A 142,433-nucleotide genomic window follows, 5' to 3' on the forward strand; every position below is an offset into this window, starting at 1 on the left:
CTGGCCAACATGGTAAAACACTGTCTCTACTAAAGATACAAAAAAGATTAGCCGGGTGCAGTGGTAGGTGCCTGTAATCCCAGCTACTTGGGAGGCTGAGGGAGGAGAATCGCTTTAACGGGGAGGAGGAGATTGCAGTGAGCCAAGATTGCTCCACTGCACTCTAGCCTGGGTGATGGAGCCAGACTCTATCTCAGTCAATCAAAAAAAAACAAAATGTTGTTAAATATGTTGATGAGGCCATCCATGGTGAAGAATAGAGTTTTTCCCATCATGGTTGACACTGATTTGTGAGTAATTGCTCATCTTCTAATTTTTTTAAAAAAAATAGACACAGGGTCTTACTATGTTGCCCAGTCTGGTCTTGAACTCCTGGCCTCAAGTGATCCTCCCCCACACCTTGGCCTCCCAAAGTGTTAGGATTACAGTTGTAATCTTATAATCCTACAGGTGGCACCCACCAGCACACCCAGCTAATTCTGTGTGTGTGTGGTTGTTTTATTTTGTTTTGTTTTTGGGAAGGAGTTCCCTTCTGTTGCCAGGCTGGAGTGCAGTGGCACGATCTCAGCTCACTGCATTCTCTGCCTCCCGGATTCAAACGATTCTCCTGCCTCAGCCTCCCAAGTCGCTGGGATTACAGGCACGTGCCACTACGCTCCAGCGTGGGCGACAGAGGAAGACTCCATCTCAAAAAAAAAAAAAAAAAATGAAAGAAAGAAATGAAATTGGAAATTGGCTTAAAAACTCAACTGAGTGATCACCACTTCCTTCTTTAAGAACTATGCTCACAAACCATTGATTCGATTAAAAAGACAGGAAATCTGGGTTCTAGTCTAGCTATTTCTAGAAACCAGAAGAAGTTACACAGGTTTCCGGTCTTCAGTTCCCTAATCTGTAAAATAAAATAGCTGAATTCGCCATTTTTTATGGCCCTTCTAGTTTTAAAAAAAATTAAAAGTCAGTATTATTGGTCTATAGCCTTTCTGAAAAAAAATATAATTAATGACTTTATACATATCAAAAGGTATAAAGAATATGATCTCCCAGCTGGGCGCGGTGGCTCAGGCCTGTAATCCCAGCACTTTGGGATGCTGAGGCGGACGGATCACCTGGGGTCGAGAGTTCAAGACCAGCCTGCCCAATGTGGCAAAACCCCATCTCTACTAAAAATACAAAACAATTAGCCAGGTGTGTTGGCGCATGCCTGTAATCCCAGCTACTCGGGAGGCTGAGGCAGGAGAATCGCATCAACCCTGGAGGTGAAGGTTGCAGTGAGCTGAGATGGCGCCATTGCACTCCACCCTAGGCAACAGAGTGAGACTCTGTCTCAAAAAAAAAAGAAAAGAATATGATCTCCCTTTTCCCATTCCTCTTCCTAAGAACAATACACATACAAAAAAGAAAAGAATATGATCTCCCTTTTCCCATTCCTCTTCCTAAGAACAATACACATACAAAGAAGTTCCCTGTAGTCACCTCTGTGGTATCTCCTTTCTTCATCCTCTGGGAACCATTATCTTGAATTTGGTATTTACCCCTGCCATGCATTTCTTTAGACTTTTAGAGTTTATATGTGTATATATTCCTTAAAAATCTGTTTATGCTTTTAAAATTTTTATAAATGGCATCAAACTATATGCAGTCTACTGCAACTTACATTTTTGCTCAGCATTGTGAAGTTCAGTGCTGTTAAACCGTGTAGTTATGGTTAATTTAGTTTTGTTGTTGTTCGAGACGGAGTCTTGCTCCGTCACCCAGGCTGGAGTGCAGTGGCGCAATGTTGGCTCACTGCAATCTCCATCTCCAGGGTTCAAGCGATTCTCCTGCCTCGGCCTCCAGAGTAGATGGGATTACAGGCACGTGCCACCATGCCTGGCTAAATTTTGTATTCTTAGTAGAGACAGGGTTTCACCATGTTGGCCAGGCTGGTCTCAAACTCTTGACCTCGTGATCCACCCGCCTCAGCCTCCCAAAGTGCTGGCATGACAGGTGTGAGCCACCGCACCTGGCCCTGGTTAATTCATTTTTAATGTTTTAACGTTGTTCTATAGTAATATACTGAATTGTATAAATGTATAATGAATTGTTGTATAGTAATTGTGTTAGTTTTCTAGAGTTGCCATAACAAAATACCACTGAATGGCTTAAACAGAAATTTATTTTCTCATAGTTCTGGAAGCTGGAAGTTGAAGATCAAGTTGTTAGCAAGTTAGATTTCTCCTGATGCCCTCTTTCCTTGACTTGATAAATATGTTGACTAGGCCGTGGTGAAGAATAGAGTTTATCCTATCATGGTTGACACTGATTTGTGAGTGATTGCTCATCTTCTAATTAAAAAAAAAAAAAAAGACACAGAGTCTTACTATGTTGCCCAATCTGGTCTTGAACTCCTGGCCTCAAGTGATCCTCCCCACTTGGCCTCCCAAAGTGTTAGGATTATAGGTGTAATCTTGTAATCCTACAGGTCGCACCCACCAGGACGCCCAGCTAATTTTTTGTGTGTGGTTGTTTTGCTTTGTTTTGTTTTTTTTTTTTTGAGGTGGAGTTCCCTTCTGTTGCCAGGCTGGAGTGCAGCCTGTCTTTCCACTGTGTCCTCGTATGATTGCCCATTGTCTGTATGTTGTCTGTATCCTAATCTCCTCTTCTTATGAGAACACTAATCATATTGGGCCCATCCATGTGACCTCATTTTACCTTAATCACCTCTTTAAAGGCCCTGTCTCCAAATACATTCCCATTCTGAAGTACTGGGGGTGGTGTTCAACATGAAGTTTGAGAGGGACACATTCAGCCCATAATAGTAATGGATGCACCACAATTTTTATTCATCTCCTCCTTTAATAAATACTTAGGCATTATTCAATTGTTGGCCGTTGCAAACAATGCTGTTATCATTCTCATGCTTATCTCCACGTGTACTCTAGAGGAAATTATTGAGTCACAGACTATATATGTTGTCCACCCTATTAGACCATACCAAAGTGCTCTCCAAAGTGATCGTAGAAAAATACTCACTCCTGACAGATGTGTATAAGAATTACCTTGGCCGGGCGCAGTGGTTCACGCCTGTAATCCCAGCACTTTGGGAGGCCGAGGCGGGCAGATCACCTGAGGTCAGGAGTTTGAGACCAGCCTGGCCAACACGGTGAAACCCTGTCTCTACTAAAAATACAAAAATTATCTGGGCATGGTGGCACGTGCCTGTAGTCCCAGCTACTCAGGAGGCCGAGGCAAGAGAATCGCTTGAACCCGGGAGGCGGAGGTTGCAGTGAGCTGAGATCCCGCCACTGCACTCCAGCCTGGCGACAGAGTGAGACTCTGTCTCAAAAAAAAGAATTATCTTGCTGCATATGTTTGCCAGTACTTGGCATTTTCAAATTATAAAAAACGATCTGATAGATGCAAAATGGTTTCTCACGGTGATTTGTTTTATAGGTCCGTGATTATTAGTAAGGTTGAGCACTTTTTCATATTTATCGACTTAAGGTTCCTTTTTTTTTTGAGACAGAGTCTCGCTCTGTCACCCAGGCTGGAGTGCAGTGGCGGGATCTCGGCTCACTGCAAACTCCGCCTCCTGAATTCAAGCCATTCTCCTGCCTCAGCCTCCTGAGCAGCTGGGACCACAGGCACCCGCCACGACGCCTGGCTAAGTTTTTGTATTTTTAGTAGAGACAGGGTTTCACTGTGTTAGCCAGGATGGTCTCAATCTCCTGACCTTGTGATCTGCCTGCCTCGGCCTCCCAAAGTGCTAGAATTACAGGCATGAGCCACCACACCCTGCTGACTTAAGGTTCCTATATATGAATTGCCTAATCAGACCTTTTGCCCATTTTTCTATTGGATTGTCTTTTACTTTTTTTTTTTTTTTTTTTTTTGAGACAGAGTCTTGCTCTGTCGCCCAGGCTGGAGTGCAGTGGCGCAATCTTGGCTCACTGCCACCTCTGTCTCCTGGGTTCAAGCAATTCTGCCTCAGCCTCCCAAGTAGCTGGTACTACAGGCGCCCGCCACCATGCCTGGCTAATTTTTTGTATTTTTGGTAGAGACGGGGTTTCACTGTGTTAGCCAGGATGGTCTCAATCTCCTGACCTCAGGTGATCCACCTGCCTCGGCCTCCCAAAGTGCTGGGATAATAGGTGTGAGCCACCACAGCAGGCTTGTCTTTTACTTATTGATTTGTAGGAGTTTTCCATATAATCTGGATATTAATCCTTCTTGGTTATATGTGTTATAAATAATGACTTCACATATGTAGCTTTTCACTTTTTAAACATTGTCTTTGATTAACAATTTTTAATGAAATAAAATTTGTTAATTTTCTTATATTTTGTGCTTTTTAAAAATTTATTATATAAGAGATTCTTCCCCATCTCTGGGTCATAAAGATACTCTCATATATTTTCTTCTAAAAGTTCTGAAGATTTGCTTTTCTTTTTTTAAGGGTCCAAAGGGCCAGCTAGAAAGATTTGCTTTTCACACTTAGGGCATTAATGTGTTCAGAATTTATTTTTGTGCATGTTGTAACATGCAGATCCAACATACAGTGCCCTGACTGGAGCACAGTGGCTCCATCCTGGCTCACTGCAGTCTCCACCTCCTGGGCCCAAGCTATTCTCCCACCTCAGCCTCCTAAGTAGCTGAAACTATAGGCTCACGCCACCACACTCAGCTAATTTTTAATTTTTGTATTTTTTTGTAGAGAGGGAGTTTCACCATGTTGCCCAAGCTGATCTTGAACTCCTGGGCAAGAGCGATCCTCCCACCTCAGCCTCTCCAGTAGCAGGAATCACAGCCAGGCACCACCACGCCCAGTTTATTGATTGATTATGTTGGGGGAGGGTGGTGGCGGGAGGGGGCAGGTCTCGCTATGTTGTCTAGGCTGCTCTCGAACTCCTGGCCTCAAGCAGTCCTCCCATCTTGGCCTCCCAAAGTGCTGGGATACCGTGCTCAGCCTTAAAAATCAGCTTTATACATCTCGTTCCACTTCAATCAAATATGTTAATTCTTTGTTGAAAGGTGAATGGTGTCAGAGAAGGTTGAAAGAGCAGGATCCATAGGATCCGTTCTTGTTACATCTTTGCCATTAAATCTTTATGTGCCTCCATGAATGCTTATTACATGTCAGACACTATTGCAAACAATGTCTATATACTATATTATTTAAATCTCACAGTCATCCTATTGTCCTGACACACAGAGAAATAGCTTGCTCAAGGTTACACAATGGTAGTCAGGATTCAAAGAGGGCACCTAACTTCAGAACCCAGGTTTTGTATAAGCATTTATCCTTTATTTGTTGTCTTTTTTTATCCTTTGTTTTTCAGTGCACATATGTGCACCCTTTTCTTGAAAATACAAAACAAACAAAACACTATTGATTTGAAATGTTTCCTAACTTAAAAATGTTTTCTGTTTTTTCCCAAATCCTATTCTTCCGAAACATGATTATTAATGGCTGCATAATAATTAAGGCCGTACCGTAATTTATGTAGCTATTTTTCTCGTTTCTGATTAAAATGCCATGACGATCTCTCCTGTAGTCAGATCTTTTTGTACACCCCTGATTCTTCTTTTTTTTTTTTTTTTTTGAGACAGAGTCTCGCCCTGTCGCCCAGGCTGGAGTGCAGTGGTTTTATCTCGGCTCACTGCAACCTCTGCCTCCCAGCTTCAAGCGATTCTCCTGACTCAGCCTCCTGAGTAGATGGGATTACAGGAGTGCGCCACCACGCCTGGCTAACTTCTTTGTATTTTTTGGTAGAGACGGGGTTTCACCATGTAGATCAGGCTGGTCTCGAACTCCTGACCTCGTGATCCGCCCTCCTGGGCCTCCCAAAGTGCTGGGATTACAGGCGTGAGCCACCGCGCCCGGTCACCCCTGATTATTTCTTCAGGACAAATTCCTAAAAGTGGAATTGCTGGACCAGAGCAATCACCCCGAAAGAGGTTAAGGATGGAATTAAGGTGAAGTAGCATCAGCTAACAAAGACCTTTAGTGTCCCACTCTCAAAGCTCTACCGTGGTCATTCTCAACACCAGCTCCATAGCAAACGGCAGTGCTCAAATTACTGATGGCTACGGAAGGGAAGAACCTCCAATGCCAAGATCAAAACAATCTCTCTTCAATGCCATGTTCAGTTTTCTTGTCTCAGTAACTTAGTAGGGCTTCTGCCCCCAAGGTCGCTGCTGGTGAACTCCTCCAGAGTCTGCGCCCCTTAAAATTACTTAGCTGCGCCGGGCGAATCACCGGAGGTCAGGAATTCGAGACCAGATTGGCCAACACGATGAAACCCGGTCTCTACTAAAAATACAAAAATTAGCAGGGCCTGGTGGCAGGCGCCTGTAATCCCAGCTACTCGGGAGGCTGAGGCAGGAGAATTGCTTGAACCTGGGAGGCGGAGGTTGCAGTGAGCCGAGAGATCGTGCCATTGCACGCCAGCCTGGGCGACAGAGGGAGACTCCGTCTCAAAAAAAAAAAAAAAACAACGTGGATGCTTTCAGGGGACCTACTGGATAACCTCACCATCCTTCCTTTCTCTCACTTTATACCGCACAGTGCAACCCGATAGCTTCAGAACAGCATATTCATAATCTCTTAGACAGATTCATTTTTTTCTATTATTGGATAGGTTTTAGCACTGATGCCCATCCTGTTATCAGTGGTAAAATAGATCGAAGGTTATTACAGCACTTCAAAAGTGACACCTCGCCATTCTTTTAATCCTGAACCTATGTAATTACAACTAAAAAAAGCCTACCTAATCATGCTTACTAGGCGCATAAATATCTCGCAATTCTGAATTAGCTGGTGATGCTGGTGAAAGGCGCAGAATTTGGGCCTTCTGTTTTTCCTGTGATTCGCACGAATCACGAACTTCCTTGGCGTTAAAGCAGTCTCACAGTGTGGATGATGCAATCACTCAAGGGTCCTCATTCTTATGTAAGAAATAGCAGAAGGAGCGGTTGTTTGGGGGAGCCCGGATAGCTCAGTCGGTAGAGCATCAGACTTTTAATCTGAGGGTCCAGGGTTCAAGTCCCTGTTCGGGCGGCTTGTCTTTTTTCCTTAATGGACAAATACGAATTGTATACATTACGGTATGCAACACTATGTTCTGAAATACGTATATATTGTTGAATGATTAAATCAAACTGATGAGGGTATGCATTACCTCGCATACTTTTTTTGTGGTGAGAGCACAAGGTGCTTGCTTTTAAGTTTCTTTTCTTCCTTTCTCAATTATGAGCCATCAAAAAACAAATATTTTTCTGGGAAACCACCGTGCCAGACCTCGATACTTGCCAAGAAATTAAATAACTTTTCAGTCATTTTTTTCTCCCTGAAAATATGTCTGTCTAGCATATTCTGAAACCAGTGAAAAATGATCTGAATTCAACTTGAAATGTTAGGGTTGACAATGTCTGCATTTTGCACTTGATGGGATAATATTTACCCGTTTAAAGTAACGAAAACTACAAACGCCCGAACAGGGACTTGAACCCTGGACCCTCAGATTAAAAGTCTGATGCTCTACCGACTGAGCTATCCGGGCGCTTCGTGATAAAGGTTGCTTCTGTTTACTTCATATAGGTTGCTACTTTTTTTTTTCTTTAGTTTGAGATGGTGTCTTACTCTGTCGCCAGGCTGGAGTGCAGTAGCGCGATCTAGGCTCACTGCAACCTCCGCCTCCCGGGTTCAAGTGATTCTCCTGCCTCAGCCTGCCGAGTAGCTGAGACTACAGGCGCGCGCCACCACGCCCAGCTAATTTTGTATTTTTGGAAAAGACGGAGTTTCATCATGTTGGCCAGGACGGTCTCGATTTCTTGAGCTCATGGTCCGCCCACCTTGGCCTTCCAAAGTGCTGGGATTATAGGCGTGAGCCACCGCGCCCGGCCTGCTTCCTTTTAAGTAGCTACATTTAGGTTTTAATTAGAATTAAAGGTTTTTTTTGTTTTTTGTTTTAGCAAGATAAAGCAAAACAAATATTTTCCTTTCCTTTTCTTTTTGTTCCATTCACTTAAAACACGTGTTCTTCAGCTGTTTCATGTTTGATAAGTTACCAGTATTTACAAAACTCTCTAAAAGGAAATTAATGGTAGTAAATGACAGAAAAATGGGCAACCAAGATGAATATTCAAAATTTAGACATAGGGTTACAACCACTCTTTCCTTCCTTCCTTCTTTCCTTCCTTTCTTCTTTTTTTTTCTTTCAATCTTTGCAGCTGTGCCAGGGAGCAACCTCTTTTTATTATACTTCTGCCTTCTATTTATCACTTCCCTGATAAGATCTCTTAATTTTAATTATTCTACCAAACTAGATTACAACATCTCTCCCATTAATGAAAAATACATTTCCACTCATCAGATGACGTAGTTGTTAGTTAAGTATTACTTAGCACAAAAGAAGGAAAGACACTTTTGATTCATGCACAGAGGAGCTAATACTATAAGAAAATAGACGTGATTGTGGAAAGGTCTGAATTAAGATTGCGGGAAAAGGAGTTTAGACCTTTAATTTAAATTTAGATTGAATTTTGCCTTTCCTCCCCTTTCAGGCAAGTTGCAGTTTTCTTTTCTTTTCTTTTCTTTTTTTTTTTTTTTGAGCCGGAGTCTTACTCAGTCGCCCAGGCTGGAGTGGCGTGGCAGGATCTCGGCTCACTGCAACCTCTGCCTCCCAAGTTCAAGCAATTCTCCTGCCTCAGCCTCCCAAGTAGCTGGGATTAAAGGCGCCTGCCACCACGCCCGGCTAATATTTTTGAATTTTTTTAGTAGAGATGGGGTTTCACCATGTTGGCCAGGCTGGTCTCGAACTCCTTACGTCAGGTGATCCGCCTGCCTCTGCCTCCCAAAGTGCTGGGATTACAGGTGTGAACCACCTCACCGGCCTCAAGTTGCAGTTTTCAAGACAGTCTCACAAGATGAATCCTCCCAAAGCAGTGTGCACCAGTGGGAGCAACATAGAGTATTAAGAATACAAATCTCCAGATCAGCCTAGTTTTTCCTAAAATCAATTTCTTTTTTTTTTCTTTGAGACGGAGTCTCGCTCTTGTTGTCCAAGCTGGAGTACAATGGCGCGACCTCGGCTCACTGCAATCTCCACTTCTTCGATTCAAGCGATTCTCCTGCCTCAGCCTCCCGAGAAGCTGGGATTATAGGTGCGAGCCACCACGCCTGGCTAATTTTTTGTATTTTTAGTAGAAATGGGGCTTCACCATGTTAGCCAGGCTGATTTCGAACTCCTTACCTCAGGTGATCCGCCCGCCTCGGCCTCCCAAAGTGCTGGGATTACAGGCATGAGCCACTGCGCCCAGCCACCTAAAATCAATTTCATCAACCCTGACACATGGGGCGTGGAACACAAGATTATGAAATTTCAAATACTGATAAGGGAATTTATTTTAGTTTCTGGGAACTAGTGGCTTCTGAACACAATGAACAACAAAATAGCTCAGCCTCAGCTGGAGGAATTTTTCTTTCCTACAATTGTCTGATTCTTATAGAACAAAGACCAACAAACTGTGATCCTGAGCAGGCCTGGGTTTCCACATTTATAAAATGAGGGAAATTGATTAGATGGCCTCGAGATAACTCGTAATTCTAAAGTTTTACCATTCTGTTACTTTTTTCCGTTGTGAATAAGATTAGAAGGAACAGACTCAAAATGTGCCAGAATGGAGTGATTTAATTCAACAAACATTTACTGATCGTCTGTTACAGGTTAGGCTCTGCGCTAGCCCTAGAGTCTGAGATGAATAGGACATGGGTCCTGCTAACAGTCTAGGAAAGAAGACACACACAGAAACAAACAATTTCAACATAAAATGGAGTGGCTGCAGATGAAGATGGACAGGAAAGCAGGGTTTATAAAATAAGGGTAGCTGGGACCTTGAGTTTTCAGGAGGGAAACTGCATGATCATAATTCAGTTTAAACAGTTTAAACAAGTTAAACAGTAAAACAGTTTAAACAATGTTAAAGGTGTACTGAAGAAATTGTAATGAGCGAAACACAGACATTTATTTATTTAGACATATTTTTTTCAGCACCCACTGTGTTAGATAAGGAAAAACTGCTAGCACTGTTTCTATGAATGAGATGTGGAAATAAATTATACCACTTAAGTTTTAAGGAAGGGAAATGGTGTCTATCCAGGCCTCCTTAAAAAGGCAAGAATAGATAAAGGGGTCTTCAAGTTTTTTCCTCCCCAAGGCTTTGTTACATCACACTCTCTTCCGGGATAACAAAACCTGCTGTTTAAAATTAAATAAACTGAATGGGATTAATCAATCAAAAATTTGCTTACTGATTACCCACTGCTTCCACAGCAGTGAGCTAGGCACAGTAGGGAGGAAAACAGGAAATCTGGAAGGAATGTGGGGACTGCAAGGTGTATTTAGAGAATGGGGAATAACTTAATCTTGTTGGAGCAGAAGGAGATAGAGAGGGGTAAGATCACATTGGAGACTACACTTCCATCAGGCTAAGGCAAACGATTTTATCCTACAGGCAATGGTGAGCTATTGAAAGATTGGCTTCTTAACATTGCAAAGTCCACCCGAGATAGCATAAAATGAATCTGTTTGCTTCATTTATGTTGCATCAAGAACACCACAAGTGCCATCTTGTACTTCAGCATAAAATCTTCCTGGAGTGCTTCTTGAAGCTTCTTTAGGCAGACTGTTGAACTTAATTTTCCCACTAGAGGGTAGGCTAAACTCACAGATTCTATATATTTGGTGATTCTCCTAGTTCTTAAATTTAATTTCTCCACTATTTTTAAAGTGTGTGCGTGTGTGTCTGTGGTGAGAACACTTGAGATTACACTCTTAGCAAATTTCAAGTACACCATACATTATTAATAACTATAGTCACTGTACTGTATGTTAGATCCCCAAAATTTATTCATCTTACAACTGAAAATATGTACTCTTTGATCGAGATCTATTCGTTTCCCTCACCTGCCAGCCCCATGGTAACCATTCTGCTGTTTCTATGAGTTTAACTTTTCTGGATTCCACATATAAGTGAAATAATATAGTATTTGTCTTTCTGTTTCTAGCTTATTTCATTTAGCATAAAGTCCTCCAGATTTGTCCATGTTGTCGCAAATGGCAGGATTTCCTTACGTATCACATTTTCTTTCTTTGTTTCTTTTTTTTTCTTTAGACGGAGTTTCACCCTTGTTGCCCAGGGTGGAATGCAGTGGCATGGTCTCAGCTCACTGCAACCTCATCCTCTGCCTCCTGGTTTCAAGTGATTTTCCTGCCTCAGCTTCCCAAGCAACTGGGACTACAGGCGCCCGCCACCACGCCCAGCTAATTTTTGTATTTTTAATGAGACAGGGTTTCGTCATCATTTTGGCCAGGCTGGTCTTGAACTCCTGACCTCAGGTCATCTGCCCACCTCAGCCTCCCAAAGTGCTGGGATAACAGGCATGAGCCACCACACCCGGCCCCCATTTTCTTTATCCAGTCACCTGTAGACAGATACTTTTGCTGATTCCACATCTTGTCAATTGTGAATAATGCTGCAATGAACATGGAGGCGCAGATCTCTCTTTAACATACTGATTTCATTTCCTTTGGATATATTCCCAGAAGTGGGATTGCTGGTTCTTACAGTAGTTCTATTTTTAATATTTTAAAGGAACTTCCATACTGTTTTCCATATGGCTGTACCAGTTTACATTCCCACCAACAGTGTACAGGGATCCCTTTTCTCCACACCCTTGACATCACTTGTAATCTTTTGACTTTTTGAGAGTAGCCACACTACCAGGTATGAGGTGATATCTTGTTATGGTTTTGCCTTACCCTTCTCTGATGATTAATGATGTCGAGCACCTTTTCATATACCTGTGGGTCATTTGTATGTCTTCTCTGGGAAAATGTTGATTGAGGTCCTTTGTGCATTCAAAAAAAATTCTGGTTATTTGTTTTTGTTTTGTTTTGCTATTGAGTTGTATGAGTTCCTTATATATTTTATATGTTAATCCCTGATCAGATATATGGTTTGCAAATATTTTTTTCCCATTCTGTATGTTGCCTTTTCATTTTGTTGATCCCTACTATAATAATTTTTAAAGGGATTTTTTTACCCTCCTTCTCATCAGACTTACTGCCTTTGAAAAAAATCACCATCAATCTGATTACCCACTGTTTCCACAGCAGTGAGCTAGGCACAGAGGGGGAAGGTTGTGGACCCTTCCTTCCCAGAGTTCCCCAAACCGACACCAAGTCGTAGCTACCTACTCTGGGACCCAGTCTTCTATCGTCACAGTATAGTGCATAGAGTCTTTGGAGCTGACACCATCACAAGGTACTAAGAAGATGTATAGTACAGGTTGTTTTTGTTTGTTTGTTTGTTTTGAGACAGTGTTGCAATCATAGCTTACTGTGGCCTCAATCTCCTGGCTCAAGTGATTCTCTCACCTCTGCCTCCAGAGAGCCTGGGACTACAGGCATGCACCACCATGTCTGGTGAATTTTTTAAAAAAATGTTTTCGTAGAGATGGGGTCTTGGTATGTTGCCCAGGCTACTTTTGTACTCCCTTAGCTCAAGGGATCCTCCCGCTTCAGTCTCACAAAGCGTTGGAATTATAGGCATGAGCCACCATGCCTGGCTGAGCCCAAGAATCTTACACAGCATCAAGAGCTCAGATACTGGAATAAATACTCCCTAAACAACGCAGCCCTCAAATGTCATGGATCATTGAAAAGGTGTAGGGAAGAAGTAGGACTGATTTCAAAGCTGGTAAGAGTCAAAGGATTGAAGAAGTCAATCTATCCATAAAATATTTACAGAGCACCCCACCCCATCTCTAACATCCATTCATCTTTCAAAGATATTTGAATATTTTTGAAGAAAGCCTACTGAAGGATTTTAAAATAAAATTGTTATAAATACTGTCCTTCAAAATATTAGTTTGGAGTTGTATTACAGATTAGTCCTAGCCTAGAGAAGAGCTATGAGAGAATACAGCACAGATAAACAGATTCTATCATCATCTCCTTCCATTGATTTCAGCCATTTGCTCCCTGACCAGTAATCTACTTATTATTACCACTGAAATCTTTTTTTTTTTTTTTTAAGATAGGACCTCACTCTGTTGCCCAGTCTGGCATGCAGTTGTACCATCATGGCTCACTGCAGCCTCGACCTTCTGGACTCAAGTGATCCTCCCACCTCAGCCTCCTGGGTAGCTGGGAGTACAGGTACACACCACCATGCCCAGCTAATCTTTTGTGTTTTTTGTAGAGATGAGGTTTTGCCATATTGCCCAGGCTGGTCTTGAACCCCTGGGCTCAAGCAATCCACCAGCCTAGGCCTCCCATAGTGCCAGGGTTACAGGCATGAGCCATCACACCTGGTCACCACTGAAATCTTAGACTCTCAAGCTTTTCATTTTCTGGCTCAGTCACTCTGTCTTCCCGTAAACTAGATCCAGGTTTTCATCCATTCACTTATTGACCAAGAATTTATTGAGCACCAGCTTTGAATGAGGCAATGAATTAGGCCTAGAAATTCAAAGGTAAAAATAATGGAGATTCCTTGTCTTTAAGGAGCTTACAGTCTGTTGCCCTCCTCTTCTGTGCCCTCCCCAATTCAGAAAAAAGTGGACAAGCAATTATAACACCCATGATCAGTGTTATAATCCAAGTAGCTATTGGGTGTGTCTAGACACTCTTAGGAGGCACTCTAGGGAAACTTTGCAGATAATTTGTTGTAGGATGTATTAGTTTGTTATTGCTGCTATAACAAATGACCACAAATTTAGTGGATTAAAGGAACACAAATTTATTATCCTACAGTTCTGCAGATCAAAAGCCCAACATGGGGTTCACTGGACTAAAATCAAGTATCTGCAGGGTTCCTTCCTGGAACCCTGGAGGCTCTAGGGCAGGATTTGTTTTTTGACCTTTCCAGTTTCTAGAGGCCATTCACCCCCTCTGGCTCAGGACCTCCATGCTTCAACTTTCAAGCCAGCAATGTTGCATTTTTCTGATCAGTCTTGTGTCATCACATCTTTCTCTAACTTCAGCTAGGAAAGGTTCCCAGCTTTTGCGGACTGACGTAATTAGATTGGGCCCACCTGGATAATCCAGGCTAATCTTCCACTCCCAAGGGCCTTAACTTAATCACATCTGTAAAATCCTTTTGCCACGTGAAATAATGCAGCCATAGGTTCCAGGGATTAGGAAGTGGACATTTCCTCCTTTGGGAGACCATTATTCTGCCTACCACGTAGAGAGACAGAGACAGCTGCATAAAGGGAAGTGGGTAGAGGTGGGGATTGGAGGTAGGAGGCCCTTTCCAGGAAACCGTGTGGAAGGGCCGTTAGGTGAGAATATTGTGCATTCTAGGAACTGTAGGGAGTTTCGTAAGGCCCAAGTATGAAGTTTACATTGGAATGTGGGAGGCTATTCATTTAATACATATTTATTGAATATTATATGGTGGGTGCAGTTTGGGAGATGCAGGGATGCACAAGACAAAGTCCTTGTTCTCTGAGGCTAGAGTGAAAAGCAAGGGCTGACTGTGAGAGAATTCAGTTTCCTTAGGAGACTGGACTTTAAGAGTTAGAGAAAGTCACACATTAATTCATCTGCCAAAAATTTTGTGAGCACAAGTGCCAGGCATTGTTCTAGGCTCTGAGAATACAGATGTTTAAAAACCAAAGTAAAAAAATGCCATGTCCTACATGTTAGTTGATTTTAAGCAGGAGAAGCAGATGTTTGCTTTGGAAACATCACCCTGGCTGGGTTACTTGAGAAAAGATTGGAAGGGGAATAAGATTAGAGGTAGCCCAGTCCCTTTCCTCCTCCTTCTTAAAGATTCACAGCCTTTGCTGAGCTTCACTTCCATCCTTGAGGACTTCCTCTTTTGTCAGGAGCCCTCTTTTCCTTTTATGTCTCTACTGTACCTATCTTGGAAACCTGACCTCATGTTCTACACCTGGGCTTCCAAGTGCTGCAGAAGAAAATGATGACAACATTCGGATGTTTTTATTCATAGCCACAACATATTAGAGTATCCAATGCCAGCTGTATCTGCAACTCTGCTGACAATTCTCTCTCTCTCTCCTCTCTCTGGAGCTACCACTCTCATTCCTTATTCCTTTCTATTTTAACCTTAACCACTTTTTTGGGGGGGGGGATGGAGTTTCACTCTTGTTGCCCAGCCTGGAGTACAATGGCGTGATCTCGGCTCACCGCAACCTCTGCCTCCCTGGTTCAAGCGATTCTCCTGCCTTAGCCTCCCGAGTAGCTGGTATTACAGGCATGCACCACCACGCCCAGCTATTTTTGTATTTTTAGTAGAGATGGGGTTTCTCCATGTTGGTCAGGCTAGCCTGGAACTCCCGACCTTAGGTGATCCGCCCACCTCGGCCTCCCAAAGTTCTGGGATTATAGGCATGAGCCACCGTGCCCAGCAACCTTAGCCACTTTCTTTAAGCCTTTAACCTCATCTTGAGCCTTTCTCTCTCAGCTGATTGCTTAGAGACTACAAGGCAGCAACCAGTCCTCTCAACATCTAGTCTCAAGTTCTAGTCTCTTTACCAGTCTACAAATGCCTCTGCTTTTGTACAGCCTTCCTCTCAAGGATATCAGAGGCAGCTCCACCCCATATGCCTGGGTCCAACTCCCTCCTGTTCATGATCTCACTCTCCTCGGTCTTACTCGTCAGCATATGAACATGCTTAAGCCTTTCTTATCCTAAAAAGAAAAAACAAAAGTGTCCCCTTTGATCCTGCATTCCCCTCTACCCACTGCCTTATATTTCTCCTTGTCTTAAATTGCCAAGCTTCTAGAAAAAGCATGTCTCTTTTATTCTAGATCCAGGTTCATTCATTCACTTAGTGACCAATCATTTATGGAGCACCAGCTTTGAATCAGGGAATGCATTAGGCCTAGAACCCACTGGAGGCTGGTTTAACTATGACCACTCTTACTCCATGAGCACCAGTGACTTTCTTGCCCACCCAAAGGGCATTTTCCAGCCCTACCCTCCTGGAGGTTCCTGCTGCACTGGTTATCCAGTCATTCTCTTCTGAGATTCTCCCACCCTAGTTTCTGACACTGTGTGGCCTCCAGTTTTTCTCTTACCTCTCTGGTTGTTTCTTCTTTCCTCCTTATACCCATCTGGACGACCTCATACAGGCTTATAACTTCACTGACTACCCATAACCTACAGAATCCAAAGCTGCTATCTTGTCCACACCCCAATATGAGTTTAGTTTCATAAGTTTGCTGTCTACTGGACATCCTCATCTAAACATTCCACAGATACCTCAAACCCAACATGTTCAAAATTAAGCTCAAGGTCCCTCTGCCAACACCTGGGATCTGTCTTACTAATTGTCCCTAACTTAGGGAATGGTACCACCTGCCAACAATTTCTAAGGCTTCAAATGGGGAGTGATTCCAGAGTCCTCCTCTTCCCTAATTTCCTACATTTTATATATTTATCAAATATTATTGATTTCTCTTCATAAGTATCTTTTGTATCTGCCCGTTTTTTTCATCCCCACTGCCACAGCTCTGGCACAGTTTTGAGATTCCCTGATTTCCCACCTGGAATGTAGCCATGGTTTCTCTGTTGAGCTCCCAGGCTGCACTCCTGACCTGTGTTACTAGGTCCTGGCAGAAAGCAAATGGCACACTGCACTTGAGGGGTAATTTGAGGAGAGGTTAAAAAATAAGGAGACAATTTATAAAGGGTCGGCAGAGTATAGGAAAACCACAAGAAATAGTGTACAATCTACTAGGACCAGTAGCAAATCAATGTTTCCACCCCCAGGCCTGAAAAGTTAAAGGAGGGGAGTGATTACCTGAATCAAGAGAGAGGGAGGGGGCTGGCACGGTGGCTCATGCCTGTAATCCCAGCACTTTGGGAGGCTGAGGAGGGTGGATCATGAGGTCAGGAGATTGAGACCATCCTGGCTAACACAGTGAAACCCTGTCTCTACTAAAAATACAAAAAAAATTTGGCCGGGCATGGTGGCATGCACCTGTAGTCCCAGCTACTCAGGAGGCTGAGGCAGGAGAATCGCTTGAACCGGGGAGGCAGAGGTTGCAGTAAGCCACTGCACTCCAGCCTGGGCGACAGAGTGAGACTTGGTCTCAAGAAAAAAAAAAAAAACAACAAAAACAAAAGAGAGAGGGAGGGGAGAGAGAACCACCCGTGGAAGCTATGATCTTTGGTTGAGGGCGGCAGCCAGCGCACTGTGACCCCAAAGAGAGGAATCCTGAAGAATAAATATCCAGTTTCCCCTGACTTCCCTCCTTATTCCGTCTTCAGCCGTGGCTCCCATTGGCCAACCCAGTCTAGGAAGCCAGAGGGCCAGGAAGATCTGGAGAGGCAAACGGAAGACATGCAGTGCATCCTCCAAATCCTTCTCTATAATATGCCAGGAAGTCCTTTTCTGGTCACACTACTTCCTAGCTCCATTTGTGCACAGCAGGTTCTCTGTCACCTACAGCACCTAAACTTTTTGGCATGCCCTGGTTTCTCTTTATCCAATTTTTTCCTTACCAAAATGCATGATAAAGCCTGTGATCTGATCCTCCACTTAGCTACCCAGGCCTACTTCCTGTTAGTTCTTTCCTTCAGACTTTTCACCCCAGCAGCATAGAACCACCAGTGGTCGCCAGGCGCGATGGCTCACGCCTGTCATCCCAGCACTTTGGGAAGCCGAGGCGGGCGGATCACAAGGTCAGGAGATCGAGACCATCCTAACACGGTGAAACCCCGTCTCTACTAAAAATACAAAAAAAAAAAAAAAATTAGCTGGGCGTGATGGCGGGCGCCTATAGTCCCAGCTACTCCGGAGTCTCAGCCAGAAGAATGGCGTGAACCCGGGAGGCAGAGCTTGCAGCGAGCCGAGATCACGCCACTAAACTCCAGCCTGGGCGATAGAGCGAGACTCCGTCTCAAAAAAAAAAAAAAAAAAAGAACCACCAGTGGCCCCTTTAACACTCTGTTCTCTCAGGCTCCTGAGCTTGACCTGATGACAGACACAGAGTAAGCTGTCATAAATATTTGTATGGTGAACTAGTGGTGAATACGTGCATGGACACGTTTTTTAACCCCTGTGGCTCCTGAGATCAGGAGTAGCATCATATACATCATGACATATGTGCAGACCAAGCTGCCTTCAGTTAATTATAAAGATGTTTCACCTACATTCTCTCCTTTGATCATTACGAAAGCCCTGCGTGATAGGTGAGGACGCTATTCTTGATATTCAGAGGGTGAAGTGGACTACTGAAAGTCACAAGCATTGGGTACAGAAGGCACTGTAGGATCAGAAAGGGGAGTGATCCCTTTTCTCCCCATCATAAGAGTCACAGCCGACACTTCTATAACAAAAGACAAGTTAACAAGAGAAAAGCATAACAAATTTATTTAATCATGGTTTTACTTGAGAGGCTGAGGACCAGGTGTTAATCTTCATAGTCTGTCGAGAAAGAAAGAAGAAATGAGGGCAGTGGAGGAAAACACGATTCACGTTTTTAGGAAAATATACTTTGAGATTAGTGATCGTTGGTACTATGCAAACCAAATGCAAACGAGGAGCTGGCCAACTCATGGTTTCTTTTGGGTGGAGCCTTTAGGAAAATTCTTCCAGAGACCACTGCTGGAAGAAAGGTATTTGGAGTAGAAAATTTAAATATAACATATTGTATGAAAGGTTGTTTTTTTTTTCTCACTACCCTAGTTGGGTTGGAGGATCCTCTATCTCCCCTCCCTACTTAGGTTGACTGCTATTTTCTGGATCGCAGCTCGAAAGATCCACCTGGGCGAATACAAAAACAAACGAGACTCCCCTTCCAGAAAGGGAGGAAGGAAGGAGACAGAAAGACGAATGACACTGAGCGTGTAAAGCCCGGAGACAGCCTCTCTCTACCCCAACATAACCCTCAAGGTAGGGGATCCCCCGAACATCGCTACCGTAATTATGGTAGAAATTCCTGAAACGGATAACTGGACCTCAGCACCGTCATTTCTAGCGGAATGATTGCGCTTTCCTCTGACCCAAAGCCAAGGGGTTCCAGCAGGGGAAAGTAACGACCATCCGCAAAAACCCTCACCCAAGTGGGGAGTGGAAATCCTGGCTCTTGGGTTGCAGAGCACAACTTGACGCCAGCGCGTTTCTCTTCCCCCACGCAATGGCAAGTGGGGCGGGAGTCGGAGGGGAGAGGAGGAGAGGAGAAGAGAAGAGGAGGGGGAAGGGGAGGGGAGAGGCGAAGGGCTGCCCGGGTTCCAGCAGCCGCCCCGCCCTCCGGCTCGCGGCGGATTCGGCGCTGCGGCTAGAGCCGGCGGCCGGGTGCCTGTCTGTCCAGGCAGGGTCTGGCCGAGCCTCGCGTCGCCGTGCAGTGCGCCGGGTGTCCGGGAGATGGCTTCCCCTCTCTCGCCCGCTGCTCCCGCTATTGTCTCACCCGGGGTGGCCTGACTCTGCGAGCTCACGCACGCTCTCGGCGGAGAGCACCCCTCCCTACCCCCACAAGCTGGTCCTTGCGCCCTTTGCTACCTCTCCCTCTGCCCCTTGGAGCCTAGGGTCTGTGCGGAGCCTGGAGAGGGGAGCGACCCGGTAGCGGGCGGCGTGCGGCCGGCCAGCTCCTCTCGCGCTGGTGCAAGAGACGCCTGGAGCCGCAGAGCGAGCCCGGGAGGCGCGGAGCGAGCAGCCCACGTCGCCGGGCACAAGACACGTCGGATGTTGCAGCAGAGCCCGCAGCTAGCGCAGGTAGGACACGCACCCTGCGGGTTGCATCGGCCCCAGGGTCTGTAAAGTGCCCCCAGAGTGGAGGCAGCCGAGGTCAGGGGGCTCTCCCTCCAACATGGCAACAGCGGAGGTGCAACAATGGAAGCAGCCGAGGGTTCCTGGCGGCGGGCTGAGCGGCGGACGCCGTGGGAGCCTGAGCTCCTCCTGCCTGCCGGGCAGAGCAGGTTGCCCCTCACCCCACCCCACTCCACTCCAGCAGCTTCAGGGCCTCTGGGGCTCCAGGCACCCGCGTCCCCACCCACTTCTCGCTAAACACACTTCCTGGCTCCCAGCTGCAGGGCGATCTGAACCAGTCAATGGTTTTGGGGTTTGTTTATTTAAGATGAGAAATAAAAAAAGCAAAACCTGTCCTGTGATGGGGTTAGTGCCTTCTGTGGACTGGGTGAGAAGTCGGCATCTAGCCTGGGGAATGTGTACATTTCTTAGTCGGGCGGAGGGTAGAATTGGATTCTCCCTTATAAGGATACTGCAGCAAAAGGAGACTGAAAGCTTGAAAGAGGGAGAGGGACCCTCAGGCCTGAGTTCGCCGGTGCTGGGAGAAGGCGCTGCTCTCCTGGCCTATACTTGTCCCTCATTTTCAGCTCCCGACAGCGGTGACTTTGATGTTGGAGAAGCAATCGCAGCAGGAAGCACAAGAGCAAGGCTGCCAAGCTGGTGTGGGGTGGAGTAGGGTGGGGAGCCCAGGGGCTTGGCAGGCTTCTGGGTTGTGGGAAGAGGTTACCAAATCTATGAGGTTAGTGCACACACCCTAGTTGGCTGATGTTGAAGTGTGTGTGTGTGTGTGTGTGTGTGTTTTCTGCCATTGCTCTTGCTCCTTCAGGCCTGCCTTTTCTCCATCTCCACCCGCTTCTGGGGTCTTCGTAGCTTCCCTGCCCCAGCCCTTCCAATCATGCCTGGGATGGAATCGCTGTATTGTCTCTGGCAGCCCTCTCGGGCTGTTTTTTCTCAACTCTGTTGGAGAGTTTTGTACCCTGGGCTGGCTGGTCCCGGCGTGGCACCAGATTCTTTAGCAGGCGGCTACCCGGGCTCCAAGAAGTGGGCCAATGCTGCCCCTCCTCCTTGCTCTAAACTACCTATTTGGGATATGGCCAGGCAGATGTAAGCAATTTGTACTAAATTCCAACCCTGAATCAGTGCTGAATGAAAACTTACTCTGATGCTGCATCAGGCCTTGGGAAGATATTAGGAAGAGAAATGGCCCAGGGGGTGGCAATGCCGACCCCCAAATACTTCCCTCTCCCCAACTCCAGCTGCCGATCCCAGAGCAGAGAGGCAGTGAGCGTTTGGAATCCCAGCTCCTCCAGAGTCTGGCGGTCCCATCTTGAGGTTGTGTTCATGGAAAAATTAAGTCGAGGCACATTTTATAGCTCTGCTTGGCAGCCAGTGTCTGAAGAGATGGTGGCTCCGGCTGGAGCCCTAGACCCAGGCTGTGGCTACTTCTCCTTTGGCCTTTGGGTGAGCCTGAGGTTTGATTGCCATGGCTCTGAGCTTACTGCTGAGTGTGTTTGGCTGAATCTGATCAAGCTCTCAGGCCTGGCTGCTTGTCCATTTCCTTCTCCACTGGAAGCATGAGTGAGAAAGGGCCAAGGGGGTGTGCTGGGTGAGGAAGGGTCAGTTTATCTGGGGACTTGGGCTGTTTCTGGGGGAGCTCCTTTGGACTTCCTTGGTGGTCTGGAATGCCTTTGGTCTTTGTCATGACCCAGTATGCTCTAGCAGATACTCTATACCCTCGTGGGCCTTTGGTCCCCGCTTGGTGGTGTCCCCACTCCTCCTGTGCCTGGTGCTTTGCATCTATATCATGTCTGTGGTCCTTCAGCTGGGATAGCCCTGGCCTGGACCAGTGGGTAGAAAAATGAGGTCTCTGTTCCTTTTAGGGGCTTGTAACTAGCCATAAGGTTCAGGCTCCTCATGTTCCCAGGATGTGAACTTGGACATCATAATGTGAAGTAGTAGAGAAAACAGTGTCTTGGTGTGACTTTCTTTTTAGCTGTGTGAGCACACACAATTTGTGGACCTAAGATTTAGTTTGTATATTTGTAAAATGGAGGTGGGGGAGTAGCCATGGCTCACAGGATTAATAATGAAATACTGCTTACCAAGAACTAAACAGAATCATGTGTGCAAAAGCACCCTGAAAACTACAGAGTACTTTACAAATGATTATTCATACTGGGTTTAGCCTCCCGCATAAGGGAGGGAGAACTGTTAGGGATGGGGATAGGGTGGGATCTGAGGGCCACATGGAGTAGGGAATGTTTTGGGACCTTTTCTTTCTTGCTAAGGAAAGAGTAGTGTGACAATACCAAGGTAACTGCTGTATTCCTTGGGTATTTTTCTTTAAATGGTGTTGGCAGGATGGGAACTGGGAGAGAAGGAAAGGCTGCCTCATGATATTTGTAGGAATTGAGGAGCGATAAACACCTTCCAAAGGCTGGCTACTGCCTATAGAGAGGATAATGCTGAGCTGGCAAGTAATGTAATCGCTAACACTCACTGATGTCAGCCAGCTAGTAAATGATAGAGGTGAGATTTGAAGCAAGCAGTCTCACTCCATACCCTGTGCTCATAGCCTCAGTGCTACTCAGAGAGATATTGGGTCTTGGGAGAACAGAAAGGGACAGCAAAATTGTGGAGTTCATTCTTTTTGTTTGTTCTTGAGACAGGGTCTCTCCCTGTTGCCTAGGCTGGAGTGCAGTGGGCTGAAGTGATCCTTCAACCTCAGTCCCCACCCTGAGTAGCTTGGACTATAGGCATGCACCACTATGTGTGGCTAATTTTTTAATTTTTTGTAGAGATGGGGTCTCAGTATGTTGCCCAGGCTGGTCTCAAACTCCTGGCCTCAAAGGAACCTCCTGCCTTGGCCTCCCAAAGGGTTAGGATTATAGGCATGAGCCACTATGTCCAGCCTCAGAATTCATTTTTTAAATTTTTTTTTGAGACAGAGTCTCGCCCTGTCATCCAGACTGGAGTGCAGTGGTGCCATCTCGGCTCACTGCAACCTCCATCTCCCAGGTTCAAGGGATTCTTGTGCCTCAGCCTCCCGAGTAGCTGGGATTACAGGCGTGTGCCACCATGCCTGGCTAATTTTTTGTATTTTTAGTAGAGACAGGGTTTCACCATGTTGGCCAGGCTGGTCTCGAACTCCTGACCTCAGGTGATCGGCCTGCCTCAGCCTCCCAAAGGGCCGGGATTACAGGTGTGAGTCACCATGTCCAGCCTCAGAATTCATTCTTAATGGATTCCTTGAATGCCCATGAGATGTAACCAGCCTGGGACATCTCATGGGCATATAGGCATAATAAATTTTTCTGGGCCTCATCTGCTTTTCTATGCATTTTTATTTCTATGTCTACCTTCCAAGGAAAGAAGAGATGTGGGATAATCTGATCAAGTCATATTGCTGCCTTCTGAGCAACACTAATAGAAGGTTTGGGACTTGGAGGATCCTGGGGAAATTAAGGCAGATTTCTTGTTTTGGTATTTTCATATCTGCTGTATTTTGCATCTGTTTTATAAAATGAAACTTGAGGGACTATTCTTGCATTTTTTTTTCTTTTTCTGTTGAGACAGGATTTCACTATGTTGCCTAGACTGATCTCGAACTTCTAGTCTCAAGTGATCCTCCCACCTTGGCTTCCCAAAGTGTTGGGATTACGGGCATGAGCCACCTCTCCCAGCTTGTTCTTGCATTTTGTATGATCACATAGAGTATCAAAACTGGGAAGGACCTGGGCCATCACTTCCCTGAGAAAAAGTGACTTTCTCAAGGTCATGCAGTTAGTAGCAATGCTGGAACTGAACGCCTACCCCGCAGATCACAACATGACCCATGAAAGGACCTATCCTGCAGCACTTTGGAGTTTCATGCCGACCCAATTAGTGGCTTTGTCTTTGGGAAATTTACTTCCCCAAAACATTGGGACATTGGGATGGAATTCACTCACCCTAAATCATCACCCTGGTTAAGGAGACTAAAGAATCAGAAGACATTTGTGCTTTGGGGAGCGGAGGTCCTCAGGGTATAGAGAAGGAAGAAGAGAGAGGTTCACTGTAGTCCTGAAGCAGAAATAAGACCTGTGGCTGAAGGAAACCTTAGCAATTCACTCCTTGCTCTTCCTGAGAACTCTCTGTAGGAAGTCTCACCTAGCAGAGGCTTCACAGTATTTCAGAGACGCTAAAGATTGTTTGCCTCTTTGGAAACTTATCCTTCCATCATGACTGTGTCACTCCTGCCACTGTTCCACCATAGAGGTGGGTGCCTAATATTAGAGAGTTGCTTCACACACGTGGCTCATTCCTCAAGCCTCGCTAAGCCAAGCCCACCAGGAAGAAGCTTGAGTGGAAGCATTCTCTCCAGCCAAATCTTTCTTTCTCTCATCCTTTGCAGCAAACCATAAGTTATAAGGATGAGGGAAGAAGAGTAGAGGGCCAAAAGGATTCCATTTTGAGGAAAAACTACAGTTTTCTTGCCAGGTAGAAGAATCAGGTATGAGTTCTTTTTGTCTCAGGTAATAAACTAACCAGAGCCCAGATAGTAGTAATGATGGAGCCCTTCAACTATTGACATCTCCCTAAGAGCCCTCGTTTTCTGAAAGCAGAGTGTTTGTCCCATTCCTGACTTGCCATGCTGTGTGTCTCCCAGAGAGTGAAAGAAATTGATGTGACTGTGAGCACCAGTAGAGTGGATTTAATTCTGACCAAGAAAAGGGAGGTGGTTTGCAAATGGGTTGTTTTGGGATCCTGGGAGAAGAACATTGTAGCCAGAGATATTAGATTTTCACTCTAGACTTCAAGGAGGCAGATTTTTTTTTTTAAATTAAAAGATAGGGGCCAGGAATAGTGGCTTATGCTGTAATCTCAGCACTTGGGAGACTGACATGGGAGGATCACTTGAGCCCAGGAGTTTGAGACCAGCCTGGGCAACATAACAAGATCTTGTCTCTACTAAAAATAAAAATAAAAAAAATTAGGGTGTGATGGTGCACACTTGTGGTCTCAGCTACTCAGGAGGCTGAAGTGGGAGGATCTTTTGAGCCCAGGAGTTTGAGGCTGCAGTGAGCTATAATTGCACCACTCTGATTGCATCCAGGTTTCACTCTAGCCTGGGTGACAGAGTGAGACCCTATCTCTAAAAATAATAATAATAAAAAAGAGCTTGTACAATTAACTTGAGAGGAGCCAAAATTTGAGTCTAGGTCAGAAAACCTCTAGAACCTGTGTTCCTTCTGCACTATGCTGAAGGGGCCTGTGAGAAAAAAAATGTTCATGAGGCTTGAGTCCTGAATGAGATGGAGCTTCCCCAAGAACCAGTAATGATAGAAGTGGTTCTTAAAGTCATTTCTGGAAGACGATAGGATCACAAGGGTTTAAGTCTATCAGATCATGTCAAAAAGAAACTCATTCATTTATTCATTAATTTGACAAACGTCTTGGTTATTTACTAGTGACTTTAGGTACTTTTGAGTCATTGAGTGGGGGAAATATGGGTTGCCTTGTGAACTCATAAGTGGGGCCTTTTTGATGGTCAGACTTCTTGGAGGAAATTAAGTGTTTGCAGAGATCTGAACAATGAGTAGGAATTGGGGCAGGATGGGGAATGGAGTGTGGTGAACGAGGTGAACTGAAAGCAGTTTAATCTGGCCAGAGCCACTGAAGGAGTTTGCATTTTATCTTTTGGGCATTCATTCCACCATTGTACATTGAATGCGCACTGACAGTCTTTTACGTGCACAGCAGTGAAGAGGACGGGTAAAACCCTTGCCTAGTGCTTGGTGTTCTGAGCAAACTTAGTTCACTCGTAGTTCTTAGTCCACTAAGAGTAGTTCACTAAGAATTAAACCAAGCTTTTTAATGTTACTGACAGGAGTTCTATACTGATAGATAGGGAATTACTTGGAGAGATTATCTAGTTGAATGCAAGGAAAGTTTGAGAAGGACTCTCATGATAATCCTATAGATTATACAGGGTAGAGACAAAAGGTGGGTTAATGATTGGTTAATTGTTCATTCAACAAAAACATCTTCAGTGCCTCTGCTCATTCATTCTTATATTTATTCATTCATTCATCAAATGAGGGGCAGTGCAAGTTCAGCAGATGGTTAAGAGCATGGTTCTTAACCAGATTACTTGGGTTCAAAGCCTGGCTCCACCACTTAGAAGCAGTATGACCTTGGAAAAGTTATTTAATTTATCTCTGCATCACTTTCCTCATATGTAAGATGAGGGGAATAATAATACCAGACAAAATTTGTTGTAAAATGAAATGAGTTAATTAATGAACTACTTAGAGCAGTGCCTGATGCATGTAAATGGTGACTCAACAGCTCATGGTTCTTGTAATTATTATTCCTCAATAGCAGGTTTGTGCTAAATTCTAGGAATACAACCTTGAATTGAGTGTGGTCCCTGACCTTGAGGGAACCACATTGTACCCCCCTCCCACCCAAAATGCAGGTAAATGGATGAGTTTCTTCATGGAGTGGGGTAATCCTATAAGCTCAATATGAATCGATTGTGATAAGGTGCCCCAAGAGTTATATATATACAGTCTTAGGCAGCATTTCCTAGAGATTATAGAAACTAGAACTGTGGTGTTTATTATTTTAGAGATCTCTAAACTCTTAAGAATCTGATGAATGCTATGGGGTGTCTACTTGGAAAAATATATTACAATTTTGCCTTCAAACAACCTCCAAACCTCTGATCCTATGACGAGGAGCTGTTAACTCTTCTCTGGGTTAGTCAGACCACGCTGAGAACACAGTATTAAGAGTTCTATACTGGAGCATGTACTTCGTGTAAAACACTGTGCTAAGCATCCTGGGGGAGACAAAGATAAATACGAGGTAATCCATGCAGTTTAAAGACTTAGTGGAAAAGAATGTTTTGTATGTAATGAGGTGTTTGTAGATACATGTTGAAATGATAAAAGTAAGAATGTTCAGCTTGAGCAATGGAACGAGATTTATCTATAAAAAAATTTAAAAATTAGCCAGACATGGTGGTGTGCACCTGTAGTCCTAGCTACTTGAGAGGCTGAGGTGGGAGGATCACTTGACCTGGGGAGTTTGAGGTTACAGTGAGCTATGATTGCACCACTGCACTCCAGCCTGGGCAACAGAGTGAGACCCTGTCTCTTTAAAAAACAAACATAGAGGCCGGGCACAGTGGCTCATGCCTGTACCAGCACTTTGGGAGGCTGAGAAGAGCGAATCACCTGAGGTCAGGAGTTTAAGACCAGCCTGGCTAACATAATGAAACCCTGTCTCTACTGAAAATACAAAAATTAACCGGGCCTGGTGGCATGTGCCTGTAATCCCAGCTACTCTGGAGGCTGAGGCAGGATAATTGCTTGAATCCAGGAGGCGGAGGTTGCAGTGAGCAGAGATTGCGCCACTGAACTCCAGCCTGGGCAGCAGAGTGAGACTCCATCTCAAAAACAAACAAAAAACCAAACAAAAAATGAAGGATGTTACTTAAAAGTTGTGTTGGTAACTGTGTTAATAAATAAATAAGAGGTAATCTTTTTTTTTTGAGATGGAATCTCCCTCAGTTGTCCAGGCTGGAGTGCAGTAGCGCAATCTCGGGTCATTGCAACCTCCGTCCTCCAGGATCAGGCGATTCTCCCGCCTCTGCCTCCCAAGTAGCTGGGATTACAGGCACCTGCCATAATGCCCGGCTACTTTTTGTATTTTTGTAGAGACGAGGTTTCACCATGTTGGCCAGGCTAGTCTTGAACTCCCTACTTCAGGTGATCCATCTGCCTCAGCCTCCCAAAATGCTGGAATTACAGGCATGAGCCACCGCGCCCAGCCATCTTTATTTGTTTTTTTTTTTTTTTTTTGAGACTGAGTCTCACTGTGTCACCCAGGCTGGAGTGCAGTGGCACTATCCCAGCTCACTGCAACCTCCGCCTCCTGGGTTCAAGTGATTCTCCTGCCTCAGCCTCCTGAGTAGCTGGGATTACAGGCGCGCATCACCACGCCCAGCTAACTTTGTATATTTAGTAGAGACGGGGTTTCACCATGTTAGCCAGGCTGATCTCGAACTCCCGACCTCTGGTGATCCGCCCACCTCAACCTCCCAAAGTGCTGGGATTACAGGCGTGAGCCACCATGCCCAGCCTTATTAAGATTAGTGGGCTAATGTCTATAAAAGTGCTTTGTAGCTATAAATACCTATACAAATAAAAGCTCTTATTTTTATTCTAATCACTAGTAGGGATAATCCAAAGCAGAATGCACATAAATGCAGTAGAGCACATTAAAAATTATAAAAATATTCAAAAGAGCAAAGTCACTTTTATTCATGGGGGATGTGCAGGCACTGCTCTTATATTACAGCCATCTCACATCCCCCATGAGTAAAAGGGTGAGGTGGCTCACGGCTGTAATCCCAGCACTTTGGGAGGCCGGGGCGGGCAGATCGCTTGAGTTCGAAATCAGCCTAGGCAATGTGGTGAAACCCCATCTCTACCAAAAAGACAAAAAATTAGCCAGGTGTGGTGGCGACCACGTTTGTAGTCCCAGCTTCTCAGGAGGCTAGGATGGGAGAGGATCGCTTGGGCCTGGAAGGTGGAAGTTGCAGTGAGCCAAGATCCTGCCACTGCACTGCAGTCTGGGCGACAGAGCAAGACCCTGTCTCAAAAAAAAAAAAAAAAAAAAAAAAAAAAGAGGAAGAATGACATGATCAGAGCTGCCCTGTAGGAAGATGATCCTGGCAGTGGAGAGCAGATACTTTAGGGGGTCGGCAAGGAGACAGACTAGTTAGTGATCTGTCTCAATCATTCATCATTCAGGTGAGAAAAAGGAATAATAATTTTTTTGGTGCCCAATAAAATAATTTTTCGGGTAAAAGAATAATCATTCAGGTAGAAGAAAGGAATAACAAATTTTTTGGTGCCCAATATATGCTTTATGTAGGTTATTTCACTTAAAGTCATCAGAGGCTTGGAAAGGAATGGACCAATTTAAGAGAGATTAGAACAGGAAGGCTGGGGGATTTCCTTTCCTGAAGGATTTTAAGAATGAGAGAGACAGTTGGGTGCAGTGGCTTACCCCTGTAATTCCAGCCACTTGTGAAACTGGGGTGGGAGGATTGCTTGAGACTGGGAGGTCAAGGCTGCAGTGATCCGTGATCACACCACTTCACTCCAACCTGGATGGCAGAGTGAGACCTTGTCTCTTAAAATTAAAAAAAAAAAAAAAAAAAAAAAGACTGGAAGACTGGTTATAGCTTAGCCTGGGAAGAGCACTGGAGAGCGAGTCTAAGGACCTGGACTCCCACTTCTGGTCTCACCTCTATCACTGACCAGCTGTATGACTTCACACAATGCCCCCTGCTCATTGGTTCTCTTGTCTACTAAACTGTGGGGTGTGTTTGTTTGCTTTGCTTGTTTGTTTATTTTTATTTTTTTGAGTGGCCTGGGAGAGTGAAATGTTCTGGGATGGGGGTGTAGAGAGCATGGAGGTGTTCCAGAATAATCACCAACATCAGCTTAAACACTTTTTTTTTTTTGAGATGGAGTGTCGCTTTGTCGCCCAGGCTGGAGTGCAGTGGCACGATCTTGGCTCACTGCAACCACCAACTCCGAGGTTCAAGCGATTCTCCTGCCTCAGCCTCCCGAATAGCTGGGACTACAGACAAGCGTCATCATGCCCAGCTAATTTTTGTATTTTTAGTAGAGATGAGGTTTCACCATGTTGGCCAGGATGGTCTCGATCTCATGACCTTGTGATCCGCCCACCTCGGCCTCCCAAAGCGCTGGAATTAAGTGAGCCACCGCGCCCGACCATCAGCTTAAACACTTAATCAAATGTGATGTGCCTGGGTTTCCACAACAGGATGGGAAAAAGACCATGAAGTTTGGGCTCACACGCATTTCAGTTTAACTCTTGATTCTATCATTTACAAGTTGTGTGACCTTTGGGCCAATTATTGCATCCCTTTCCTATTTTCTACTTTCCTCTTCCATAAAAGAAGGATAATAACATCCACATTTAAGGATTGTTGTGGGGACTAAATAAGACAATACCTGGCACGAAATACCAGAGGGGGAAAGAAAAGGTATGTTTCCTTCCTTCAATTTCTGTGATGCTCATATGCACGTAGTCTTCCCTCCTGTCTCCCCACTTGTCTGCCTGCCTTCTCTTTCCGTTTCACCAGCTGAAGCAGTCAGTGAATCCCTGCTGAGAATGACCTCTGACTGTTGCTACCCTGGGAGACACTAGGCGAGGGTCACATGGGCAAGGGGCTGGTGGAATGTGAGTGTGCTATACTGTGCCGGTGGTTCACCGTTCTGCCGAGTGTCCCCTTTGCTTAGTGTAGACTTAGGTTCTGTCTTAAGGAGATCTCTGTCTCCCTTGGGACCTTCCTGTGCAAATTGGGATAAGAGATCGGAGAAAGGCATCAGGGCACATACAAAACAATATCAAAACTAATTGACATGATTCTTTGCTCTATACCCCTCCCCCTCGCTAAAGTCACTTTCTTTTTTCAAAATCTTCATGACCCATAACCATTCCATGCACAGAGATGCAAAAATGGTCCGTTAATATCTAAAGCAAAAGTGTTGCTCTTGTTCCCCAGGCGACAGGGCCACCATTTTTATCAGTGTGAAACACAGAGTATCAGGGTATTAAGGAGATACTGAGAATAAAAGTGAGGAGATATTGGAAGGCTTAACCAGGGAAGGCTTCTGAAGATCTTTTTTTTTTTTTTTTCGAGACAGGGTTCTCTGTCACCCAGGCTGGAGTGCAGAGTGTCTCAATCATGGCTCAGTTGATCCTCCTATTTCAGCCTCCCAAGTAGCTAGGACTACAGGGACATGCCACCACACCCAGCTAATTTTTGTATTTTTTGTAAAGATGGAGTCTCACTATGTTTCCCAGGCTGGCCTCAAACTTCTGGGCTCAAGCGATCATCCTGCTTCGGCCTCCCAAAATGCTGGGATTGCAGGTGTGAGCCACTGTGCCTGGCCTTTCTGAGGATCTTGAATTTGGATGGAAGCAGGAGAGAGAGAAAGCAGGAGGAAGAGAAAGGCACCCCCAGTGGTAGCCATGGCTTTGAGGCCCTAAGAGTCAGGTGCTAATGGGAAATAGGGGATGGGGAGTCCATACCACGCTGTACGTGCAGGTGAGCAGGGCTAAGGGGAAACTAAAACCTACTGCTGCAACATGTCTAGGGGTGACCAGGCTGACATGGGCAGTCCTTCTGGGATCCCCTGTGGTCTGGCACCATCAGGACCACTGCCTTCTTCCCATTCCCCCCATTGAGGTATTCTTCCTGTGGTTTGAGGATTCTGGGACACCACAGGCTATCTTGCAGAGTATCTCATTTCTCAGTTCTTTTTTTTTTTTTTTTTTTTTTTTTGAGACAGAGTGCAGTGCAGTGGCGTGATCTTGGCTCACTGCAGCCTCTGCTTCCCGGGTTCAAGAGATTCTTCTGCCTCAGCCTCCCAAGTAGCTGGTGTTACAGGCACCCACCACCACACTGGCCAGTTTTTGTATTTTTGGTGGAGACGGAGTTTCACCATGTTGCCCAGGCTGGTCTCGAACTCCTGACCTCAATCTGCCCACCTCGGCCTCCCAAAGTGCTGGGATTACAGGCATGAGCCACTGCACCCAGCCTTCAGTTCTCTCTTAAGGCGTTGAATCCTGAGTAGGGTTTCTCCTTTGACCTGGCTAAAGTAGAATCCTTGGTCTTCCCGCTGGGTTCAGTGTCCTTGACTGACCCTGGAGCAGGATATCCTTCTGGCCTGCTACCAGGAAGAATGGAGGCTCCCAGCTTGGGAACTGCATGGCTATAGGCAGAGGACCGTGGCCACCTGGATCAACCTGGGCTAAGAATAGCCAAGGCCAGGGTTTGGAGGGGTCAGTGCCTTAAAGGGGCAGGCTGCCCAGTGGGCAGCATTGTGGGGACTGTACTCTAGAGGGGCAAGAGGTTCCTACACTCAGGAGCTGAGACCAGGGGGAGGCCATGGAGCTATGGGGCCTAACATTAGAGAGCACCCCCCCCCCCGGCCCCCCCATCTTTCCATGGCTCATTCCTCCCTGGGAAAATAGAAGTCTTACCATTTCCAGGGCGCTCCCCTCCTTAGACTCTGCTTTTTAATGCAAATGTCCCTGGAAGGGACTAACACCTTGACCTCTCACACCCCTGTGTAAATGAGTATCAGATGTTTAGGGGTGTTTCATTTTTCTGTTTTTCTCTGGATTGAAAGACTGGAACTGCTTGAAAGCCGGTGTCCCTTTCCTTTCCTACCCTGGTCTGTGGGGACCCCACGGCTTCTTTACACCTTCCTGATTTAGAGAATGACTGGCCACCCTGGGGGCCTGCCAGAAGGCCTGGGGGCATTTGGGAGAGGGCTCTTGTGAAGCTCTTCTGCCTGAGGCTCCTTCTGTGGCATTCTCTTTGCCTGAGTGCCCTCAGCCTGCTGGAATGCAGAGAAGAGCCTGCTTGGGGAAGGGCCGGAGCTGCCCCCTGGCGCTGAGAGGGCCTGTTTTCTTTTTTCTTCTGGGTTTAACCTTTTTTCTCAGAATTCTTTGCCAGTGACACTAAGAATGTGACCTCGGCGCGGTGGCTTACGCCTGTAATCCCAGCACTTTGGGAGGCCCAGGCAGGTGGATCATGAGGTCAGGAGATCGAGACCATCCTGGCTAACATGATAAAACCCCATGTCTCCTAAAAATACAAAAAATTAGCTGGGCGTGGTGGCGGGTGCCTGTGGTTCAGGAGGCTGAGGCAGAGAATTGCTTGAACCTGGGAGGCGGAGGTTGCAGTGAGCCGAGATCACGCCACTGCACTCAGCTTGGGCGACAGAGCGAGACTATGTCTCAAAAAAAAAAAAAAAAAAAGAATGTGACCTTATGGGTCTAGGCCAGCTTCCTCTCTTCTCTTCTGGGAGAGCTGGTGAGGGAATGGGTGAGCAGGAGGGTGTGTGTCGGGGGAGAGTAGGGTGTGTATGGGGTGGGTGTGAGGGGTATGGGATAAGCATGGGAGGTGTGTGGTGTGTATGTAGCGGGGAGACATAGATGTGTGTGTGGGGTGCAGGGGGAAAAGTATGTGGAGGGGTTGGGGGTTACACATGGTTTGTGTGATCCTATGGCTTCAGGTCCCCAAGAGTGACTGTAATCTATTAGGGATTGCCTTGATATTTGAGGAGTTAGCATTAACTGAAGATATCCTGCTTTATCATTAGACTCTGAGTCTAGCTTGCTGGTTGAGGAACACCATGATGGCACAGGGACAGTGGGCTGGGCTGTGGGCACATGGTGGAGAGCCTTCCTATCCCGAGGGAGGAAAGAAGCGTGGCGTGGGGGCTGGTCGGCACCTTAGCCGGTTCTCATGGATGGCTGGCTCTACCTTTTTCTGCTTGACTTCCTTTGGCCCTTCTCAGAGCTGAGCAGGTGGCTGTCAGCTGCCGGCAGCCCACCACGCACACAGCCTGGCCCTGCCCATTGGCTCCTGCACCCAGGCTTACAGGCAATCACCCCTGTCCTCCCTACAGACAGCACCACCACCTGGGAGCTGCTGGCCCTGCCTTCTCTACTGTTACGTGTGTGATCCTTCTGGGTACTGGGGCTCTGGCATATCTGTGCTGAGTGTATACTTGCAGGGGAGAGCACAGGGCTGGGGCCAAGAGTGTTTCTGAGTATTCCCACCATGCCAGCCTCCCTTCATCGGATCTACAATCTTTTCACAACTCTGAAACAGCTCCAGTAGGAGAGACAGTACAAAGCCACTTAGCCTTAGTGGTCCTCCCTCTCATCTGGGACAGAAAGGAGGACCCTGTCATCAAGACCAGAGAGAACCTTTCGGACATCTGAGAAAGGTGCTACCAGAAAGCACCCTAACAATTATTATAATTGAACAAATTGGAGACAAGCAAGTGTCAGCCCAGCAAGGATGTCTTCCTTCTGGAGGATGGTCTCACTGGCATTATTCAGTGCTCTCTGGTCAGTCCAGTGCCTCTGCAGTTACCACGACGTACATCCTCATCCCCTTGCAATGGGGCTGGGCCCTCATTTGAAGTACGCCTCCACACTGCCTCTTTGCTCCTTGCAGACCCGGATGGGTTAGCCCAGCCCCGCCGAGCCCAGGGCAGAAGACCTGGGGAGGCAGCTCCTCTGCCGTCGCCTCTCCTGTCCTCTCTCTGATGAGCCCTCCAGGCAGAGCAGAGCCTTGTTGTTATGTTGTTTCCTCACTTTGGTGCCCTGGCTGGATGGGAACAGCTGGGACTTGCTTTATGGACTCTGCTGAACAGGCTGGCATCCTCCAGGGAGTTTTCCCCACCCACACAGGAATGAATCCTGCAGAACTGGATTCCCAAGGGCATATGCTGAGGAAGCTGAACTGAGGCTGGAGGTGACAGTGGTGACAATCTGGGCCTTGCAGGAGACCTCAGTTTATAGGAAGCAAATGCTGTGTTGAGGCAAAGCTGAGGAGGGTGGTAGATGGGGGAGGCCAGGCCTAAAGAGAGCTACTGTGTCTTCATCTCCAACTCCACCCATTTTCTGTGTCCTCTTTCAGAGGAGCTTCTTTTATACTTCACAGCGTCTACAGTATTTTCAGAGCATTTAGGGTTTCCTAGGTGTTGCTTTTTGGAAATTCTGTGGTGGTTTTTCTGATACGGGATGGGCTGGTGTGAAAGTTGTGTGTAAAGAAGTTCCCTCAGTGGTCTCCTCAACTGGAGGCCAAGGTTGGTCAGGGACCTTCCTGGGACCTTCCCTGTCCCCCTACCTTTCTCTGGAAGGCCCAGAAAGCTGGAGGAGTCCCTCATAACTACCATGCCCTTAGAGGGAACCTGGGGTGAACTGAATGAGAAGGATTGGTTCTTGGGTGAGGGAAGAGGGGAGGAGGAAGCAGGAAGTAGGAACCAGACAGAGATGTGGCTGCTCTGGCTCCTGGGATGATTCCTGGGTTAGAAATACACATACTGCCAAAGCTTTTCTTCCCTCTTTGCCAAATGTTCCGTTCAGTTGATTGCCAGCTTCTGGTCCCTGGCCCTGCAATCAAAATTGCCAGCTCTAGAGGAAGGAAAGTTTTTAGAGGAGCCACAAGCTGCCTCACCTCTTCCATCCTGGTCTCTCCTCATACGCAGAGCCCACAGTCTACAGGGTATGTAGCAGGAGCTATGATCTCCAAGGATTCTGTGTGTGTGCATGAGACCAAATGGTTTCTGAGCTAGAATTGGGGTCTCTGAGTTGGAGTCAGCAGCACAAGCAGACCTGACTTTATGTAGCCTTGTCCCACAGACTCCAAGCTCCTGTCCCTCTGCTTGTCTAGGACCCAGAAAGACTTCCAGTAAACTCTTGTGTGCACTTTGGCTTCAAATTAATGGAGAGTCCAGGGTATGGTACGCCCAGAGAGTAGAAGAATGGAGAGTAAGTCCTGGTAGGAAATGCCAGACCATGTGGGGCTGCTTTAGCTTAGCTATAGAGGTTACTAGAGAGGGGATGTATAAGTGGGAAGAAAACACAAGCTGTTATTTTGTCTTCTCACATTTGGAACTAGATGAGAGGCACCCAGAGGGCATGCACACTAGAGAAGAGAAAGACCTTATTGATGCATGTGATTCCGTAATAGACCTGCCATCAAAAAAGCTTATAGAGCTGTATACAACCTGTGGGTTTTCCATAAGGAAGCAGGGATCAGATGCATATCTGGTGGAGGCTGGGGGAGCCGGCTTGCTTGACCTTAATACACCTCCCTGCTGTAGGAGTCGGATTCCTGGAAGAGTGTGTTGATGTTCCCTGTTAGAGCTGGGCTGTGGGAGGGGCAGGTGGAGCCAGTGGCACATGTGTGGAGTGAGATGCGGGACAGGGTCCCTGGCTGCAAAGCCAGTGGGATTGGGGGTATGGGTGAGTGTGGGTGCTGAGGGATGGACAGAAGTGGAGGTCCTCTCTGAAGAGAAAAACCTGGACACCAAAGGGTTTAAGTCCTTATGGCCTCTGACTCCCTGACCCTGCCTGTCCTTAGGGGAAGTGCTGAGGGTCCCTTCCTGGGGAAGTCCTAGAGCTGAGTCTCTTCACTTAGTAAAATCTACTGAAAATCAGGATGCCCAAGACTGGGGGCTTGAAACCCTGCATATTCTTCACCACCTTGCTTGAGAGCTTTCCATTTTCCCTGCCCACTGAAGATGGTCCAAGACAGGCAGTACCTTCTTGCTTCCTGCTTTACACCCCAAGAGGGGATGGAATTATTTATGTATGTGTCTGCCACCTTTGCTAGATTGTAAGCTCCCTGGAATTGTGCCATAGTCATCTGAATACTTCTAGTCTTTAGATATGTATGTGCCTGGCCTGGCATGTAGCTGGTACTCAACACCCTTTGGGATCCAATCTGTGGCTCAGGGTATGGGGAAGAGATGACCGAGACCCCTGTAGATTCTCCCAGTCCCAAGCAGAACAATTCTGTTAGGGTGCCTTCTAGCAAGACAGCAGGAACCCTTACCACTCACTGGCTCCAGTGGTGGCCCCTGGGCTCCTCCCCCTCTGGCACAGGGACTAAACAGAGCCAGTTCCACTGGAGGGAGTGCCCTCTCCTTTCTTTCCACCCTTTGACTCTGAACCATTGTGTCACTCTGTCCTGACCCCATTTCCTCCCCGGCCAGCCCTCAGCCATCTGTGGGCAGCTGTGAGACTGAGTTTGGTGCCTGGTGCAGCTCAGACCCTGGCACTGACCTGCTTGGCCATAGGCATGTCCTCTTGTTTCATCAGCTGACTGGTGCTTTTTGGGGTGCCTCTACCCAGGTCCTCTTCCTGAGAGTTCTGAAACCCTCTTCTGTGGGGTCAAACCTGGCTGCACATTTGAATCACTTTAGGGGCTTTCGAAGCATCCAGCATCCAGGGACTCACCCTACTGAGTCAGAACCTCCAAGGAGAGGTCGGGAATGTGTATATTTTTAAAGCTTCCCAGATGACAATTGCGGTCACTCAAATGTGGAGTGTGCATTAGATAATATTATTGTTGTCAGTGTTAAGTTTTGTGGGTGTGCTCATGGCATTGTGTTTTACATAGGAGAATGCCCTTGCTCTTAGAGATTCAGGCTGAAGTTTTTAGAGGGAAAGTGTTTCTTACAAACACTTTGCAAAGGGCATCTTACTTTTAAATGGTAAAGCAGAGCAAGAAAGAGAGCAAATGTGGGGAAATGTTAACAATTATTGCAGGCGGGTGGTGAAAGAAAACTGGCTGTAACAGACCTTCTGGATGATTTCCGTCTGTTTTCTAAGAGGTGGACATTAGGAGAGAACGCAGCCTGAACCCCAAGGTGTATAACTCCAGGAGGCACCGTTCACATGGTTTTCTTTTTTGCGGTCAGGGGGTATCATTCACATAGAATACAATGTGTGGGTGCCCCCTGGAGTTGTGTGACATAGTGGCACTGGCCCCAGCCGTCTCTCCCTGGATGGGCTGCAGAGTAGCAGAGACGCAGGCCCTGATCTACCCTTCCTATTTCAAGGGACCGACATGGCTATTTGTTTTTATACAGAATCCCTAGTAGCCCTTGAAGACTAAGGGAATAGAGCAATCTTTATTTTAATTTTAATTTAATTTAATTTTCTTTGAGACAGGGTCTCTGTCACTCAGACTGGAGTGCAATGGCACGATCACGGCTCACTGTAGCCTCAAACTCCCAGGCCCAAGCGATCCATCCACTTCACCCTTCCCAGTAGCTGGGACTACAGGTGCATGCCACCACACCCAGCTAATTTTTTCCCCCCATAGGGATGGTCTTGAACCCTGGGCTCAAGCAGTCCTCCCACCTCGGCTTCCCAAAGTCCTGGGATTAGAGACATGAGCCACCACGCCTGACCCTAGAGCAATTTCTGATGTAGAGCCTGACAGAAAGATAACTGAAATGGGGAAGAGGGGAGGCAGGAAACATGAAACCCTGATTCCTAAAATACTTTCTGCATGTGCTCTAGTCCTAGAAAATGAAATCTAGGGCTTGAATTTTTAGAGGAAGTCAGCTCGCTGTGTTTCAAGGTTGCTGGGACTGGTTGCTCCTGTCTTTCCGTCTCTGGAGTTCCCTCGTGTCTGGCTGCTGCTCTCTGAACCTTCACTTCACCTTGGGGGTGGCCCTCCTGGTCCTGTGGGGGATGCTGTTTGTCCTGTTTCCTCACTGCCACCTCTCAGCATCATAGTGAGCTGAGTGCTGAGCCTTTGGGAGGAGCATTGCCAGTGTGGCCCCGGGTGTGAGATCTGTCAGAGGGCTGGGCTTCCTTCCCTGTGTGGCTGAGACAGTCTAGTGGCGGCCTGGCCCAGAGCCAGGAGGATGGTGGTTAGAGAGGGGTAGCTCGCCTTTCCTCCGTCTGAATTCCAGTCTGGGAAGAGCTTCAGGAACAGCGCCTGCTTGGATCACCCTGGGACCTTTCCTTCTCTTTCCTGTGATTTTGGAGTCCTCTGAGAGATTTGACCTAAGGAATCAGTAGGTTGGAATCAAGGAATCCCAGAGCTGGAAGGGACTGTGTGTGGTTTTCTTGCCATCCTTGCACCTGCCTTACAGATGCCAATCCAACCTCGTTAGTTCCAAAACCCAGTCCTGTGTTTGAAGGATACTAAGGAGCACACCACCTACATCCTGACCACCCATCTCCATGTCTGAAAATTCCCCACCTCCCAGAAGGTTCTGCCCTGACGTTCCAGTTCAAGCTCGATGGAAATGATGGGAATTTGGAACTTGAGAAACATAGTAGGGGTGATGGATCCATAAACATGTAATTTTGAATAAAATATCTTAAGCCTGTGTTTGAGATATACATTGGTTGCTATTGGGAGCCAATAGCAAATAGCAAATTGGAACAACTTGAACCAAATCACGGAGGTATCACATACGTGGTCATGAATGGTTGGAGATGAGAGGGAGAGTGGGGCAGGAGAGAGACTTATAGAGAAATCAGAGAGCCTTTGAAATATCTTAGGCAGGAAGCAAGGTGATCAGATTTACATTTTAGGAAGAGCCCTCAGGATGTTCTGTGAAAAAGCCTTGAAGAGGCCAAGGTTAGTAGGGGGAAGGACTATTAGGAGGCCATTGTAATAGCCCAAATGAGAGAAGATAAGGGCTTGAATTAGGGCAACCACAGTTAGGATAGAAGGAAAGATTGGCTTTGGGAAGTGTTAAGGAGGAAAAGGTGGCAGGCCTTGGCAATTGGAGAGAGGGGTGAAAGGAAGGGGGACTCTAGGATGACTGCAGGATTTTTAGCTTGGGGGACTGGGTGGTGCCATTCACCACAATGGGGAACCAGGAGCAAGGAGCAGATTGTGGGGAGGAAAGAAGATGATAGTTGAGTTTTGGACATTTGGATTTTGAGATATGAGTGGGCATATAAACTTGAAGGAGAGATACATATTTGGAATCATCAACATGTGAGTAGTATGGATAGGAAACAAGAATAGATGAGATGCCCAAGCAGAGGGGGTAGACTTAACAGTAAGCTGAGAATAGAATCCTGAGCCAACACCAACATTTCAGGGGTGGACAAAGGAAGAGGAAGACAAAGAAGGAGGAGATGGAGAACAAGAAAAAGATATCTTCATGAAAGCCAGGGGGAGAGGGTTTAAAGAAGAAGGGAATGGTTTGGAGAGCCAAATACAGCAGCAATGTCCAGGCAGGTGGAAATGGCTACTGAACTGGGCAGCTCAGGCATTGTTGCTGGAGCAGTTTTAGTGGGATGTTGGGGGCAGACACCAGATTACAGTGAGTTAAAGAGTAAATGGGAAGGCAGAATTTGGAAACATCAGGTGTAGTCCATTCTCTGGAAGCTTGGCTGAGAACGGAAAGATGAACAGAGAGGACAAAAAGTCAAGGGGAGCTGGGCGCAGTGGCTCACACCTGTAATCCCAGCACTTTGGGAGGCCGAGGCAGGTGAATCACCTGAGGTCGGGAGTTCGTGACTAGCCTGACCAACATGGAGAAACTCTGTCTCTACTAAAAATACAAAATTAGCTGGGCATGGTGGCGCATGCCTGCAATCCCAGCTACTCGGGAGGCTGAGGCAGGAGAATCGCTTGAACCCGGGAGTGCGCCATTGCACTCCAGCCTGGGCAACAAGAGCAAAACTCCATCTCAAAAAAAAAAAAAAAAAAAAAAAAAAAGTCAAGGGGAGGTGTTTAGGGTTCGGGGTTTTTCCTTTCTTGTTAAGATTAGGTGAAGCATGTTTATGTGCTGAAGAGAAAAACCATGTTAAGGAAAAGAGATTGAAGATACAGGAGAGGGAAGGGAAATCCATGGAGCATTATCCTAGAGATGAAGTGGATGGGGCAGCAGCAGAAGAGGATTGTGCCTCAGCAGGAGGCAGGAATCTGCTTCCCCTGGGCCAAAAGGAAGAAAGTGAAGCTGAGTGCAAGTATGCATAAGTGGGTGTTGGAAGAGAGACTGGAAGTTGAGAAAGATTATTTCCAATGGCCTGAATTTTCCCTCTCACAATAGTGCCTGCTAAGTCAAATCTTAATACTATGCTTGTCCTAGCTCAGCGCTGAAAATACACAGTCATTCTCTGGATTAACATACTTAAGCCCAATCCAACTTTGAGCATTTATCTGGTATCTCCTATCTATAAGGCACTAGGCCCTCGTTTTCCTGGGACTAGTCTCCCAGCTCCAGGCAGCTAGGTTCTGGATATCTCCATCTGCTTATGCTACTCCTTTGAATTTCAAATAGCAAGACTTCCTCATACCCACTGTGGATAAAAAGTGATCTGTAAGGAGCTGTGGAAAGGCAGAGAAATTTAGTTAACAGTGAACTGCTTTAGATACTCTGAGGCTGGGCTTGGGCCAGTCTGTCCTTGTTGAACAAATTCCTAAGTGCAATAGTTGTCAGATTCACTGAGCCAGAACCCTTCAGACCAGGGTCCTGTGCCTATACCTGACAGATGTACCAGGGTCCTGGGAGGCACCCCAGGGTAAGGGATACCTTTGTCCTAACTTATTTTGAATCTAAGCAACTTGCCACCCAAGAGTCTATCTGAGCCTTTTTCCTATTGATGTTTTCAACATTCTAATCATGAGGTGTAATTTCATGTTTGTTACCTGTTGGGTGAAGCGGTACAATAGAATGAACATTTTCTGATAATTTTTATGGAACTGTCAACCTCTTGGCTGCTGATGCTAAGAGTCGGAAGTGACTACTTCACACTGGTCTCCCCCAACCTAATCACAAACACACATTCATAGATCCACAGTTCTAAGGTTGGGCTACACATTAGAATCTCCTGGGGAGTTTTTAAAAAATACCATTACTCTACCACAGAGCAATTAAATCAGAATCTCTTGAGAGTATTCAGGCTTCAGTACTTTTTTTTTTTTTAGACAGAGTTTTGCTCTTGTTGCCCAAGCTGGAGTGAAATGATGCAATCTCGGCTCCCTGCAACCTCCGCCTCCCAGGTTCAAGCGATTCTCCTGCCTCAGCCTCCTGAGTAGCTGGGATTATAAACGCATGCCACCACACCTGGCTAATTTTTTATATTTTTAGTAGAAACGAGTTTTCACCATGTTAGCCAGGCTGGTCTCGAACTCCTGACTTCAGATGATCCGTCCACCTCAGCCTCCCAAAGTGCTGGGATTATAGGCGTGAGCCATCGTACCCGGCTGGGCTTTGGTACTTTTTAAAAGTTCCCCCAGTCGGGCCGGGTGCAGTGGCTCACGTCTGTAATCCCAGCACTTTGGGAGGCCGAGGTGGGTGGATCACCAGGTCAGGAGATTGAGACCATCCTGGCTAACACGGTGAAACCCCATCTCTGCTAAAAATACAACAAATTAGCCGGGTGTGATGGTGGGTGCCTGTAGTCCCAGCTACTCGGGAGGCTGAGGCAGGAGAATGGCATGAACCCGGGAGGTGGAGCTTGCAGTGAGCCGAGATCCCGCCACTGCACTCCAGCCTGGGCGACAGAGTGAGACTCCATCTCAAAAAAAAAAAAAAAAAAAAAAAGTTCCCCCAGTGTTGCTAATGTTGCAGCTGGGGTTGAGAACCACTGGGCCAGACTGACCTTGTCATTACCACCATTTGTTGAGTGCTTCTGAACTCTGTTCATGTCATGGCTGCTAGAGAAAAGGATGCCACCACTGAAGTAAGTGGAAGCACCGGCCTGGAGATCCTTTGTGGCTTCCTGAGGGCTGAGGGGGGAAAATCAATATTTTGGCACACCTGTAAGACATCAGGTAGCCGGGTCTCACCTGTTGGCAAGCTTTGTTTTATTTTATATATTGGTGTATTTTGGGAGGGTCCTAGTGCAAGCTGAGTAATTACAAGGTCCGTTTCACAGGGTTCTCTTGTACTTTTCATTTATAGTTTTATTGAGGTGTAATTGACATAATAAAATATACAGATTGAAAGTGTGTAATGTGATAAGTTTTGACATGTGAGTATACCAATGAAGCCATGACCACAATCAAGATAATGAACATATTCATCACCTCCAAAGGTTCACTTGTGTCCCTTTGTAATCCACCCCTCTTTCCACTCCATCCCCCAGATACCACTGATCTGCTTTCTGTCATTATAGATCAGTTTGCATTTTCCAGAATTTTATATAAATGGAATCATACATACTCATACTGTTTTGTCTGGCATCTTTTAATCAGCAAAGCTATTTTAAGATTAGCCTTGTTATTACATTTGTCAATAATTCATTCTTTTTTATTGCCAAGTAGTATTCAATTGTATAGACATCACATTTTTAAAAATCCATCCACTGTTGATGGACATTTTGGGATATTACAAATAAAGCTGCTGTGGATATTCATGAACAAGTCTTTGTGTAGACATATACATTTATTTTTCTTGGATAAGTAGAAGTGATAGTTGAATCCTGTGTTAGATGTATGTTTACCTTTTTAAGAACCTGGCTGTTTTCCAAAGTGGTTGTACCATTTTACATTCCCCACCAGTAGTGTATGAGAGCTGTCCTCTTCAAATTGACTGGAGAAGCTTTGCTTCCATCTCTTCTTCTTGGCTAGTAGAAGGTGCCTCTTGGCTGGGCGTGGTGGCTCACGCCTGTAATCCCAGCACTTTGGGAGGCCGAGGCGGGTGGATCACCTGAGGTCAAGAGTTCGAAACCAGCCTGGCCAACATGACAAAACCCTGTCTCTACTAAAAATACAAAAATTAGCCAGGCGAGGTGGTGGGCGCCTGTAATCCCAGCTACTGGGGAGGCTGAGGCAGGAGAATCACTTGAACCCGGGAGGCAGAGGTTGCAGTGAGCCGAGATCGCACCATTGCATTACAGCCTGGGCGACACAGCGAGACTCCATCTCAAAAAAAAAAAAAAAAGAAGTGCCTCTCTCTCTTTTTGGGGCACAGATGACAGAGGTGAGTATAGGGATTAGGGTGCAGAGATGAGACATGTAGAGATGAATGGATGGATAGTTGGATATAATAGGTAAAGTTGTCTTGGTATCCCTTTTTTCCTCCATCTTCCTGTACATTCCATTCGTTATACACACCGAAGAAGCAGGCACTGGCCCAGATAATATCACCTAAATTGGATTATTATGGATTATTAGTAAATCTCTCTTTGTGACTGATTGATATTTTTACTCCTCACCTGCAGGCACCCGGACACCATGTCACAACCCTCCAGAACTGACGTTGGCAGGAAGTAGAGACTTCTTTGTCGCCTGTGTCCCCCATCCTCACCATGTCTTCGACTCAGGGCAATGGGGAACACTGGAAGTCCTTGGAGTCAGTGGGCATCAGCCGCAAAGAGCTGGCGATGGCGGAAGCCCTGCAGATGGAGTATGATGCCCTGTCCCGGCTCCGGCATGACAAGGAGGAGAACAGAGCCAAGCAGAACGCAGACCCCTCTCTCATCAGCTGGGATGAGCCTGGGGTAGACTTCTACAGCAAGCCAGCAGGAAGGCGGACCGACCTCAAGCTGTTACGCGGTCTCTCTGGCTCTGATCCTACCCTCAACTACAACTCACTCTCCCCACAGGAAGGGCCGCCCAACCACTCTACCTCCCAAGGGCCCCAGCCTGGCTCAGATCCCTGGCCCAAAGGCTCCCTGTCTGGAGACTATCTCTACATTTTTGATGGTTCAGATGGGGGAGTCTCTTCATCCCCAGGACCAGGGGACATAGAGAACTCTTGCAAGAAACTATCCCCACCTCCTCTGCCTCCCCGAGCTTCTATCTGGGATACCCCTCCCCTGCCTCCCAGAAAGGGGTCCCCCTCATCCTCCAAGATCTCCCAGCCCAATGACATCAACACTTTCTCTTTGGTCGAACAATTGCCTGGCAAACTGCTAGAGCATCGGATCCTAGAAGAGGAAGAGGTGCCAGGAGGTGGGGGTCAGGGGCGCCTACTGGGGTCTGTGGACTATGATGGTATCAATGATGCAATTACTAGGCTCAACTTGAAATCGACCTATGATGCGGAGATGTTGCGGGATGCCACCAGGGGCTGGAAGGAGGGCCGAGGGCCCCTGGACTTCAGCAAAGACACCTCTGGAAAACCCGTGGCCAGGAGCAAGACTATGCCCCCTCAGGTGCCCCCCCGCACCTATGCCGCCCGCTATGGCAACCGAAAGAATGCGACGCCTGGCAAGAACCGCCGGATTTCTGCAGCCCCGGTAAGGACCTTCTTGTGTTTCTTCTGCCTTCCTTTCTCCATGTCCTTCAGAAACAGGGACTAGTCTCTCTGCTGTTCTGCATCCAACTCTGCCAAGTCCTTACCCCTTTAGGCCTCTCCTACCCTCTTTTTCTGCCATTGGGACCCTGGCCCTGGTGGGGGAGGTCCAAGGGAGGCTTGATTAGGGGTGGACACCAGTAGAGAGAGGGCTCCTTCTCAGGGCCAGGTTTCATGTATCTTGGCCAAAACAGCCCTTCTGGGGCAGGCATTTGGGAATCCTGGTTCCTAGCGTGTGCCTGCTTCCTGATGTAAGGACTGAATTGGGAGTTAGGGGATTCATTATTGACTGGCTGAATGGCCCTCTGGACCGGAGCAAGTTGCTTCCGCTTGCTCTGAGGCCCTGTTCTGCCAAAAACGCTGCGTGGCGATGAAGATCATTCACAATAGTAACCACTTGTTTAGTGCCCACTGAATGCCAGACCCTGGTCCAGATCTCCACAACAACCCTTCCTGATAGTCCAAAGCCACACAGCAAGCAATAGCAGGGCCAGCATTCAGCCCTGGCCTCTCTCGTTCCTAAGCCCTCTCTCTCCTCCTCTCCTTCTCCCTTTCTCTCTCTCTCTCTCCCTGCTCTGTTCTTTATTGTGATAAAATATACGTAACGTAAAATTCGCCACTGTAACCATTTGGAAGTGTGCAGTCAGTGGCACTGACAACATTCACATTGTCGTGCAACCCTTGCATTATTCGTCTCTACCCATTCTCTTCTCACAATGAAAATATTTAGAAAAAATATGCAGTATGACAAATAGTTTTATTTTTATCAGTACGTAGTGTAAAATAGTGAACTATCTAGGTCAAAGCCCCCAGGCAGGTGCCAGGGCAGCTCTGATCCTTTTTCTGGTTTAGGGGAGCTTCAGCAGCATCTCCTAGGTGGGACCAGAAGGCCTCTTTGTGTTTCATCCTTGGTCCCTGGAAACCCTGGCTGCAAGGAGTCAAGAGACAAGTGACACCCCCATGGCTGATGCCTTTTTTTTTTGAGATGGAGTCTTGCTCTGTCGCCAGGCTTTAGTGCAGTGGCAGTGGTGCCATCTCGGCTCACTGCAGCCTCTGCCTCCGGGTTCAAGAGATTCTCTTGCCTCAGCCTCCCAAGTAGCTGGGATTACAGGCACCTGCCGCCATGCCCAGCTAATTTTTGTATTTTTAGTAGAGATGGGGTTTCACCACATTGGCCATGCTGGTCTCGAACTCCTGACCTCAGGTGATCTGTCCACTTTGGCCTCCCAAAGTTCTGGGATTACAGGCGTAAGCCAATGCCCCTGGCTGCTGATGCCTTCTATGACAGCGTAGCATTCTACTTCATTCCATCCTGGTTTCCTCCTTAGCCATTGTTTAAGGGGCACTGGGGTTTTCCCACTTTGTGTCTAGCCTTTGGGAACCTTCCCAACTCTGAAGAGCTACACAGTTCTTCCTTCCTCTGCTTCTGCTAAGAGAGTCCCCCCAAAAGCAGAATCAGCTCCTGGGATAAGCCACATCCCTAGAGCTCAGGGATTTTTAAAGTCCCTGCTCTGAGAGGTGGGGCTGTTCCCGCTATTTATAGGGACTGGGAGATTCCTGTTCCCAGCTCTGAGTTCCTCACACCCAGCTGGGCCTGCTCACTGAGTCAGGGCACTCTGGTAGGTGGTCACCTCTGTCACTCCTTCTCTCTCCTGCCTCCTCTACTCCCTCACCCTTCCCCATCCCCTGCATGTCATCAGAGTTCTGAGACAGAGCTCAGCCCAGAATCTCCTTGAAGAAGCAGCCACAAAGCAAAAAGCTCTTGCCAGTTCTGAGTGGGGAAATGCGGCCTTGGTCCTCCCCGGCTCAGCTTGTTGCAGGGGCTCAGCCTGCTGGGAGGGGGGACCCCTTGGGCCCTCGGCCTATACCACCGCCCCGTTTTCGTCGGGCTTCCAGCCAGAGGGAACCTCCTTATCCCAGGCCAGAGGAGCCAGCTCTGGAAATGGCTGGCTCCAAATGCCAGCCTGATACCCCCGCTGCCAGCCTCTGCCCGGCAGACTCCCCCAGCCAGCATCGGGCGATGCCACCAGGGCCTGCCAGCCGGGCAAACGTAAGTGGCTTTTGTTTTCTTATGGTGCCAGTGAGTGGTACAGAAAGGGCATGACAGTGGCCTTCAGTGGCCACTCTGTTCTCTCCCTCTCTCCCTCTCTTGCCTTCTCTTCCCTCCCCCCACTGTCTCTCTCTCTTTCTCTTTTTCTTCCTCTCTCTCTCCTTTCTCTTGTGGGTTAATTGCTGACAGTGGTACTATTGTTTTGACTGGGACACAGGCACGAACTTGGCAGAGCCAGGGCCTCACATGCCAACTGTCCCCACTGCTGCCCTCCCCTCTGTGCACCCCCACCCCCCGCCGCCCATGCACACCCAGGGGAGCAAGGCTAACAAGAGAGGGTCAACCAGAGGAAACAGTCTGGATATTCAAATGAGGAGCTCAGTTGCTGTCATCTGCCCCAAGAGGCAGGGAGGACTTGAGAGTAGCCAGTGGGTTGGATGAGAGATGTGAGGCGTTGCGATGCGCGTAGGCCGGAGCTAGACTCCCCCCAGAAACAGCTGTTGGAACCACACGCCGGCCGAATCTCCATCTGAGCTGAAGCCTCGTTCCCCGGTGTGGCCTCCCAGGCTGCCCTGAGCAGACCTCTCAGGCAGAAACCTGTCATGCACCAGCTCTCCCTCCCCCTCACTTCCTTCTTCCTAGGGCTGGGCTACAGGCCTTGCTAGTGGCTTCTTTAGGAACCCTCCTGGGTGACTGAAAGCAGCTCTGGGATGGGAGACCATTTGGGACCTTGTCTGAGAATCTCACCGCCACACACGTATTTTGAGAGAGGAAGTGGGGCCAAGGCAGGCTCCCTGACGTTCCGGCCGTTCAGAGCTGGCTGACTCGGAAGCCAGAGGAGCCAAGCTTCTACCAGGTCCTCCCCTGCCCAGACCACTGCTTTGGCGCTTTCTTCCTCAAATAGCATTTACCCAGAAGGCACATGTGTCTGAGTCATCTCCTCTATCTAAGGGTTCTGGGTCTGTCTCTGCTTTGGGTCCCTGGGGCTTGTGGATATTGAGGCTTTAGACGAGGGCCAAGCTTCCCTGGGCACCATTTGGGCAGCCCACCTGCTCTAGCCTCAGTAGAGCGGCTGGGAAAAACAGCTGCCTGCTCTGCTCCCTGTCACGCCTCTGGGAGAATCGCCCGGAAAGCCTGTGTTGCAGGAGCGGCCCAACAGCACTGGATTGCCTTACCGGCTGCCTCACGCTTATCAGACTGTTCCCTCCTGAAGTGACTTTGGCCACACTCTTGTCCATCTCAGCCAGAGCTTCGCCTCCTTCTTCAACTTGGCTCCTGGTCTCCTAGGACAGCAGATACATGTATTCCCGGATGTCCCATATGTTCTCGTGCCCCTTTCATTGAATGTCGAGTGACTAGAAAGTCTTTTCATCTAGAGTTTGAGTTTAGGTCTGGGAGTACCTCATAGGGAGGGGACACCATGAGGGAAAAGGCACTGAGTCGTCTGCTCTTCTCTTAAAGGTGGGCTCCCGGCCCCACACCGTTGCCAATGGCCATGAGTTGTTTGAGGTCTCAGAAGAGAGAGATGAGGAGGTTGCTGCATTTTGCCACATGCTAGATATGTAAGAGTTAAAGAATGGGGCAGGGGATTTGGGAGGGCTATGGGGGATGGGGAGGAGGGCCATCCATTTCAGAACTTTCTTTAGGAGGGAAGAAGCACCATAATTAAATAAATCTCAGTTCATAGCTATGAAAATGCTTCCTACAACAAGTGTCTGCAGGGTTTTTGAAATCTTAGAAGTCTCACATTTTTAACAAAATTCATGAAACCTCCATTGAATGGTCAAAGTATCCTGATCATTCTAGGGTCTGACCCTCAGTTGCCCTTAAGAGCAAATGCACCCCAGCTGGCGATAAGAGTGTTATCTGGAACTAAAAGAGAAAGGAAATGGATTTACAAAAAATTTTCCATTAAATTTAGCATGGAAAGCTTTGTCATTTTAGAACTATTTGTACTGTTCAATGGTGGGAAACATTTTGCAATTATAAGAGAAGTGTCAAGAAGGGGGTTTCTCAGAGCTGCTACCCCACTGCCCCCATCCTGGCCTGCAAATTTGGAGGGCTGGGCTGAGTGGGGACAGAGGGGCTCTTGAGCCTCGGAGCATGAGGGTCCCAACAGACCTCTTCTCAACTACTCTCTTCTAAAGGCACAGCGAGGGTTTTTTTTTTCTCTCTGTACAGCCTTCGATCTGGCTCTGACATCCAAGACTACTCCCTCACTGGCTATGTCTGGAGTGCTGTCACCCCTAGCCCAGAGCACCTTGGGGATGAGGTCAACCTGAAGGTGACTGTGTTGTGTGACAGGCTTCAAGAGGCACTCACTTTCACCTGCAACTGTAAGTTAGTGAGAGGGGAGAGGGTGTGAGCGTCCCTTGAAGTGGGGTGGGGATGACTGTGTTTTGGACTCGATTCCCACCTCATCTTGTGGCCCAGATGAAGGGCAGTGAGGATGCTCCTTTGGGGGTGAGGGACTGGCTATGGGGCCAGCATTCTAGTGCAGTCACTTTCCCCAACTCTGAACTACTTGCCTGCTTTATCTGGTTGGTGATGGTGCTGGAGAATACTTAGCTGGGAAGGGGGATCAGGGTGGAGAAACTGAGACCCATCTGCCTTGACATCTGTCATCATTGCTCCCCCTACCTTACCCTTCACAGGTTCCTCCACTGTAGACTTGCTTATCTACCAGACCCTGTGTTACACCCATGATGACCTGAGGAATGTGGACGTAGGTGACTTTGTGCTAAAGCCCTGTGGGCTGGAGGAATTCCTGCAGAAGTGAGTGAATGGGTGGGAGGTAGCCCCTGCCTTCCTGGTAATAAGATTGTGAGGGGGCTTCATGGGATTGGTGCTGGGACCGGCCTGGCAGCTCCGCCCCAATCCCACAGTCAATGCTCCTGCTTTCTGGGCACACTCTCGGCCACGTAGCACTTTCCCCAGGAGCTCTGTCTTCCAGCAGGGTTGGCTGACGTCCTGAGCCAAGTCTGCTGTGGAAAGAGCTTGGAGCTGGGATTAGGCAAAGACTAGGTCATATCTGCTTGCAGATTCTGCTTATGGAGAGATGTGTGTATTTGTGGGGAGGGGTGGGCTTGGGGAGACTATATGGGTAGTGCTGTATCTCCTGCTCTAGATTATGTGTGGTGTTTTTATGGCTGGGGCAAAAGGAGGACTGGGCAGAAGCGCCCTTGTGGAGCCCAGGGGAGAAATTACAATTACTGTCTCTCCCCATTCTCCTGCCAACAAGTCTTTTCCCCAGCTGGCCCGTGCAGCTAGTTATCCTCCTCCCAAAGGCGTGCCTCCAGCTCCTCTCCATCCAGTGCCCTCTCTGGAAAGCAGCCTCCCTGGAAAGTCTGATGTGGACCAGATGAGGCAACCCCCTTTCCACTACCCTGGGCTCTGGAGGGCTGCAGTGGAAGAGAGGCAGGGGCAAGGTTACCACTTCTCAGATGGTACAGCTGTGTGACAGCAGACAGATAAGATCTGCTTTCCTCTCTTAGGCTTTAGAGCCACTCCTGCCCCCAATCTCTGTCCACTTGGAGGAAGCACATCTTGGGAATGGAGAAAGGAGAGACCTGTGTCTCACTTCTTAGGAGTGCCCTATAAGTGCCACTGCTTGCTTTTTCTCTCTCTTACATTCAGGTCTAGATGCAAGGATGGTTGATCTATGTCTAGAGCACAAGATTTGGCAGTCAGGATGGCAGATTCATTTCTGGGATTCTTTCTTTTTTTGAGACAGAGTCTTGCTCTGTCGCGCAGGCTGGAGTGCAGTGGCGCCATCTCACTCAGCTCACTGCAACCTCCGCCTCCCAGGCTCAAGCGATTCTCATGCCTCAGCCTCCTGAGTAGTTGGGATTACAGGCATGAGCACCACCACGCCCGGCTAATTTTTGTATTTTTTAATAGAGACTGGGTTTCACCACGTTGGCCAGGCTGGTCTCGAACTCCTGACCTCAGGTGATCTGCCCGCCTTGGCCTCCCAAAGTGCTGGGATTACAGGCGTGAGCCACTGTGCCCAGCTATCTGGGCTTATTTCAAATTTAGGGATATTGTGGGGTCCTTTCTGGCCTCTGCCTCCTCATCTGGAAGCTAAGGGAAAAGAAAGAGGCAGGGTTCTGTATGGTACAACTCCAGGGTACCCTTCAAATGTGCCCCACCTTTAAACTCACTTATGTAACACACTTTCCCCTAGAGGAAGAGGAGGGGTCCTAGACTCAGGGTTGCCTGGCAGAGAGAGTGCCAGGTGGCCTGCCACTGTTAGAAGGGAACAAGGGGACATAGTGGGTAAGTTGGAGCTCCTGCTGACACCATTACACAGGTTTGAATTCTGACTTGCCACTTACTGCTTGTGAAGCCTGATTGATGCTCAGGGCCCTCTGTAAGCTGCAGTGAGGGTGAAATGTGAGAATGACCTGTGAGCAATCAGTAAATACCAGCAGGGAAGGAGCAGCCCACGGAGAGAAGTCCTAGGGCTCTGGGCTGCACAGATACTGCCATTTCCCTTGCAGCACCCTAAATCCTGGAGCCCCTGGGTCCGGAGGTAGTGGGAGCTGTCAAGTTCTACCTTCCTGCCAAGACTCAGGTGAAATATTCTTAGTGAGGTGGGACAGGGTCAGCGGTCCTCAGATCACACCCCTCATACTCTCACTTGAATGCATAGAGAGGAAGGCCTTCCACAGAGAAGATCAAGCAAGTCCCCAGGGGACCTGTGTCCGTGACTCCTGGCCCAGGAGCCCCACTCCCACCCAACAGAAAAGCACAATAAATGCTGTTTCCTGGCCCAGTCCCCAGACCCCCAACACATGACAACTGCCCGGGGTGGGGGTGGAAAGGACCCTCTGGGGGTTCCAGAAATCTGCTAGTTCCCAAGGAAGCCCTCAGATTTTCTACCCCTGCCTGGCAGGAGGGGCTGATACTGAGGGGGGCGAGTGGGTTCAGGATGCAGGCTGCTCTCAGATAAGAACCTTGAGGCAGTCCCGTGGGAGGGTTGGGTTTCCTGCCACCTCCTCCAGCCCCACCACACTCTTCCTTCCTCCCAGGCTCTCCCACCAGGCCCAGCCCCGTGGCCCAGCCTCACCACCTCCAGGTTTTGGCTGCACTTCAGTCTTAGATCTGAGAGGGCCTAGATCGGAGATTTGGTCCTCTCAGGATGTGGAGAACCCCTCACTCGAGTCCTCGCTGGACCTAGATGACCCTGGGCCCTGCACCTCCGCCAGCTTCTGCACATACTGCCCCGCTTATGCTCTTGTCCTCTCCTCTCCATTTCTGGCCTAGATTCCCAGCTCTGCTGAGGAAGGAAGTCCTTTTCCGGCTTCTGTTACCCAGCTGCTAAGGCCAGGCCCAGGCCTGCAGTGCTGGCCTGGAGGTAGTTCTCCCTCTGCCCCTCCTCTTGGGTTTCCTTGCTGATGAAGGTGTGATTTGGGAGAGAGAAAGAGGTTGGATCGCCGAGGGCTCCTAGGCCTTCTCTCTGAAAGGGGGAGTCTCACACGTGGGTGCTTGAGCAGGTGGGACTGGCATGCATTTGAGACTTTTCAAGAAGTAGAAATTTGTAAGGTTATTCACAAGCAGGCAGGGCCAACAGATGGAAGGTAGAAAAAGAAGTTGGGTGGGGACACTGATCTGGAGGCTTGGTGGGTTTGCCCCAAGTTCTTTTGGCCTCAGCACCCTAGTTGGTAGCATTGGAAGAGGGGTCACTCGCTGAGCTCCCATCCTGGAGCCTGAGCACAGGCAGACTCCAACATGTCTCTTCCTGGTTGTCCCCTATACAGAGGCCCAGAAGATAGGGCTTCAACAACTGCTCCCTGTGATGTGCCTCTGTTTCCCCGCTCTCTCCAACAGTTCCCAGCCCTGGAGTGAACCAGTGATTACCACACGGGTAATAAATACCTAAGAGAGTCAATATTTATACCGACCAAGGATTAAGTATATTAGGTGGCTTTTGTTTAGATAGACCTCTGTTCCTTCTCCTAAGCTCTACCATGACATTTTCTAGGAGCCAAAGTAGGGTACGACACAGGTACTACCCCCTTACTTAAACCTTTCTGTATCTCTCTCCCCAAGGCTAAGGTATGCATCTCCCTTGCCAGTGAATCCCCAGGATGCTAATGGTATTGTCCCTCTACCCTACCAGCAAGCATGCCTTGGGCAGTCATGAGTACATCCAATACTGCCGCAAGTTTGACATTGACATTCGGCTACAGCTGATGGAGCAGAAGGTTGTGCGCAGTGACCTGGCCCGGACGGTTCGTGTGAGGGTGGTGGAGGGTTGCCCAGGGCTGGGGAGGTGGAATGGGAATACAATATGGAACACATCAGGTGGGAGGGGGGTAGGAGTGCTGGGCTGAGATAAGGGCACAGCCCTTCTCTGAATAGGTCACTTCTTACACAGGTGAATGATGACCAGAGCCCCTCCACCTTGAACTACCTCGTTCATCTCCAAGAGAGGCCTGTCAAGCAGACTATCAGCAGGTGAGTGTGGGCACCATCTTGGATGTGCTCCAAACAGGAACTGTGCAGGGATCCCATCAGATGTGCCTGCTTGCCTTTCTGCCAGGGCTAAGGGATTCTTGCACGTGTCAGGGGTTGGGGCCCACACATCTTATCAGGGAAGATCCCCACTCCAGGCATGTTTCATCTCTTCCCTCTGGAACCTTGCCATCATTCTCTCCAGGCGAGAAGTGGCAGAATAGAAAGACTCTCCCTCCTTCAGTCTTCACAGGACATATAGAAAGAGTGGGAGCTCCTTTAAATCAGAGTGTGAGCTGAGGAGAGGGAGGGAGAAAATGGATTTCCCGGGGCACTGGGTCTTTCATGACCTCTCCTATGGTTTTTCCCTGCCCCCAACTCCCAGGCAGGCCCTGAGTCTTCTGTTCGACACTTACCACAATGAGGTGGATGCCTTCTTGCTGGCTGATGTGAGTACGAATCCAGGGGCTGGCCCTGCTGCCCGAAAGCTCCTCCTCTCCCCTTCCCCAGTCCTCCTGGGATCACCCAGCACTATGAGGGGTCTGGGTGGAGCCTGAAAATCTGTTGGCAGAGCACTTCTTTTTAACCCCTTGCTCATGGGCAAACTAAGACTACTAGATATTGGGCAACGGCAAACGCGTAGTCAGGGATTCTGCTCCTCTATAGAAGAAGCAGGGCGGAAACTGCATGCCGGTCCCATTCTCTGGAGTAGTATATCTCCAGAGCTAAGGAACCTAGAGCTGTCACCTCCCAGCTGCTGCACTTGATGTACACTGGAGCATGCATCCTGTGAGCAATGTCAGAAACCTCTGGTTTGAGAGGTTCTGTTTTGCTGTTATCGCAGGTAGGAAACCATCAGGAGGTAGAAGGTTTCACATGTAGGGAGGGCCAGAGCCCTCCCCACTTGGACTCACGCAGAGTCTCAAGCCTCAAAACCATGAGAGTCAACATTTGTCTTAAATGTCACAATGCCAAAGAAAATCTGACAGTGATCTTCAAAAACAATCCGTTGCTGAGTGTGATGGCCCACGCCTGTAATCCTAACCCTTTGGGAAACTGAGGTGGGAGAATTGCTTGAACCCCAAAGTTCAAGGCCAGCCTGGGAAACACAGCAAGACCCCATCTCTACAAAAAATACAAAAGTTAGCCAGGCATGGTGGCACACACCTGTAGCCCCAGCTACTCTGGAGGCTGAGGTGGGAAGATCGCTTGAGCCCAGGAGTTTGGGGCTGTAGTGAGCTATGATCACACCATTGCACTCCAGCCTGCATGTCAGAGTGAGACCCTATCTCAAAAAACAAAACAAAAACCAATCCCTGTCTCATTGATCCAGTTAATAGTAGTCATAAATGCTTCCTTTTTGAGGGGTTCAGCATTATGTCTAGTCACTGCCAGAATCCCTTCTCCAGCAGCCTGTGCTTGAACATTTCCAGTGATGTTGGGGAAGCTCTCTGAACACCTGTGCTGTGCTGGTCTGGCCCTTTGTTAGTAGCTACGATGGGTAGAGAAGTGTAAGAATTGTCATAGCCTTGGCCAGGTGTGGTGGCTCACGCCTGTAATCCCAGCACTTTGGGAGGCTGAGGTGGGCAGATCACCTGAGGTCAGGAGTTCGAGACCAGCCTGGCCAACATGGTGAAGCCCCATCTCTACTAAAAATACAAAAATTAGCTGGGCGTGGTGGCAGGTGCCTGTAATCCCAGCTACTCAGGAGGCTGAAGCGAGAGAATCGCTTGAACCTGGGAGGCAGAGGTTGCAGTGAGCCGAGATCGCACCATTGCACTCTAGCCTGGGTGACAGAGCAAGACTCCGTCTCAAAAAAAAAAAAAAAAAAAAAAAAAAAGTCATAGCCTTTGGGGAGCTTGTGTTCTTGTTAGAAAAATTGAATAGTAACACAAAGCTATTAGCAGACAGGACAGGATGGTAATAAATTAATTAAGGGCTCCTGGAGGATGCTAGAGGAAGGGGATTGGCCAGGGAGGGCTTTATGCAGGAAGTAGAATTTTAGCTGCTCTGTGATTTAAATGTACATAGGTAATCAGAGCTGGACAGGTGAGAGAATTCCAAATGAGAAAATTCCAGGAGCTAAAGTGCAGAGGGGAGGTTATGGCTGTGGCATGTCTGTAGAAATGAGATGAGATCTGTCTGGAAATTCTACAGGTCTCTGGGAGAGACCCTGTATATATGTGTCTAGTATAAGTAGACTAACTATAGAGAGAGGCTAGAGATAGGAGGAGCTTCAAGGGGAACGGCTGAAAGAATTGGGGCATGTGGGCATGGCCCATTGAATTCAGTGGGAGAGATTATTTGCTGATGCTGAATATTTGAAAATAAAATGTATTGCACATTTACCCCTGAGGATCATGAATCTCTCTACTCTTCCCAACTCTTTCCTTTAAAGACTGGGGTGGGGAGGGGTTGGAGACCAAGAGCATGAGAGCAGAGTCTGCCAGCCTCACTGTGCCACCTCCCACAGGGAGACTTCCCACTGAAGGCTGACAGGGTGGTCCAGTCCGTCAAGGCCATCTGCAATGCCCTGGCTGCCGTGGAAACCCCTGAGATCACCAATGCTCTCAACCAGCTGCCCCCCTGCCCCTCCCGCATGCAGCCTAAAATTCAGAAGGTAAAGGGGCCCAGGGTGCTAGCAGGGGGAAGGAGGAGGGGGATACTGCCAGGTAACTGAGTTGCCTGTTGCTAGGGTGTGTAGGTGTTCACTCACTAAAAAGGGGCTTCTCTCCACCTCCACCTTTTATGTTTAAGGAATTCAACCACAAGAGCTCTTCAGAAATGGATGCCAAGTGTGTCTCCTCTTCCTGAGGTTGAGGGAGAGCTACCTGGGACTGCTTGTTGAGAGCCCAGGCCAGTAAAGGCTTTATTCACAGTCACCAAGGCATTGCCTGACAGTCTGCATATCCATCAGGGTACAAAAACAAACCAGGAGGAAAATCTCTCTAGAGCCAGGGGCTCCGGGACTCCAGCAGGGGCTGTGTGCTCTGCAGACAGGGCCAGCACCATAGGCAGTGTGATCTGCAGCCGGGTAGCCTGAGGGTTGGGATATCTCAGAAGGGTGGACATGATGATTGCTATCCTCCGTCAGCTCACTCTGTCCATCAAACAGATCTGGTACAAACCATTACTCTATCCTCTCTGGGGATTCTCAGCTCCTCACATTGCAGCCCATTCTGGTCCAGATGAGCGCAGCTGTGAAAAGCCCTTCTTCCAGCTGTGACGAAAAAGGCTATGGCCCTGAAGCTCCCCTCCCTCTTCTTTTTCCCAACAGGATCCCAGCGTCTTGGCTGTGAGGGAAAACCGAGGTAAGGGAACTGCTCTCCATCTTCATCCAGTCGGGCTGCTGAAAACTGCAGTCTCTGCCCAGATTCCTTTTTCTGCCTGTCCCCCTTGATTTATGTGTTGGAGTTCGGCTGGGGGGTGTGTGTGTGTGTGTGTGTGTGTGTGTGTGTGTGTGTGTGTGTGTGTGTGTTCCTGTATGAGGTGTGGACACAGCTGGAGAGCACATTTCTTTCCACAAAGTGTTTTCTCATTATTTTTCCTACTCATTCCTCCTGGTGTCCCTGGGAGATGGTGATGAGGGGGTAGAAGTGTGGGAGTGGGGTGATGGGGCAGCACTAGCCCTGTGATCCAGATGGGAAGCCTCCCACTTGGGTAGATTGTGATTATTCTCCCAACAGCTCACACTTGCTACCTTTCCGATTTAGAGTGCGCCTTGGGAGAGGATGAGAAAGAATTTTCCCTATGATTTTTCTAGGATTCCCCTGTTGTGCCCTTCAAGCTGAACTTTGCCCTAGGACTGACCTGTATCCCTGGGATTCCTTTGTTTTGGTTTTGTTTTTTGTTTTGGCATCCCTGGGATTCTTATGGTGATTCCCAGTCTTTCGGATTTCATAGACCAGTAAAATGTCCCTCAAAGTATTTGGGGGACCAAGAGAGAATTGGCAGCCTTTTACTTGGCCGAACTTTTTTGACCTTTGCTTTTTTGAAGCAATTGACAATAATTATTAACATTGTTTCCTAAAAGAAAGGATATTTTAATGCTAAGTAGCAATACGTAAAAATAAGGATTATGTTTAACATTGTATAACTGTCATTTTATGAAAAGCTCATGACATGCTTCTGCTTTTTTCTCATTTCACCGCAGATGGGTGAACTTTGTCATAGCTATTAGAGACTGACTAGCATTTGGGGACCACTGTCTTAGGCCATCCCATTCTAGCCAGTGCCATGGCAACAAGGTAGGGCTTGTGGAGGCCTCATGACTTTCCCTTCTGACCCCTTCCCTTCCCAGAGAAGGTCGTGGAAGCCCTGACCGCTGCCATCTTGGACCTGGTGGAGCTGTACTGCAACACATTCAATGCAGACTTCCAGACGGCAGTGTCCGGGAGCCGCAAGCATGACCTGGTCCAGGAGGCCTGCCATTTCGCCAGGTCCCTGGCCTTCACTGTCTATGCCACCCACCGCATCCCCATCATCTGGGCTACCAGGTGAGCCCAGGGCTGAGTAGCCGCTAGGGAGCAAGCTGAGTTTGACTTCCACCAGGGCTTTTTCCTATCTGCATGTAATACCACTGTCCTAAGTCTTAGGATGTGTGGCATTGTGTGACATTGTGGTGCAATGGGGCTGTGGGGGTGAGCCAAGTGCCTGAGGAGGACTTGGGCTGGGGACATCCTAGGGGAGAGAGGAGGTCCCTTAGGAGATGAAGAAGATCCTGTTATTCCCTCTTGGTGCTGGCTGCCTCTGCATCCCTGCCCCATCCAGATCCAAGACCAGTGGAAGGAGACGTGGCAACAGATGGCTGATTCCCAGATAGAGTGCATGCTCCCTGGCCAGTGGGAGGGGGCGGGGAGGTGGGATTGACCCTTTGTCTGGGTTTCTCTAGGCCTGCAGGGGTGGGTGGAGGAGGATGTTCTTTTGGTAAAATCCTCAGCGCCTCTGCCTCTGTTGGGTCCCCAGCATCCAAGGCCTGAGGGAATAGGCACTGGGCCCTACCCCGCCCCTGCCGGTCCCGTTTCCCCAACCCCCTTCCCCTTCTCTCTTTGTTCCTCATTTAATGTATTCCTCTGGGCGATTGGCAGAGAACAAAGGAGGCAGCCTGGGAAACCAGGGCCTTCTCTGACCTCTTCTGTCAGGCACCTGTCATGAGCCACAGGGACCCCCGTGTGTTGGCATTCATGTCGGCATATGTCGTCTTCCTCCCCCACCCTTCTCACTTGCGCATGCACGTGCGTGCACACACACGCACACACACACAGACACTCCATGGGCTGGAGCTTTCTATAAAGAGGCTGGGTGGCCGGTTCCCATTAAAGAAAGAAAAACCACAAGGCTCAGCGTGGAGCCTAAAACCGAGCAGAGGAATCTAGATTGAGTTGCTTTGGCCTGAGCACATTTCCTTACATCCAGTTTGGCTGTCCTATCCGGAGATCCTGTGTTACAGCCCTCAGAGACTGAGAGTCTTACCAGGGGAAATGGATTTTGGCCTTAGAGGGACGCATAGGTTTGGGTGATTGGTTTTGGGGGCTGGGTGTCCTGACCTGCTCCCTTTCTTTTGTAGCTATGAAGATTTCTACCTCTCCTGCTCCCTCAGCCACGGCGGCAAGGAGCTGTGCAGCCCCCTGCAGACTCGAAGAGCTCACTTCTCCAAGTACCTCTTCCACCTCATCATCTGGGACCAGCAGTAAGCCCTTCCCCCAGACTTCGATGCCCAGGCCACTGCAGACCTGCTCAGCCTCTGAAATATCCCTGGGGCCAGATAACTAGTCCAGGACTAATGATAAAACCAGGCTTCCTTGTTAACCCTAACTGGACAAGTCATTCAACCTCTTGAGTCTCCACTTCCCTGACTCTTTTTTTTTTTTTTTTTGAGAGGGAGCCTCGCTTTGTTGCCCAAGCTGGAGTGCAGTGGTGCGATCTCGGCTCACTGCAAGCTCTGCCTCCTGGGTTCACGCCATTCTCCTGCCTCAGCCTCCCGAGTAGCTGGGACTACAGGCGCCCACCACCACGCCCAGCTAATTTTTTTGTATTTTTAGCAGAGATGGGGTTTCCATGTGTTAGCTAGGATGGTCTCCATCTCTTGACCTTGAGATTCGCCCGCCTCGGCCTCCCAAAGTGCTGAGATTACAGGCGTGAGCCACCGTGCCCGGCCTCCCCTTCCCTGACTCTTAAAGGAGCCAAGTATAATTACCACCTCTCAAGTTGTCATGAGGATCCAATGAGAAGTATCTATAAAGGCTCTTTGTAAACCATAAAAAACATATAAATTTTAGTTATTGACCGGGAGTGGTGGCTCACGCCTGTAATCCCAGCACTTTGGGAGGCTGAGGCGGGCAGATCACCTGAGGTAGGGAGTTCAAGACCAGCCTGACCAACATGGAGAAACCATCTCTACTAAAAAAAATACAAAATAGCCGGGCATGGTGGCGCATGCCTGTAATCCCAGCTACTAGGGAGGCTGAGGCAGGAGAATCGCTTGAACCCAGGAGGTGGAGGTTGTAGTGAGCCGAGATTGTGCCATTGCACTCCAGCCTGGGCAACAAAAGCAAAATTCTGTCTCAAAAAAAAAAAAAAAAAAAATTAAATGTTAGTTGTTAATTTTAATAATACTTTATTTTTTGATCTTGTCTCCCTTAAAGAGTTTAACTAGTTGGAGGGCTTCTCATCCTCTCCTTTCTTCCCTCAGTTCCTGTAGACTATGGAGAGGAGACTGTGCTTTTCCCTTTATATATAGAGAAGGGAGGGTTGTCTAGAGAAAGAATATTGAGCTTGGATTCCCAGGAGTGAGCCTCTATTTCTAGCTCTGTCTCGAATACTACTTTCTCTCTATTCTTTCTGTGCCTCATTTTCTCAAACTGAGAAATGGGGACATTTGTTTCACTCAGAGGCAGTTATGGCATCGAGATGAGATAGGTGGGTTATAAATATAAATATGAAACCAAAAGCACAAGGTAGTATTAATCACCACATGTAAACAATAATTTGGTGTCGGGAAGGTAGGCGTCAGCCAAGCAAAGCAGGAAGGAAACGGAGGAGAGGGTGCCTTGCTTGAATGGGGGCACCTCAGGGGTTTTCCTGCCCTGTGCCTCGTCTGTGCTATGCTCTACCTTCCTTCCAGTCAGTCAGAAAATCCCCTGTTTGCTGCCCCCCAGCTTTGCTTCCCCACACTGACTATATTAGAGTCCTCATTTGCAGAGCAGCACTGCAAGCTAAGTATTTGGAGCACAGATTAAAGAGACTGAGGAGGGTCCTGGGGAGGCCGAGGATGCAAAATAGATAGATGAAGAATCTGGAGATGCTGGAAGAGGTGGGTCCCTTTACAGATGGACAACTGGGAAAATGGACCCTTTCTCATGCCCTTCACACTTAGGTAATTCTTAGAGCAATAAAGGTGTATATGGCTGGGCACGATGGCTCACACCTGTAGTCACCGCACTTTGGGAGGCCAAGGTGGGATGATCACTTGAGCTCAGGAATTTGAGACCAGCCTGGGCAACACAAAGAGGCCTTATCTCTACTAAAAAATTATTTTAGATGAGCCGAGTGTGGTGGCATGCATCTGTAGTCCTAGCTACTTAAGAGGCTGAGGTGGGAGAGTCACTTGAGCCTGGGAGGTCGAGGCTGCAGTGAGTCATGATCACACCACTGCACTCTAGCCTGGGCAACAGAGTGAGACCCTATCTTAAAAAAAAAAAAAATGGCTCACGGGGTGTGCATTAAAGGTCCTTAAGCAAACAACTGCCAGGACAGGAGAAACTCCTTGCAGGCAGAGGATAGCTGCATTAAATGGCCCTTGAGTTCCACCATTCCCTTGGAATTTTTTGGTCACAATTACTGCTGCTGTCAAGAGAAGGGGTGCCAGCCTGGGCAACAAGGGAGACCCAATCTCAACAAAAAATACAAAAAATTAGCCGAGTGTGGTGGCATACACCTGTGATCCCAGCTACTTAGGAGGCTGAGGTGGGAGAATCACTTGAGCCTGGGAGGTCAAGGCTGCAGTGAGCATCCAGCCTTGGCAACAGAGCGAGACCCTGTCTCAAAAAAAAAAGGGTGCTGTACAGTGTTCTGGCCCAGGAGGACTTTAAAAAATTGGCCTTAAATCCTTATCTCATACAGTATCAGAGGTAGAGAGGCAGCCCAGCCTGCCCCATGAGTTTGATTTTGTTCCCTGAGATCCCTACCTTGAATTTTAAAGGGCCAGTCCCCTGCCTAGAGCCTTGTGAAGGGCATTATCTTGCACTGCCCATCCAGATACCCCGAATGAGACTTCTTGGCCCTTCATGGTCAAGACCAGGACATTTGGGGGAAGGCGTGCTAGCATTCAGAGGACAGGCTTTGGGCCAGTCATTCTTTCCTTCCTACTGTAGTTGCAGCCTCAGGCAGGTCTTTCAACCTAGAATGGTAGCGATAATAGGGCCTACCCTACAGGATTGTTTGAGGAGCAGTTAGGACCCTGTAAATAAAGTACTTGGCACAGGCTTCTTAGCTGGGGAGTCCTGTTGGTTTTGGTTTCTCTGTTCCAAGTGACTGACAGACTGGCTGATACGTGGGGATACGTGCGCATGAAAATACTATCTGTATAAGCCAGTACCAGTGCAGTAACCACAGCATCACATAGCAAAAAGTACACAGTGTGCACACAAATCATGCAGGTGAAGCTATGTTCCCCTTTTCCCTGATGAGAAACTGAGGCACAGAGATGGGAATTAAGTTGCCCAGGATTGTGAGTGGTGGAACCAGGACTGGAGCCAACCAGCACATTCCAGGAATCCTTCCTGGAGGAGGCAGCCTGTGTGATATGATGTTGTTGAATGGGCTGCAGGAAGGAGAGGGGTTTCTCAGGGAGGAAGGTAAGGGCCGCAGCCAACATAATGGTTATCCTGACCAGCCCTGGGTGAAGGTCTGTGGGAGAGGTTGTGGAATACCAGATATACCCAAGGACTGAAGAGAAGAGGGCCTTGGCTCACTCTGGTTTCACTCATAAAGTCTTCTCACTCCCCTTTTCCTTAAGACATGAAGCTGGAATCTTCTTCCTTGGGCGAAAAGAAAGGGCTCAGGACCAGCTCCCTCTCCCCTTTGCTATGGGGTCAGCTGATTCTCTGCCCCACTGTAGCGGTCCAGGGATCAGCTAACTCTCAAAATAGGCTAAGCAGCCGTGCTTTGTCACCTCCAGCCAAGCCCTGGCCTGGCATGTCTGCTGGCTGCTGGAGGGGCCCTAATTATAGCTGTGGGCCCCCAGGGTAGAGGCAGCTGGGACAGAGCGGGCTCTGCCAGTCTGTGGTGGGCTGGAGGGAGTGCCTCACTTAGGTGGAGATTCCTCTGGAGGACAGCGGTGGAGGCAGGCTGCTTTATCATGAAACTGCTAACCTTGGGGGTGGCCGCCCTGCCTCTGTGCCCTCTGGCATAGAAGTTGCTGGGCCCTGGGCTGGCCAGGAGGGTGTGACAGTATGGACTTTGGCCCAGGGACAGCTTCCCCGAAAGGTAACGTGGGTCCTCCCTGCCTTTACACAGCTCCCCTCCCCTGTGTACTTCACCCCACCCAGCAGTTCCTTATCTTGAGCTTAGAGGGAGTGGCTAGGTGTGATTCAGACTGAGAGACCTGGAGAGAACTTATGGGCTTGAATAGTGGTGGGGCTTATGTGTCTCAGTTCTCTTGGCCCTTCCATTGGCTTTCTCATCACTGGGGGACTTGGAGAAACCCCTCCTCTTTGTCCCTTTGGCTTTGAATCTGTTTGGGGGTGGGAGTGAGAAAAACCCATTGTGTGTCCCTGGGGCTAGGTGAAGGGGACTCCTATGAGGACAAGTGAGAGGGCTGTGGGGGAGGGTGAACCGAGGGCAGAGAACATGGTGCTTCTTCCTGGTGGCTCTCAGCAGCAAGAAGTGGGGGAGGGATGGGGACTGTCAAATGGAAAAGGAGGACAAAAGGAGTAGCTTTGTGGACCCTCTGCGGAAATTCTAAAACAATGAAAGGAGCAAGGCTGACAACATGGGACGTGTCATCACCTGAACTCTGAGGTGGCTCTGCTAAGCAAGTTCTGTCCAGGCACCATGGGTACCCTCAAAATCGGGATGTTTGCCTCACTCTACTGCAAAGCTCCAAGGACACCACATTGTGCTTCTGGGAATATCCAGTGGGGATTTCGCCTAGTTTGGGACCTCTCCTGGTTCTGCAGGAGGAGGGCTTCCTCAGGGAGTATGTCTGAACCCTGAGAAGGAGGCTGTATCCTCAGCCTCAGCCTCAGCCTGACTTCCTGGGCCACCTGTTGCTTGATGCCACAGGAGTGGCCCCTCCTAATTTGACTTCCTGTCCTCCATAGGATCTGCTTCCCAGTGCAGGTGAACCGGCTGCCTCGGGAGACACTGCTGTGTGCCACTCTCTATGCTCTGCCCATCCCCCCACCGGGGAGCTCCTCAGAGGCCAACAAGCAGCGGCGGGTGCCTGAAGCCCTGGGCTGGGTCACCACACCACTCTTCAACTTCAGGCAGTATGTGAGCCCCAGGGTACAGCTTCTTGGCCTTGGAAGGGGAGGAGGGGGACAGAGAAAGGGGCCTGGCTGCTGCACTGGCCAGTGTGCCTTGGGAAAGTTGGCCATGTGGGGCTCACTGGTGGAGTCCGGGGGATCCCCAAGCACAGAACTGGTGACCAGAACTATTGGTGTAACCAAGAGTCACTGAGCGGTTCTGGTAGCACAGGACCATGTTGAGGATACATGGAAAAGCAATGCTTGGGTAATAGATCATCTGGTCTTGTCATTGGAAGAACCTTAGAGATCATCTAGCCCAGTCTTCCCACCTCATGAAGGCATCCCTGCCACCAAGTCATCCAGACCAGGGTGTGGTTAGCTCACAAGTCCTCTTGGAGGGTGTGAGCTTTTACGGGACTTGGGAGAAGGAAGAGGCTATGGTCTATGGGGAGAATGAGGGGAGTTGGATGGTGGCTTCAAACAGAAAAGGCAGATTTTTGGATTGGGGGAGCAGGAGAAATACTCTCTGCTTAGCCATTTTAGCGGCTCTTCCCACTCTCCCTCCTTCTTAGGGTCCTGACCTCTGGCCGGAAGCTTCTGGGTTTGTGGCCAGCAACACAGGAAAACCCCAGTGCCCGTTGGAGTGCCCCTAATTTCCACCAGCCAGACAGTGTCATCCTGCAGGTGAGGCTTTAGCCCTTCGCTCCCACTCACCAGCAAGACCATTCCAGTCAACTCTACATTTTTCTCCTGGAGATTTGGGCTGGGACAGCAGGAGAGAGTGCTAGAACTTCAAGCATGGGAGGATGATGTGACTGAAGCAACTGAGGGAATATGGTTAGATGTGGATTGTGAGGTGAGCTGTGGGGTATCCATCTCCCATCTCCTGGAGGTTAAATTGATTTTGTGGAGCCTGAAGATGGGGTCTGAGACCCTCTGCATTCAGGGCTCAGCTTCTGAGTCCCTTGTATTGAATCTTCATACTTCTAAGTCTGACCAAACCTGACCTGTGCCCTCTTGGGGCCTGAGGGGACACCTTTCCCCCTGCCAGTGACTCAGTGCTTTGGCAGGATGGACCTATTCTCCAGGGAGAAGAGGAGGAGCTGGTCATGCCCAAGGTGTAGTTCTCAGTTCCCAGCTTCCCTTGTGATTATGAGATACTTTGGTATGGAGTATGAATGTTGACATAGAATGAAAGCTCCCTGAGGCAGGTATTTTTTTTTTTTTTGAGACAGGATCTCTGTCACCCAGGCTGGAATGCAATGGCACAATCTTGGCTCACTGCAACCTCTGCCTCCCAGGCAAAAATCATCCTCCCACTTCAGCCTCCCAAGTAGATGAGACTACAGGCGCACACCACCACACCCGGCTAATTTTTGTCTGTCTTATTTACTACTTTATGCCCAGACTCTAGAAAATGCCTGGCACATGTTAGGATTCGATAGATATTTGTTGAACGAGGCCGGGTGTGGTGGCTCACGCCTATAATCCCAGCACTTTGGGAGGCCGAGGCAGGGGGGGATCACTTGAGGTCAGGAGTTCGAGACCAACCTGGCCAACATGGTGATACCCTGTCTCTACTAGAAATACAAAAATTAGCTGGTTGTGGTGGTGTCTGCCTGTAATCCAAGGTACTCAGGAAGCTGAGGCATGAGAACCACTTGAACCCGGGAGGCAGAGGTTGCAGTGAGCTGAGATCACACCCTTGCACTCCAGCCTGGGTGACAGAGCAAGACTTTGTCTCAAAATAAATAAATAAATGAATAAATAAATAAGTTTGTTGAATGAAAGAAAGTAGACCTCCTTTGGAGACTTGGCTCACTCAGCTCTGATACTTTAGTAGGATGAACATCTGGTGGCATAGAGTAGGGACCGAGTGTCCCAGGGCCTTCTCCTAGTGTGTGGTCTTGCCTCCCCTCTGGCAGCAGTGTCCTCTGGCACCCCATGGAAGGCTCCCTGGACTCAGCCTGGATGCACCCCGTGTTTCAGCTGGGTGACACCTCTGTTCAGAGTTCTGGCTGGGGCTTGTCCCCTCACCCCTCACCAAGGTGCATCTCCACTGAACCTCTTCCTCACATGTCCATTCTTTTTCTCTTTTTGTTTCCCTCTCATTTTTTGCTGAGAGTTATAGCTGGAAAGGACTTTAGAGATCACCAAGTCTAACTGGGCTATTTTACAAAGAACCTGAGGGAAAGTGAGGGAGGGACAAGGCTGGAATGCTGGGGTGAGAGAGAGAAGCTGGGAGTCCACACACACTGCCTGTTTTCTCTCCTCACATCCCTGATCTCATCCCCCAGATTGACTTCCCCACCTCGGCCTTTGACATCAAGTTCACCAGCCCCCCTGGAGACAAGTTCAGCCCCCGCTATGAGTTTGGCAGCCTCCGGGAAGAAGACCAGCGCAAGCTTAAAGACATCATGCAGAAGGAGTCCTTGTACTGGTGAGACCTGGGCCCCCACTGAATCTGTCATGTTTCATCTGACCTCCCAGCACTGAGTCTCCGTCCTGCTTTGGGAGTGGAGGTGGGAAAGGGTGGGCGTTGCCACCTCAGCAGGAAGTGGAGGCAGCCCCCAGGCCTTTCTCCATCAGCTGACACTAGGAAAAGCAGAGAGGTCAAGGTCAGGAAATTAGATCTGAGAATACCCAAGTCCCCACCCCAGGGACTTGGTCCAGACTCAGCTACCCAGGAGGACCAGAGCTCTGCCCCACATCCCAGATGTGCTGTCTACTACCTTCTGTCCACTGGGGCAACTGGCCCCACCATCCTGCCCCCACCTCTTGCTCTCACCTCCTGCCCCTTCCACACCAACAGCCTTTGAATTTTTCTGGCCCTGTCACTTTCCAAAAAGGATCAGGTGTCAAGGCAAGCTGGCAGCTCTCAGGGGTAAGCGAGTCCAGGCTGATCTCATCCTTGGGGCTGCTGCTTTCACAGGATTGGAGAAGGAGGGGTGAGAACAGAACTGGAGGAGCCGGAGGGACCTGGTTCTGCTGCCTGCTCTCTGTTTACCTCTCTGGCTCCTGCGCAGCCCTGTGCGTGTGTTGTGGGTTGGGCGGGGGGGCATGAGAGAGATGGGGCTCATCTCTGTCCCTGATGTCCACCCCAAGTAGCTGGAGTGGCTGAGTGACCGCAGACCTCCCTTCCCCCACTCTGCCGACTACACTTCATTAGCCCCTCAGCTCCCTTCTCCCATTAGACACCTGATCTCAGGCAAGGCCCAATTAGCTGCAGGTCCTTGAAAGCCGACAGCTGGTCCCTGGAGGCCCCAGGAGGACTCTCAGCAGCCCAGACCCTGGTGTTGGGGGACCACTGCCCTCTGGTGGTTCTATTGATGGTGGTGCCCTCAGGGCATCCGCAGGAGGGGTAGCAGATTCGGTGCCCTTGGCTCATGCAGTCTCTGTCCAAGATGTCCCTGAGTTGGGATCAAAGATAGGATTTGGGCTCTGGTTCCCGAACTTTGATTCATATTGGAATCACCTGGTGATCTGTGGCATACACCGATGCCTGGCTTCCCCAGCCATTTGGACTTAACTGGTATCAGGTGTGACCCAGGCACGGCGAGGGGGTTCACCCATCCCCTCAAGTGGCTGTCATATGCAGCAAAGCTTGGGAACCACTGAATTGCAGTGTGTGCAGCACTCCCTTGAGGGTAAGGGCTGCACCCCCTGGCTGACGCTGTTCTCTCCCACTGCACCCTACCCTCCCACCACCTTCTCCTTTCTGCGTGCCCGCCAGGCTCACTGATGCTGACAAGAAGCGCCTGTGGGAGAAGCGATATTACTGCCACTCGGAGGTGAGCTCGCTCCCCCTGGTGCTCGCCAGTGCCCCCAGCTGGGAGTGGGCTTGCCTGCCTGACATCTATGCTCTCCTGAAGCAGTGGACCCACATGAACCACCAGGATGCCCTGGGGCTCCTGCATGCCACGTGAGTTGTAACATCCGCCTTTTCTGACCATGTGTCCTTGTAGAAGCCAGGGCACGACATTGCCCATCACTGATCTGAGCCAGCCCTGGGGGAAAATGGTAAAGTGGGTGTGGATATTCAGGGATTTTCCATTTCTCCTTTTTGCTTTTTCTTTCTCATTTTTCCCTGCAATGTTATATTGTCATTTTTCAAACATACAACAAAATTGAAAATTGTGCAGTGAATACCCATGTGCCCACCACCTAGATTCTATCGTTAGCATTTGCTCTGTGTGCTGGATTGCGTACATTTCATTTATCCATCCCTGTATCCATCCATCTATCCATCTTATTTTTTATGTTTTTTTTTTTTTCTGAGACAGGGTCTTGCTCTGTCACCCAGGCTGGAGTGCAGTGGCATGCATATGGCTCACTGCAGCCTCGACCTCCTGGGCTCAAGCACTCCTCCTGCCCCAGCCTCCAAGTAGCTGGAACAACAAGTGCACAGTGTACACCACCACACCTGACTAATTTTTTAAATTTTTTTTGTAGAGATAAAGTCTCACTATGTTGCCCAGGCTGGTTTCAAACTCCTGGGTTCAAGCAATCCTCCCTCCTTGGCCTCCCAAAAATGCTGGGATTATAGGTGTGAGCTACCATGCCCAGCCTTTTTATACATTTTGAAGTAAATTACAGACACCATTAAACTCCCTGCTTTGGCAGGCACATCATTAACTAGAGCTCGATGTTTGTTCTGTTTTTTTTTTGTTTTTTTTTTTCTTTTGGGGCAACATTTATACATAAGCAAATACCCAAAGTTTACCTGTACATTGGCTGAGTTTTGACAAATGCATACACCTGAGTAACTGAAGTCCTTATTACTTAGTTTTATTTTAACCATTGCCCATTCCCTCTTTCTCTTGAAGGGTTCTCTTGGGACCCAAGGCTTCCAGTCTCAGATCTGTTAGGGCTGCCTTTTCTAGATGGTACCCAGGATTTCCTGCCTATTTCTCGCCACTCTCAGTAATCAAAATGTACCTATTCATGTGACCTGCCTTAAGGAGTTTTTGAGCCAATGGTTTTGTTAATCTCTGCTAAACTAATTCTGCCAAGGTTTATTGGCTTATATAAAATTCTGTGATTTTCTGTTATTTGCGTGGTACATTTTGCATTAAAGGATGTTAACAAGACAAAATAATGCTTTTACCCACATCAGGGCCCTCCGATGGCAGGAATTTCTGGCACAGTGGGAGTCAAGGGAGAAATCTTTGGAGTAGGGTTGGGGACTTTGTCCCATTTTCTTTAAATCGTCCAAAGAGTGAGAGTGGCTACCCAGTTGTTCCCCCATGGCTCAAGGTAGACTCTGACCATGAAGAAGGCTCATTCCCAAGAGTTGCTATCCAGTGAAGGTGCTAAGGATTCTTCTAGTGACTTTGGCAGAATCTAGGGCCATTGCATTTTCTTTCTCCGTGCCTCTGAAGCCCAGGTGTGAGGGTGCTTGGCTCACAGCTGTGCCTCAACTTGCAGCTAGTTTATCAGGGCACTGGGCTCTGTTTTGCAGCTTCCCGGACCAGGAGGTGCGTCGTATGGCTGTGCAGTGGATTGGCTCACTCTCAGATGCCGAGCTGCTGGACTACCTGCCCCAGCTGGTACAGGTGGGTGGATTGGTCCTCCCTCCAGTTTCGCTGGTCCCATCCCCAATATCCCAAGTAAGTCTGCATTCTGCCCCTTAGAAACCAGAGATCCCAGTGCAATAATAGTAGGTGTAGGTTACAGGCAGTTAATGAAGCTTCATATTCTCTTTCTCCCTTTCTCCGAAACAGGCCCTGAAGTATGAATGCTACCTGGACAGCCCGTTGGTGCGCTTCCTCCTGAAACGAGCTGTGTCTGACTTGAGAGTGACTCACTACTTCTTCTGGTAAAACTGCATGTAGAAAAGTGGGAGGTAGACACGTGTCTTTCACGTAGGAGTATTTCACTCTTAGGCACGGAAGGGCGAGGAACTGAGTTGTCCAGGCTTCAGTATGTGCTGACTTACCCTGTGGCCTTGGACCAGCATCTTTTCCTCAGAGGTCTCCGCTCACCCCATGTAACATAGTGAGGATTATGTTATCCTGTCTCTCCTCTACCCACACATGGCAGAAATAGAAAGGAGAAACAAGATGCAGAGGGGCTGTGAACTCTGCTTAAAGACAGAGTGAGGGCACAGACTGGGGTATGGGCACAGGTGAGCATCTCCATATGAGCCGTACATACAGAATGTATTTTCCCTCCCAAGTTCGGGTGGGTTTTGCAGTGAGTTGGAGCTGGGCCTGACTCTGTCTCCCCCTGTACCCTTGCCTTTGATCCCTGGAGTGCCCTGACTCCTGACTCCCTCTGCTTTGCAGGTTGCTGAAGGACGGCCTCAAGGACTCTCAGTTCAGCATCCGCTACCAGTATCTGCTGGCAGCCTTACTGTGCTGCTGTGGCAAGGGGCTGAGAGAAGAGTTTAACCGCCAGTGCTGGCTTGTCAATGCCCTGGCCAAACTGGCCCAGCAGGTCCGGGAGGCAGCCCCTTCTGCAAGGCAGGTTAGTGGGGTGAGGCTGCCCCTACCCATTTCTCATCCAGGGCTTTAGCAGCCAGTTTCTTCTTAGGAATCCTGAACAAGATTCCACCTGACGATTTTTGATTTTGGAGCGGGGAGCAGATGACTCTGGAACCTGTAGGCTATAAACAGGCAGCCCACAAGCTGGATACAGCCCGTGGATGTGTTTTGTTTGTCCTGTAAAATATTGAAATTTATTTAGCTGTTTGTTTTAAAGGCTAAGCACAGTTGTGTAAGTTGTTCATTGCACAAGAGCACTCAGCCAGAAGGGGCAAGTGAGGGCTGAAATCCAGCCATATTTTGTTCACCATGCTGTGACCCATGGCTCAGGCCTGATGCCACCCAGAGAGGACACCTTTATCTGTTTGTATGAAGGCATTATAACCAGCCAGCAGTGTTCCTGGTTAATGACATTTAAAAATTGAGAGATTTTGTATCAACGTCCAGATTGTTAGCTTTTCTTGGCAGAAGCCTAAATAGCTCTTCCCCCTTGAGAGACAGCCTGCCCTCTCTGTGCACTGTGGCCTGCTTCATGCTATTCTGCCATCTGCTCCCCTCTAGAGCTATTTGGTCTTGCTGTTAGTGTACAGTCCCAGGCTGGGGTGTAGGGGGTCCTCCTCCTTAAGGATCTTCTGGAGGGTGTCCACACTTCTCGGGGTGGTTTTCATACCGACTACTACCGAGAACCCACCCCTGGGAGAGGTCTGGTTCTCAGTATGGACCCTCCATTTCACCCCTGCTGTACTCCTCCCCTTCTTTCCAGGGAATCCTCCGCACAGGCCTGGAGGAGGTGAAGCAGTTCTTTGCCCTCAATGGCTCATGCCGCTTGCCACTCAGCCCCAGTCTGCTGGTTAAGGGAATCGTGCCCAGGGTGAGTGACTGGTAGGTTTGGGGCTCTCAGAGTGGGAGGGCTCAGTGGAGGTGAGGTCTTCACTAACCAGGCACGCAAGGGCGAGGAGCTGAGTTGTCTGGGCGTCAGTATGTTGCTGACTTACCATGTGGTCTTGGCCTAGCATCTTTTCCTCAGGGGTCTCAGCTCACCCCCATGCAACATGGTGAGGATTATGTTATCCTGTCTCTCTTCTACCCACACATGGCAGAAATAGAAAGGAGAAACAAGATGCAGAGGGGCTGTGAACTCTGCTTAAAGACAGAGTGAGGGCACAGACTGGGGTATGGGCACAGGTGAGCATCTCCATATAAGCCATAAAATAAGAGAGACATTAGGAAGAAAGGCATATCTGTGGCCTCTTCCCATTCCTAATGTGTATGGACTTTTAGAAGCCTGACAGCTTGCAGGGTAGAGGAATTGGGTTGGAGGTTGGGCGGCTGGGCAGGTATCTTTCTCTGATGATGTTGGGGATGAAGTCGGGGTGGTGGTGGAGATAGCAGCTGTCATCTATCATTTATTGAGCACTCTCTGTGCCCGGCCCTGTTCTGAGTGCTTAACGTTGGTTATGGCATTTCATCTTCACAACTCTTAGGACGTTGGTACTGTTGGGAGTCCCCTTTTACAGAGGAGTAAACTGAGGTGTAGATGGGACATGTGACTTACCAGAGGTCACACAACTAGTAAGTTCTGTGCAGAATGAACTAACAGGATGGGAGGTTAAGTGCTGGAGCTGAGGTCATAACAAACTGAATTGGGATGATGACTGTTTAACGAGAGAAGGAAGGAAATTGGGTGTCTGGGAAATCCGGAAGAAACAATGAGCAGGTCTTGGGTGGACCGGCAGCAGCGGGGAGGCAGCATCTTGGTCTGAAGTGGAGAGGTCATTTTCCTTTCCTGGCACAGGCCACTCTGACCCTCGTCACTATCCTTTTCACCGTGGCAGGACTGTTCCTACTTCAACTCCAATGCTGTCCCCCTCAAACTCTCCTTCCAAAATGTGGATCCCCTGGGTGAGAACATCCGTGTCATCTTCAAGGTGAGAATACTTTACTCAAGCCTGGTGGACCAGGGTGGGAGAGAGAAGGAGGCAGCCTAGAGTGGCATTAAGTAGCCCCTGGGTGGTTCTCTTCCCACTGTTCCATGCCGTCTTAATGTAGGAAAGATGATCAGGTGAAAAAGGATTTAGACGAATTCTGCATGGCCCCAGAGGCCTAAGAACAGAGTGTTAGGTATAGGGAGGCAACTGGCAGCTCAATATCCCAAAGTGCTTTCTAGGAGGCAGAGCTCCCAACAATGGGTTGGGTAAGGTGGTGATCCGCTTGTCCCTCGGGTATTCAGGTAGAGGCTGAATGCCATGTGGCAGGGCTGCTGAAGAGGAAATTAATATATCAGGTGCAGGTCCAACTAGATGAACCCTAAGGTCCCTTCTAACTCTGATGTATCTACAATTCTGAGAAGTGAATGATAGTCTCAGAGCATATAATCTAATGGGGGAGACAAAATACATGCATGTGACTTAGTAACTTATATATTTGCTATGTGCGAGTTCCAAATCCGAAGTCTAAACGTTCAAGTTTAAAAAAGTCCTGATGGCCTGGGTGTGGTGCCTCATGCCTATAGTCCCAGCACTTTGGGAGGCTGAGGCATGCAGATCATTTGAGGTCAGGAGTTTGAGATCAGCCTGGCCAAGATGGTGAGACCCCATCTCTACTAAAAAAAAAGAAATATATATATATATAAAAATTAGCTGGGCATGGAGGCAGGCACCTGTAATTCCAGCTACTTGGGAGGCTGAGGCATGAGAATCACTTGAACCTGGGAGGCGGAGGTTGCAGTGAGCCGAGATCGTGCCACTGCACTCCAGCCTGGGTGACAAAGTGAGACACTGTCTCAAAAAAAAAAAAAAAAAAGCCTGATGGTCAGAGGGGCTGCCTGCAGAAGCAGACCGTGAGTTTAATTCAGATGGGGCCATGGGATTGAGGGACAAGCTGGAACAACACATGGGCAAACTGGGAAGCTTCCTGGGCCATCTTTGACCTGGTGTGAGCTGAGTGAGCAGGTCAGGGGTGTGAGGCTGGGGAACTCCCTGTCACTGTTAGTTTAAGGCCAAGGTTGAGCACTTGGGAGACCTGAGAGCTGGGGAGGCAGTGGAGATTGGATCTGGTCACTTTCTCCCTCCATCCAGTGTGGGGACGACCTTCGCCAGGACATGCTAACACTGCAGATGATTCGCATCATGAGCAAGATCTGGGTCCAGGAGGGGCTGGACATGCGCATGGTCATCTTCCGCTGCTTCTCCACCGGCCGGGGCAGAGGTCAGTTGGGAGTAGGGGTGAGGGTGGAAGAGGGGACCCCTTTGCTTATTGTCCTTCTGCCCATTGCCAACACAAACTGTGTCCTCCTCCAGGAAAGTGAAAAGGGCAAGATTATTTCATGAGAAGCTGTGGGATAGCCTTAAAAGGGAGACATGGGAGAGAGACTGTTATAAAGTAAAACAGACTTGGTGCTGTGACAGCCAAGCATATTGTGTAGACTTTGGATCCTGATTAAAACAAACCAATTGTAAGGAAATATTTTTTGGGCCAGGCATGGTAGCTCATGCCTGTAATCCCAGCACTTTGGGAAGCTGAGATGGGAGAATTGCTTGAGCTCAGGAATGTTTGAGACCAACCTAGATACCTCATCTCTAATAAAAATTATAAAAAATTAGTGGGGCCTAATGGCATGTACCTGCAGTCCCAACTCCTCGGGAGGCTGAGGCAGATGGATCGCTTGAGTCCAGGAATTCGAGGCTGCAGTAAGCCATGATGGTGCCACTGTACTTCAGACCAGGTGATAGAGTGAGAACCTGCGTGAAAATATATATATATAGAGAGAGAGAGAAGGAGAGAGACAGTTGGGAGAAATTTGAATATAGATTGAGTTAGATTAAAGAGTGATTGTTAATTTTTTGAATGTGACAATGGCATGGTGTCTTTTTTAATTACACTTGAAATATTTATGAGTGAAATAAAGTCTCTGGGATTTGCTTTAAAATACTCCAACCAAGGTGGCAGGGAGTGGAAAAATAGGGTTGTGTGATTAGCAAACAAGATTAGCAAAATGTTGACAATTTTTGAAGCTGAGTGATAGTTACATGTGAATTCATGATACCATTCTTTTTATTCTTATATATATTTTCAAATTCCCATAGTAAAAGCTAAAAACAAAGGGAGCAGCAGCTATGAACTGGAGAGACCAAAAAATCACAGTATGGAATAGGAAATGTGGGAATGACCTTCCTTTCTATGGTTATTCTTTTCCTGTTATTATCAGACTTAGTCCAAATGCCTTACAGCTTAATTTATAGGGAAGCATGAGCACAGTCCTTGTAGTCCTCTCCCTGCAGTCCCCTTCATTCTGGTCTGGAACATGACCCCCATTTCTCCCCTCACAGGGATGGTGGAGATGATCCCTAATGCCGAGACCCTGCGTAAGATCCAGGTGGAGCATGGGGTGACCGGCTCATTCAAGGACCGGCCCCTGGCAGACTGGCTGCAGAAACACAACCCTGGGGAGGACGAGTATGAGAAGGTAGGGTTGTGGGTGGGGAGCGCGTCTGGTGTGTGTGTGCCTGATGCCGGCACACAGCTCTTTAACCACAAGACCTGCACTTGCTCAGAAAAGACAGCTCAGCTTTGTTGGCAGAAGGACCTACCCTTTCTTGGTTGACTGGTGCCTCCAAATATCTAGGGGTGACTCACTCAAATGCCTCTTGTAAGCTGGTTGAGAAAATCCCCTAATACTGGACTGAGAAACTTTCACTGAGTTCTCCTGGCAGATTAAGTCCTGGAGGAGGCGCCAGCTTTTGAGAGCCTATCTGTATCCCTCCCAGTTGTGGATCCTGTTCAAGTTCCCTTGTGTTCTCAGAGGGTTCAGTGGTACTTTCTAGAATAAGAGTTGGTTGGAAGAGACTTTAGAGATCATTTTATGCCAGCCCCTTCTTTTCATAGCTGTGAATTAAGATTCACTCATTCATTCCTAGTTATGGAGCTGTTGTGTGGCAAGGCTGTAACTCAAAGCTAGGATTGAGTTTAGATATGAGACAGAGATGAGTGAAAACAGGGCTGGCTGGTTCCTGATGAAAGAAGATTAGATTAGATTAGAAGTGGAGCTTTCCTGGGTGGTAGGGCCTTGGTAGCCTGCTAGGGTCCATGGCCTGTTCCCAGCGTCACAACTCTAGTCTCTGAGTTAATTAGGTTGAGGGAAGTAGGGACACTGGGAAGGAACAAATCACAGTAACCAAACTCACAAGAGACTGGCTATAGGCCAGAATGCTAATTTACATAATTTTAACTTCAAGGGATCCAAATACTGATTTATATTGATCAATGTACTTTATCCTGGAGGGAAAACCAGCATGGGCAGCCAAGGTATAATCAGAACATTGTTTAGTGAATGTGTAATTAGATGATCTTAAATGGCTATCAGTGTTTGTGTTCCCAGGGCTTAATTCCTGGCCTGCTGGGCCCTCTTTGCACTCTTCTTGTGCCAGCTTATCCTCTTATTACTTCAACTACCACCTATATCTTGATGACCTGCGAAGCCATTCCTCTAGCCTTCTTCCTTCCTCCAGGTGGTTCTATAGCCACCTTCTTGCTGGACTTTTCCACCTATGTTTCACCCACGTCTCAAACTCGGTGTAGGCAAAACTGAGCCCGCAGTCTCTCCTTTGCCTCTTGAAACCTGCTTTTTGTGTTTGCTATTAGTCAATGGTGTGACTCTCTCTGTGCATTTACCCAAGCCAAAGCCACGGTCTTCCTGATGCTTCCCTCTATCTCCCTTCTGTACCAAGCTCTGTTTATTCTTCTTCCCAGCTATCTCTCAAATCTGTCCTCTTCTTTCTATTTTGTTACCATTGATTTTGTTCAGCTCTTTGCTGTCGGTCCCCTGAACCACTGGAATGCCTCTCCTCCATCTAGAGCCAGCCTCTGCTTGATTTCAGAGGTGTTTTTTTTTTTTTTTTTGTGAGACAGAGTTTTGCTCTTGTTGCCCAGGCTGGAGTGCAGTGGCATCACTGCAACCTCCACCTCCTGGATTCAAGTGATTCTCCTGCCTCAGCCTCCCAAGTAGCTAGGATTATAGGCGCGCACCACCATGCCCAGCTAATTTTCGTATTTTTAGTAGAGAAGGGGTTTCATCATGTTGGCCAGGCTGGTCACGAACTCCTGACCTCAGGTGATCCACCCACCTCAGCCTCCCAAAGTGCTGGGATTACAGGCATGAGCCACAGTGCCCAGCTGTTTTTTTTTTTTTTAAGTGCAGATAAGTTCTTCAAAGCCTCCATGTGTCCTAACAGATAGCATTGCACACAGAGCCTTTTATAATCCAGCCCTGCTGACTCCTGTAATCCCATCCACTGCAACCTACCATCTTATGCTAACCTATGCTCCAGCTAGGTTACTAGCTGGATCGTGCGGTGGGGACGGGGGGGCTACTACTTTCATTTCCGCAGTACTGTAGGCAATAATATTTCCTTTGCCTGGAAAGTCATTTCTTCCCTTCTCGTTCCTCAAAACTCTGCCGCTCTATGCTATACATTTCAAGGCCCTCTACTCTTGGAGAGGAGTAATGATTTTTTTCCTTTCTACTACCAACTTCCCATATACTTAGTCTTTATGCTAATATGCATTTTTCAGGTGTTAAATACCCATATGCAGAGGCACTGTACTAGGTGCTGGAGTTATGATTACTCCCTGCCAATGTAATAGTCATATATGTGTAAACGTATGGAAATAATACTAAATAATAATAAATGTACAGATAAATGTACAAGAATATAATAAAAATAAATGTACAGAAGAATGTACGAGAATACACACAGAGAGAAACTAACTCTGCATGTTCATGTTTAATCTCAGTCTTTCAAAGATAGCTTCTCTGCCCTTCTAGACTTTCTACAAGAATAATGCTGGTAGTTTCTTTTTTTTTGAGGCAGAGTCTCACTCTGTCACCCAGGCTGGAATACAGTGCCACAATCACTGCAACCTCCACCTCCTGGGTTCATGCGATCCTCCTGACTCAGCCTCCCTAGTAGCTGGGACTACAGGCATGTGCTACCATGCCCAGCTAATTTTTCTATTTTTTGTGGAGATGGGGTTTTGCCATGTTGCCCAGGCTGGTCTTGAACCCCTGGGTTCAAGAGATTCACCCACCTCAGCCTCCCAAAGTGCTGGGATTACAGGCATGAGCCACCACCCCCAGCAATGCTGGTAGTTTCATTTGATGACTTCCAGAAGAAAGAAACTAGAGGTATTTTCTCTTGGCCACCTACTCAGCAAGAGAGTATCCCACACCTTACACAAGAAACCCCTGAAATCAGGAGGCAGAGTGTCCCTTTATAGAGTGAGACTTCTTGCCAGTAAGCGGCTAACACCCTGCATAACTTAGGGAGGTGAAAAGAGTTTAGTCATTTACCCACAGGCACACAGCTATTTTCTCAGCCAAAACAGGATTCATTTAAGGTAGAAAGAGCATCTGTGACAGGGAGAGGATTTGATAGAGATCCAGGTCAAGACTGGGAGTTACGCGTTATGCTCCTTATTAAGTGCTTTTATTCATTTATTTTACTTTCTTAGAAATAGTCTTTTTCTTCCAGAAGATGAATGCTGTGATTTCTTTACAACCTTTCCATTCTTAGTTTCTGGTGGATCCATCATCAGGTTGTAATTTGACAAGTAGCTGGGTGGGTGCATTCTGTGTGGAGCTAGTTTTGCAACAGGCCTTGTGAAATAGGCGAGAAGCTGTTAGGAGAACAGATCTCTAAACACCATGGGACTGAAAGGACAAAGTCAGTGCTGTATGAATGGAGGTGACAGTGCATCTGTAGGGGTTCAGAGGAGGAGAAGTCAGTATGAGCTGGGAAGGTCTCGAAAGATATGGGATTCAAGGTCATTGAAGGATGGTGGGTGGAAATTTATGGAAAGAGGCAAGGAGGGCGGGCATTCCATATCTAGTAAGCTTTCCCTCATTCCTAATTTCATGCATTCCTACCTGGCTGTGACGATCATTGCTCTCTGCTGATGTCTTTCCTGAGTTCTTAGGAATTCTACAAACCTCACGAAGAGGATTTTGAAGGCAGGAGTGGTCTATTTCCTCATTCCATGTAGTTTTTCTTTCTGGAAAGACAGATAAGGGGATGGATGTTGACCAGACAAAATAGATGGAGTCAACCCCTCACCACTCCTCTCCTGCTTTAAACTCAGAAATATCTCTAACATATTTTACCAACTAGAGATGTCTCATTTTCTTTTTTCTTTTTTTTTTTATTTATGAAGTATTTATTGATCATTCTTGGGTGTTTCTCGGAGAGGGGGATATGACAGGGTCATAGGATAATAGTGGAGAGAAGGTCAGGAGATAAACACATGAACAAAGGTCTCTGGTTTTCCTAGACAGAGGTCCCTGCGGCCTTCTGCAGTGTTTGTGCCCCTGGGTACTTGAGATTAGGGAGTGGTGATGACCCTTAAAGAGCATGCTGCCTTCAAGCATCTGTTTAACAAAGCACATCTTGCACCGCCCTTAATCCATTTAACCCTGAGTTGACACAGCACATGTTTCAGAGAGCACGGGGCTGGGGGCAAGGCCATAGATCAACAGCATCCCAAGGCAGAAGAATTTCTCCTAGTCAGAACAAAATGGAGTCTCCTATGCCCACCTCTTTCTACACAGACACAGCAACAATCTGATCTCTCCTTCCTTTCCCCACACTCCCCCCCCTTCCTTTCAACAAAACCGCCATCGTCCTCATGGCCCGCTCCCGATGGTCGCTGTCTCTTCGGAGCTGTTGGGTACACCTCCCAGACAGGGCGGCCGGGCAGAGGCACTCCTCACCTCCCAGACGGGGCGGCCGGGCAGAGGCACTCCTCACTTCCCAGACGGGGCCGCCGGGCAGAGGCGCTCCTCATTTCCCAGACGGGGCGGCCGGGCAGAGACGTTCCTCACTTCCTCCCAGACGGGGTGGCAGCCAGGCAGAGGCGCTCCTCACCTCCCAGATGGGGCGGCCGGGCAGAGGCGCTCCTCACTTCCCAGACGGGGCGGCCAGGCAGAGGCACTCCTCACTTCCCAGACAGGGCAGCCGGGCAGAGACGCTCCTCACTTCCTCCCAGACGGGGTGGCAGCCAGGCAGAGGCGCTCCTCACTTCCCAGACGGGGCGGCCGGGCAGAGGCGCTCCTCACTTCCCAGACGGGGCGGCCGGGCAGAGACGCTCCTCACTTCCTCCCAGACGGGCTGGTGGCCAGGCAGAGGCGCTCCTCACCTCCCAGACGGGGTGGCCAGTCAGAGGCGCTCCTCACTTCCCAGACGGGGCGGCCGGGCAGAGGCGCTCCTCACTTCCCAGATGGGGCGGCCGGGCAGAGACGCTCCTCACTTCCTCCCAGACGGGCTGGCGGCCAGGCAGAGGCGCTCCTCACCTCCCAGACGGGGTGGCCAGGCAGAGGCGCTCCTCACTTCCCATACGGAGTGGCGGCCGGGCAGAGGCGCTCCTCACTTCCTCGCAGACGGGGTTGCGGCCGGGCAGAGGCGCTCCTCACCTCCCAGACAGGGTGGCCAGGCAGAGGCTCTCCTCACTTCCCATACGGGGTGGCGGCCAGGCAGAGGCGCTCCTCACTTCCCAGATGGGGCAGCCGGGCAGAGGCGCTCCTCACTTCCTCCCAGACGGGGTGGCGGCCAGGCAGAGGCGCTCCTCACTTCCCAGATGGGGCAGCCGGGCAGAGGCGCTCCTCACTTCCTCCCAGACGGGGTGGCGGCCAGGCAGAGGCGCTCCTCACTTCCCAGATGGGGCAGCCGGGCAGAGGCGCTCCTCACTTCCTCCCAGACGGGGTGGCGGCCAGGCAGAGGCGCTCCTCACTTCCCAGATGGGGCAGCCGGGCAGAGGCGCTCCTCACTTCCTCCCAGACGGGGTGGCGGCCAGGCAGAGGCGCTCCTCGCCTCCCGGACGGGGCGGCCGGGCCGAGGTGCTCCTCATCTCCCAGACGGGGCAGCCGGGCAGAGGTGCTCCTCACTTCCTCCCAGACGGGGTGGCGGCCGGGCAGAGGCGCTCCTCACTTCCCAGACAGGGTGGCCAGGCAGAGGCGCTCCTCACTTCCCATACGGGGTGGCGGCCGGGCAGAGGCGCTCCTCACTTCCCAGATGGGGCAGCCGGGCAGAGGCGCTCCTCACTTCCTATACGGGATGGCGGCCGGGCAGAGGCGCTCCTCACTTCCCAGATGGGGCGGCCGGGCAGAGGCGCTCCTCACTTCCTCCTAGACGGGGTGGCAGCCAGGCAGAGGCACTCCTCACCTCCCAGACAGGGTGGCCAGGCAGAGGCGCTCCTCACTTCCCATACGGGGTGGCGGCTGGGCAGAGGCGCTCCTCACTTCCCAGATGGGGCAGCCGGGCAGAGGCGCTCCTCACTTCCCAGATGGGGCGGCCGGGCAGAGGGGCTCCTCACATCCCAGACGATGGGCGGCCAGGCAGAGACGCTCCTCACTTCCTAGACGGGGTGGCGGCGGGGCAGAGGCTGTAATCTTAGCACTTTAAGAGGCCAAGGCAGGAGGCTGGTAGGTGGAGGTTGTAGCGAGCCGAGATCACGCCACTGCACTCCAGCCTGAGCACCACTGAGCATTGAGTGAGCGAGACTCCGTCTGCAATCCCAGCACCTCGGGAGGCCGAGGCAGGCAGATCACTCGAGGCCAGGAGCTGGAGACCAGCCCGGTCAACACGGCGAAACCACGTCTCCACCAAAAATACAAAAACCATTCAGGCGTGGCGGCGCGCGCCTGCAATCCCAGGCACTCGGCAGGCGGAGGCAGGAGAGTCACAGGAGCCTGAGGCAGGGAGGTTGCAGCGAGCCGAGATCATGGCAGCACAGTCCAGCTTCGGCAACAGAGGGAGACCGAAAAAAGAAGGAGAGGGAGACCGAAGAAAGGGGAGAGGGAGAGGGGGTGGGGGAGGGAGAGGGATATGTCTCATTTTCAAGTGTAAAACACTCCCTAGACATGTTAAGCTGCCTCAGCTTTTCTTTGGAGTGCAGTGACTTTAATTAGATTAGCATTTAGCTGTTACCAAGAACTCTGGAAATGGGAATTTTATTTGGGGCAGGAAGAAGGATGATAGAATTCTGAGTGAGGTCAGGAAGAGATTCTTAAGTTGGCTGCCTCAGTGGCTGTACTTAAGATCATCACGGCCATTTGGGGATGTTGTAAATGTCAGTCTTCCCATCTCTTAAGGTCCCCTCAGTCTGGGCTGATCAAGACTGGGCTCTTGGATTAGTCTACTGTCTTTCCAACCAATCTCCCTAGGAGAAAGAAAAGAGAAGATGGTATTCAGATGAAGTGGTGAAGATATACATATAAACCTCCATCTTCTCCATAAGACATGGGAGATGTTTCTGTGTGTATAAGTGTGTAAGTTAGTACATGATGAAGGATGAACAGGCAGATGTGAGACACTGTTGGGGTTCACAGAAGAGAGAGAGGCCTGGGCTGGCTGAGTTCTGTCTGGCTGTGGCCCCTGGAGTCCTTCCAAGCCAGCTTTATGTCCTCTCTTCTCATCTGCCTTGACCCCTCCCAGGCTGTGGAGAACTTTATCTACTCCTGCGCTGGCTGCTGCGTGGCCACGTACGTCTTGGGCATCTGTGACCGACATAACGACAACATCATGCTGAAGACCACTGGTCACATGTTCCACATTGATTTTGGCCGCTTCCTGGGCCATGCCCAGATGTTTGGCAACATCAAGCGGTAAGTGATCTCCTGAAGCCAGGTCGTGAGTGAAGGGCAAGGAGGTGAGAAACAGTGGTTCAGAGCTGGGACACAAGCCCATGATGGAAGCAGCTGGGCCTCAGATCATGGTCCCAGGGTTGAGCAGCATTGGAGGAGAGAAGACTGATAAAGAGGTCAAGTCCTTGCAGGGCCTTGCAGAAGAATGTGGGGACCAGCTGTTTTTCCCTACCAAGGACTGAACAAAGGGAAATGAACCAAACTGTAGCAAAAAGGAATGCAATCAGGTATCCAGAAAAAAATATTGCCAGCTCACAGATAAGGAACCAATGAAGGATATAGAGATCTTTTAAGATTAAGGTAGGAAAGGAACAAAGAAAAAAGTTAGAGCCCCATCTATCCAGTGTGTCCACGTGATGAGGGATGAGGGAAACTGACCCCTGATGCAGCCATATGGTGGGCTTCCTCCTCCATGTTGACCTTCTACCTGTATGTTCCCCTTGGCTCAGGGACCGTGCCCCCTTTGTCTTCACCTCGGACATGGCGTATGTCATCAACGGGGGTGACAAGCCTTCCAGCCGCTTCCATGATTTTGTTGACCTTTGCTGCCAAGCCTACAACCTCATTCGCAAGCACACCCACCTCTTCCTCAACCTTCTGGGCCTGGTGAGGAGCTCCATCCCTTTCCGAATACCTTCTTCTTATTATCTGGCACCATCTTTAAGACTTCCCTGTCTTGCTGCAGAGGATTTCTAGAGATTTACCTCTCTGAGCCCCAACTGAATACCTGCCTGCCCTAGATAAAGGCAGGGACCCAGACTACCTGAGGACAATGATGTCTGTGTAGGTGCCTGACTCCCTGCTCCAGCCCTTCAGTTCCTGTGGCCCTCCAGCCACTTCCCACAGCATCTGTCTACCACCCTCTAGAAGGGTTAGGGAGCCTAGCTGTAGAAAACCTTGCCTAAGGGTGGAGAAGCAGCAAGAATTCTCTGTTGTTACAGGCACCCTCTCTTGTTCTTTCTGCTCCTTCTAGATGTTGTCCTGTGGGATCCCTGAGCTCTCAGACCTGGAGGACCTCAAGTATGTGTACGATGCCCTGAGGCCTCAGGACACAGAGGCCAATGCCACTACCTACTTCACTAGGTAACATGATTTCCTGAGCGAATCAGCACTGCCCACCCTGAGTAATTCCCAGCCTGCTGGATTGGCAGGAGGAGGACTGGGGAAAGGTGAAAAGCTTAGCTCAGATGCTAGAGCCTAGAGTTGACCACGTGGATATATTGTCCCAACTTTGCCTGTGATTTAGGTAAATCATTTTGCTTCTCTCAGCCTTGGTTTCCCATCTGTGTTTTGGTGCTAACCTTTGCACACACGGGTATTGCCATGACTCTTATCTACATTCTCACTAGGTCCCATCAAATACTTTGTCTATGGGGCAATGTATAACGTGGCTTTTGTAATAACTTTTAACTTTCTTGGTCAGACCCTTCCCCCTTGCCAGAACATAGAGTTCCATGATTCAGTCTCCTCATATTTGACAACATTTTTAGGCACACTGTGTGTGAAAGCAAGGATGTGTTTATCTATGAATGCCTGCAAAATGTGGTCCATGTAGATGATGTTCTCCACTCTTTTTGGAACTCAGAGAATTAAACTTTCTCTGTTAGGTCTCCTAACACAGGACCTCTCCCTCTGAATTGAAATCTGAGATTGAACAGTGCTTGGTGAGGTTCTATTGTAATGAACCTTGAAATTTTTTGATATTTAGACATTTACACAGGGAGAGTGAGTTCCTAGTTCCTATCTACCTTGGTTTGATGGTCTTTGGCTCGGGTGGGCAGCCAGGGGAGGAGATAAGACCCTAGGGTTCACATGAGCAAATTGCATGAGATAATTGTGTGCCAATCGTTTGCTTTATGAGGATATGACACAGGAAAATGGTTTGATCTGAGCTGATTGTTAGTCTCAGGAGTCAGGAATATTCCTTGGAACACCCCTGTTGAGGCAGCAGGAATTTGGGTTCATGGTTATATCCTCTTTTCTTATCCTCCTGCCAGGTTGATTGAGTCCAGCCTGGGCAGTGTAGCCACAAAGCTCAATTTTTTCATCCATAATCTGGCTCAGATGAAGTTCACGGGCTCAGATGACCGGCTGACCCTCTCCTTTGCCTCCCGAACACACACTCTCAAGAGCTCTGGCCGAATCAGTGATGTTTTCCTCTGCCGCCATGAGAAGATCTTCCACCCCAACAAAGGCTATGTAAGTGTTTTCTCCAATCTGACCCCCTTTCCTGCTCTCTGCTGACCCTGGCTTACTGGGGTCCTGACTTTTTTCACACTTGCACAGCGGGCACAGGAGTTGACCCAGCGTCCTGTGCTGGGAGCAGTCCTGGACCACTTTCCTCTCCTTTGCTCACGTGACCTGCCTAGAATTGGGGAGCTGAATTGGATGGTTATTCCCTCTGAGTCAAGGATCCCGGCAACATATGTGGGAAGTCTGCTTTTAGATTCCTGTGTATGTGCTATCATCTGTCTCCCCTGGAGAGACTCTTGCTCTCTTCCTTCTGGAACGTGCCCCTCCCCTTAGCACATACATACACTTCCGGACCTTTCCTACACCCTTCACTGGGTGCAGAGGGCTCGGCAGGTACACCCTAAGATCTGGACCTTTGCAGATATATGTGGTAAAGGTGATGCGAGAGAACACTCACGAGGCCACCTATATCCAGCGGACCTTTGAGGAGTTCCAGGAATTACACAATAAGTTGCGGCTGCTCTTCCCTTCTTCCCACTTGCCCAGGTAGCTGCCCCCTTTACTATCTGCACAGAGGGATGTGGGCAAGGGGGAAAGGATACGGGATGGGAGGTGGGCAGGACTGCAGGGGCAGAAAATACCCTTTTGGACTAAACACCTGCCTGCTTTGCTTGGCCTGGTATGGAGTTTGGTGGCCAGTGCTCCCCCTGCTGGCCAAGCTCTCCTTGCATGCGAGAGCTCTCACTCCAGGCCCACTGGCCGGAAAGGAAGGCATGGTTGAAGCTGATGTTTCAAAATTTCTAATTTTTTAAAGAGTTACACCATTTTTCAAATGGATAAGCAAAATGTCATATGTACATACAGTGGGATATTATTCAGCATTTAAAATGGAGGGAAATTTTGATACAGGTAACAACGTGGATGGACCTTGAGGACATTCTGCTAAGTGAAATAAGCCAGTCACAAAAAAACAAAAACGGCCTGATTCCACTTATCTGAGTTACCTGGAGTAGTCAGATTCCTAGAGACAGAAAGTAGAAAGCTAGTTGCCCAGGTCTGAGGGGAGGTAGGTGTGGTTGTTTAATGGGTACAGAGCTTCAGTTTTGCAAGATGAAAAGAGCTATGAAGTTGGATAGTGGCGATGGTTGCACGACAATGTGAATATGGTTAATTCCACAGAACTGTACACTTAAAAATGGTTAAGATGGCAAATTTTATGTTACACGTATTTTACTGCAATTTTTTTAAAAACTACTTTTCAGGCCGGGCGCAGTGGCTCACGCCTGTAATCCCAGCACTTTGGGAGGCCGAGGTGGGCAGATTGCATGAGGTCAGGAGTTCGAGAGCAGCCTGGCCAACATGGTGAAACCCCATCTCTACTAAAAATACAAAAATTAGTGTGGTGGCATGCTTTTATAATCCTAGCTACTCAGGAGGCTGAGGCAGGAGAATCGCTTGAACCTGGGAGGCAGAGGTTGCAGTGAGCTGAGATCACGTGACTGCACTCCAGCCTGGGCGACAAAGCAAGACTCAGTCTCAAAACAACTTTTTAAATGAATTTTTTGGCCGGGTGCGGTGGCTCATGCCTGTAATCCCAGCACTTTGGCGGGCTGAGGCAGGCAGATCACGAGCTAAGGAGTTTTGAGACTAGCCTGGCCAACATGGTGAAACCCCCCTCTACTAAAAATACAAAAATTAGCTGGGTGCGGTGGTGCGTGCCTGTAATCCCAGCTACTGGGGAGGCTGAGGCAGGATAATCGCTTGAACCCGGGTGGTGGAGGTTGCAGTGAGCCGAGATTGCACCACTGTACTCCAGCCTGGGTGACAGAGCAAGACTCCATCTCAAAAAAAAAAAAAAAAAAGGGATTTTTACATCGATGGCAGAAACTGAGGGCTCCCGAGCCATTTCTGGGGAGCCACAGGACTCTGGCCCGCTGTTTGGTTTTCTCGTCTGGGGCCCTTGGAAATGTAGGCATGAGATGCTGAGCAGGTGTCAGACCTGGGCACAGATGTGCAGCACAGGAGGAATTGTGAGGGTCCCTAGAAATGGAGGCTGCTGGGAAATGGGTGCTAGGGGACTGGAAATGCAAATGAAATGTGAAAAAAGCCCATTGTGTCTATTTTCTTTCCCTATCTTCACCTCCTGCATCCCCGCTGCCTACGCTGCCACGCCAGCTTCCCTAGTCGCTTCGTGATCGGCCGCTCCCGGGGAGAGGCGGTGGCCGAGCGGCGGAGGGAGGAGCTAAACGGTTACATCTGGCACTTGATCCACGCACCCCCCGAGGTGGCCGAGGTGGGTGGGCTTGCCTCTCCTCCTGGCTATCCAGGCTGGTGGAGGTGGTTGGGGAGGCAGGGGTGGAAGCATCCGGAGGCACTAGGAGTCAGGAACAGGACTTGGCACTTCGGAGTCTGTGGGCTGAATGACCAGTGCTCCAGTCTGCAGAAGACATGAGGAGGGTGGGTCCAGCCTCACAGGGTTATACACAGAAATGCAATTAAACAGAAACGTGAATGCCTCCAGGCACATGGGCTGAGAATGATGAGAATGAGCAGAGCCTCAGAAAGGAAGGCTCCTCTTTGAGGAAAAAGTTTTTTGAGCAGGTTGAGTATGTGTTATCAACCTAGTTTTTTTTTAAACAAATAGTATTATAATGGCCCTAACAAAGTCATGAGGAATCCTATTATTAAATACTTTAACAAATCATCTGCCCCTATCGTCCATGTTCCCTTCCTATTTGTCCATATGCAAGCATGATTTTTACAGTTTTATAGTGGTTATAGCTTAAGTATAACTCTAGATTCTGAGTTTTTTTCCCTTAGCATTTATAGTATGCATATGCTATAACTTTAAATATCTGTTCCTCCAGACACCAACTTGCAGTACTATAATCTTAACCATTTTATTTTTGAAAGATATTTAGAGTATGTGTTTTTTTTTTTTCCCATTAATGTTCAAGTGAGTATTTTCACACAGTTTTTTTGTTTGTTTTTTGAGAAAGGATCTTGCCCTGTCATTCAGTCTGGAGTGCAGTGGCACAATCACAGCTCACTGCAGCCTCTACTTCCCAGGCTCAAGCGATCCTCCCACCTCAGCCTCCTGAGTAGCTGGGACTGTAGGCATGGGCCACCACACCCAGCTAGTTCTTGTATTTTTTTTTTTATAAAGACAGGGTTTCATTATGTCACCAGGCTGGTCTCAGACTCCTGAGCTCAAGCGATCCTCTGGCCTCAGCCTCCGAAAGTGCTGGAATTACAGGCATGAACCACTGCACTCGGCCTTTTTTTTTCTTTTTAAACTTTTTAGTGTTAAAACTTTCAAACATGCAGAAAAGTAGAGAAACAATATAATTAGCAATTATATATCCATCACCTAAACACTTAACATTTTGCTATATTTGCTGCTTCTATTTTTCATGAAGTATTTTAAAATAAATAACAGGCCGGGTGCAGTGGCTCATGCCTGTAATCTTACAACTTTGGGAGGCCGAGGCAGATGGATCACCTGAGGTTAGGAATTTGAGACCAGCCTGGCCAACATGTCTCTACTAAAAATACAAAAATTAGCTGGGCGTGGTGGCACACACCTGTAATCTTATCTACTCGGGAGCCTGAGGTTGCAGTGAGCTGAGATCGCCCCACGGCACTCCAGCCTGGGTGTCAGAGCGAGACTCCATCTCAAACAAACAAACAAAAAAAGTAAATTACAGACATCATAATACTGTACCTCCTAAATACTCATTGTGCATCTCTAAACAATAAAGTCTTGTTTTTAACGTAACTACAGTATTATTATATTATCCAGTACATAGTCCATATTCAAAATTTCCCTATCATCCCCCAAATTCCTTTTACGGTTGGCTTGTTAGAGCTATAATCCACATAAGAACCGCATGTTGTTGGTTGTTATATTTCCTAAGTCTTTTTAAATCTGGAACAGTCTCCTTCCTTTTTGTATTGGGCCATTGTCTTATTGAAGAATGGCCCTGTTTCTGATTCTGTTCCAGTGTGATTTGGTGTACACCTTCTTCCACCCACTGCCCCGGGATGAGAAGGCTATGGGCACCAGCCCAGCTCCTAAGTCCTCAGGTACAGTATCTTCTCTGAGACCTTTCTGCCAACTCCTCTGAACTACCCCAAGGGTAACTGCTTCTGCCCCAACCTCTTCTCAGTTCTCTCTCCTTGACTTGCCTCCTGTTCCTTTTCTTACTCTCCGGGGAATCTAGTTTCCCACTCAGGCTGTGGGGCCATAGCTCCTTACCTGGGTTCCCCACAGGGTGGATATTCAGTCGATTATATCCTCAGACCCATCCCAACCCAATTAACTCTAATCACATTCACACTACACTTATGTAGATGCCTCATGAGTATCAGAAACCTGACATGGAGAGGCTAGGGCAAGGGGGTTCAGGAAGAAAACAGAAACACCTGCCTGGCCTCTTGACCCTTCTTGGTTTCATTTGTCCCTACAGATGGCACATGGGCCCGGCCCGTCGGAAAGGTGGGAGGGGAGGTGAAGCTGTCCATCTCCTACAAAAACAATAAACTCTTCATCATGGTGATGCATATTCGGGGCTTGGTAAGTGCCTGCACAGCCATGATTTTTTTCTTTTTTAATCTTTCTTGAGCTACTTTTTTGGGCAGACCTTCTCTGCCCCGTGTCATACGGGTAACCACCACAGTCTACTGAGCATCCACCATGGACCTATAACCATAGAAGCCTATGGTATGACTAGGCAATACATGATCCAGCTTTTTGTAGCTGTGGTCTTTGACAAGTAACCTAATCATTCTGAGCCTCATTAGAATGAGGAAAATGTAGCACCTACCTCATAGAGTCATTATGGGGATTAAACGAGATAATGCTTGTGGAATACTTAACACCATGCCTGGTTTTATTAGAATAATGATTATTATAGTAATTATAAGGGAGAGGCCCAAGGGGCTCATTACCTGGCTATAATGATTCAGCAGCCACGTGACATCCTTTGAACATGATCAAGGCAGTATATAATACTAAATTTTTGGTATGAGTTCTAAGAACATTGTGACTAGAATGTGACTAGAAGAGGAAGGGAACTTTTTTTTTTTTGAAATGGAGTTTTGCTCTGTCACCCAGGCTGGAGTGCAATGGCGCAATCTTGGCTTACTGCAGCCTCCGCCTCCTGGGTTCAAGCGATTTTCCTGCCTCAGCCTGAGTAGCTGGGACTACAGGCACATGCCACCACACCTGGCTAATTTTTGTATTTTTTAAAATTAGAGACCGGGTTTCACCATGTTGGCTAGACTGGTCTCGAATGCCTGACTTCAGGTGATCCGCCCGCCTCAGCCTCCCAAAGTGCTGGGATTATAGGTGTGAGCCACCACGCCCAGCCAGGAAGGGAACTTGAATACTTGCATTGTGCTGCATCCTATGTTAGGCATTTTGTGTAGGTTGGGGCAGTGGGATATGGCAGGAGGAGCATGAACATTCATCCATTTATTCTTCATTCATTCAATAAATGTTTGAGTGCCTGCTATATACTGATACATTAGCTCTGGGTATGGGGGAAAACAAAACAAAATCCCTGCCCTCAGGGGGCTTACATTCTAGTTGGAAACAGCAGACAGGCAGATAAGTAAAATATATGGCATAGAAGATGGTAGTAAGAGCTATGGCAAGAAATAAAGCAGAGAAGGAATGCTAGGATGGAATGAGGGGAGTGGACTTTGCAAAGAGTGCTCAGGGAAGGCCTCATTGTTGAGGAGGTGTCTTAGCAAGATGAAGGTGAGGGAGGGAGCCATGTTTATGCATCTGAGGGCAGACTTTCCCAGGCAAAGGGAGCAGTTAGATCTGACAGCCCAGAACCAGGAGCCTGCCAGGGGTGCGTCAGAAACAGCAAGGGGCCAATGGCTGAAGCCGATGGAGCAAAGTCAAGAAGAGTGGATGATGAGGTTGGAGAGGGTATGACGGACCAGCACCTCACCCCGATAGTAAGAACCGTGGCTTTTTCCCTGAATGAGATGGGTTTTGAGCAGAGGCATGACATGATCTGACTTAGGTTTTAAAAGGATCAGGCTGGGTGAATCACTAGTTGGCTGCCCTTGAGCAAGCAGCTCAATCTCTGTGACTCATGTCTCTACCTCTTAGGGGTTAAGTGGACCAAATGACAAAATAGACAAGGATAGTAGATACGGCAGGAAGATACCTGGGAACATGATGGTTCACTCAAAACAGACCACATTATGGGATGTCCTGAGGATTTGGATAAAAAGTATAGACTTGATATCATAGGCAAACCAATTGATGTTTTAATAGGACACAATGTTATCATGGTAGATATTTTTATCAGAATAGAGTGAGCTTGGAAGCAGACAAATAAATTAGTTGTGCATTGCAAGATGCCAGATGGCAGATGAGAGTCTGGATCAGAGTATGATCACAGGAATGGTGATGAAGAGACAGATGTTAAAAATCTTAACATTTTTTCGTTCTCATTCTATTGTAGCAACTGCTCCAGGATGGAAATGACCCTGACCCCTATGTGAAAATTTACCTCCTTCCTGACCCTCAGAAAACCACTAAGAGGAAAACCAAAGTGGCTCGGAAAACCTGCAATCCCACCTACAATGAGATGGTGGGTGGGGAAAATGGTGGGGTAGGGCAGGGGTTGGCAACCTGCGCCTGTTCTCCTAGATAAAGTCATATTGAAGAACGTATTAAGATGTTGTATTAAGAACATGGCTGTACTTGCTGATTTAGGTGTTACCTGTAGCTGCTTTCATGTTGCAATGGCAGGACTGAGTAGTTGTAACATAGACCATATGGCTTATCAAGCCTAAAAATATTTACTGTCTGTCCCTTTACATAAAATGTTTGCCAGCCCTTTTGGGCTGGGATTTCATGACTGGGGTCTGGCCCTATCCTGTGGGAAGGAGGAGCCTGCCGGTCCTGTGCTGAAAATGAGCAGTGGCCCCAATACAAAGCCCTCACCTACTTGAACTCTGAGCAAAGAACAGAGTTCATTAACGCTTCCCTTGGAGTCTGTGTACCTTGTGTACCTTCTGTATTACCTGGGACTCTGCAGGGTCAGTGCTAGCCTCAGCTGGATCAACCCCCAACAGACTTTACCATCTCCCTCTCTTGGGTTCCCTCTGGATTCTTTTTGTTCCTTCTCTCACCACTTCCCTCACCCATCTCTATGTTTGCAGTTGGTGTATGATGGGATCCCCAAGGGAGACCTGCAGCAGCGGGAGCTCCAGCTGAGCGTGCTGAGTGAGCAGGGATTCTGGGAGAACGTACTCCTCGGTGAGGTGAACATCCGCCTGCGAGAGCTGGACCTGGCTCAGGAGAAGACCGGCTGGTTCGCACTGGGATCTCGAAGTCATGGCACCTTGTGAGCCCAGCAGAGCCACCACCCAGCATCCCAGGCTGGTGGCGGGAGCTGGGGGAGAGGACTCTCCCCTGTAAGACTCTTCCTTGTGAAGGGTCAGGGCCCTGGGCGGGCCTCCAGCTCCTTCCAGGTGATTCTGGCCTCTGTGGTAGGAGGCAGGGAGAGTAAGACATGCTCTGCTGTCTCTTCCTCTGGAGACTGAACGTGGGTTGGTTGTGATGAGCAGCCCCTTGGAGGCTGTGAGGTTGCAGCAAAGTTTTAAGTTTACCTTGTGTCAAGGGAGCAATGCTTGGTTTGGGGATTGTGTGGGGTGGGCTGTATGAAGTAGCATTTTGGGGGTGGGTGGGTGGATATCTTAATTTTTATTTTTAAAAAATGAAATAGTGATGTTGTCCTAACTGGGACAGGAAGCCTTGCGAGAAGGGACGTACCTATGCCCCAGAAGGCAAGAGAGGAAGACTATTTGGACTTTTTGTATGATTAAGGTTCTTATTGGACTTTTCCCTAGGTTTTTGTTGTTGTTGTTGTTGTTTTGTTTTCTAGCTATAGGAACTATTTGGGGAGGGGCCCAGTGGGTCCTCGGCCAGAGCCCTCTCTAAGGACAGGTTGGGGAGGGTTGGGGAGGGCTGCCTGTGCTGGACTGAGGCTTGCGCCACTGGGCCTTTCTGATTTTGCCTCCAAAGGAGAGCGCTGTGATACCTACATGTGTAAGGAAGGGCCTTCCATATTGGGGTTCTGCCAAGGACCCGTATTCAGGGACCCATGCTCTTTTGGGGGGACTTTTCCTCTTGTCTTCCCTACTTTATTAGGACTTGCCCTGAATACCATTTTCTACCCCTTGCCCCTCCATTCTCCTGGCCCTTCTTGGGGGTCAGCTGGTCTCTATGAATATGCTGGGGGTGCTTCCCCATAGGTCTCTCCCTTCATTTCTCTCTGGTGGGACAAAATACTGACTCAGTCCTTAGATATAGTTTCACCCAAGAGCATCTTGGCCCTGGGAAGAGGTCCCTAGGCTGCAGATGCCACTGACTGCTTGCTAGGTAGCCTCTGGAAAGCATTCCCCATCCATCACTCCCCACTTCTTTCTGCTGTGCTGCTTCCCTCCCAAACTCCATTTCTGTCACCCTTTTTATAAGACTTTTCCTCATTCTGTGGGGCCATAAACCTATTTAGTCTGGAGCCAAAGGGATGCCCTATCTGAAGGAAAGGGGCATGGGGTGGGGGATTCCAACAAAACTGTTGTTTTTTGCCCCATGGTTTTTCTTTGGTCAGTAGGAGGCTGGATTGGAGTGGTGATTATTCCCCTGGAGCTAAGCTCAGGAGCCTGAAGGGAGAGACTGAGACTGAGTCTCTTATCTCTTCATATTCTTTATTCCCTACCAGATGGAATTTTTTTTTTTTTTTTGGAGATGGAGTCTCGCCCTGTCGCCAGGCTGGAGTGTAGTGGCATGATCTTGACTCACTGCAACCTCTGCCTCCCGGGTTCAAGCGATTCTCCTACCTCAGCCTCCCGAGTAGCTGGGATTACAGGCATGTGCTACCACGCCCAGCTAATTTTTGTATTTTTAGTAGAGACGGGGTTTCACCACGTTGGCCAGGATGGTCTCGATCTCTTGATCTCATGATCTGCCTGCCTCGGCCTCCCAAAGTGCTGGGATTACAGGCGTGAGCCACCATGCCCCACCTCAGATGGATTTTACATTTGCTCTTTTGTGTTTCACTCCAAAGGGTTGTCTACCTTGCCAAAAAGAGGGAGGGACTTTGAATTTGATATTAACTTTTAAAACCAGAATTGGCTGGATATTTCCCATGATTGGGAAAAGAGTGAAATGAGGACATTCTGTAAACTGTCCCTCCCTAATTCCAAGGATCAGAAACTCCCCGTTTTGCTGACTCATTCCATAACTGGAGAAAGAAGCTCCATTGACCGAAGCCACAGGGCAGCATGGAAGTTTAAATTTTCTCTAAAAATGCCAAGGATAAAGCTGGCTGCTTCCAGGAGGGGAAAGGAGAGTGGGGAGTGGGCGGTGAAACTTTTCCAGATGAACGGACCATAAATGTGTTACTGGCTTTGTGCCTGTAGTTCATTTTATTATGACCTGTATGCTCCTGATTTAAAGAGATCTGTGTACTGTTTACTTCCCACTTCCCAGAATCCCTTGTATCTCCTTTCTCGGGAATTGTATTTTCTAATAAATGACATTTGAGAAAAAAATGAAACTATAATTTTATTTTTTTTTGACACAGGGTCTCTCTCAGTCGCCCAGGCTTGGAGTGCAGTGGTGAGATCTAGGCTCACTGCAACCTCCACCTCCCAGACTCCATCCATCCTCCCACCTCAGCCTTCCCAGTAGCTGGGACCACAGGTGCACACCACCATGTCTGGCTAATTTTTTTTTATTCTTTGTAGAGACAGGGTTTTGCCATGTTTCCCAGGCTGGTCTTGAACTCCTGGGCTCAAGTGATCTACCTGCCTCAGCCTCCCATAATTTTTAAAAGTAATTTTTAGTAGAGACAAGGTCTTGCTACGTTGAGCAGGCTGGTCTTGAATTCCTGAGTCCAAGCAACCCTCTCACCTTGTCCTCCCAAAGTGTTGGGATTACAGGTGTGAGCCACTGCACCCAGCTGAAACTATCATTTTAAAGATTGGTTGATGTTTGGCTGGGCAGAGTGGCTCATCCCTGTAATCTCAGCACTTTGGGAGGCCAAGGTGGGTGAATCACCTGAGGTCAGGAGTTTGAGACTAGCCTGACCAACATAGTGAAACCCCGTCTCTACTAAAAATACAAAAATTAGCCAGGCGTGGTGACACGCACCTGTAACCTCAGCTACTCAGGAGGCTGAGGCAGGAGAATCACTTGAACCAGGGAGGTGGAGGTTGCAGTGAGTTGAGATCGTGCCATTGCACTCCAACCTGGGCAACAAGAGTGAAACTCTGTCTCAAAAAAAAAAAAAAAAAAGATTGGTTGATGTTCACATGTTTACATTGAAACATCTGATGTATGAGATGAAAATAATAATAGTGGTTTTTTATACCACCAAATGGTAACTTTTATATGTACTAGTGCACTGCACTGACCATTTTTACATTTGTCAGCTAAATCTATCCTCACAACAACTTGATCAGGTGTGTACCATTACCCATTTTACAGATGAAGAAACTGAAGCTCAGAGGGATGAAGTAACTTGCCCAAGGGCACACAGCCAATAAGTCTTGGAGTTTGAACCCAGGTTTGTTGCACTCCAAACCTTGTGCAACCCCTCCTAGGCAATGTTTAATACAGTCCCTTAAGTTGGTCTAATTGGTATTTTGGGTGCTTTTTATACATGATATCATCTTCCATTACAACTGCCCTGGACAGTAAGTATGGCTCATTCATGAATTCTGTAACAAACATTCACAGTTCTTACCAGTGCTACCTAGTGGCATGCCTCCATTCATAAAAAAATACATTGTATTGAATGCATCCTGGGCCCTGTACTCTAGGTACCGGATTGGGGCTTACCAAGGTAAATTAAGACAGTTCTCTGCATTTAAGAAGTTTACTACCAGGGCCGGGCACGGTGGCTCACGCCTGTAATCCCAGCACTTTGGGAGGCCGAGGCGGGCAGATCACGAGGTTAGGAGATCGAGACCATCCTGGCTAACACGGTGAAACCCTGTCTCTACTAAAAATACAAAAAATTAGCTGGGTATGGTGGCGGGCGCCTGTAATCCCACCTACTTGGGAGGCTGAGGCAGGAGAATCGCTTGAACCCGGGAGGCTGAGGTTGCAGTGAGCCGAGATTGTGCCATTGCACTCCATCCTAGGCAAAAAGAGCGCAACTGTCTTTAAAAAAAAAAAAAAAAGAAGAAGTTTACTACCCAGTAATATTTAACCAACTCCATTTTATAGGAGAAAAAACTGGAACTTGAGATGCCTCACAACTATCAAGCCACTACAGCATAACCATAGCCCAGAAGTGAATCCCCCAAGTGCAGGATGGAAGTGAAGTGACCCTTGTTCAAGCATTGTACCCAGAAGTCTTCAAAACTCTCCAGTGGGGAGTCATGTTTCATACTGGGGAATTCTGTGGGGGCTTCCAGGGGATTTTTCAGTAGTAAACAGTAGGAAGTGTTACCTGCTTTATTTCTAAGTGGTCTTGAGGTGTCACTGCAGTTCTGGGCAAGTCCCTATGGACTTTTTAAAGGTTAGTACTTGAATCTGCCAAGAGTCTTAGTGAAGGAAATTTCATGGCCAAATGAGGTAGAAATCTGAACCCTCCTGAGGGAGTGGGAATGAGAGAGGTGGGGAATGAGAGAGAGGGGTTGCCCAAGGAGAAAAGAAACAAAAGCAGCCCAGGGGGCCCAGATTTCTGAGTTCAAAGAGAGGTGACAAAAATGAAGCAGCCCAGCTTGCCGAGATTTGGGGAGCAAAGATTAGACTGGATTTGAAAGGTGAAAAAATGAGGCAGCATTTTAAATTGGGAGAGAATTTTCTGGTGGCTGGGACTCGTCTAAAGTGTCTGATCAATTCAACAAACAACACTAATGGCTTACTCTGGGTGAGGCGAGGTGTCCGGTACTGTGGCTACTCAGATAACAAAGGTGTGGATCCTGTCTTCAAGGAACTCAGTCTTTCAAGGGAGGCAGGCATGGAAATAAATACAGTGCAGTGTGATACGGACAAGGTGGCATAAGAAGGGGTGGGGCGGGCAGAGTGGGCTTCAGAGAGGATATCTGATCTGAGTGTTAAAATCAATCAGAGCTTCAGGCTTTATTCTTAGGGTGATGGGGTTTTCAGAAAGGGAACTGCAGGGGCCGGGCACGGTGGCCCATGGCTGTAATCCCAGCACTTTGGGAGGCCAAGGTGGGCGGATCATCTGAGGTCAGGAGTTCGAGACCAGCCTGGCCAACATGGTGAAACCCCATCTCTACTAAAAATACAAAAATTAGCCAGGTGTGGTGGTGAATGCCTGTAATCCCAGCTACTCAGGAAGCTGAGGCAGGAGAATCACTTGAACCCAGGAAGTGGAGGTTGCAGTAAGTTAAGATTGCACCACTGAACTCTAGCCTGGGCAACAGAGAGAGACTCTTATCTCAAAAAAAAAAAAAAAAAAAAAAAAAAAAAGAAACGGTAATGTCTAATTCATGTTTTAAGAGATCATTCTTCTGGCTGCTGTTCGAAGCAAGAATGGAAGCAGAAGAGGAGGCTATTGTAGTCTAGGAGGGAAATGATGGTGGCTTGGGGATGGTGAAAGTGGTCAAATTCTGGATATATTTTGAAGGTAGAGCTGACAGGACTTGCTGATGGACTGCATATGGAATTGAGGGAAAGGGGAGTTGAGGATGACTCCTCAGTGTGGAGCCTCAGAATGTAGGCAAAGAGTCCTCTGGAGGAATTACTGGGAGTGGGGAGGTAGGTTCAGTAGAGCTGAATCAAGACTTCTGATTGTGATAAGTTTGAGATGTGTGATAGAAATCTAAGTGGAGAAATAATAGAATGGAATCTGAAGCCCAAGGGAAGTCAGTCTGGAAGTTTAGATATGGAAGTCCTCAGCATTCAGATGGCGTTTAATTCCATGGAATGAGATGAGATCACCCAGGTTAGAGAGGCATGTGGGTGGATTGAGGCCAACATTTAGAGGAGGAGGAGGAGCAGATCAATGGTGTCCTGGCAACCTAAAGAAAAGTATGATCAGTTTCCATAACAAAGTATCACAAACTGAGAGGCTTAAACAGCAATGTATTTCTGGAGGTTGGAAGTCCAAAATCAAGGTGTCCGCAAGGTTGATTCCTTGTGAGGGCTGTGAGAGAGTCTGTTCCATGTTTCTCTCCTGGCTTCTGGAGGTTTGCTGGCAATCTGGCATTCCTTGGCTTATATATGCATCAACCCAGTCTCTGCCTTCACATTGCCATGGCATTCTCTCCGTGTGCATGCACATGTCTGTGTCCAAATCTCCTCTTTTTATAAGGACGCTGTCATCTTGGATTAGAGCCCACCATAATGACCTCATCTTAACTTGATCATCTGCAAAGAACCTATTTCCAAATAAGATCACATTCACAGGTACTAAGGGGACTTTAGTATTTTATCTTTATCTTTAGGATTTTATCTTTTGGGGGATGCAGTTCAACCCCTAACAGTCAAGAGGAGTGAACATAGCAAAGTGTTCTTGGTGACCTTGATAAGAGCTGCCTGAATGAGTGGTGGGGGTGAAAGCCACATTGGTGTAGGCTGGGGAGAGTATAGGTGAAGAGAAAGTGGAGACCATAAGCACTAATAACTCTCGAGAGGTTTCGCTCTGGTGGTGCAGAAGCTTGGAGGGGTGTGTATCTAGGGAAGGTTTTTTTTTTATTATTTACTTTTTTTTTGAGACAGAGTCTCACTCTGTCACCTAGGCTGCAGGGTGGTGGTGTGTTCTTGGCTTACTGCAGCCTCAACCTCGTTGGCTCAAGCAGTCCTCCCACCTCAACCTCCCGAGTAGCTGGGACTACAGGTGTGAGCCACCACGCCCAGTGAATTTTTTAAATTTTTGTATAGACAAGGTCTTGCTATGTCGTCCAGGCTGGTTTTGAACGCTTGGGCTCAAGCCTTGGCTCAAGCCCCCTGCCTTGGCCCTGCAAAGTGTAGGGATTACAGCCGTAAGCCACCATGCTGGGTGGTCTTTTTAATATAGCTGATATTAAGTTATGTAAATGTGAATGATCTATTAGTGAGAGAAACGTGTATGTTACTAGGGAAAGGGATAAGAGAGGTCAGAATTCCTTGAGTGAAAATGGGAAGGATGGCATCCAGGAGGTTTCTTGGGTTGCGGCGGGATTGAAGGCAGATTATGTGGGTCCAGATGCTGGTGGATTTGTTCAGGGAAAGATGAGGTGATTTATGTCCAGTTGTATCTGTTTTTTCTTGAAGTATGAGTGTGATCATAAACTGAGAATGTGTGTTTATGGGAAATGCTGGAAATTTGAAGAAAGAAGTATTGTGAGACAGTCTCAGAGAGTAGGAGAAGCAAAGCTTCTAGGGAACTGTGGTGGGAGTGCCTGGCATCGATGAGATTTGTGATCACAAGTATGAAGTGAGTCACTCAGCATGCCTGAGCGATCTTCTTAAGCAATGATTAGCTGCAAGGGTGCAGGCGCACAATGAGTGAGTAGTTGGGTTTAACTAGGGTTGGAGTTTTGCCAGGGAGTAGAAGGGCAAGGGGGTAGTTTTAATACTGGATCATGGAAATTCATGCTGAGTAAGGAGGGAAATGAAGAGTGTGATGGATCACAAACAGTGGTAAGAGCAATGGTTTGTGGTCTCTGAGGGGTTGACCGGCAGCTGAATAGGGATATCAGGGCAGTGGATTGGTAGGAGGTGGCAGCCAGAGTGGGAGATATTGGGATATCAGATTTTGGAGCTGGTGGTGACTCTGAAAAAATCAAGAGCCATATACCCTTTACCTCAGCCTGGCAAAGTCTTTTAAAATAAGAGAATTAACTGAGGTTTTAATTTTCTCCGGCCAAAGTGCCAGTCAGCTTGCCAATGGAAGGACTTTTTGTCTTCACTAGCTTGCACACGGCCTTGGCAACATGTTATCTCTGTGTACAGATCTGGCCTCCCTCTGCCCTCTAGCAGGCTTGGGAAGGCTGAGTCACACTTTTCCAACTGAGACGAACAAGGCAAAGTCACATATTCTCAGAGGCAGCTCTCAAATATTTTAATTTTTTAAACTTTTTTTTTCATAAACTTTTGTAGACTGTTGCTCAGGTTCTTTCTTTCTTTTCCCTCCCTTCCTTCCGTCTCTCTCCCCTCCCCCTGCACTCCTGTCCCCCTCCCCTCCCCTCCCCTCCCCTTCCTTCTCCTCCCCTCCCCTCCCCTTCCCTCTCCTCCCCCTCCCCTCCCCTCCCCTTCCCTCTCCTCCCCCTCCCCTCCCCTCCCCTTCCCTCTCCTCCCCCTCCCCTCCCCTCCCCTTCCCTCTCCTCCCCCTCCCCTCCCCTCCCCTTCCCTCTCCTCCCCATCCCCTCCCCTTCTTCCGTTCTTCCTTTTCTTCTTTCTTTCCTTTCTTCCTTCCCTTCCTTCCTTTTCCCTCCCTCCCTCTCTCCTTCCTTCCTTTTTCCTTCTTCCCTTTCTTTTTCTTTCTCTTTTTCTTTCTCTTTCCCTTTCTCCCTCCCTCCCTTCTTCCTTTCCTTTCCTTCTTCCTTTTCTTTCCTTCTTTTCCTCCCTCCCTCCCTTCTTTCTTTCCTTCCTTCCTTCCCTTCCCTCCCTTCCTTCCATTCCCTCCCTTCCTTCCATTCTTCCTTCTTCCTTTCTTTTCTTTTCCTTTCCTTTCCTTCTTCCTTTCTTTTCTTTCCTTTTTTCTCTGTTTCCTTCCTTCCTTCCCTCCCTCCCTCTTTCTTTTCTTTCCTTCCATCCCTTTTTCTTTCAAGACAGGGTCTCACTCTGTCACCCAGACTGGAGTGTGGTGGCATGTTCTCAGCTCACTGCAGCCTCAACCTCCTGGGTTCAAGTGATCCTCCCACCTCAACCTCCCGAGTGGCTGGGAACACAGATGCACACCACCACACCTGGCAAATTTTTTGTAGAAATGGGGTTTTGCCATATGTTGCTCAGGCTGGTCTTGAACTCTTGGGCTCAAGCAATTGACCCACCTCCCAAGTGCTAGAATTACAGGCGTGAGCCACCGTGCCTAGCCCAAATACTTCATGATTGCATTTTCCCTCTCTAGAACTTCTAACATAAGGAAGAATAAAAATTATATATCCAATGACTACATGGGGAAGGGACGTTCCATTCAAGAAAGTTTTAAGAAATTGTTTTCAGGAGTATGTTGTGTCAGTCAGTGACAAAGTTGAGAGTGGAATGCAAGTTGGTCTTAAGGAAGACAACATTATTTTAAAGTACTATTACTCTTCCGTTCATTCAACAAACATTTATTGGGTGCCTATTATGTACCAGTCAACATACTACCTCAGTGGTTCTTAAACTTTTTGGTCTCAGGAAAAAGTTTATACTCTTAAAAATTATTGAGGGCCCCAGCCAGGTGTGCTGGCTCATGTCTGTAATCTCTGCACATTGGGAGGCTGAGGCAGGCAAATTGCTTGAGCTCAGGAGTTTGAGACCAGCCTGGGCCACATGGCGAAACCTCATCTCTACTAAAAAGAAAAAAAATCCCAACTTGGCCAACCTGGTGAAACTGTCTGTACTAAAAAAATATAAAAATTGGCTGGGCATGGTGGTGGGTGCCTGTAATCCCAGCTACTTGGGAGGCTGAGGCAAAAGAATCGCTTGAACCTGGGAGATGGAGGTTGCAGTGAGCTGAGATTGCACCACTGCCCTCCAGCATAGGCAACAGAGCAAGACTCCATCTCAAAAATGTAATAATAAAATGAAAAAAAAAAACAGGTGTGGTGGTACACACCTGCCATGCCAACAACTTAAGAGGCTGAGGTGGGAGGACTGCTTGAGCCTGGGAGATCAAGGGTGCAGTGAGCCGTGACTGCACCACCGCACTCCAGCCTGGGCAATACAGCAAGATCCTATCTCAAAAAAAAAAATTACTAAGGACCCCAAATAACTATCTTTATACCTTTATGTGGTTTATAGCTATCAATATTTCCTATTTATGAATTCAAGACTGAGGAACTGAAAAATGTTCATTTAGGCTGAGTGTGGTGGTGTGCACCTGTAGTTCCAGCTACTTGGGAGGCTGAAGCAGGAGGATTGCTTGAGCCCAGGATTTCAAGACCATAGTGTGCTGTGATTGCCCCTGTGAATACCCACTGCACTCCAGCCTGGGCAACATATGAAACCGTGTCTTTAATGAAAAATACAATAAAATTTTAAAATTCAGTTAAAAATAATAAACCAATTACATGTTAATTTTTTTTTTTTTGAGGCAGGATCTCACTCTGTTGCCCAGGCTGGAGTGCAGTGGCACAATCTTGGCTCACTGCAACCTCTGCCTCCCAGGCTCGAGCAATCCTCCCACCTCAGCCTCCTGAGTAGCTGGGACCACAGGCGTGCACCGTCATGCCTGGCTAATTTTTGTATGTTTTGTAGAGACAGGGTTTTGCCATGTTGCCCAGGCTGGTAATGTTCAATTATTCTTCAAAACATAAAAAGTTTAGTGAGAAAAGTGGCATTGTCTTACATTTTTTCCAAATGTCTTTAGTATCTGGCTTAATATAAAACAGCTAGAATCTCGTATCTATCTGCTTTTGCATTCATTCTGTTGACAGTTCACACACCATGTATCTTCCAGAAGACTTCACTGTACATACATGAGAAAATGAGAGTTAAAAAAGCTTAGAATTATTATGGAAATATTTTTGGCCTTAAGGACCCTCTGGAAGGGTTTCAAAGGAGGATCCCCAGGGGTGCCCAGAGCATACTTTGGGAACCACTTTTCTAGATAGTTGGATACATCCCTCAAGGAGTTCAGGGACCAGCAAGAGAGAACACTTACAGGTATATGTAATGCAATGTGTTAAGTGCTTAATAGAGTGGAATAATATAAGTGCTGTGAGGGATCCATTAATTCTGGCTGGAAAGGTCAATGAAGGCTTCAAGGAGAAGCTGACATTTGAATTGGATCTTGAAGGATGAGTAGGTATGTAACAGGAAAGGTGAAGCTTTTCTTGGCTGAGAAACAGCATGAGTAAAGGCAGGAAACAGGGAGTACAGGTAAGTCCAATGTTCCTAGAATATAACATGCATGAAGACAAGTGACAGAGGAGGCTGGAAGAGTACAGTGGGAGGGCAGGCTGAATACAGCCTTTATTCTTCAGGCAATGAGGAAACAACTGAAGACTGTAAAGCAGAACCACACAAGAATATTACCTAATCTTTGTGCTCCTACTCTGTCTAGGCTAGGCACTGAGAAAACTTAGTTTTCTTACCAATCCATTGAAAGAGGAATTACCAGCCTCACTTTACAAGAAACAGGCTTCCCGTAACAAATTTGCCTACTTGGATCTCTATTATGAAACTGACCTCTATTATTAATACATTTTTCTGAAGTTCATAGGATTGAGATTTTCCAGAGATATGGATAATAATATAGGGTAAACAACAGAAACTGAGTTCTTCTTGGCTTCCTAGAAAGTGGTTGTGCCGGGCGTGGTGGCTCACGCCTGTAATCCCAGCACTTTGGGAGGCTGAGGTGGGCGGATCACGAGGTCAGGAGATCGAGACCATCCTGGCTAACATGGTAAAACTCTGTCTCTACTAAAAATACAAAAATTAGCCAGGCGTGGTGGCATGTGCCTGTAGTCCTAGCTACTAGGGAGGCTGAGGCAGGATAATAGTTTGAACCCAGGAAGGCGGAGGTTGCAGTGAGCGGAGATCACACCACTGCCCTATATCCTGGGCAACAGAGCGAGACTCGTCTCAAAAAAGAAAAAAAGAAGTGGTTGTTCCTTGAACAGGCCCAGTAAGGCAGGAGGAGCTGCTGGTCTCCTCCCAGCTCCCTAAAGACTTTTCTGCTGTCCCTAGTGCTCATAACTGCCACCCTCCCTCTGTAATTGGTACTTGACTTCAGGGGTATCTATTACAAAGTTTTAGCAGAAATAAAGAAGTGAACTAAGACCAAACTCACAAGAGATAATCAAATACAGCAATTAAAATTACCAGCTAATTTTTTTTTCAAAGGATAGTGGTCCATGTTTCCTTTTTGGCTGTTGTATTCTGTGGTTCTGGTTGCTAAGGAAGTATTAATAAATATGAATTGAATATGTTGCCTGCTTGGAAGCATAAAAGAGAGTAAATAGTTCTGGGGACTGAGCTGCTTCTCTGTGAGTTTAGTTTGCCCCACACCAGACATGTATGTACGCAGCACTGCCCAACTTTTACATAAGATCTCAGGTTGATGGTCTACGTAGTACTCAACAGTAGGAGAACCCTGAAATATCTGTCAGGCTGGGCGCGGTGGCTCACGCCTGTAACCCCAGCACTTTAGGAGGCCGAGGCGGGCAGATCACTTGAGCTGAGTTTGAAACCAACCTGGGCAACACGACGAAACCCTGTCTCTACAAAAATATGCAAAAATTGGCCGAGCACGGTGGCTCACGCCTGTAATCCCAGCACTTTGGGAGGCTGAGGCGGGCGGATCACAAGGTCAGGAGATCGAGACCATCCTAGCCAACATGGTGAAACCCTGTCTCTACTAAAAATACAAAAAATTAACTGGGCATGGTGGCACACGCCTGTAGCACCAGCTACTCGGGAGGTTGGGGCAGGAGAATCTCTTGGACCCGGGAGGCAGAGGTTGCAGTGAGCCGAGATCGCTCCACTGCACTCCAGCCTTGCGACAGAGTGGGCATCCGTCTCAAAAAAAAAAAAAAAAAAAATTAGCTGCGTGTGGTGGTGCGAGCCTGTAGTCCCAGCTCCTCGGGAGGCTGAGGTGGGAGGCTCACTGGAGCCTAGGAGGTTGAGGCTGCAGTGAGCCATGATCGCACTACTGCACTCCAGCCTGGGCGACAGAGCTAGACCCTGTCTCAAATAAATAAATAATAAAAATCTAAGACTACGATAACCCTACAGTTGGCCCGCGGGGCATTCAACCTTCCATGGATTGAAAATATTCGGGAAAAATAAAGACAATAAAACATAACACAAATAAATACAGTATAACAACTAGTTCCATAGCACTTGCATCGTATTAGGTATTATACTTAATCTAGGGGATAGTTTAAATATCTGGGAAGGTGTATGCAGGTTATATGCAAACACTACCATTTTACATAAGGGACTTGACCGTCTGCGGATTCTGATGTCTACGGGGTCCTTAGAACTAATCCCCATTTCATGAGAGGGGATGACTGTATCAGTGTGTATTAGGCCATCAAAACGCCTCGGGGAAATTCTCGGGTTATTTTGAAAACCCCTTTCCTCCCCAAGACCTTTAACCTAGAGGGCTGTTGGGGCGGTCTCCTAGGAGACCACACAGAAACGACTGCGCATGCGTGCATCCCCCCGGCTGATGCAACCTCACGCTGCCGTGCCGCTCTACCTCGAGTAAGGAAGCCGACAGGGAACTCTGGCAAGACCAATCGGCGGCCACACGGAAGTGGGCGGAAAGGCCCGCCCCCCGGGGGTTTTGCGAGTGACGTTGGGCGTCGCGGCGCTAGCGGCGTAGACGCCCAGTAGTCCTGCGTCTCTTCCGGCGGCTGGGGGGGGTGTCCTGCCGGCGCGCGGGCCCTGCGGCCATTTTGGGCTTCGCTTCCACCGTACCAGCCGGCCTACCCAGTCCTTCCGGTATCGCGTTGCTCAGGGGCTTTTCAACCCTCTGTCAGTCGGAAAACCGTCGCCGAGGCCGTGGGGGAACTCCTATCCATGGTGTTGAAGCGTCGAGCCGACTAGGGAACCTCCTTCCCCGCCAGGATGGAAGTCGCATCAGTCGCCGCCTATTGCGCGGGCTGTTCCTCCCTGTGTTCTGCCGCCCGCTGCCGCATTCGCTGCCCTCTGTGGCTTTTCTGCTGGCTCGAAGATCGGCCTGGAGCACCGACGCCACCGCTGGGCAAGGCCGAGACTCTGTAGGCTTCCTCCGAATCCCGTCGACCTCCAGCCGCTGAGCGCCGCGGCCCTACCTGAGAGACTGTCAAGAAAAAGGAGATGGAGACGGGGACAGGCGGATCGCGGAAACGGCTTGGCCCTCGGGCGGGCTTCCGGTTCTGGCCACCCTTTTTCCCTCGGCGATCGCAAGCAGGCTCTTCTAAGTTCCCGACGCCTCTTGCCCCGGAAAACTCCGGGAACCCCACACTGCTTTCCTCTGCCCAGCCCGAGACTCGGGTCAGTTACTGGACAAAGCTGCTCTCCCAGCTCCTTGCGCCGCTCCCCGGATTGCTTCAGAAGGTGCTAATTTGGAGCCAACTTTTCGGTGGAATGTTTCCGACCAGATGGCTAGATTTTGCTGGAGTCTACAGCGCCCTGAGAGCCCTGAAGGGACGGGAGAAACCAGCCGCCCCCACAGCGCAGAAATCTTTGAATTCGCTGCAGCTCGACTCCTCAGACCCCTCGGCCACCAGTCCCCTTGATTGGCTAGAGGAGGGGATTCACTGGCAATACTCGCCCCCAGACTTAAAATTGGAGCTTAAGGCCAAGGGAAGTGCTTTGGACCCTGCAGCACAGGCTTTTCTCTTAGAGCAGCAGCTGTGGGGAGTGGAGCTGTTGCCCAGTAGCCTTCAATCCCGTCTGTACTCTAACCGGGAACTTGGCTCTTCGCCCTCTGGGTCTCTAAACATTCAACGCATGGACAATTTCAGTGTGGTATCCTATTTGCTGAACCCTTCCTACCTGGACTGCTTTCCTAGGCTAGAAGTCAGCTATCAGAACAGTGATGGAAATGGCGAGCTAGTCGGCTTCCAGACACTAACCCCAGAGAGCAGCTGCCTGAGAGAGGACCATTGTCATCCCCAGCCGCTGAGTGCAGAACTCACTCCGGCCTCGTGGCAGGGATGTCCACCTCTTTCTACGGAAGGCCTACCAGAAATTCACCATCTTCGCATGAAACGGCTGGAATTCCTTCAGCAGGCTAGCAAGGGGCAAGAGTTACCCACCCCTGACCAGGATAATGGCTACCACAGCCTGGAGGAGGAACACAGCCTTCTCCGGATGGATGCGAAACACTGCAGAGATAACCCAACACAGTTTGTTCCTGCTGCTGGAGACATTCCTGGAAACACCCAGGAACCCACTGAAGGAAAAATAGAATTATTAACTACAGAGGTTCCACTTGCTTTGGAAGAAGAAAGCCCTTCTGAGAGCTGTCCATCGTGTGAGATACCTATGGAAAAGGAGCCTGGAGAGGGCCGAATAAGTGTAGTTGATTACTCATACCTAGAAAATGACCTTCCCGTTTCTGCCAGACCAGCTTGTAGTAACAAACTGATAGATTATATTTTGGGAGGTGCATCCAGTGACCTGGAAACAAGTTCTGATCCAGAAGGTGAGGATTGGGATGAGGAAGCTGAGGATGATGGTTTCGATAGTGATAGCTCACTGTCAGACTCAGACCTTGAACAAGACCCTGAAGGGCTTCACCTTTGGAACTCTTTCTGCAGTGTAGATCCTTATAATCCCCAGAACTTTACAGCAACAATTCAGACTACTGCCAGAATTGTTCCTGAAGAGCCTTGTGATTCAGAGAAGGATTTGTCTGGCAAGTCTGATCTAGAGAATTCCTCCCAGTCTGGAAGCCTTCCTGAGACCCCTGAGCATATTTCTGGGGAGGAAGATGACTGGGAATCTAGTGCAGATGAAGCAGAGAGTCTCAAACTGTGGAATTCCTTCTGTAATTCTGATGACCCCTACAACCCTTTAAATTTTAAGGCTCCTTTTCAAACATCAGGGGAAAATGGGAAAGGCTGTCGTGACTCCAAGACCCCATGTGAGTCCACTGTGGCCATTTCTGAGTGTCACACCTTACTTTCTTGTAAGGTGCAGCTGCTGGGGAGCCAAGAAACTGAATGTCCAGACTCGGTACAGCGTGACGTTCTTTCTGGAGGAAGACACACACATGTCAAAAGAAAAAAGGTTTGTTTCTTGTCTTTTAACATGCCTGATATGTTCTGACTGTTTTTATATGGTTAAATGTAGCAGCATGACTTTGGAGGCTTAGAAGTGCATGTGTTTTTGAGGAAGGCCTCTAAATTCATATACTTGGATTGAGAAATATGTAAATAACCCTTCTCCTCCTGTCCCTCACCCCCCACCCTAATGCACATTGTTGCTGTCCAAAACGAACATACCAGTGTGTAGATGTTAGCAGGAAAGTGCCATTTTTATTTGGGTTGGTAGTTCTGGACTGTTTCCTTACAAGCTTCAACTTTTCACACTTTTTAACGGACTATTAAACTTTGTGTGTACATAATTTAATTTTTCTAGAGATTGAAAAGGTCCTGTTACAGCCATAGAGTTTTAAAATGATTTTAAATGTATGTTGTTTGCAAATACTTAATATTTTGTTTGCATGTAAGAAGAGTGTCTTCATTCCTGTTCATTACAACCCAAAAGGATGATGATATCAAGTAGCAAGTCAGATTTATCTGGTCCAGTTTGCCATGAAAGAAAATAGTAATTTGAGTGGTTTTGACATTATTACATGGTTTTAATTGAAAGTCAAAGCCAGTTCAGGAAATGGTATTGCCTTTTCTTAGGAATGCAATGCTAGTTATCAGTGGTCAGCTACAGGTTAATATTAATAAACAGTGATGGCCACTTACTTGGTTTATCTTCACTAGTTGCTTCCTGTTCCCAGGCTAGTCTTAAAACTTCATGCAGCGTTTTACGCTTTCATTACATTGTCAGGTTAACCTTATTTTGGGAGTCTTTAGAGTTGGTTTGTTTTTCTTAATAGTTGATTCAACTAAAGTTATTAATTGAACTCTCCCCAAACTCAAAGGTGTCTATTATTGTAGAGGGAACGTTTTTTTTAGTTTCCTATAACCGTTACTTGGAGAGAGAAGATAGCGGTTGAGTTATTATTGACCTCAGATTCTGCCGCACTGGGGCTTTTCAAATGGACAGTACCATAATCTCTTGGCTCTAAATGGCCAGCTTACTACTTTGAAATTATTCCTGGGTAGAAAACGTCTCAAAATGGTGATAATCTTAACGTCTTACCTTTAGGGCAGAATAAGTCATGTTAAAAATTAAATTTTAGTTCACACTTTGTAAATGCCATCTGTCTGTCGTTTTAAGGGGCCCCTGACAAAATGACCTATTTAGAATGAATAGGTAAGAAACAAAGTGGGGCAGTGGAATGAGCACTTGGCAGCTGGAGCCCCGTGTTCTCTACTCCTCAGCGGTTAAGGCGCAGAGATTTGGAAGGCAGCCAGACCTAGGAAGTTGCTTGACTCTCATGGCCTCAATTCACTCTTACTTGATGGGAAAAATAATAATATCTATTGTACAAGTTATTGCAAGATTTAAATGAGACAAGTAAATAAAACTCAGAATTTATTGCCTTGCCTTTAAATGCTAGCTCTTATTGAGAGACCTCAGGCCAGTCTCATGTCTTGTTTTAGCTTGCTGATTGAGTAAAATGAAATGAGTGGAGTAGGTGATACTATTGACTATGAACTAGAAGCAGAATTTATAAATGATTATGTTTGAATATGATATAATTATTTGACAGCCTTTGACTACCTGCCATTGATATATATGGAGTATATAGGATGATGGACAGTGAGTCTAAAAAACCCTTCTACCTCTGTTTTCTTATCAGTATAATGGGGATGATAATAGTCCATACCTCATAGGGTTAATGTGAGGATTAGATGAAATAAAAATGTAAAGCTCTTTGAAAAAAGCCTGGTATATGGTAAACACTGTACGTTTTTATTATTTATCTTAATGACACAATGAATGAGTAGTATTCAAGACTAGAATGCAATAACTAGTAAGGTGTTACATACCTGCTAATTGTCCTCAGGGGCATCCCTTGGCCTGACATAAAGGGAACGAAAGTAGTAGCCCACATTGGGGTTAGCTGATGTAACTATTAAACATACTTGAAAGCAAGTATTTACTTTTGGAGTTTGATATCTTAGAAAGAAACTTCATTAGAAATTAAGTAGTGATTAGTAATGAGTAGGGATTGTCACTCATTACATGTTATTATGTATATTAGAATCACAATTTCATATATAGTGATAGCATATTGAATACAAAGGTTTTTAAAATCTTAACTACAAAGTTTCTTAGAGTAACACAGCTTTAAAAATACTAATTTTGCTGTACTTTGTTTACTAAGTAACTTTTTCTCTTCTGTATTGTTATTGCCAAAGTAATGATACAAAAATAGTACTACATGTTGATTTAAAAGCTGGAAAGTGAAAAAAATTTTTAAAAGGAAAAAATAGAAGTAAGCAAAAATATTGTTAAAGCCTTTATGCAGTGATAAAAACAGTGACTTCCAGGGATATAGTGATTATTTTCAGAAATATTTTGCTTGTCATTTTGAGGGAAAAATATCACAGAACTGTATTTCCCTAAGGATTAAAAAATAGCAGGGGTTAATAACAGCATGAAAAATTCAATTCCCTATCTGGATTCATTTTATTAACACCAAAAGCCAAGGGCTGGTGGGGGATGGGGGGAGCGGGCAGACGATTGTGTGTGTGTATTATGCAGATATAGATAAATGAAGTATATATAGATGAAAGATATATATCTCTATATGAAATATTTAGGTGACATTTGTTCACTATTTTATCCAAATGCCATCTAATCAGAACTTTTTTTTTTTTTTTTTTTTGAGACAGGGTTTTGCTCTTGTTGCCCAGGCTAGAGTGTAGTGGCGCGATCTTGGCTCACTGCAACCTCCACCTCCCGGATTCAAACTGTTCTCCTACCTCAGCCTCCTGCGTAACTGGGATTACAGGCATGTGCCACCACGCCTGGCTAATTTTTTCGTATTTTTAGTAGAGACAGGGTTTCGCCATGTTGGTCAGGCTGGTCTTGAACTCCTGACCTCAGGTGATCTGCCTGCCTCTGCCTCCCAAAGTGCTGGGATTACAGGCGTGACAGAACTTTTTTTTTTAACTTCAAATATAGCTGGGACCAAATATTCCTAATAATAATATGTTATTCTTAGTTGGGAATATTCTGAAAGAATTGGTAGCATAAAGGGTTATTGACCTCAATGCTAATTGTAAGATCCTAGAGAGTTATTAAAATTAGTCTTTGTTTTTGTAGGTAACCTTCCTTGAAGAAGTTACTGAGTATTATATAAGTGGTGATGAGGATCGCAAAGGACCATGGGAAGAATTTGCAAGGGATGGATGCAGGTTCCAGAAACGAATTCAAGAAACAGAAGATGCTATTGGATATTGCTTGACATTTGAACACAGAGAAAGAATGTTTAATAGACTCCAGGGAACATGCTTCAAAGGACTTAATGTTTTCAAGCAATGTTGAGTTGGCAGCCTGTAGTCCTAGCATACACTACCTCTTACCTGAGAGGTGTCTTTTAAAAACAAATCTTGGCAGCTGTCCTTTGACATTTTTTTTTTTTTAGAGGAAATGTAACTTGGATCTAGTTTAATTTTTTTTTTTTTTTTTTTTTTTTGGCAACATATCCCACTCAGAAACATTCAGGTTTGAAGCCAGCCCTGATAATGAAGGATGAACTAGTGTGATTTCTAATCCTCCCTTTTTTTATTTAGTTGGATGTGCTTTTAAATGTCCTTTGCTTGCATGAGGTGAAAAGGGGACCTTTTTGAGTTGTCATTTTGCACTTTCAAAACTTATTTTCTTGGAAAACAATATTTATAGGGCTTAAAGTCCATTTTCATTTCTAATCTAAATTATGTGTGCCTATCTGAAAACTTTGGGCTCTTGTTTCTTTCCCAAAATTCAGAAGTTAATGGGCTTTTATGTTTTTCTGTATTTTTTTTATTTCAATGATTTGGCCTGTCTGTGTTAGGCTAAAAAATAACCATATGTATGCTACCAACTTAAAGTACATTATTTTGTGTCACTTTTTTTTTCTTGTAAAAATGACTTGGATTGAAAATATGTGGTAGCCTTTTTATTTCTATGTTAAGTTCTACCTAGGATATTTCCAAGGACTGCCACAAAACCTGTATGTGCAGTACTTTACTACTTTGGGAAAGCTGCATCTTTCTACCAGATTTTAACATCTAATGTATTTAATTTCTTTGCAAACTTCTTTGGAGAGGGTTCTGTATATGTTATTGTAGTTCCCAGTTTAATATAGTTCTTTGTATCTCTTAACAGGTTGAAGTTATTGCAAAACACTCTGGAAAGTAATAATTACATCATAATCATTTGTTTTTTAAACTTAAAAGCCTAGAAATTTCCTAGAAAGAAAATAGGAGACATCTCAGAGCAATTTGGTTTTGGTGTATATGTTCTCAACAGAAAACCAGTGTTAATGAATATCATGCCTCAGCACTGTCACTTTTAAAACCTGTCAGGATCCCACTGTAAAATTGGAAATGGGCAGTTCTGAATTTTCACGTTTGAAATGTAAAATATAAACTTCAGTCAATATCCAGGTTTATTGTGTCTTACTATTTAATAATGAGAGAAGTAATGGCAAGGCCTTTAGTCAGGAAAGGACAGAAGTATAGATTAATGACTGGAAAGTTTTAATATATTTAGCCCAAAGGTTACTTTGAATTGAAGTCTTTGCATTGACTGTTTGTGTTTGGTTTATTTGTTTAGCTTTACAAGGTACACATAAGTGAGGTTGAGGGGTTGTTAACCCTTCAGTGGTCTGCTTTCATTCCGTGTGCTTCCTGTCACAGATAATGGAAAACATAAGTAGAATAGGTGACCTCTTAGTTTTGAACTTATTTAAGTGTGGGGATGAATTTTTCATCAGAACTGCTCACAGGGTTACTACCTCAGTTTACAATCTACCTGGTCATTATTTTATTTCTATCCGGTTCTAAGAACTGCCTCCACTGTTTATATATTCATAATTAAACACATTGAGAATGCAACACTATAAAAGCTGGTCAAATTTTTGCAGAGCCCTTATTCTGTGTGGTTTTTGTTTTGGTTTTTGTTTTTTTCTTTTTTTTTGAGACAGAGTCTCGTTCTGTCACCCAGCCAGGAGTGCAGTGGCGCAATCTCGGCTCAGTGCAACCTCCGCCTCCTGGGTTCACGCGATTCTCCTGCCTCAGCCTCCCGAGTAGCTGAGATTACAGGCGCACACAACCACGCCTGGCTAATTTTTTGTGTATTTTTAGTAGAGACGGGGTTTCGCTATGTTGGCCAGACTGGTTTCGAACTGCTGACCTCATGATCTGCCCGCCTCGGCCTCCCAAAGTGCTGGGATTCTGTGTGTTTTCTGCACCTCCACTTTAGGTAATCATAGGGAGCACATTTACAGGATGGTCTAATAACATGAAAACAGGCTAGTTTCAAGCAACAGTGATGTCGGTTGGAAAGCAGGCATCATTTGCCTTGAAAAAAAAGGCTTTTGACAACATACAGGCATTCTTTTAAAACCAGGCTGAAACATTTTATTTCCGAGACTTACGTTGTGTTTCCTGTTTCTTAAACGTAGCACCTCTGTGTATTTGAAAATAATGAGACATCTTTCATTGGATTTTGGAAAATTGTTCCCCATGGGATTCTAACCTCACTATCCAATGAGTGAAAGCTTGATAAAGAGTTCTTCCATATACTAGCCTCCTTGGAAGAAGTGATCAGAAGGTGATAAGAAGGACAGAAAGGACTATTTTAAAGTTGGACTGAGGAGAAAAGCAAAATTTTTGTTTCATCCCAATTCTAGTTAGAACAAAGTTAAACCCCCATAATCTTAAAGAGAAAATCTTTGGAGGTTTTAAGTAAACATTTTATACATGTAAAGTCTTGTTAATGGTGCTTTAAGTGTCAATGCAGCATGTAAAAGGCTTTGTACAGACAGGTAAAAATTCCATTTCTGAGTGATGAAATGTAACACCTCTTCATCTTTAACTTGAAATCAAAACTATCAGATTTTATTTTTGTATAATTTAAGGAAGGTAAAGTTTGGGGACTAGAAGACTCTAAATTGGCTTCTACAGATCAATAATTTAAATGTAACTAGTTGGGATTTTACAGTTAAAATTATATTTGTGTATATAACATAACTAATCTAAATTGTAATAAATATATTTGCAATTATTAAATGTTAAGTGATATTTTGGTTCAACTTTATATGTATCATAGTATTTTACAATGGTTTTGGAATTACTAAGCAGGATTAGTATAATTGCAAACAACATTTTAGTAATAGAAGAATTTGGTTCTTGCAGTGTTATGAGAGGCTCTTCTAAGAAACTGAAGATTTGATTCTGAAATTGGCCCTAGCTTTTCAGTTCTACTGCAGAGAAAATTAAAATAAACTGGATATTCACAGAAGCAATAACATTCAGATGCTGGGCTTAGCCTAGTGCTTAAGTAGCAGGGAAATCTCTGTTTTGTGCATTATTTTTTTTTTGAGACGGAGCCTCTGTCACCCAGGCTGCATTGAAGTGGCACGATCTCAGCTCACTGCAACCTCCACCTTCCGGTTTCAAGCGATTCTCCTGCCTCAGCATCCTGAGTAGCTGGGATTACAGGCACCTGCCACCACGCCTGGCTAAATTTTATATTTTTAGTAGAGATGGGGTTTCATCATGTTGGCCAGGTTGGTCTCGATCTCCTGACCTTGTGACCCACCCACCTCGGCCTCCCAAAGTGCTGGGATTACAGGCGTGAGCCACCGCGCCTGGCTATTTTGTGTGTTATTAATCACGATAATCATGGTATTGTAAAATCATGATGATCTCTCATTTACGAAAGTGGGCCAGGTATAGTGGCTCATGCCTGTAATTCCAGCACTTTGGGAGGCTGAGGTGGGAGGATTGCTTGAGGCCTGGAGTTCAAGACCAGCCTGAGCAACATAGTGAGACACTCCTCTACAAAAAAAAAACTGGCCCATGGTGGCGCACACCTGTGGTCCTAGCCTATAGACTCAGTTACTTGGGAGGCTGAGACAGGAGGGTTGCTTGAGCACAGAAGTTCAAGCCTGCAGTGAGCTGTGATTACACCATTGTACTCCAGCCTGGGCGATAGACTCTGTCTCAAAAAATAAAGTCAGATGGAATCATGCTTTCATAGTAGGTATATGGATCATTGAGACTGTCTCAAAAGAAAAAAAATAAATGTTATAACATCAGAAAAAAATTTTTACTCTGAAAAAGAAAGCATTTGGGTTATGGCAACCCTATTAATGGATTAAAGAATAATAGCACTCTTAATTCAGGCACTTTCAAGATGAAAGGATAATGAAGAAAAGTTATTAAGATATATTTCTGAACTGGAAGGAAAGAAACTAACATTTAGTTGCAGTTAAACAATATTTAATACAAACTGAGTTGACATCCCCGGGTTATAGTTTTATTTCTATCTTGGGGTTAATTGAAGCATGTCTGCCGTTCCCCAGTAATATATGTGAAAATGGCTACATTTACATTAAGCCAGATTTATTGCTATGCTTATCCTGATATTTCATAGAAATTGTGTTATTTTTCTTTTGTATTTTAGTAGAAAGTTAAAAGCAAATATTTAATTGCTGACCTCAGAATTTCTTGTTTTTTTGAGACAGGGTCTTGCCCTGTCCTCCAGGCTGCAGTGCATTGGTGCAATCTTGGCTCACTGTAGCCTCAACAGCCTCAACCTCCCAGGCTCAAGCGATTCTCCCACCTCAGCCTTCTGAGTCGCTGGGACTCCAGGTGCACACCACCGCACTCAGCTAATTTTTCTGTTTTTTTGTAGAGATGGGGTTTTGCCATGTTGTCCAGGCTGGGACCTCAGAAATTTAAATAGTTACTCAGATTTGGGAATTTGGTGTTCTCTGGCATATTCTCATTTGGAGACTTCATTTGGACTCTATTCTCTGTACCTTTTAAAAATAAAAATGGGAAATTTTCATTTTTTTCTCGTAACAATGCACGTTGTTTATAAAAGCATCTAATACAGAGATATACAAAGACATTTTTGGTACATTAAAAAATAATGCTTCCCAGGGTGCCTTTCTGAGCTGAGAGACTTAGTTTCTTTTTATCTGTAAAAAGAGATTTTGAGAGTTATTTAATGATACACATGTTAGCTATTTGGAATCTTTCCTTGTGAACTTAGTTGAATGTTTTGTGATCAACACAAAACTCCAATCTTTTCCTTCCTGGATGCGCTCCAGCGAGACTTAAGTCTGTGTTGGCAGCATGATACTGAGATCTATAATAACCGGTATCATAAAGAAGATATGTAAATCTCTTCTAACCCTGCTGACTTTGAGGATTCATCAAGCAGGACCTATGATGCTTTCAACCCATATGTTTCAGTGGCAGGTTTGACATCAGGGAATTTAAAGAGAACTAACTCATTCTACACATGGAATGGAGAAGGAGGTTGAGAGTAGGAGTTATATATTACCATGTAAGCAATTTGAGTTACATCAGTGTTTCACCACTGGCAGACTCCTTAATCTCATCAGAGAGAGACAGGGGAAACTAGGTTTGTGGAAAGTAGGTTGCTTGACCCATGGGGAGGATACCCTAGAGATCTAATGAGTCTGAGAGCCGCAAGGCCTGGAAAGCTGTACTACAAGGGAAGCAGCTTTGGAGCAATTTTTCAGTTTTGTTCTTTTAATCTTTTACACTTCCCCCTTTATCTCAGTAATATCCTTTCTGTTTCCTCCTGCCTCTATTTGCTGAATATTTTATTTTCACTACTGTTTTGTAGATCCTTACCAAGAAGAAGGATGAAGAACTTAATAGCAAAAGAAAAGCACAATTGCCAGAGATGCAAGAAGAAACGACCTCACACAGTTCTTGACCTTTCTACAGAGCTCATTGCACATTTTCCCACTAAAGTGTTGGGTAAATATTTTTACTTAAGATTGGATTGGCCAGGGGTGGTGGCTCATGCCTGTAATCCCAGCACTTTGGGAGGCCAAGGTGGGAGGATCTCTTGAGCCCAGGAGTTCAAGACCAGTGTGGGCAACATGGCAAAACCATCTCTACAAAAAATACAAAAAAAAAAAAAAAAAAAGAAAAGAAAAAAGAAAAAGAAATTAGCTGGGCATGGTGGTGCATGCCTGTAGTCCCACCTACTCGGGAGGCTGAGTTGGGAGCTGTGATTGAATCACTGCACTGCAGCCTGCGTGGCAAAGTGAGACCCTGTCTCAAAAATGTTGAAAAAAAGAAAGACTGGATTAACTTTCAGAAACATTCCAAGGATGTTCAGGGTCAAAGAAAGAGGTGATAGTAAAGCTAAATAATGCTGCTTTGAGTTAAGCCTTCTTTTCTTTCTTTCTTTTTTTTTTTTTTGAGACAGTGTCTCACTGTCACCCAGGCTCTGAGGTACAGTGGCATGATCACAGCTCACTGCAGCCTCGACTTCCCAGGCTCAGGCAATCCTCCTACCTCAGCCTCTCGAGTAGCTGGGACCATAGCTGTGCACCACTTTGCTCACCTATTTTTTGTAGAGACAGGGTCTCACTATGTTGTCCAGGCTGGTCTCAAACTCCTGAACTCAAGCAATTAGCCCACCTTGGCCTCCCAAAGTGCTGGGATTACAGGCATGAGTTGTCAGGTCCAGCCAACCTCCTTTTCTTAATGGGGTTCACATATTGGCTCTGAAGGCAAAAACCAGAGGAGTCCCAGGAGTTTTGAAAAAGACTTATCTGGATATATGTTCCGAAGTGGGTGTTTTTAAGACTGAATTTTATCATGAAAGACTAGCTCCTCTTTGGATCTCAAATAATCACCTCAAAGAGACCTCTGATCACTCTATCCCCCAACCCCTCCTTTTTCTCTCACAGTACCTTTTAAAATTATGTTCACTCTGCCCTCATCTTGTTAACATTTTTACTCGTTTCTCATCTAACCCTACCCTCACTAGTCTGTAAACTCCATGAGAGCAGGGATCTTGTTTATGAGTCCAGAGCCTAGAACTGTGTCTGGTATGCTATAGTCAATGCATATTTGTTGAATAAATTAACAACTTTTTTTTTTTTTTTTTTTGAGACAGGGTTCCACTCCCATCACCCAGGCTGGAGTGCAATGGTGCAATCTCGGTGCTGAACCTCCGCCTCCCAGGCTCCAGCGATTATCCTGCCTTAGCCTCCTAAGTAGCTGGGACTACAGGCAGATGCCACCACACCCAGCTAATTTTTAGTTTTTTGTAGAGATGGGGTTTCACCATGTTGCCCAGGCTGGTCTCAAACTCCTGGGCTCATGAGCTGTCTGCCTTGGCCTCCCAAAATGCTGGGATTACAGGCGTGAGCCACCACGCCTGGACTCTTATTTTTTTTTTTAATATATATAAATAGAGATGGGGTCTGGCTATGTTGCCCATATAGCAACTCCTGGCCTCAAGCAGTCCTCCTGCCTTGGCCTCCCAAAGTGCTGGGATTACATGTGTGAACCACTGGGCCTGGCCAAGTTAATAGCTTTGCCAAAGTCACCTCTCTTATCAGCTTTATGAAGTTTCATCCACACAGCCTTGTCTGACCAAAAACAAGTGTGCCACAATCATCAGATGATGTAGAATCACAGAATTTAAATGTCCTTAGAGAAGAGCTACAGCAAGCTTTAACTAAATTTGTAGAAAGTAATTACAAATTTCAATTTGGCTAGGGATACCACATCCATTAATTCTAGTGTCATTATTAATATAAGACACATTGTTAATTTATGAATTTAATATGCGAGCAAATCAGCTGAGACCCTCCTTTCTCAGAATTAATAGGCTGCATTGGAGTACCAGAGTATTCTTGCCACCACACCAGGGGTTTTAGCTCTTTTTGGCAGATTGGCTTTGGGTTTCTAGTGATGCTCTGTAGTCTCCACCAGATGGCGTTATCTTCCATCTGGGAGTGCCTGATGGACACCTGTTACTACAGATCTGGTTGCTATTGCTCCCCTGGAGGTCGGTCCCTCAATGTGTAAACAAGCTGGAAAACTGCCCTGCCCATTCCAGGCCTGTCTGGCCCAGTGTGACTCCACCTTTTTGTGGTAATTACCCAGAAGTAGGGGCTGTTTCTTATGGGGGGACCAACATTTGTATTTGAACACAAACAAAGGAACTGATTTTTTTTTTTGAGTCTCGCTCTGTCACCGAGGCCTAGGCTGGTACAGTACAGTGGCACAGTCATAGCTCACTGCAGCCTCCAACTCTTGGGCTTAAACTATCCTCCCACCTCAGCCTCCCAAGTAGCTAGGACCACAGGCATGCACCACATTGCCTGGCTAATTTTATTATTTTTGTGTGTAGAGATAGAGTCTCATTATATTGCCCAGGCTGGTCTCAAACTCCTGGCTTCAAGAGATCCTACCGCCTGGGCCTCCCAAAGTGTCGCGATTACAGGCATGAGCCACCTCACTTGGCCCTTGTGTGCTTTTTTATCACTGTTCATGTCACATTGGATTTTAATTGTGATTTGCTCTTTTCTTTCTTCCTCTGTGGCGGAAGGGTCTGCACAGTGACCAGAGTATTTTAGACACACAATACGCTTTTCTTTAACTCAAGTGGTAATTTCCATAGCCTCTTTTTCCAACACAGAGGCTCCCTCCAGACATAACAAGTTATTTATGAATTCATTTCAAAGAAGCAATTTTATATGTGAAAAGGTCTATCTTCAATGTTTACATTATTTTGTATTTGTAGTATTTGAGATTTTTTTTTTTTTTTTTTTAAAGCTAGCATTATTAGTGATGAACTGAAACCCAAGATTTTAAATCAGTTGATGTAAGGTCTTCATGAGTAATCTTTCCAGTGGTAGCCTAAGGTTTGCTGAAACATTGTCATTGTTATGAAAGGCACTTCATCATGCAGGATATCATATCCAGTTTTCTAAGATGGTTGAGGACATTGTTTTTTAAACTTTTCTGTTTTTTAAATTGACAAATAAAAATTGTAAATATTTACTGTCTACAACATGATGTGTTGAAATATGTGTACATTGTGGAATGGTAAGTCAAGCTAATTAACATATGTATTACCTCACATACTTAGCATTTTTTGTGGTAAGAACCCTTAAAGTCTACTCTTAGCAATTTCCTTTTTCTATTTATTTATTTATTTGAGACAAGCTGGAGTGCAGTGGTGCAATTTCGGCTCACTGTAACCTCCGCGTCCTGAGCTCAAGCAATTCTCATGTCTCAGCCTCCCAAGTAGCTGGGACTACAGGTGTGTGCCACCACACCCGGCTAATTTTTTGTATTTTAGTAGAGATGGGTTTCACCCCATGTTGCCCAAGGTGGTCTTGTACTCCTGAGCTCAGGTGATCTGCCTGCCTCAGCCTCCCAAAGTGCTGGGATTACAGGCGTGAGCCATCACGCCTGGGCTTTTTATTTATTTTATTTTATTATTTATTTATTTATGTATTTATTTATTTATTTATTTTGAGACAGAACCTTGCTCTGTTGCCAGGCTGGAGTGCAGTGGCACGATCATGGCTTTCTTCAGCCTCAACCTCCTGGGCTCAGGCAATCCTCTTGCCTCAGTTTCCCGAGTAGCTGGGACCACAGGCTCGCACCACCACAACAGGCTAATTTTTAAGTTATCTGTAGGGGTGAGATCTCCCTATATTGCCCAGGCTGGTCTTGAAGTCCTAGGCTCAAGTGTTCCTCCTGCCTCAGCCTCCCAAAGTGTTGAGATTACAGGTGTGAGCCACCTCACCTGGCCAATTTGCAAGAATATAATACATTGTTATTGACTATGGTCACCATATTGTACAGTAGATGTCTTGAACTTACTCCTCCTCACTGAAAGTTTGTATCCTTTGAGCAACGTCTCCCCAACCCACTTCTTGTTTTTTATTAACTTATTAAAGTATAATTTACATACAATAAGTTTCACTCATTTTAAGTATGAATTCAGTGAGTTTTGATAAACACGTGTAGTCATATAAACACCACCACTATCAAAATATGGATCATTTCCATCACCCACAAAATTCCCTCATGTTCTTTTGTATTCAGTCCCCTTCCCAACCTTCAGCTTTTGGCAGCCATTGCTTTTCTTTTCTTTCTTTTTCTTTTTTTTTTTTTTTTTTTTGAGAGACAGGATCTTACTGTCACCCAGGCTGGAGTGTAGTGGTGCGATCACGGCTCACTGCAGCCTTATCTCCCTGGGTTCAGGTGATCCTCCCACCTCAGCCTCCTGAGTAGCTGGGACTACAGATGTGTGTGACCACACCCAGCTGGTTTTTTGGTTTTTTGTTTTTGTTTTTGCTTTTTTTTTTTTTTTTTTTTTGTATTTTTAGTAGAGATAAGGTTTTGGCATGTTGCCCAGGCTAGTCTTGAACTTCTGGGCTCAAGAGATCTGCCTGTTTTGGCCTCCCAACGTGCTGGGATTACAGGTGTGAGCCACCACGTCTGGCCTTTGATCTGCTTTCAACACTATTTTAGCTCTTCTAGAATTTCAGAAAAATGGTATCGTATGTACAGCATGGACCTTTCTGTGGTGGGCTTCTTTACTGTAATGCTTTTGAGATTCATCTGTGCTGTTGAGTGTCTCTGTAGTCCATTCCTTCTGTTGAATGTATCAGTAGTCCATTCCTTTTCATGGATGAGTAGTATTTCATTGTATAATTATACCACTATTTGTTCATTTACTAGATAATAAACAGTTGGCTTGTTTAAGTATGAATTCAATGAGTTTTGATAAATATGTGTAGTCATATAAACATGACTACATATATAAACATATAAACACATAAACATATACATATATAAACACATATAAATTTGTGCCTATTATGAATAAAGCTTCTATGAACTGTTGAGTACAAGTGTTTGAGTGGACATATGTTTTCATTGCTTTTTGATAAATCCAAGAGTGAGACTGCTGGATCATACGATAAGTATGTATCTAATTATATAAGAAACTCCCAAACAGTTTTCCAAAGTGGCTATACTACTTGGCAGCAGCGTATGAGCTCCAGTTGCTCCACATCCTTGCCAACACTTGATATTGTAAGTCTTTTTAAGTTTAGCTATTCTAGTGGCATCTTATTTTGGTGTAAATTTGCATTTCCTTGGTGTTTAATGATATGGAGCATCTTTCCATATGTTTATTTGCATTGATAAATACCTTCTTCAGTCAAGTGTCTGTTCAAATCTTTTGTCCTTTTTTTTAAGCCAAATTGTTAGTATTTGTATGGATTTGTGTATGTGTATGTGTCTTTAAAAACATATTCTAGATATAAGTCCTTTATATATGCTTTGCAAATATTTTCTCCTAGTCTGTGGCTTGCCTTTTCATTTTTTAAATTATGTAATTTGGAGAGCAGAATTTTTTAATTTTGCAGAAGTTCAGTTTATCAATTTTTTCTTCTATGGTCCATGCTTTTCCAAAAGTCTTAGAAGTTTTACCTAACAAGGTCATGGATATTTTTGTTTATGTTTACTTCTAGAAGTTTTGTAGTTTTAGCTCTGACATTTAAGTCTGTCATTCACTCTGAGTTAACCTTTGTATTGTAATGAGGGCAAGGGTTAAGCTTCGTATTTTTGCACATGGATATTCAATTGTTGAAAAGACTATCCTTTCTCCATTGAGTAATTTTGGCATATTTTTCAAATTTCAATTGACTGTGTAGATGGATCTATTTCTGGACCCTGTATTCTGTTTCATTGATCTGTATCTCTGTGCTTACATAAATACCACACTGCCTTGATTACTGTAACTTTATAGTGAGTCTTGAAATTACTTTGTTCTTTTTCAAAATGGTTTTTGTTACTCCAGGCCCTTTGCTTTTTTTTTTTTTTGAAAAACAAATCTTTATTGTCTAGAAATACATATTTAAAAAATCCCCTTCAAAAGATGCTATTCACTCATTTCCCCATTTCCTCTTCTTCCACACCTCTGATAAAAAGGACATTATTACACCTTATTAAAACTTCACCTAGATGTCCAGGCAATGCCTCATTTATGAATTCTGTATCTGCAAGCTGCATGTTCATATAGCCATCTACAGATACCAGGTAGCCCTTATACTCCATTCCCACTTAAGCTTCACCATCACTGGCTCTCCTGTTAATCCACTGAGGAAATATTTGAGATTGAGGGGTAAACTCATCGTAACTAAAGGGAATGTTGCGGGCTATTTGCCACCGACCTAGCTGCTACTCTCCTGTCCCTCCTAACTCAGCAGATACTGCAGGTCCCGAACCACTGAGCTTAAAGAGAAATGGCTGCCAAATAAGAGTGTCACCCTTTGCATTTCTATTTGAATTTCAGGACTAGCTTATTAATTCTTACCAAAAAAAAAAATGCGGGGCAGGTGAGGGGTGCTGGTGGGGCATTGAATGGAATTACACTGACTGTGTGGATTGATTTAGGAAGAGTTGACATCTTAACAATATTGAATCCTTTGATCCATAAACACACTATATTTCTCCATTTATTTGAGTCTTTTTAAGTTTCTCTCAAGTGTTTTGTAGTATTCAATATATTGATCTTGTATATATTTTGTTACATTATCCCTAAATATTTCCTTTTTGAGATACTATTGTAAATTGTACTTTTTTCATTTCAATTTCCACTTGCTAGTAATATAGAAATACAATTTATTTTTCTATATTAACTCTTTGTCTTGTGACCTTTGAATATTTTACATAGATGATCATGTCTTAGAATAAAAATGGTTTTGCTTCCTTCTTTCTCAACTGTATGCCTTTTATTTATGTTTTTCTTGCTTTATTGTACCGGCTAGTATAACAAGTACAAAGGGAAATAGAAGTGGTCAGAGGAGGCATCCTTGCCTTGTCTTTAGGATCAGTGATGTCTTCTTTTTCATTCCTGATCTTGATAATTTATGTTGTCTTCTCTGTCTCTCTTTTTTGCTTATCAGTCTGGCTAGAGGTTTATTAATTTTATTGATCTTTTCACAGAACCAGCTTTTGGTTTCATTGATTGTTTTCCAATTGTTTTTTGTTTTGCTTTGTTTTGTCCATTGATTTCTGATCTGTAGTGCATTTTCTTTCTTCTACTTTTTTGGGATTCAATTTGTTCTTTTTCTAATTCTTAAGGTGGCACTTAGACCACTGATTCAAGACCTTTCTTTTCTTCTAATATAAATATCTAATGCTAAAAAGTTCCCTATAGGCATCATTAGCTGCTTCTCACATGTGTTTATATGTTGTGTTTTCATTTTCATTCAGTTCAAGCTATTTTCTAATTTCCTGTGTGATTTCTTTGACCTGTGGCTATTAGAAGTGTGTCATTTAGGCCAGGCACAGTTACTCACACCTGTAATCCCAGCACTTTGGGAGGCCGAGGCGGGAGGATCACTTGAGCCCAGCAGCTGGAGACCAGTCTGGGCAAAATAGGGAGACCCTGTCTCTACAGAAAAACAAACAAACAAAACAACAACAACAAACCTGGACATGGTGGCACACATTTGTGGTCCTAGCTATGCAGGAGACTGAGGTAGAAGGATTTCTTGAGCCTGGGAGGTTGAGGGTGTAGGGAGCTGTGATCGTGCCACTGCACTCCAGCCTAGGTGACAGAGTGAGACCCTGTCTCCAAAAAAAGAAAAAAGTGTGTCACTTAATTTTTAAATTTAAACATTTGAGATATCCCAAATATCTTGTTGACTTCTAACTTAATTTTATGGTGCCTAGATAAAATTACTTTCTTTTATTCTAATCCTTTTAAATGTATTGAGATTTGTTTTATGACTGAGCATATGTCTATCTTATAGAGTGTTCCATATATGTTTGACCAAAAAATGTGTATTCTGCCTTTGCTAGTGACATGTTCTCTGTATATTGGTTAGGTCAAGTTGATTGATAATGTTGTCCAAGCCCTCTATATACTTACTGATTTTCTAATTGTTTTATAAATTGATACTCCAAGAGAGGAGTATCAAAACACCAACTATAATTGTTCAACTGAATTGTTTATTTCTGCATTCTCTACTGTCAGTTTTTACTTTCTGTGTTTTAGGGCTCTTTGCTAGGTGCATTTAGATTTATTTTTGTTTATCTTCCTGATTTTGCCCCCATGGGGACATTTGGAAAAGTCTGGAGACATTTTTGGTTGTCGCAAATGGGGATATGCTGCCGGCACCTACTAGCTAGAAGCCGGAGATACTGCTTAACATTCTGCAATGCCTGGACAGGCTCCAAAACAAAGAGTTATTCAGCTCACAATGTAGGGACTGAGGTCGAGAAACCAAATTTCTTTTAATACTTAATACCTAAAGCTCTAGCAATTTTTAAAGAATAAATGCTTCTCAGTTTTTGGTCTGCCTTTGGTTCATTTTCAGATGCCTGAAATGTTTATTTTTGTCAGTTTTTTCCAGTTTCATATTTGCTTTTGAAGAGGAGGATTTGCAGATCTCTTCATAACACCACAAAATGGAAGTCTGTCCATCCTTTAACATTTAACCTGTTGGTGTCTTTATATTTAAAGTAAGTTTTTTGTAGACAGCATTCAGTTGGATCTTTTTTTAAAAAAAAATGTAATCTGACAATGTCTGCCTTCTAATTGGGAATATTTAGACCATTTACATTTAATGTAATTATTGATAGAGTTAAGATTAAATCTATCTTGTTTTTTGTTTTCTGTATTTTTCTTTTCTTACCCTTTTTTGTGGATTATTTTTTGTGACTCCATTTTATCTTTACTATTGGCTTATTAGCTACACCTCTTTATTTGATTTTAGCAACTGTTGTTTAAATATATGGCTTTAACTTATCATAGTCACAGTATACCTTTAAATAATATTATACCACTTCATGTATATTACCTCACTTGTGTGTGTGTGTGTGTGTGTGTTTGTGCACCTAACAACAGTGTGCTTCCATTTCCTCCCTCCTGTCCCTTGCGCTACTTTTTTTTCTTCAAAAAGTTGTGGTACTTTTTTTCTTATACAAAAGTTATAAACCTACAATATGTTGCTATCATTTTTGCTTTAAAGAGTTCATCATCTTTTAAAAAGATTGAGAATTAGAAAACATCTTTATTTACCACTTGTTTACTGTTTCTGCTCCTTTGTGTAGATCAAATTTTCTATTAGATATTATTTTCCTTCTGCCTGAAGAGCTTCTTGAACATTTCTTATCATGTAACCTTGCTGCTGATGATTTATCTCAGATTTTGTCTGAAAAAGTCTTTACTTCTTCCTTCACTTTCGAAAAATATTTGTATTAGCTTTAGAATTCTAGGTTGATGGTTTTTCTTTCAGTACTTTAAGAACCGGGTGAGATAATGGAGTGACTTTTTTTTGAGACAGGGTCTCCCTCTGTCACCCAGGCTGGAGTGCATTAGCACCATCATGGCTTACTACAACCTTGAACTCCTGGGCTCAAGCAGTCCTCCTGTCTCAGCGTCCCTCCCAAAGTGCTAGGATTATAGGTGTGAGCCAGAGCACCTGGCCAAGTGACTTCTTTAAACTCTTCAAGTCCCTGATTTTGTGCTAGGCTCCTTAAAGTTAAGATGTTAGATGTAATACCTGTCTTCTCAAGTTAACTGTTTTGTTACCTTTTCTCAGTAACAAAGTCTGATATTGCTCTTGGGCTCACATCCATGTTTTCTGTCATTTTTTTTTTCCCTTGTCGGGTTACACATTGGCCTGTCAACTGCCTTTGACTCTGAGCCTAATATTACTTCCTCACACTCCTGTGTTTCTCTATGCTCGTTACCAGCACACACATTCTCTTTTACAGACTCCAGCTAAGAGTAAGTTTGAGAGATTAGACCTCTCTGTTTCTTTCCTAGTGCTCTTTCCAGTGCTGTAAAGAGAACCTGGGCATTGGTCCAGACAGATTTGAGGTTGAATTCCAGCTTTCCATTTCCACCAGCTGTGTGCCCATAAGTAAATTATTTGAGTCTTAAGAGGCCATTTGTAAAATTTGAATAATAATATCTTTCAAAGTAGTTGGGAGGATTAAAGTAGGTAATATATGACAAGTTCTTACACCATATTTGTCTCATAATATCAAATACTCACAGAGTATATATTATGATATATATCCTGATTTACAGATGAGGGACCTGAAGCATAGTAACCCACCCAAGTTACATAACTAGGGAATGGCAGAGAACTAGGAGTGAAACCCAGTCTGGCTCCAGATCCCATGCCTCTAACTACAATGCTTCACTCCTTTTCTAGGTAAATGTTAATTCCCTCTTTTTGGATTAGATAGAGTTGGACTCTAACAAATGAGTACTCTTGACTGAGTGGATATTGGGGGAATGGGGCAGTTAAAGGGTAGCAAGGCAAAGGATATTTCAAGTAGGAAAAATAGCTTTGGAGAAAAGGTAGAAATGGAAGGATATTGGAAACATGCTGGGGAAATGGCTAACAGGCTGATAAATTTGGGTGGAGGTCCTGGGGGATAGAGAAGTATAGTGGGGGATAAAGTTTGTTATGTAGGGTCTAAATGATAGAGTACTTTGAATGCCATGCTAACAAAGTTGGTCTGTTTTATTCTACATAAGTGACAAACCATTGTGGGAGTGACATGGTCAGATGGGTTCTTTTGGAATAGCTCTTGGATCATTTGGTAGATGGATTGAACTGAGGAGCAATTATAATAGGGAGATCAAGTAGAATGCGCTTATCAAATATAGGCAATGAGCTCAACCAAAGGAATGGTTAGAGTGGAAAGGGGGAGCCATGGAGGTGTAATAATTGGCAGGATTCAGTGGCTTATTAGATGAAGGAGAAGGAGAAATCACAAAGGAGTCAGCTTTACTAGGCTTGGTGACAAGGAGGAAGGTGATGTTTTCATTGAGATAGGAAATTCTGAAAGGGGAGCAGGTGGATGGAGGGATATGTAAGAGTTCTGTTTCACATGAATAACTGGCCATTTGTAACACCTTATTCCCCTCTCTCATTTGTGGGAAGCAGTGAGGTAGACCACCTAAGGGAAATTTTGTAGGACAGTCCTAAGGGAGGAGGGAAAGAAGAGAAGGGCTTAGGTAAAGAGAGGTGGAATTCACAGACCAGAGGCAGGTCCAAAGCAATTTCAGAGGTGAAAGTGGCATGGAGTTTTTGGGAGGTCCTGTGGGTAGATTGGATCAAAAGTTTGCTCTCACAAAACCCCTCAACCTCTCTTATCTATCCTTTTCCTCCAAGTCCTAGCTTGGCCAAGAAGCAGCCAATCCTGGCCGGGCACGGTGGCTCATGCCTGTAATCCCAGCACTTTGGGAGGCCGAGGCGGGCAAATCAGGAGGTCAGGAGTTCAAGACCAGCCTGACCAATATGGTGAAACTCCGTCTCTACTAAAAATACAAAAATTAGCTGGGTGTGGTGGTGTGTGCCTGTAATCCCAGCTATTCAGGAGGCCGAGGCAGGAGAATCGCTTGAACCTGGGAGGAAGAGGTTGCAGTGAGCCGAGATCATGCCACTGCACTCCAGCCTGGGCAACAGTCAGACTCTGTCTCAAAAAAAAAAAAAAAAAGAAGCAGCCACTCCTTCAAGGAATGATAGAGGCTAAAGCCAGGTGCATATGGAGCTGAAGACTAAAGGGCCCTTCCTGGATCTTTTGGACTCCTGGGACCTACTTATGACTGTAGAGGTTGTGGGGAGAGGCCCAATAATGACTGAGATTGAATCTGCTGCCACCCCAGTGGAATGAGGACCCAGAGCAGATCACATTTTCTTTAGTTTTAATTCAATTTAATTTAATTATTTTTTTAGAGACAAGGTCTCACTCTGTCACCCCGGCCGGAGTGCAGTGTCATGACCATAACTCACTACAACCTCCAAATCCTGGGCTCAAGTGATCTTCCAGCCTCAGCCTCCCAAGTAGCTGGGACTACAGTTGTGCACCACCATGCCCAGCTAATTTTAAAAATTCTTTCGTAAAAATGAGGTTTTACTTTGTTGCCCAGGCTGGTCTCAAACTCCTGGCTTCAAGTGATCCAGCCCCCCTGGCCTCCCAAAATGCTGGGATTACAGGTGTGAGCCGCTATAGCCAGCAACATTTTATTTAAGAAAATAAAAGACTATGCCACTTCTTACTCCCCATCATATTCAAACTGTTATGCATATTTTGTTTAAAAGGTTGATTTATGCATTTGTTTCCCAGTAGACCATAAAGTCCAAAAGAACCGTATCTTAGGTTATAAAGGTGGGCCCAGTGCCTAGCATACAGCTTGGTTTTCTCATGAATTTATTCATTCAATGTCTTTTATGAGTACAGTGAGAGGTCCTGTACTATGTGCTGAATATCCATTTACTCATCAAATATTTATTGAGCACTTACTGTGTGCCAGGGTCTGGGCCAAGTGCTGGGAACACAGATTTGAATAAGACTGGCAAGGCCTCTGCTCTCAAGGAGCTTACACCTTAAGTGGGGGAGTCAGAAAACAAAAATAAGATAACAAGAAGCCTTCAGGTAGTGATATATGCTGTAAAGACAATAGAAGAGAGTGATGTGATAGGGAGAGACTTGCAGGGTATCTTTGGATACAGTAGTTGAGGAAGGTATCACTGAGGAGGTGACCTTGATCTCAGGCCTGAGTGGTAGGGAGGAGTGGGTCATGAGGTGATCACGGGGGAGGCTGGGAAGAAAGATGGCTTCGGTAAGCAGTAATAAATAAGGGGGAGAGAACTATGAGATGACGGTGGCTGGACCAACAGGGGCCAGATCATGGGGAGACTACAGGAAAAAAATTTGGATTTATTCTCTGTGTAATTGGAGGGCTTTAGCTGGTGAGAGTGTGGGGCACTACAATCATATTTTCTCTTTGCTATTGATCCTCTGGCTATTGGGTAAAAAAATAAAAAACGTAGCAGGCCAAGTGACGAGTAAAGGAGGCCAGATGAAGAGGTTGTTTGGATGGTCTACGTAGGACATAATGGAGGCTTGGACCAGGGGGCAGTGGAAGTGGAAAGGGGGAAGATTTGGGGTATATCTAGAAGGAGGTCAAATTGACTGGATGTGGAATGTGAGGAAAGAAATCTAGAGTGGCTCCTAAATAGAATGACAAACCAACCCAGATTTCCTGAGACTGAGGGGTTTCCTGGGACATGGGATTTTCAGGGCTAAAACCAGGACAAGTCCCAGACAAACCAGGATAATTGGTCACATTACTTTTAGGTTTTTGGGCCAAATAATGGGGTGAGTAGCTGGTGCTATATATAGAGATAGAGACAACTCAGGGAGAACAGATTTCTAGAACAGAATTCTATTTTGGCCAAGTTAAGTTTGAGATGCTGATTAAACATTCACACAGAGATGCAGTAGGCAAATGTATATACACATCTGAAGCCCAAGGAGGAGATTAGATTCAGATAGAAATCTGGGGGCCAGCAATATATAGATGGCATTGAAAACAATGGGGGAGATTACCTAGGAAGAGCATGTAAATAAAGTACAGAAAAGGGCCCAGGGTGGAGTTTGGATATGAAAATGTTGAAGCTAAACAGAGGAGGAGCAATCATCCAAGGTATTAAGAAGGAACAGTCAGTGAAGTAGGAGGTAACCCAAGAGAACATGGTCATGGAAGCCTAGAGAAAAACGAGCTCGACGAAGGACAGAGTGGTCAACTATGTCTAATGCTGCTGAATAAAATGGAGAAAGAAAAGTAGATTAAAACACAGTCCCTGCTCCCAAGGAGTTTCAGTGTAGTGGGGTGATGGGAAAGTCAATTCCTACACAGTGATGAGTGCTCTAGCAGTGAGAAGCACAGGCTGCCAGGCAAGTACAGTGGGCTCCTTCCTGGGCTGCATTTGGAAGGAGAATTGGAAAACAGGACATGGATGGTGAAGAGTTATTCAGATCGAGGAAGCCACAGGCACAAAGGCACACTCAAGGAACTGCAGGGTTTCAGGATGGCTGGGGCACAGAGTAGTGAAACAAAAGGAGGCATGAAGTGCAGGAAGCGGGGACAGCCAGGGCTATCACATGCGACAGAGAGGTCACCTAGGATGGGAACTGAAAAGTGTTGGATTTAGCAGCTTGGACATAAGTGTCTGTCTTTGCCAGAATAGTTTCTGCCATTTCAAAGAGTTATGGGGACATAAGCCAGATTATGAGTAACTGGGAAGCAAGGAGTAAGACACCCCAAGTGTGCAGATCACTCATTTAAGAAACTTGAAGTGGAAGGAAGGAGAGTGGTAATGTGGCATCTGGGAGTGGGGTTGGGTTTTGTGTTTTTTTTTTTTTTTCCTGTATGGTAGAAATCTTGAGCTTAGTTATAGGCTTGAGGGAAAGAACTAGAAGTGAGGGAAAGCTTGAAAATATAGAGGAGAGGAGATAATTGATGGAGTAAGAATTCTGAGAAGCTGGTGAGGGATGGGCACGTGTAGGGTTGGGAACATGTAAAGCTTAGCTTTGGATAGGAGGAAAGACAGATGGGTAGAAATATAGATAAGATTGTTAACAGTGGGCTTAGGAAGACTGAAGGGAAGGTGTTCTTTTCTGATTGCCTTTATTTTCTCTCAGAATAATGATGAAGTCTGCTGCTGAGAGCAGCTGTAGACCCAGCAAGAGGTATATGGAAGGCTAGAGAGTGAATTTACAGGGGTATCAACTTAATTCCTCCAGCGGCTGGATGTGATATTTTTCTGGGCAGGAGCAGAAAAGTGGACGGATTAATCCAGAGTGGCATCTTGCAGTGTGGATACAGCTGAGGACAAGTGGACAAGGATATTAGCAAGGATGAAGTGACAGGCTATGAGTTTGGACGGAATAATGCAGGAAGTGGAATGAGGCTTTGGTTGATAGATTAGGAGGAAATGTACTGAAGGAAGAAGGCAAGGAGCAGGTATAAAGAGAAGAAAGGAATCAGGGTATGAGAAGGACCAAAACTGTTTTCAGGAAGCAGGACATTAGAGTTTAAGTTTTCCAGGTTGGAGCAAATCTGAGTGGTGAGAAAGTCCAAGGTGAGGCCTTGGGTATGAGTAGGTTATTGGAGTGGAGGTGAATAGCCCTGGAGTTGAGGGTATCAAGGTATTGTAAGGTTAGGACACTGGATAGATAGTTAATTCACATTAGTGCTGAAATCACCCAGAATGAGAGGGATATATGGGAGAGAGAAGAAGCTGCTGAACCGGGAGCCAATGTCCTTGATGAGTGGAGAGGACTGACCAGCAGGTTGGTGGGTGACAGAGACAAGAGAGGAAGAAGCTGATTGGCTGAAGGCAGAAACAGTTTTTACAGAGATGGAGGCATAATTGTGCCTTATAATTTTATTGAACTAAATTGAACCGAAGTGCTATGTTAGTCTCAGGAAATGCCAAAGTCTGCACCAGCTGCCATTTTCTAGAAAAACCCCAGGACACACATTAAAGTCAGCACTGAAAGAGCATTGCCTACCTAGAAAGAGCTGTCAAGTCAAGAAGAGACCCAGAGAAGAAATGTCAGCAGGTGGACTACAGACGGGGCCATTCCTCTGGGCTCCACCAGGCCCATATCTTGCCCCGACAATTTCAGTCCTCCCCTCCCCCTCTGAGGAACTGTCAGTGCCAGCTCTTTGCTCCGTGACACATCCTGGCAGGAAAAGTCAGCCAGCCATCTTGGGCTGGCATCATTCCCAGGAGAAGCCAGAGCAGAGGCTTTGAGAGATGGAGCTGAAGGAAGCACATTTCAGCACACTTTTCTATGGAAAAGCAAGGGCTCATTAGCTAAAACGATCATCTTCCCAGGCCTGTTCTCAGACCAACTTAAAAATCACCTGGGCTGTCTCTCCACCCTTTCACCCAGGAGTGCAAGTTGCTTCCTGCTCAGACAGAACCCACCCTAACCTCAGCCCTTCTGGAGCACAGGCACCACTCGCACATTGCTTCTGCTTGTGAGTGATGTGAATACACACAAGGCACACTTCCAGGACGCCGCTGTCGCTTGTCCTCCTGTTTCATGGGCACTTGTTCTCCAGTCTCCTTTGCAGATTCTTTCTTATTAACTTGACCTCTGACATTTGGATTGCCCCAGTTCTCAGCCCTTTATCTCTGTCTCCTCTCTCCCTACACTCATTTCCTTTGTGATCTCAACCAGCCTCAGGGCTATAATACCTTCTAATCACCGAAAAATACTAATGCATATCTCTACTCCTCAGTCTTCTATTAGATTGGTGCAAATGTAATTGCAGTTTTTGCTATTGTTTTTAATGGCAAAAACTGAAATGACATTTGCACCAATCTAATAGTCTTATACATCCACTCACCTTGTTGGCATCTCTGCTTGGCTATCTCATAGGCATCTCCAACTTAACATGCTCAAAATTGAACTTCTGATTCCCCCAACTCCCTGCCACACCTGCTCTACCTGCAGCCTACCCCCATCTCAGTCAATGGCAACTCTATCCTTCCAGCCACCCAGGCCAAATCCCTTGGAGTCATCCTGACTCCCCTTCCTCTAAGCCCAAATACAGTCTATCAGCAAATCCTGTCAGTTCTACCTTCAAAAGATACCCAGAATCTTACTCTTTCTCACTGCTTCTCCCCTCTGACATCCTGAACCAAGCCATCTTCATGTCTTGCTTGGATTATTACAATAGCCTCCTAACTAGAATCTGCTTTGACCCTATTTCAAACAGCAGCCAGAGTGATCCTCTAAATACATGAAGTCCTGAAGATCATGTCACTTCTGCACTCAAAACCAACCAACCATTTTCTGTCTCATTTAGAATAAAAGCAAAACTCCTTACACTGGCTTGAAATGACCTGGCCTCCCTCCACCCTCCATTCTCATCTCCTCCTGTTCTCTCCTTCATTCACCCTGCTCCAGTCTTACTGGCTTCCTTGTCACTTCTCACTTCAAGGATGCTCCCGCCTGTAGGTCTTTGCACTTACTATTTCGTCTGCCTAGAACTTGCTTTCCCTGGTGTCCACACGATTTGCTGTCTCCTGTCCTTCAAGCCTTTGTGCAAATGTCATTCTTCTCACTGAGGTCCTTCCTCACTACCCTATGTAAAATATTCACAATATAAGACAGCAGCACCCTCTGTGCTCCTTCTGTTCCCTTTACTCTCTCCATTTCTTTCTAGACTTATCTTCTGAGACCACATGCTTATTAAATGTGAACTCCGTGAGACGAGGGACATTCTGTCCTTGCCCACAGAGGTATCAATAAATATCTGTGGAACCAATGCAATTCAATATACCTGGTTGTGGGGAAACCTCAGAATTCTGCCACCCTCTGGATGCTAGCACTAGAATGGCAGTTTTTACAATGAAACCCTTCTCTTTCAAGCCCTTACAGAGGTATGACTTTAATTAAGCAACTAGTCCGTCTGGGCCCCTGCATATTTACACAGCCATATCTCGAATGCCAGAAGAGATGGCTGTTGCCTTCCTTTCCTTTGCTTCCTAGTTCTTGGAAGAAAATCAACAGTGGCTAGTGACCTCGCCTGCAGGTCAGCATAACTATTAAACACCAGCCCTCAACGCAGATTGCTGTTGTGGTTATTCTTTTATAGAGCAAAGGAATCTGTTATAATCTTCTTGTAACTATGTGAGTCTCTTGGCCAAATATGTTTAAATGATGTAGCAAATGTCTCGATGTGAACTTTCTACTGATCAGGTTTTCAGGAGATTTGAGTTTTGGTTTTAACTCTACTGTGGAATTGCCACAACTCTGGGTACTTTCCTGAATTCTCTAGTATCTTCACTGGGAAAAATGTGTTTTTTTGGGGTAGATGATCACTAAGACCTTTCTTGATCTAAAATTGTGGTTTTCTCAGAACAGAAGAGCTCCTATTTGTGAGTCACTAGAAACACACATGATTATCTCTTTAGCTTTCCCATTACACACAAAAAGTCTTTTTTGTGTGTGACTTTTATATCGGTCAGGACTTTTTCATTTGTTAGGGGCAGAAACCCAGCCCAAACCAACTAGAAAGGAAGTAAGGGGTCTATTGGCACCTATAGCTGGAAATACAGGGGTAGAGCCTCTCTGGCAAGCTGGATCCCAGGGCTTCCAGGATATAAGGAGGACCCATTCTCTCTCCATCTTCTGGCTTTACTTCCTCCTGTGTTGGTTTCACTTTCAGGCAGCCCCCACATGACAACCACAGCAACAGCGACACAACTCGTGCCACCTTCAAATACAAGAGGAAAAGGGCTTCTTCCCGAGAATTTTGGGATCTTTAAAAAACAGAGTCTCATTGGTCTCATCTGAGTCTTGTGTCCTTTCCTGAACCAGGGGAATGGAGAGTTGTCAGATCTCTGGCCAGATCTGTGTCACAGCCCAACCCTCAATGGAGCTTGAGAGTAAAGGTGGGGCCAGCCCACCCAGCCCACACAGGCTGAGCATGGCAGAGGGTAGATAGATGTCAAAAGGAAACCTGCAGCTATTAACAGAAGAAGGGAGAGTAGATGCTGGAAAGATAAAAATAATGGACATTTATTTCAGTCCTCATTGAGGGTTTTTTTTTTTTTTTTGAGACAGAGTCTCACTCTGTCACCCAGGCTGGAGTGCAGTGGCGCAATCTTGGCTCACTGCAACCTCCACTTCCTGGATTCAAGCTATTCTCATGCCTCAGCCTCCCGAGTAGCTGGGATTACACGCGTGCACCACCAAATAATTTTTGTACTTTTAGTAGAGACAGGGTTTCACCATGTTAGTCAGGCTGGTCTTGAACTCCCGACCTCAAGTTATCCACCCGCCTCGGCCTCCCGAAGTGCTGGGATTACAGGCGTGAGCCACCACACCTGGCCCTCACTGAGTTGTGATTTTCTTGTAGGTACTGTATTAATTTCTCATGGCTGCTGTAACAAATTACTACAAATTGGGTGGTTTAAAACAACAGAAATTTATACTCTCACAGTTCAGGATGAAATCAAGGTATTGGCAGGGCTGCACTCTCTCTGGAAGCTCTAGGGGAAAATGTACTCTTTGCCTCTTCTAGCTTTTGGTGATTGCCAACATTCCCTAACTTGTGGCCACATCACTCCAATCTCTGTTTTCTTGGTCACATGACTTCCACCTCTTCTGTTACATTTCTTTTGTGTTTCTTATGAGGACATTTGTCATTAGATTTAGTGCTCACCCCAGTAATCCAGGATGATTTTCTCATCTTAAGATTCTTAATTGTATCTGCAAAGACCTTTTTCCAAATAAGGGAACATTAATAGATTCCAGGGATTTGACGCAGATAGCTTTTGAGGAGATGTTTTTCAGCCTACCACAGATATCAAACCAGAAATAGTAATGTTGAAGTGATTAAGACATCAGAATGTAATGGAGAATCAGAATAATTTATAAATATTACTGATATATTTTTTCCAAATGCTTGGTTGCCTTTTAAAGAGATAAAAGAGGCCAGACGCACTTGCTCACTCCTGTAATCCCAGCATTTTGGGAGGCTGAGGTGGGATGATCGCTTGAGTCCAGGAGTTCAAGGTCACAGTGAGCTCTGATTGTGCCACTGCACCACCTTAGCCTGGGTGACAAAATGAGATCTTGTTTTTAAGCAAATAAATAAATAAATAAAAATTTTTAAAGGGATACAAAAATTTGCTGTGGGGGGAAATGCAATCAGACAGCTAAATTTCTGACTTAGTTGCCAGCCATATATGATTTTCATTTTAATATGTCAACCCTCCTTCTCTCTTCTAGGTAATTGTTGAACCAATAGCTGCTTTTATTTGGGGTTTCTACTCTTTTTCTACATGTCTTTAACTCTTTTGCTAAAATGTCATTACCAGCAGTATCAATACTAATCATAATTGATAAACAAGAACTAGCATGTAAAAAGTCACTAGCGAGATTAGACTACAGTTAGGAAAATATTTTCGAACCTGATTTCTTATTTCAAATGAGTAATAAACATTTAAAAATCTGAGCCACTGGCCTTTTCTCATCTAGGTAAATGTCCCCAGGAACCCCAGGCTAGATTAGACATTAAACAAGACAAAAATCTTGTGGAAAAAGAGATCAACAGGCGCTCAAAGAAGACAGTGGTGTAATACATGTTTTCAAATATATGTCATCTTGTCCTGTTTCCGCCCACGTTCAGCACAAGCAGCTGCCCTTACTGGTTGCTCAGGTTGGACTGGGAGTGCACTGATTGCTGGTATTTTCCCTTGAGGCATCTTGGCAGCAACTCTGGCAGTTTATATTCTTGGCCATCACAGGGGCTAGGCAGGTGGCTCTGTGCTTTGTCAGTGGCGTGAGTCCTACAGGTGTTTCATATGGCTGGTGACAGGGGACTGCAGCCTGGCAGAGTCTGCTACCTTGATCTGCCAACTTTCTCCAATTCAGAAACGAAGGGGCACCTAGATCTTCATCTGTGCTTCCCAGGTGCAGCTCTGCTTCGTTGTCAAATGAAGCTTTCTCTACTAGAAATTTGTAGGATCTGAGAAGAGAGAAAGAATTTGGACATCATGGGTTTCTGCATGTCTTCTGCTTCTGGAGAATGGACTTAACTTAGATCTGGCAGCCAGGATGTTGGCAGAGTCAATTTCCAGTGTTGGAGTGCAAATGATGTAATGAAAACAGCTCTGGCCTGAGACATTGGTGGGCAGATCCTTTTCAGCCACCACCTTTCTCAGTGACCTTGACCAGCCCCTTTCCCTTCTCTGTTCCTCACTTGCCATATTCAAAACAAGAGGATTGGATTAAATGTTCTCCGAGGCATCTCCTAGCTTTACCATCTATCAGATGTATACACTTTAAACCCTCCAGGTTGAGAATTTGGGATCTATAAGAAGGATCACAGGCTGTTTCTTTTCCCAGAAAGATCTCCCCACACACACCCTGATGTTGCTGATGGTTATATTGAGAGTGCCTCTAAATAAAGTCCAAAAGTACAGGATTGTGGTTAGAGTTAAGAGTAGTTCCCAGTTATGACCATATCAAGAATTCATCAAATGTTAATTGGTCCGGGCACAGTGGCTCATGCCTGTAATCCCAGCACTTTGGGAAGCTGAGGCGGGTGGATCAGATCACTTTAGGTCAGGAATTTGAGACCAGTCTGGCCAACATGGTGAAACCCCATCCCTACTGAAAATACAAAAAAATTAGCCAGGCATGGTAGTGAGTGCCTGTAGCCCCAGCTACTCAGGAGGCTGAGGTGAGAGAATCACTTGAACCCGGGAGGTGGAGGTTGCAGTGAGCCAAGATCGTGCCACTGCACTCCAGCCTGGGCGATAGAGCGAGACTCCGTCTCAAAAGAAAAAAAAAATTGTTAATTGGTGCCGCAGGCAACTGCCAGGGCTGTAAAGATGGATAAGATGGAGTTCCTGCCCCAAGAAGCACACAGTCCAATGGAGGAGACAGATGACTAAATCAAGGATTGCATTACAGTGTGATAAGTGCTACTATAGGGTTATTCATCAGGTGCCACGACACATGGAGGATGGACATATAAATCTCTCTGGGGTAGTGTCAGGAATGGCTTCCTGGAGGAGGTGGCACATGGGTAGACACTGAAAGGATGAGTAGGAATTACCTACGTGGAATGGGGATCAAGTCTCCTGGAATGCTCACAAAACGTATGTCTGCCCAACAGATAATTGCCAACTGTCATGGAACACATTGCTCCCTTTAAACACAGGTGTCTCTCTCGTTGTCTAATTATTCTCTTGGGCCTGGCACATGGATTGGAACTGTATGTACCTAACTGGAGCCCCAGTGGCAGATCCGGAGTAAGCTGGGAAAGCCAAATGGACTTCAGCATTTTTTCTTTTTTGAGACAGGGTCTCGCTCTGTTGCCCAGGCTGGAGTGCACTGGCAGGATCATAGCTCACTGCAGCCACGACCTCCCAGGCTCAAAGTGATCCTCCTGACAGTGTTCTGAGTTGCTGGGACTACAAGCTCGTGCCACCAGATCCAGCTAATTAATTATTATTATTATTTGTAGTGACAGGGTCTTGCTGTGTTCCCTAAGCTGGCTGACTTTGATATAGACCCTGAGATAGCAGAACTGTGGGCTCCAGCAATACTGTTTTTGGTATGCCAGTATGAAATGCTTGCAGTCTGCATTCTGTACACATAACACATTCCCTTCTCTCTCCATTTTTCTTCCTTTTTCCTTTTCCATTTCTGGTGCAAGTTAGGGGGAATGGAATGGAGGGACATAAACGCTGTTGGTTTCTGAGTATTTCTAAGGTCTCCCTGTGATTCTACTTAGTCATGGCAGACTTCTTGGAGGAGGTGCTGGGAAAGAAAGGTAAGGACTAGCTCGACTAATCAGGCTGGCATCTGAGCTAGGAGAGGCTCCCCGGGCCCCTCGCTGCTCACAGCCCCGCCACGCTTCCGTGCCTTTGACCTTTGTTCCTCTCCTAACCTCCCACCAAGTAGTACCAGGTTTAATCACTTCCCCTTTTCCGTTCAGTGGCTGGACATGTCCATCAGGTTCCTGATTCAAAGCACTTTTAGTCAAACTGGTTCTCTGCGCGGTGCGCCTGGATTGGGGGACTTGGGGCTGCCGGCGAGTTCTCGGGGCTGTGAATTACCTTCCGAGGCGGCGGCGCGGCTCCGCCCCCGGACCCGCCGGTGGTTCAAGTGCAAGATCGGAGCTGGGAGCGGAGAGGCAACACCCCTGCTCGCACTGCAACCTGCTCCCTTCGGGGAGGGATCCTCCCCGCTCCAGCTTCTGCTCGCCGGGCTCCGCCAGGCTGGAGGGCAGCAGAGCCAGGAGGAACGGAGACCCAGCGCTGCCCATTAACAGTCCCGGCAGGAGAGGCATCATAATCACTCACCGCGCTAATTGCCCGTCATTAAAGTTCAGGAAACGGTCCGAAGAGGAGCTCCCGAGTCGACGAGGAGGCAGGTGGTGTCTGGGGCTCCTGGCCGGCCAGGGTTAAGCGCTTGCCTGCTCCCCGCCGCCCGGCTTGAGGCCAGCGCGTCTTTAGTGGGAGGCCAGCCACTGCCAGGGACCCGGGAGCGACGCCGCCAGCCCGGCCGGACCCCCTCCCCCACCACGGCCTCTAGAAGGGGGCAGCAAGTGGGGGTTCCCGGGTACTAAGCTCCCTGCCCAGCCGGCGCCTGGGGGGCAGAGAGCGAGAGGGGCTGCAGGGACACCGAGATGGCCGATGAGATTGACTGGCTGGACCTGCCCGGCCGGTGGGCCTACGGAGTTGACGGCGGTGGGAGAATCTTCTTCATCAAGTATGTTGGTCTCGCTCTTCATTTTATTTCAATTTTTTCCTTTAAGTTGCCCAACTTGAAAAGTGGCGGGGCTGGGGGCAGGCCGGAGAAGGTGGGTGAAGCAGTGGCTACAACGGCGGGCATGACTAATAAGTTTATCACTATGCCTGTTTGAATGTGTCTCCCGCCTTTTCCTCAATGGGTCAAAGTCCAGCAAAGGCTTGGCATTCCCTCAGCTTGGAAAGGCAGGGCAAGGCAGGGGAGTGCTGCCCTTTCTCCCTCTCCCTGGTCACAGGCGAGGCCTCCAGGAGGATGACTAGACCAATGCCCAGCCTGGAGTTTTTTCAGCTCCTTCCCTGAAAGGGCCAGAGGTAGGTCTTTATTTCCCCTGAGACTTTCCTATGGGAAGACTTGGGCTAAGTGATAACATACCAGGAGATCCTGCCTCTACCACTCAGTTCCTGGCAACCCTCGACCCAGACTCAGCGTGCCCAGGACAGCAGTTCTCCTCTCCTGTCCTGCTTCTTTATGGGGCTGTGGTCAAGAGGGAGGAGGACGATGCCCACTGTGTGTTTAGCATTCTTGAGAGAGAGAGCGCCTTTGCTACTCTCAGTAATATATTAGCACTGTTATATTAATTTCATAAACCAAAATGGCTCTGGCATAATCTCATTATAACAAAGTGGCCCTGCTGGCTGTCTTTTGGCTCACTTCTACTATAGTCATCTTTTGCCAGGATAGACATCTTCCAGAAATATAGCAAGTCTAGAAGCACAGCATCTTGGACTGTTACCCACACTTGACGAGCTTTTCCTTCCTCAAGATAACCACTTAAAAACATCAGAGCTACAAGGAATCTTAGAAGCAACCCCTGCATTTGTCAAACGGGGAACTGAGGTCCAGAGATATTGAAGTACCGGTCTAAGAGAAAACCACTTGTTAATCAGAGCTGGGACTCAGCCCAGCATCTGCTGACTTAGTGCACTGCTTCCCCGGGTACCAAACTGCCTTTGCAGGGGCTCAGGCAGGCAGTGGTTTCTCTTTGGTGTTTCTAAGTTTCCACATTTGCTTTAGGCCTTTCTTCTGTAATTATCACCACCATGATCATAATTGATGTTGTAATTATATTATCTTAGAAATTAACTCCATTAAAGTTCTTGACCCTAAGTCAGATTCTTAAATAACAGAACTTCTGCAATATTAAAACTGCAGTGGCTAGAGACATTAGAGTTTATAAGAATCACCCAAGGAACTTATTAAGAGGGTGGACTCCTGAGCCCTACCTCAGGAGATTCCTATTCAGAGGATCTGGGGTAGGGTCTTAGAATGTGAATTTCCACGAGCCCCTCAGGTATACTGTTGAAGTGGTTCATTCTCTTCTTTCTTCCGGATCTCTTACTTGCCATCCAGATTCTTTTCCTCTTTCATTCTACAAACATTTATTGGGCATCTACTCTTTGCTGCAGTGCTAGGCATTGGAGATAAAAATAATAAGATATAGGTTTTTACTTTAAGGTAACAGGGAGAAAACATAAATCAATACTTCAGAAATAATATGGTACATTCTTGAGGCATATGCATGATGCTATGAGAAGGAAAGAACTAATGTTCTCCAGGGAGTTCAGTGAGGGCTTCCCAGAGGAGGAAGCATTTGAGCTGATTCTGGAGGAGAGACAAGAGTGAAAGAAGCCTTGGAAGTAGAGGCTTGGGGAAATAAAGGCACCAGTGGGGGCTGAGGAACAGGTAACCTAGAGCACTCGGAAAGGTTCAGTGGAGATGGAGTGGAGCTGCTGGAATACTGTAGAGGACCAGGAGGAAAAGTAGGAAGAGGCAGCTTGAGAGAGCCCTTATGTGCTAAGCTAAGGGGTCTGGACTCCATCCTATAGGTGATGGGAAACCAAAGGAGGTTTCAAACTGGGACTTGACATCATCAGATCTGCGTTTAGAGCCTTGTCTCTGGCAGCTTCCTGAGCAATGATTTGAGGCTGAGCGAGAGGCAGGAGGAGAAACTTAAGGTATGGAAAGCAGTTAGGAAACAATTGCAAAAGTCCAGGAGACAGCTGATGGGGCCTGAATTAAAATGGTGAGAATAGAAGTGAAGGGGAGGGAGAGATGGGAGAAATCTTCAGGAACCAAATCAGGAATACTCATCTAATGCTTGAATTCTGGGGAGGGGAGACAAAGGGAGGAATCAAAGGTGAGGCTTAGAATTTCCAGCTTGAGTTTGGCAGAGGTCAGGAGTATGGCAAGGGGAGTGCATATTAGGGGGAATACAGGGTTAGTGGGGAAACACTGCAGTTGAGGTCCCCGGGGGACATTCAGGAGATGCTGTGTAACAGACAACTGGATATACAGGATACAGTTTGAAGAGAGATGCCTGGGCTGGAAAAGGGTCATCATGGTAGAACGACCCAGAAGAGTGTGAGAGAAAAGACAGGAGTATACCCCAGGCAGCACCAGTGTTAAGGAAGGGATAGAGGGACAGAGGCCAGGTTGGAGAGTAAGACCGAGAGGTTGCAGAGGTGGGAAGCACCAGGAGCAGGATAGAATGCCACCCCAGAAGGCAAGGAAGAGGGATGTTAAGAAGAAAAAAGGAAGGAATTCAACAGTATTGGATGCAGCAGAAAAGCCAAATGGGCCAAAGGCTAAAAAATGCCTAGTGGATTTAGGAGGGGGGAGGCCTTTAATGACGTCTAGGAAAGTGGTTTCAGGAGAGAGCTGGGAACAGAAACCAGGTTGCAGTGGATTGGTGAATGAAAGGCCAGAAAGTGGGGAAAGCTAGGAGGGACTACTGTTGAATGTTTGGTCAGGAATGAGGAGTGTGAGACATGAAGCTGCCAGGGGACAAGGCATTGAGTGGGAGGCAGAGTGTTTAGACTATAGAAGACACAGACAGAGGAGGAGGATAAAGGGATGGACCCTAAAAAGAGAGAGGAGATGAAGATGCAAGGCTGGGATGCTCAATAGAAGGAGGTTCTATAAAAGATGGAAGAGGAGGGGGATGATAACCGAGGCAGAGAGATTAGCCTTAAAGGGGAGAGAGGGCTACCTCTTCTCCAGAGGAAGACAAGTATTAAAGGATGGGTGAGAATCTGGGTAAGTTTTGGTGGTGAGGTGATTGGGCATACTGGGAAAGCTCCCACCTAATTTTTCTATTTTTTCTTTGATTAAGATATAAGATCCTCTGTGCCGGAGAGGGGCTGGGTAGCAGAGGCAGCCCTGGGACCTGAGGTTAGCTGGAAAGGCTTGGAGCACTCTGCAGATGGCAACTGACTGGGGACCTTGAAGAAGATTCTAGGTGGCACTCAGGGCTCAGCTAAGCTGGGAGACTGGATTTGCAGTGACCCCAGTTCTCCAAGGCCCAGTTCCCCCATCAGCCCGCTGCTGGAGTGGAGACAGCCTGTGACTGCATTGTCCCAGACAGTGGTGCTGACAAGGGGTGCGAGATGGTGCAAGGACAAGGGGAAGAGGAAGTTGAGGGTTGTGGTGGAATGTCAAGGGTGTGATAGGGTTGTCTGTGATATCCAGTGGGGTAGAGATAGACGGGAAGTCTGAGGGGGCGGACAGTGTGCAAGGAGGGGAGAGTCAGGGGCTGGAAAATCTCAGGAGAGATGTAATGGAGGTGAGGGCACTGGCTGACTTTCTCTCCAAACCCTTCCTTTTTATTGGCTTCCTCTTCCACTGCCTCCCAGGACCAAAGCCAAGACCAGAGACCCAGTATGTTAGAGTCTTCTTCAATGGTGCCCAAGCTCAGAGGTCACTAGAACAGTGACTTTGTTTTTTCTCTGCTTATCAGAGGGGTAGGTTAGCTGGGAGATCTCTTCCTGTAGCAGGTGTCCAAC

General features: G+C 46.7%; 2 protein-coding genes, 2 non-coding genes and 1 pseudogene across 4 annotated transcripts; 3 read left to right on the plus strand and 2 right to left on the minus strand.

Moving 5' to 3' along the window:
* The first annotated feature begins 6,969 nt into the window (after positions 1-6,969).
* Positions 6,970-7,042, plus strand: TRNAK-UUU (transfer RNA lysine (anticodon UUU)). The gene has a single exon. It is a non-coding gene; the product is annotated as a tRNA-Lys (tRNA).
* Positions 7,043-7,471: 429 nt separating this feature from the next.
* TRNAK-UUU (transfer RNA lysine (anticodon UUU)) lies at positions 7,472-7,544 on the minus strand. The gene has a single exon. It is a non-coding gene; the product is annotated as a tRNA-Lys (tRNA).
* A 10,843-nt stretch (positions 7,545-18,387) lies between these two features.
* Positions 18,388-93,341, plus strand: PIK3C2B (phosphatidylinositol-4-phosphate 3-kinase catalytic subunit type 2 beta). Its single transcript, XM_054446414.2, has 33 exons — positions 18,388-19,738; positions 43,328-44,347; positions 47,915-48,015; positions 48,635-48,789; positions 49,108-49,228; positions 52,578-52,689; positions 52,836-52,915; positions 53,298-53,361; positions 55,386-55,532; positions 56,190-56,223; positions 57,213-57,408; positions 58,479-58,601; positions 63,235-63,402; positions 63,954-64,065; positions 65,679-65,821; positions 67,115-67,303; positions 68,843-68,936; positions 69,105-69,199; positions 69,669-69,849; positions 70,630-70,737; positions 71,702-71,794; positions 72,944-73,073; positions 74,195-74,331; positions 81,350-81,519; positions 82,008-82,164; positions 82,532-82,641; positions 83,556-83,757; positions 84,173-84,297; positions 85,927-86,044; positions 87,756-87,837; positions 88,221-88,327; positions 90,237-90,365; positions 90,940-93,341. The coding sequence occupies exons 2-33, from the start codon at positions 43,415-43,417 to the stop codon at positions 91,126-91,128; spliced, it is 4,905 nt and encodes a 1,634-aa protein (XP_054302389.1). The 5' UTR covers positions 18,388-19,738; positions 43,328-43,414; the 3' UTR covers positions 91,129-93,341.
* Positions 93,342-102,480: 9,139 nt separating this feature from the next.
* Positions 102,481-112,737, plus strand: PPP1R15B (protein phosphatase 1 regulatory subunit 15B). Its single transcript, XM_054439250.2, has 2 exons — positions 102,481-106,621; positions 109,787-112,737. The coding sequence occupies exons 1-2, from the start codon at positions 104,702-104,704 to the stop codon at positions 110,006-110,008; spliced, it is 2,142 nt and encodes a 713-aa protein (XP_054295225.1). The 5' UTR covers positions 102,481-104,701; the 3' UTR covers positions 110,009-112,737.
* An 8,694-nt stretch (positions 112,738-121,431) lies between these two features.
* LOC129035570 (small nuclear ribonucleoprotein F-like) lies at positions 121,432-121,676 on the minus strand (annotated as a pseudogene).
* Between the last annotated feature and the right edge of the window lie 20,757 nt (positions 121,677-142,433).

The sequence above is a fragment of the Pongo pygmaeus genome, chromosome 1, assembly GCF_028885625.2.
Source record: "Pongo pygmaeus isolate AG05252 chromosome 1, NHGRI_mPonPyg2-v2.0_pri, whole genome shotgun sequence".
Lineage (NCBI taxonomy): Eukaryota > Metazoa > Chordata > Mammalia > Primates > Hominidae > Pongo > Pongo pygmaeus.

Bases quoted from the DNA above. Each gene is read 5' to 3' on its own strand.
- PIK3C2B (XM_054446414.2), top strand. From the start codon at position 43,415: ATGTCTTCGACTCAGGGCAATGGGGAACACTGGAAGTCCTTGGAGTCA. The intron at 56,224-57,212 runs GTAAGGGAACTG...TTCCCTTCCCAG, and splicing joins GGCTGTGAGGGAAAACCGAG to AGAAGGTCGTGGAAGCCCTG. The intron at 69,850-70,629 runs GTTAGTGGGGTG...CCTTCTTTCCAG, and splicing joins CAGCCCCTTCTGCAAGGCAG to GGAATCCTCCGCACAGGCCT.
- PPP1R15B (XM_054439250.2), top strand. From the start codon at position 104,702: ATGGAGACGGGGACAGGCGGATCGCGGAAACGGCTTGGCCCTCGGGCG. The intron at 106,622-109,786 runs GTTTGTTTCTTG...TTGTTTTTGTAG, and splicing joins CACATGTCAAAAGAAAAAAG to GTAACCTTCCTTGAAGAAGT.